The sequence below is a fragment of the Prionailurus viverrinus genome, chromosome D4 (assembly GCF_022837055.1).
Source record: "Prionailurus viverrinus isolate Anna chromosome D4, UM_Priviv_1.0, whole genome shotgun sequence".
Taxonomy (NCBI): Eukaryota; Metazoa; Chordata; class Mammalia; order Carnivora; family Felidae; genus Prionailurus; species Prionailurus viverrinus.
In genome coordinates this window covers 72,253,077-72,397,255 of record NC_062573.1, presented here as the reverse complement: position 1 = coordinate 72,397,255, position 144,179 = coordinate 72,253,077, and positions in this window count along the sequence as shown.

Genomic DNA, 144,179 nt, shown 5'->3' with positions numbered 1-144,179 from the left:
GACTCCCGGATGAATGTTTTCTTTTAGTTTTTAGTTTTCAGCACTTCAAGTACTTCATAACAACTGATTGTTTGGATTCTTTAAAATAAACTCCTCTTCTTATTTTCAGGTGTTTGTCATGTTTTTGACCAAAGAGAAAATAGTCTCAATGGCATAGGTAGAATTAAATCTATTCAAGATTCTCAAAAACAAACAAACAAAAACATTTAAAAAACTACAAAATTCTAGGCTTAGGAAGAAAAATTAGAACAGTGATATATTCATTATTTTGGGGCACCTGGGTGGCTTAGTCAGTTGAGCATCTGACTTTGGCTCAGGTCATCATCTCATGGTCCTTGGGTTTGGGCCCTGCATCGGGCTCTGTGCAGACAGACAGCTCGGAGCCTGGAGCCTGCTTCAGATTCTGTGTCTCCCTCTCTCTCTGTCCCTCCCCCCACTCTCTCTCTCTCTCTCAAAAATAAATAAACATTAAAAAAAAAAGATTCTCAAGAACTTCGTGTATTGTCCTTCCTTCAGAACTCAATAAATGTCATTCGGTGTTCAATCCCTTGGTTTCAGGAATTACTAACAGGAACACTTTTAGCCTATGACTTAACACAGAGTAGATATATGAGTCTTGAAAGCCATTCAAATCCTTAATATAATCACAGAACAGAGCCTACATTTCACTAGCAACCAAGCTGAGTGATGGCCTTCAATACAATGGCCATTTATTTTGTCCTTAAGAGATTTCACTTTAAACTTTACTCTGAATCCAAACGGTCATTGAAATAGAAAAGACCGATATTGTTACAGACACCCCACTCTTAGATATAAAGCCTTTTAAAAAACTTGTTCTGATTTTTTTAGGTATTGACCTAAGTTTACTTACAGAGTTATTATATACCTTCTCTATATTATCTATCTATCATCTATCTATCTATCTATCTATCTATCTATCTATCTATCTATACATTTCTAACATAGACTCTAGTTTTTATAGGCGCCTAAGTGACTCAGTTGGTTAAGCAGTTAAGTGTCCGACTTTGTCTCAGGTATGATCTCACGGTTTGTTGGTTCAAGCCTCGCATCAGGCTCTGTGCTGACAGCTCAGAGCCTGGGGCCTGCTTTGGATTCTGTGCCCCTCCTCTGCTCGCACTCTGTCTCTCTCAAAAATAAATAAACATTAAAAAAATAATAATAACAACTGTTGTAAAACGCTTAATGAGATTTGTCAAGGTCCACAATGATAGAATGTATTAACATGGTTTCATCAGTGTTTGTTCGATCTATTGAACTTATTTATTCAAGGAATAGGCACTGAATGAGTACTGTATGCAATTCCCTGCATATATACAGCAAAATGGTGAGCCAGACACAGAGCACTTAGCGATCATTCTACCTAACAGAGATATCATACTTTTCTTATGGTATATGTCATATACCTAAGTACCTTTACAATGTTAAACTTGACATATTTTTCTAATTTTTCTAATTTTTTTTAAATTCTGGAATTTGTTAAGTATGTTGTTTCCATAAAGGATGAATTCCTGGTGACAGACTACAATGGTAGCATTTCTAATAAGATGTTAGGTGACATAACCATGTGAGGTAATTGAGTTGAGGATCAGAACTGAGAGGGTCTATAACTGAGAGTGTCTATAAATCTCACCACTCAGAATATCTGACAGACAAATCTTAAAAAGCACAAATAAATGTCAAATCACCAGTGTTAACCATAAGTTATAGACATTAAGTATTATTACCAACTAATTATATAATGAATATACACTAGTCTTCAAAAGATCTCCCTTTCTTAATTTGTTGCAAGCCTGTGTAATCAAACAACTTTGGTAAAAAGGATATTTTTAAAATTTGTAAGATTCCTGTATAGTTAAAAGATTTACATTGTCTCCAAAATGATTTTATACAACATAAAACATCAGATGTCTCTTCAAATATTTAATAAGTAAATATTTGGGAATGTATTTTTTAAGCTTGATATATTTATTAAGAACAAAAATTAAAACCTCAGATGTTCTTAGCACAAAGTTTAGAAAAAAAACAGGTAAAATGTAACTTTGTACAGATAATAAATGCATGTATCCTTGTTGCAGGACAAAATCTTTGAAAAGCAGAATGACTCCTAAGGTGCAGGAAATTCCAAATGTGCCCCATGAAGAGTTTTTTCTAGACTCTCAGCAGTAATAAAAGACTTCTGGCAGATTAGTATCAAAGATTGCTTTGGGTAAATATGAAAAACTATCATTTGTCTTAACAGTGTTAAGAAACAAATAGCTTGGGGCGCCTGGGTGGCTCAGTCGGTTAAGCGTCCAACTTTGGCTCAGGTCATGATCTCACGGTCCGTGGGTTCGAGCCTCGTGTCAGGCGCTGTGCTGACAGCTCAGAACCTGGAGCCTGCTTCAGATTCTGTGTCCCTCTCTCTCTCTGCCCCCTGCCCATCCCCCGCTCATACTCTGTTTCTCTGTCTCTCTCAAAAATAAACAAAGATTTAAAAAATTAACTTAAAAAAAGAGAAACATATGCTTATAAAAACCCACAGGTGGAAAAATGGAGTTCAGAAAAACAAGTAAGAATTATTAAAAATAATCTGTAGAACTTTCAGGTTTTGAAAATTCTCTCTGGTATTTAGTCTCATGACATGGCCATTTCATCTCTAATACCTAGTGTTTGGCTCAATGTCGTAGCCACCGTTATCAGACAATTAGCTCTTGAAAATGAAAAGCATAGGCAGGGCTGACTGAGTGGCTCAGTTGGTTAAGTGTCAGACTGCGGCTCAGGTCATGATCTCACAGTTCATGAGATCGAGCTTGGGCTCTGTGCTGACGGCTCAGAGCCTGGAACCTGCGACAGATTCTGTGTCTCCTCTCTCTCTGCCCCTCCTCTGCTCGTCCTCGGTCTCTCACAAATAAATAAACAACAACAACAACAACAACAAATTTTAAAAAAAGTGTAGGCAGATCCCTGGCAGCATCTGTCCCTCTCTTGTTCAGAATTTAAATAATATCTAAGGCTTGGTAGATGGTATCCTGAACTTCCTCAGAGTGAAATCATGGTGCGGAATAATCTGGTACCAAACACGAAATAACAAGTACTTTTTTTTTTTTTTTTTTTAAGCAATCGATATTTGGTAACATCTAGATGAATGGTTGTCTCTATAAGTTTATTCCGGGCACTCCCCTCCCCCCCCCCCCCCCCCCCCGCCCACCTCTACATCTTATTTGGAATTATGTGACAGTCAGCCTGTCGCACAGAATTCTGCCTGAGTCACATGACACAACCTCTTCCTCCTTGCCTCCCTCCTCCTCTTTATTTTAAGGAATGCACAGTCAAAATGAGAAGAGTTCATGCCTGCCGTATTGTTCACCAAATAGATTTCATTTTTCATTTGGTTTATTTCTTCTCTTGACTGGCAAAGAGCCTTGTCAAGGAATGTCTTTGTCACAAGCTTTATTGATCTGTCTGTGTCTTACACTAAAGAAGAATACCTTGGCAGAAACATGAAAACAGTAGTAGGGCTTAAATGCCATAGAGTAACAGTTGGCAATCTCTAGGTGAAGTCCAGACAATTGATATTTTAGGTTTTGCAGGCCATAGTCCTGTTATAATCACTTGGCTCTGCTGTTGTAGGACTTTTACAAAATTTTGATATTTTGTTTATCATGAGTTTTTTTGCATTAAGTTTTAAAATATTGCATTAAGATATTATTTACCTTTATTACCGAGTTTCTGGTCACCACCTTAAATTCTGTGCCCAAGGTGAGTGCCTCACTGGTCTTAACCTAGGTCCAGTGCTGTGGAGCTAAAGAGCAGCCACAGACAGGGGCAACGGGGTGGCTCAGTCAGTTGGGTATCTGGCTCTTGATTTCGGCTCTAGTCATGATCCCATGGTTTGTGAGTTCAAGATCCACATCCGGCTCTGTGCTGGCGGCACGGAGCTCGCTTGGGATTCTCTCTCTCTCTCTCTCTCTCTCTCTCTCTGCCCTTTCCCTGTTCATGTGCTTTCCTCTCTCAAAGTAAGTAAAGAATATATTTTACAAAAAGAAAAAAAAGCAGCCACAGAAAATTCGTACAGGAATCTGTATGGCTGCATTTCAAGAAAAATGTATTTGTCAACATTGAAATTTGAACTGTATCTAATTTTCACAGTTCATGGAATATTATTTCTTCTTTTGATTTTCAACCATTTTAAATTATAAAAAACTGTTCTTAGCTTGCAGTTTGTATAAAAACAGGCCCTTAGGTCAGAGTTTGCCAACCTCTCCTTTAGAAATACAGGTATGTCTTGTTTTTGAAGAGACACTCCGTAAAAGTCACACTGATAGTTAAGAAAGCTATATAACAATAATGGTTTTCTTAGGAGAATGAAATTATGGCTGTTTCCTCTAAAATATACTCATGTTGCTTTCATAATTAAAACTACTTAAAAGAAGAATGGATAGCTTATTTTTATACTACGAATAATGTCTCTTTATTGGATTGCATCTGAATCTCAGAACCGGGTGAGTTCACTTTTGATAGATTTGTAATGAACAGTTGGTCTTTACATGAAATTTCAAACCAACCACTGCTTCGCCTTAGGTCAAGTTGATTTACGGACAAGAGCGGGCATACCACAGGCACTGGGCTGTTAATTCATTGTCATCAAATGCTAATTTGTAAACACATATTTATGTATGCATATGCACTACATACATCTAATGTTTAAACATTCAGACCCTTGGATTTTTTGAAAACAATTATAATTACCCTTCAAACATGCACTTCTCCTCTTGCAAACAGGAGAGATATATTAAAGAGACGTGGCAAAGTGTCATTGAAAACAAACAACAAGCATGGATTTGGAAGACAGAGAGAGTCTAGGTCTGTACCCCAAATGAGTTTCATGAACAGGTGATCAGTGAGCAGAGTTTATTTTCTAGGAAAGGAAGAGGATATCTCACTATTATTTAGATGCAGCTGGGGAGGTAGATTTGTCTAATCACAGGGCCAAATTTGAAACAAAAAGTCACAAAAGGTGGGTGAGCCTCTCGTGTTAGCAGTTCTGTGTGGTGATCAATTAGCTTGACTGTTTAATTAACCACACAATCTCCAACCACCTTCCCTATATAAAAATATATTTCATATTGTAAACTGCTAATTTCCCAGCATAGATTTGCTTCACAAATTGTCTGAGAGTTGAGCTTTCTAAGCGCTTATAAAGTTATGCATGGCTTAAGTGATGCTGTAAATAAATAAAACAGAAAAGATACCGCCTATCTGGCTGCAGAAGTGTACCACCACCGGATTTCAGCCCAGTTGGCACGAGGATAATGCTGTGGAGCAATTCAAGTCTGAAACAGCTTCAGTGATACCATTTAAGCTTGAGGTATATTGGCAGAACAAGGACATGACTAAACTAAATTTGGCTGAAACCAGCTATTACTCATACTCTCTTTCTATTGCATTCACACTCCAATTAACAAACTGTGTATGATACACACACACATATATTTATAGTTTATATTTTTCCTGTGTTGGCAATGAAACTTTTTAAATTACTTTCTGTAAGCTGTAAGAATTTACTTGCTAAGCTTGGCTTCGGAAGTGATGGGGTGCACGGGTTCTTCCTGTTCATCCTAGAGAAGAGTCACATTCGTACCCGTCACCTCTATCATACAGCCACTTCTGCCTCTGCTCACTGTGTGGAATCAGGATCATCCACATCCTCTTTGTAATAACTAAGGAACTCAGAAGGAGGTTCTGTGCCAAACATTTTGCTCAGACTACTGTAATTTCCAATATGAAGAGAGGCACGCTAACACTTCAAAATTAAGTAGCTTCTGTAAGGTTACAGAGTAGTCTCTTCTGTAACAAGATATCAATCTAGCGCTTTTTAAATCAAAACCTATGGTTTCTTAAACGTCAGGTTTATTGAGGTATAATGAAAATGCATGACAAAACACAGTTCTTTGAGTTTGACGAACATACTGTGTAATCACAACCACAATCAACACATAAAATATTTTCGCCACCCTAAAATGTTTTCCCTCGTTCTTCTTGTACTTCTTTTAGATGTGAGGCAAAATCAAGAGTCAGATGCTCAACCCATGGAGCCGCTCAGGAGCCCCCTCATTATTCTTTACAATCCGTCTGCTTCCCCTAACTTCAGATCCTGGCTTCTACGATCTATGTCCCTATAAGATTGTATTTGCTAAAATGTCATAAAAATGGAATCATACAGCATGTGGATTTTTGTGTGGACTTCTTTCACCTAGCATAATACTGGAAGATTCATCTTCATTTTTGCACGTCAATTATTTTTCATTGATAAATTGATGGGCAGTCTTCCATTGTGCAGAAGTACTTCCTTGTGTTTACTCATTCACTACACGGACATTTGGATTGTGTCTAGTTTTTAACCATTAGAATAAATTGTTACTATAGTCATTGAATAAAGTTGCTATAGCCATCACGTGCAGGTATTTGTGTGGACACGTATTTTCTTTTCTCTTGCATGAATACGTAGGAGTAAGATTGTGGAGTCATAAAGATGTTTGTCGTGTAGGTTTCATTTTTATCAGAAACTGCCAGCCTCTTTTCCAAAGTGACTGTAACATTTTGCATTCTCAAAGGCAATGTGGGAGAGTTCCAGTTGTTCTGCCTCCTCATCAGCCATTTTAACAGATGGGTAGGAAATCCCGTTGTTGCTATCTGTTATTTCCCTAAGAATAGTGACATTGAGCATCTTTTCATGTGCTGGCTTTGTCATTTGGCTCTTGTCTTTGGTGAAATATCTTCTCAAATCTTTTGGCTTTTTAAAAAAAAATTTATTAATGTTTACTTATTTTTGAGAGAGAGACAGAAAGAGAGCCGGAGAGGAGCAGAGAGAGAGAAGGAGACACAGAATCTGAAACAGGCTCCAGGTTCTAAGCTGTCAGCGCAGAGCCTGACGCAGGACTCGAACTCACAAACTGTGAGATCATGACCCGAGCTGAAGTCAGACTTTTAACCGACTGAGCCACCCAGGGCCCCTGTATCTTTTGGCTCTATTTAAAAAAAAAATGGGCTATTTGTTTTCTTATTAATGTAATTTTACAAATATTATACCAAATACATGTTTTTCCAAATATTCTGTCTGTATTTTTTACTACATTTTGAAGAAATGTTAACAGAAAAATCAAAAGGAAGGCATAGAGATCTCCCATATACTCCCTGCCCCCCCCCCGCCCCCACATAGCTTCTTGCACTATCTCCATCTCTCACCAGAAGGTACTTTTGTTACAACTGATGAACCTACGCTGTCACATCTAAATCACCCAAAGGCCATGGTCTACATTTGGATTCACTCTTGGTGCTGTACATTCTATAGGGTTAGAGGAGTGTATAATGACATGTAGCCATCACTGAACTATCATACAGAGTATTTCCATTGACTTAAAAATCCTCTGTGCTCTATTTGTTCATCCCTCCATCTGAAAGCCCCAGGAACAACTGATTTTTTTTTCAACGTTTATTTATTTTTGGGACAGAGAGAGACAGAGCATGAACGGGGGAGGGGCAGAGAGAGAGGGAGACACAGAATCGGAAACAGGCTCCAGGCTCTGAGCCATCAGCCCAGAGCCTGATGCGGGGCTCGAACTCCCGGACCACGAGATCGTGACCTGGCTGAAGTCGGACGCTTAACCGACTGCGCCACCCAGGCGCCCCACTGATTTTTTTTTTAACTCTGTCCACAGCTTTGCCTTTTCCAGAACGCCACGGAGTTGGAATCACATAACATGTCACCTTGGGGATTGGCTTATTTCACTTACTAATATTCATTTAAGGCACCAGCATGTCTATTTTTTTTTTTAATTTTTAACATTTATTTATTTCTCAGACAGAGAGAGACAGAGCATGAATGGGGAGGATCAGAGAGAGAGGGAGACATAGAATCTGAAACATGCTCCAAGCTCTGAGCTGTCAGCACAGAGCCCGACGTGGGGCTGGAACTCACGGACCGCAAGATCATGACCCGAGCCGAAGTCAGACACCCAACCGACTGAGCCACCCAGGTGCCCCACCAGCATGTCTTTTAATGGCTTGGTAGCTTATTTCTACTTAGTGCTGAATAATATTCCATTTTCTAGAATATTATTTATCCTACTGAAGGACATGTTGGTGGCTCCCAAGTTTTGACAACTATGAATAAAGCTGCTATAAATATCTATGGTCAGGTTTTTGCATGGATGGATGTTTTCAGTCTTTTGGGTAAATATCGAGGAGTATAATTGCTACACTGTATGGTAAAAGCATGTTTAATTCTATAAGAAATTGCCGAATTATTTTCCATAGCAGCTGTACAATGTTGCATTCCCAATAGCAATGAATCAAAGTTCCTACTGCTCCAACACCCTTACCAGCATTTGGTGTTGCCAGTGTTTTGGATTTTGGCCATATAGGTATAATTTCTTTCTAAACTTTTTGATAGTGTCTTCAAGAAGAGTACACATTTTTAATTCTGATGAGGTCTAATTTATCACTTTTTTATGGTTTGTGAGTTTTCTGTCCTATCTAAAAAACTTTGGCCTAGCCCAAAGTCACAAAGAGTTTCTCCTGTTTTTTTTTTTCTAGAAATTTACACTTTTAGCTTTGAAACATATGTCAATAATCCATTTTGAGTTCATTTTTGTATATGGTTCAAAGTATGGACAGAGTTTCAATTTTTTGCCATTGAAAAGACTCTCTGGGTGCCTGGGGGGCTCAGTCGGTTAAGCGTCCGACTTCAGTCATGGTCTCGCAGTTCATGAGTTTGAATCCCACATCAGGCTTGCTGCTGTCAGAGAGAAGCTCTCTTCAGATCCTCTGTCCCCATCTCTCTCTGCCCCTCCCCTGCTCGTTTTCTCTCTCTCTCTCACAAAAAATAAATACACATTAAAAAAGAAAGATTATCTTTCCTCCATTGAATTACCTTTTCATCTTTGTCAAAAAAAAACAATTGCCCATATATTTGTAGTTCTAATCTGGTTCTCTACTCTGATACTTTGATCTCTGTATCTATCCTTACACCAAACACACACTAACTTGATTACTATAGCTTGATTGTGAATCCTAAAATCAGATAACATAGTTTTATTCAAATTTGTTCTTCTTTGTCATTGTTTTCTTTTCTTTTTCTTTTCCTTTCTTTATTTTTAATATGAAATTTATTGTCAAATTGGTTTCCATACAACACACAGTGCTCATCCCAATAGGTGCCCTCCTCAATGCATTGTTTTCTTTTAAACAGTGCTTTATAATAGAACTTTATACTAATATACTCCAAATAATCTAATGTACTCTAAAACTTTCCTAAGCTATATGTTTGAGTGGGCTTATTACTTTGAGATTTAGTAATCTCTCTTACTCATATATCTAAGAAGAAAGTTTACATTTTTCAAAGAATGTTACTCCCTATTTAATAAGAAACATTGCTCTTCTCCAACAAGTTCAAAAATTCAAGACTTTAGCTGAATCACAATTATAATAGGTTATTAAAATACTCATCTCATATTTTAATAGTCCATTTAGGCTAATGTAAGCTCCAAGATAAACCTGAAATCTGAAACAAAAATTACACATTTGTTTTTTAAGAAGTATGAATTTTTTTTGTTAAGATTTTATTTTTTTTAAGTAATCTACACGCCCAACATGGGGCTCAAACTCACAACCTTGAGATCAAGAGTTGCATGCTCTTCAAACTGAGCCAGCCAGGTGCCTCTAAGAAGTATAAATTCTTGAAAGTTAATTAATTATTTTTTAAAGGTTTATTTAGTTTTGAGAGAGAGAGCACAGGCAGGGAGGGGGTGGGTGGGCAGAGGATCTGAAGTGGGTTCTAAACTGACAGCAGTGAGCTCAAACTCACGAACTGTGAGATCATGACCTGAGCTGAAGTTGGACGCTCAACCGACTGAGCCACCCAGGTGCCCCTTAAAAATTAATTTAAAATTATAAATATATACAGCCAAATAAAAAGCCACTTCACAGTTATTATTCTAATCTCAATGAAGTAATTTCAAAATATATCTTGAAGATCATGGGGAATCAAGGCTTTTCTAATTCTCATGATATGCTGGTTATTGTCTTAAAAGATAATTTATTCTGAGTCTTATTGAAAAAAAGAGGGAAGGAAGAGCATGAGAAAAATAGTTATAATACTCTTCCCTGTTTGGGGGTTTATTGGGGACTGAAATAACTGAATAGTGTTGGCAGTGGGAACAGAGGCTTAGGAAGAATGGATATAGAGAAAATCAGTCTATGCTTGGCATTCCCCTCTCAGTAATAACCTCCATATTTGATCACTTCTCTTCAGTAGGGTACCTATATCCTCTTCTTTGACCTGCTGACAATCACAATTACATTTACTGAGTGCTTACTCTGTGCGAAGTGTGTTACCACTTGCCTGACAATAAATATTATTTCGAATTTGTCATGGTTACTTTTATGTGTCAGTGTGGTTAGGCCACTGTACCCAAATATTTGTTCAAATAACAGAGAGAATGTCTCTGTAGAGGTATTTTTTAGAGAAGATTGGCATTTAAGTCAGTAGACTGAGTAAAGCAGGTTGCCCTCCATAAGATGGGTGTCCTCATCCAGTGAGTTGAAGACTTTAAGAGAAAACAGATCGGAGTCGCCTGAAGAAGAGGGGATTCTGCCTCCAGATGGTCTTCAGACTTTAACTGCAAAATCAACAACTTCGTGGGTCTCTAGTCTGCTGGTCTACCTGAGTATTTTGGACTTGCCAGCTTTCACAATGACGTGAGCCAATTCCTTAAAATCTGTATCTCTCTCTCTCTCTCTTTCTGTCTTTCTATCTGTCCATCCATCCCTCCATCCATTCTATCAGATCTGTTTCTCTGGGCAACCCTTACTAGTGAGATTTCAACCTTTCTAAATATCCTGCTGGAAATTTCTTCCTCCTTTGTTATACTCACCCCTATTGCTGAAGGCTTGGGATCCCCATACCTATTTCTCTAAGTCTAAAATAAAAATCTCTAGGATTCATCCTCTGTTTTACATCACCACCTCCACTGATTAAGTCTACAATTATCATCTCTCTCTCTTGAATTCATACAACTTCCTAACTAGTCTACCTTCCCCTTTCTTCCTTTTTTCTGCTACATTATCCACAACACTACGAAACTAATTTTATAAAATGTAGACCTAGTATTGCCATTTTCAGCCTTAAATATTTTGGTGGTTTCCTACAGATTTTGGGAAAAGATATGTAACAAAAGTTTTTTAAGATGAATAATGTGTGAATATAGCCATGTAAGGCCCAGGAGAGCTCATAAAAAGTAAGATCACATTTAGGCTTATTTAAAAACAAAATAAACATAAAATATTTTAATGCATTTTGAAAAATAAACTAGGAATATATCTATATACATGGTTTCCTTCTATATTCTTTAGTCAGAATGATCTATTCTAGGATTACTTTGTTGTGATAAAAAACAAACAAACGAACAAAATACCACCTTGCTATTTAGTAGTAAGCTACTATACATTACTCCATAATTTAAATGTTTTAAAACTTGATCCTTTTTGGGTAAAAAAAAATGGCCTATTTAATAGAGGCAGAAAAAATAAAATGGAAAATTATAATGACAATATGAAGTTTTTGTTATCAGTACATATTCAGTTTAAGTTTATAAACTACTACTTATTTGCATTTTAGTATCAGTGCATGTGTCTTTGAGCCTCTTCAGGTTTCTACCCCAGGATAAAAATAGTTCATTCATATGTAGATTGAGAGTTGTTAACAAGAAAATATATGTTGAGCACCACGTTGGACCCATAGTAGTCAACCAGTACATATTTAATTTCTTTCTCCTTACCTACTGTAGAGACCAAGGAAGCGTTTTTTAAACATTTTGCCACGAACCATAATCCATAGCAAGAAATACACTTTTCATTTTTTTAACGCTATATTTTTGCCACACAATTCAAAAAGTTTGGAACACACACACAAACTCGTGTCTGCGTGCATGTGTGTGAATGTGTGCACATCTTGAAATGTAAAATAGAAACAAAAGTTTCATAAAGCAGTATTTTTATATGATAAACTGACATTTTATTTTCTATTCCAGTCTGTTTTTTTTATCTTATTTAGTCTCTTCTAGTGTTGACTGCCACCATTTAAATGATTTTATGACTCATTAACTGGTCTTGATGAATAATTTGAGTAAATTAAAACACTTTACCTTTCTTTTGGCTTTTAAGAGAGAGTTATGGGCTTTCTCAAACATCTATTTGGTTAAAGTTCACGAGAGAAAAGAGAGATTGATATTGACAATATTGGAAAATAGATATTTTCATGCTCCTCCCAAATTAAGATTTGTAACAATCATTATTACAATTTTAAGTGCTTAAGTATACACAGGAAGTTACAAAATCAGTGTTGTTTAATCTTACCTCTTCTGATTAAAGTTGACTTGTAAATTCAGTACACGATGGTTGTTTCTTCTTTCTTAGAAATGAATTCCCAGCTTTTCCAATTGTATTCCAGATGACTCACCATTTCTGCCTTGCTTTCCAGAAGCACTGCTGAAATAGAAGTATAAAAGTTCAGAAATGAATAAAATTGTAATAGTGAAGAAAGCCAGGGGTATGATTGGATAAGAATCAAAAATTAAATATTTCAGTAAATTTCTGCATCTACCACAAGGATCCAGGAACACACTGATGAATGAAGGGAGCGGGGGAAGCCTCAGCCCAGAAAACTTCAGGGCCCTGAAGAGGTCCTGGGGTCAGCCTTCCAGTGGCTGGCTGGTGACGCATTTGTCTCAGACTGACCAGGTACAATGAGGCCAGGGGTGAGTACAGAGGGAAGAGACTGACTGAAGATGTGAGTAAGTGCCTTAATTAGCACCGACTCCTTCCTAACCCCCACTTGCAAAGCTACAGTAGCCTTGAAACCCAAGCCAGAATAAAACAAATACTGAATAAAAACCCCAAAATGAAACAGTGTTAAAAAATACACAATCGCTCTTCTCTAAGAATATTGAACAAATTGTCTGAAGAAATCATAGATTTGGAGTCGGAATATTGGTGTCCCAGAAACAAGCCCTCTTTATCTGTATTTCATATTGATTTGGGTTGCAAGAAAAGAGAGGCACTCTCAAGCTTAGGCAAAAAGGATATTTACTGCTGGGACCCTGGACCAGGCTAGAAACGGGGTCACCACGTATTTGCAGCAATTCACAGGCCTGGTAGTTTGTTCCATCAGTCCTGTCTACAGTTCCTCTGCTCCCACTTACTGTTTGCTCATTTCTCCTCTCTTAATTGCTTGTCTTGACTTTGCTGGTTCACAGTTTTTTCTCCTACATAACTTCAGTTTCTGCTCGATTCCCTTGCCCTAATTCTACCCTAGGTCACTTTATTCCTATGAATCTTCTCTATTTGTTTACATGATGCAGACTGCATAGATTTCCTGGTGACAGAAACTCAGATGTAGACAAGTTGTCTTGGACCATATCACAATTGTAAGGGATGCCCTGCTTTCAGATGTCCAGCTTGTTTTTGTTAGTGTTTATTTATATTTGAGAGAGAGGGGGTGGGGGGAGAGAGAGGCAGGGCATGAGCAGGGGAGGGGCAGAGAGAGAGGGAGACACAGAATCCGAAGTAGGCTCCAGGCTCTGAGCTGTCAGCACAGAGCCTGACGGGGGGCTCAAACTCACGAACCATGAGATCATGACCTGAGCCAAAGTCGGTCGCTTAAATGACTGAGTCACCCATTGGGAATCTGAGTTAATGTTTTCCTTAAAAGGGGTAATTATGATAGAAAAATCACAAAACCCTTAACACATTTCATTTTTGCCCAGTTACATATTGTCTTAATTACCATTCTTATGCAAGTTGACGCAGGGTCATTTTAAATTTACTTATATTGAGGGGTGCCTGGGTGGCTCAGTGGGTCAAGTGTCCTACTTCGGCTCAGGTCATGATCTCATGGTTCATGAGTTCAAGCCCTGCGTTGGGTTCTGTGCTGACAGCTCAGAGCCTGGACACTACTTCGGATTCTGTGTCTCCCTCTGTCTCTACCCATCCCCTGCTCGCACTCTGTCTCATTCTGTCTCTCAAAAATAAATAAATGTAAAATTTACTTATATTGATATGTGAATATGAATCAACAATTTCCTTAACCTTGAAACTTTTTTAAAAAAAATTTTTTTAACGTTTATTTATTTTTGAGACAGAGAGAGACAGAGCATGAACGGGGGAGGGTCAGAGAGAGGGAGACACAGAATCTGAAACAGGCTCCAGGCTCTGAGCTGTCAGCACAGAGCCTGACGCAGGGCTCGAACTCACGGACCGCAAGATCATGACCTGAACCAAAGTCGGCCGCTTAACTGACTGAGCCACCCAGGCGCCCCAACCTTGAATCTTTTAATAACTCTCCCTTCCCTCATTTCTCTTTACCGGTACTTTATTCCAGCTGGAGATGCATCCTTTCTTTTCTTTTCTTTTTTTAATTTTAGAGAGAGTGCATGTGAGAGAGAGTGAGAGAGAGTCCAAGTGAGGAAGAGGGACAGAAGGAGAGAGAGAGAGAGAGAGAGAGAGAGAGAGAGAGAGAGAGAGAGAGATCTTAAGTAGGCTCCACACTCAAGGCAGAGCCTAACACAGGGCTCTATCCCATGACCCTGGGATCGTGACCTGAGTGGAAATCAAGGGACGGATGCTCGACCGACTGAGCCACCCAGATGCCCATTAACTTTTCTTAATTTTATATTGCTGCTATTTTTCTTTCCTGATTTTGGTTTCTTGATTGACGATAGACTGCAGAGTTTTCACTAAATTTATACATTATTATTTTATGTATGTATGCATGTATGTATTGTTCTATTAATTTGCTAATTCCACTTTTTGGTAGAAGACTGTTATCTCTACAGACATCACTTTCTCTTTTTTCAAATACAAATATAGGGTAGTCCATAATTGTAGTTCTTTCATATTTTTACTTTAAAAACATATTTTTGCTCCAGCTTTAGTGAGGTATAATTGACAAAATTGTATGTATTTAAGGCATAAATGTGACACATTGATATACATGTACTTTGTGAAATAATCACCACAATCAGGTTAATTATCACATCACCTCTCACAGCTACCTGTTTTTGTGTGTATGTGCATGTGGTGAGAACCCTTAAGATCTACCCTCAGCAATTTTCAAGTGTATATGATAGTGTTAAGTACAGTCACCAAGCTGCATATTGGATACTCAGAACTTATTAATCCTATAACTGAAAACTTGCATCCTTGGGTAGGCATCTCCCCTTCTCCTCGACCCCAGCACCTGGTAACCATTATTCGCTCTGTTTCCATGAGTTCAACTGTTTCTTTATATCTATATGTTCTGGGTATAAAGGAGCTCCTACAGTATTTGCCTTTTTCTGTCTACCTTATTTCATTTAGCATAGTGACTTCTAGCTCCATGCACACTGTGGCAAACGGCAGGATTTCCTTCTATGTCGTGGTTGATAACATTCTTATCTCTGTATCCATTCTTCTTTATTCTTCCATCGAAGAGTACGTTTTGAGTTTGGGCACACGTCTTGGTTGTTGCAAATAATGCTGCAGTGAACATGGGAGTGCAGATAGCTCCACGAGATACTCATTTCCTTTCCTTCCGATATATACCCAGAAGTTGGATGACTGCACCATCTGGCAGTTCTATTTTTAAATTTTTGAGGAGCCTCTATACTGTTTTCCAAAATTGCTGTACCAATTTACATTCCCACCATCAGTGTACAAAGGTTCTCTTTTCCCCACATCCTTACCAGCACACAGCCAGGGGTCTTAAACATTAGTGCACACCAGAATACCCTGGAAGACTTTTAAAAACACAGATTTTTGAGACCCAGACCCAGTGTGTTTGAAGAAGTCTGGGTTGGGGCCTGAGAACTAGCATATCTAACAAGTTTTCGGGTAACGCTGTTGTTGTTTGAGAACTACTGCCTCCCACAACTGAGATTCCGATGCTACTGAAGCCAGTGAGACCTGAATTCAAACTCTGCTATACCCCATTCAAGTAAAGTGACCTAGGTTAAACGACCTAAAATGTGAGAACCTCTGTTTATTCTTCTGTCAAATGGGAGTATTACAAGGCAACTGCAAGTCTTCACTAGTATAATGGACAGAGCCCAGCCCAGGCTAAGCAGTCCACAAAATCACTACAATTGTTTAAATGCAAATTGATAATATTTCCATATGATCAGGTGTATTAGGTTTTCCATGTGGTTTCCCCAGCATTTTATGCCTGTAGGCAACAGTGGTAGACTCCAGAATATGAACAGGGGACTCAATTAACAGTCTCTTACATTTCCATCATGACTTCATTGGAGATTTCCTTGAATTGTTGCCAATCTGTGCATCAGGGTTTGTGCTTTCACAGGACAAAACCATTTGCAGATAACGATATTTCACAGCTCTTCTGATTCGGCATTTTATTTTACTAGTATGCTTGGATACAAATAATTGTTCCTGCAGTAACATCCACAGCGAGTCGCTTCCTGGTTGTCACTTGCCCCTTCTTCAGTGTGACAGGAGTCACGGCTGGCCTTCCAGCCATGGGGTATCCACATAAAACAAATATCTGGGCAGTTACTTAATTCAGAACATCATAACAAAGACAAGCTAATTAGAAATTATGAAACTCATATGCAATGAGAACTCTATACATAGGCATGTGTTAAAAGATATATATTCACACACACACACACACACACACACACACACACACCACACAGATACACACACGTTTGTTACAGGAAAATACTTTTATCAATTTCCACCTCATCTTTGTTAAGAAAATAATAGTGACTTCATCATTACCAAATCCCTTTCTCTGGCCTAATCAGGTCTTATTCCCCCTCTCCAAGGTCCTAAGATCCCTCTCTTTTTTTTTCAATGTTTATTTATTTTTGAGAGAAAAAGAACATGAGCAGGGGAGGGGCAGAGAGAGAGGACAGGCAATCCAAAGTGGGCTCTGTGCTGACAGCAGAGAACCTGATGTGGGGCTGGAACTTATGAAACATGAGATCATGACCTGAGACTTCGAAATGTGAGATCATGACCTGAGCCAAAGTTGGATGCTTAACTGACTGAGCCACTCAAGTGCCCCATAAGATCCCTCTCCTTGAGCTGTAAGTGTCTAGGCTGATAGGTCTGTTTTCCAGTTATAGGCCAATTTCTAAGCTTTGAACTTGTGGGCAATGAAAGGTGGCTGGCCAAGCTCTTTACCTGGGTAAAACTAAGCTCCCACTCAACAAATGGTAAAATGAAATGTGACTGAAATTTACTGAACAAGCAAAATTGTGCCTTGAATTAAAAGTGAACCTCTCCAGTCCATCTCCAACCTTTACTTGTCTTTTGAAATGTTCCCCCAATTTCTTTTTGTTTTTGTTTTTACCCAGAAGAGTGTTTGCGGGAGGGATGGGGGTTGGGGGGAAGTGTCGATGACTCAGTTCAGTTTTGTAAAGTACGAACAGTTCTTGAGAGGAAACATGCTATATTAAGTGCAAAGTATGATTATTAATCTTAATATAATATTTTTAAACTGTTGCCAGATGGTGAATATAATGTAATATTTTGATAACTCCTTGTTATATTTTCAGAGACTTGGAGGCTTATTGAAAATATGAGGTTCTAAATATTTGAACACGCAGATGCTTTTTCAGATCGGTGTGACCAAATCTTGTGTTTTTTTTGTTTTGTTTTGTTTTTTATAAACAACATGTTGGAGTTTAAAAAGGAGGGTAGGGCTAAGAGAAAAGGAGGGGAAAAAATACATACAAATGAAGGATTCCTACAAGAATTCTACTGGAACAGAAGGCATTACACCTCCAGGGCGATCCATGCATCTTTTAAACAGAAACTCCCTTAGATGAGCTTGTCTAGGATCTTTGAAAGAACTTGGGCCAAGTGTGTCAGCATTAAAAATACTGAATTGGCTGGAAATACTGTTGTATGTCAACCTTTATTTGTCCTTTAAACCAAGAAAAAAGAATAAAAGTATGCCTGTAGGCAAAATAAAGCTCCCCTCTTTCTTTCCCCTCCCTCTTATTCCTCTTTCTCTCTTCAACTTATAGGAGATTGTAAAATGAATTGTAATAGAAAGTTCATATGACAAAAATTACAGTGGTGTGCCCAAGAAAACACCCAGGGGGCTTTTAGCTTCCGTTGTGCCAGGAATGAACTATCAGATCAGCCTTCTGGACTCCAATGCGACACTGTCAATAAGGATACATCATCTTTTTTGTGGTGTAGAAGAGCTGTCGGGTGTAATTCCCATTATTCCAAAGCCAGGATTTTCCATTAGTACAGCCACCTGCTGGGTTTCTCTACTCAGGTTTAATGGAGTCTGAATTTGAATTTATCACCATCTGTGGGAAGACAGGAAATGAGAGAGCATCACTAATTCCTTTCTTCATTTGCTAAGTGTATGTATAATCTTTATAAGGAAGCAGCAAAGGCAGGCAGAGATTGGGGATGGATGGGAGAATATTTTCGTTCACATTGACATCAGAGCTCCAGACCAGGGGGGAATCATGCTGTCTGTTCTAAAGCCAATTCCAGCAACAAAAAGAATGCTTTAATTTCCTATGTGATGTAGTATTGAAATGATGCAGATTCAGAATATTATTTCTCTTCAGCTTCCAAAAAGATCTCAGAAGATTTAATCAGATCTCTGGTGAGGATGAAAGACTTGGATATATACCAAGTTCGCACACACATAAAAAAAAGAGTTCAAGATTTCTAATTACTACATTAGCTTGGAAATAAAACAGTATAGAATGTAGGTGTCTATTTTATGCAGTTTCTTCTTTTCCTCCAGAGATTTTAAAAAAATCCTTCGTAGAACCCAAGAAGAAAGACCAGAGAACATCAAAACCTTTAAGACGATCTCTAGAATCAAAAGTATAATGCCTTAAATTCACATAAATGTATCTCAGTGGTTCTGACTTACTACAGAGCCACCAATGGCTCTTCATTGCCATTTCCAATTTTAAAAAGCAGTAGGCAGGTTTACCAGAAAGGTAAGCAATTTGCAAGTGAATTCTGGCACTGGCTAGTGGATGAAAGCTGGCAAGTCTGATCTGCTTACAATTTACACTGCTCCATCAGGATGTCTGTTGCCTTCTGGAATATGCTGTACAGGCAAAGATTCAGAGAAAAACTAAGCCATTCCGATACAGCAGCCACAACAGGTATTGCAGACCTCTACAACCCACAACACACCGAAGATAAGGACAGTTCAAAAGACGAGGGGGAAAATCCTCTCAGGAACGAAGAAGGATTTAAAATCAACACACACACACACACACACACACACACACACACACACAGCCCCTGAGAAAACACTGCATGCCATTGTCTTTCTTCAGGAACCATGAGTTCATCCCTTTCTCATGAATCTGCCTCCATGTTTATAATCTCGGATTAATGACTCTAAACAGTGAGTCTGTTCTAAAGTCATGGGGTCAGCTCTGTGGACTTGAGGAACTTAGATAATTGGGAGGAATGTTACTTATTACAGTGAAGCAACAATTCCAGGGGAGGAGAGGAGGAAGCACAACAAATAACCGCACTGTTGTTCTTTAAGGCTACCAAGAGAGTTAGCGCTCCTATCAGGGAGCCTGTGAATACTGTATTGTGACAAAGCAAAATGCCTCCTGGGTGCCTGCTTCTAGTGGAAAGCTTTTGATGTTTGATCTGTAATGAGACGGAAGAAGAAAACAGTTCCCCTGGTTAACTAATACATACTGGATATGAACAGATTCAAAGATTGAAGTTTCAGTTCTGGGACAAGATCCCTCATCCCACTAATTTATTATTTAGGAAATTCTTTAAGTTCTTTTCTTACAGAATATGTGATGGGTTTAACATGCTTCTGCTTTCATATTTGGCTTGGATAATAACCCTATTGATTACAATGCCATATTCCACCTCTGCCCATCTAGTTCTTTTCTCAGTGAGGATACGATGTGAATGTATGCAATTTCCTTTCGGCAAACATGAGCCATGGGACCAGGCACTTTGTATGGGTGGCCAACTAGCAAAAGTGTGAAGGGTACTTAAACAGAGCTCAAGAGGAAGGTATATTGAAAAACAAAAACAACAAGAAATAAACAAGCGGTTAATTTTACTCCGCATGGCATGGCATGGATGATGTCACGCATATGGTTATTCATACCAGGAGCAGCGACTTTCGAGATGAAGTCAAACCCTAGAAAATCTGTCAGTTTGGGTTAACGGAACATTGTTATTACCTCAAGTCAAGCAGATGGAGGGCAAACTTCTCTGCTGGATTCTGCTGCTCTTTAATTAATGTCCACATTTATTATGTCAATATAATGCATCACGTTTGGACTAAAGGTTGTTTTACTTTTTTTTTTTAAACAAGAATGATTATTTCATTTACTTTCAACATTTGAACAGTTGCACAGGATTTTAGAGGCATATGTAGACACCCGAAAAATGATGTTTAAATCAGTGTATGAAAGAAAGAGAAGGAACCAGTCTGGTTTTACATATTTCATTCTTAATGTAGAGATAGATTTGATACTTCTTTTATGAGCATTTCCAAATGAGGGATTTTGAGAGCATGCATGTGAACATATAACAAAAATAGAAATCTCAGATGATAAAACTATGCCGATCTCATTACAGTATTATTCCTTCATAAAGAAATTAATAGCTGCAATTCATTTAGGGCTCTGTTTACTCTTGTCAGTGAAGAATGGCAGTTGGGAAAATCACACAATAGAGGCATCTTATCTTATTTCGTAAATTTTTGTGTTGAGAAGGAACAAGGAATCCCTGGTGTCTGATATTATGCATGTGAAACTGTGGCGTTAAATCTTTAGCACAATTCAGAGAATAAGCCTATTATATAACAACGAAAGAGGACGTGTGCCATCACTACAAACGTTCCTTCTTAAATAGATGACAGGCTTGCATTGTTCATTTTGGGAAAATATTTTTGCACTGTTGGCTCTAGCCTTCAATTATTTAAGTTAGTCAAATCCAAAATCGTTAAAATGTGCAAATATTACCTGGAATCACTCCAAGAGGAAACAGTAGGCAGTGATCTGGCCCCTTGGATTGAACACTGAATTGCCGCTTAGTTTCCTTTCAAAGTGTAGAGTAGATATGGTCTAACCAAAATCAGTCCTCCCACTGACAGCTGGTAATAGATGTTAGTAGTTCCACACAGGGTTTGGAGTGGCTAGACCACACCACACCGAGGATAGGTTCTTTCAAGGGAATTCTTGGATGAAAATAAGTTTTCAAGTCAGACATTCTACACACACCACACACACACACACACACACACACACACACACACACTCACATACACACCCTTCAGTGTGTGTTCTGAGTTTTCAGTGTGTTTCTGAGTTTGTAGATTACTACAGCCCTTGATAATTCTAAAATCATACAGGCTCACCGGTTCACCGTAGTGATAGGGACTTGAAGAATAGATTCTACGAGTCTCCTGTGATCTCCACATTTTTTTAAATGATAATTTATAAAGGCCAGTGGTTCTCAAACAAGGGCAGTTTTGTCCCCCAGAGCAAGTGGAACTTAAGGAGGGTAGTACTACTGAAATCTAATGAGTATAAAACCTGAAATACTGCTAAATAACCCCAAATGTACAAGACAGACCCCCAAACAATCATCTGGCTTTAAATGTTAACAGTGCTGAGATTTAGAAACCCTGGTCTATTCGATGAAACCATTTGTCACCTCTAGAAAAATGAAAAAAAAAAACCCTCCATATTTGGAGATCTGTAGGAAAAAGGGTTTACAGTTCAAAGAATTATTTCCATTGTAGGTACTGGACCTAAGGAAGAGAAATGCAATACCAACATTGGTTGTCTGACTTGTGATTGAATTATATTTATACATATTATATTAATATATGTAATAATAAAATATTTAATAAATGAAAAGTTATTACTTTAACAAGTTCTTCTCTATCCACTTCTCTCTCTCCCTCTATCTCTCTTACTTTTACATCTTTCCGAAGTTATCATTACATTTCTTGGTGAAAAAAAAACCTCTCAAAAATACACTAAATTAATGTGTTAACATTTTTGTGTCTAGAATCCTTTTCAGTTTCCAGCCCTTCAAAATCTGATGTAACACACCTCTATCAGGAAACCTTTCCTATCCCTTCTCCCTAATGGTTTATTATTTCATCCTGCAGGTTGTTCACCTGTAAGTATTTAGTATTCCTCTTAGTATTTTACATGCTTTGTTAAGGATCTTTAAGTGAATCTAATAAAATCTATGCATGCTTTTCATTTTTCACAAAATAGTAATATCCTTCAAGTCTATTTCCCTTATAACATGCCCTTCTTTCTTTGTTCCTGATATCTGAGGTGCCCATTCAATCACTCCCTGGCCTTTCTTCTCTAAAACAGTCCAGGATGGAATTTGAGGTGCAGAAGATGTTCAGGAAATAATGTTTTTCTCAGACAGGTGGAGTGTGAGTCCTCATGTTCTTTAAAAGGGACACATATTGTCAATAGGCCCTATTTGAAGATGCTATCCTAGTTTTACTTCTACTTGTCCTGAAGTCATTGATGTTTAAACTAATAATTCCTATTATTTAAAATGAGCTACACAAATTTAAAGTATTTGAAGGTCTGGGAAGAAAAACGAAGAGCAGGGTAAAATTTGAGACTATCTGTGTGAGGTGTAAATAGTCAAGTGTATTCATGCTGTGAAATGTCATAGAACAATGAAAATGACAAACTAGAAATACGCATGCAGTTATGGATACATCATACACATACAGTACTGATTGAAAGAAGCCAGATCCAATATAATAATGTGCTTCTGATTTCATTACCATGAAGTTCAATACTAGGCAAAACTAATCTATATTATTAAAAGTGAAAGTTGTGGTTACATTTGGGGAATAGAGAGTGGTTAGTGATTGGGCAGGTTTCATTTCTTGAACTGGATGGTGGCTATACTAATGTATTTGCTGTGTGATAACTAACTCAGCCTGCATTATTTTTCTATTGCCAAAGTAACAAATTACAACAAGATTAGTGCCTTTAAACAACACCCATTTATTATCTCACTGTTTCCATGGGTCAGAAGTCCATGCACAGCATGGCTCAGTTGCTTCTCTGCTTAGACTCTCATAAAGCTGAAACCAAAGTGAAGGTCAGGCTGCATGACTTTCTGAGATTCTAGGGGATACTCTTGTTTCCAGACTTACTCAGGTTGTTAACAAAATTTAGCCCCAGGTGGTGGTAGGATTGAGGTCTCAATTTCCTTGCTGGCTGTTGGTTGGGTTTTGTTCTCAGTTTCCAAGGGCTACCCACTTTCCCTGGTCTGTGGTCCCTTGCATCTTCAAAGCTAGTGGTGACAGACTGAGTCTTCCCCTCATTTGGAATCTCTCTCATTTCTTCTATCTCATCTCTCCTGCCTCCTCTTCTTCTCTACAGCTCTGTGACTCTAGCGTCAGAAGTTTCTCTGCTTTTTAGGGTTCATATGATTAGATTGGGCTCACCCAGATAATCTACAATAATCTCCCTATTTAAAAGTTGGCAACATTAGTCAGCTTTTGCAAAGTCCCCTTCACAGTGGTGACTAGATTACTAGTATTTGACTGAATGACCAGAAGTTGGGAATCTTGGATGGATATCTTTACAATTCTGCCTATTGCAATACCCATTATTGTGTGCTTCTTTATACATTTGTTATATAATCCAGTGAAAAATATTTTGTTAGTTATGTAAAAATAAGTTGCAGAATATTGTCTATGTTTCTCAATTCAACCAAGAAATATTTATTGACTGCTAACATATACTAGAGAGGCAATAATCTTTATTTTTGTGAAATGTATAATTTAGGCAGATTATTAAAATTTACAAAACAATTAGTTAGCCTTTGAGAATACAAACAATGTAAAAGAAACATCAAAAATGACAGGAATTATATAAAACAATTTCCATTTTTTTTTGTTCGTCTGGAGAGTATTCTATAAAAAATATCATAAAATGATTAAAAGTTTAAATCGATCTTATATATGTGTGTCTATCATATCACTGTTATTTTTCTGTTTGAAGTTTTTCAAAAAGCGAAAAAAGAAACCATGCTATAAAGCATAGTAGGGGTTTTAAAGATAAATGTAGCCATTTATTACACATTCATTTAAATCCTAATGGTCTTTCCTTTAGGTCTATGATCTAAATCAAAGTCAAGATGCTATTTGTGGTCATAGGTAATAGCTGTCCTCAAACACTGCTGTGCAGATGCAAGTAACAAGTGTTCAGAAAAAGAAATTTTCTTATTCATGGACTGTTTCTAAAATTGACAAGGGCAGAGTTTTGTCTTTCATGTTTACCAATGCATCCCTGCATCCTGTCTATCACATAGCAGATAATCAATAACTACTTAACAGCTGAATAAGTGAATATATCTTGAGTATGAATGGAAGTATTAGAAGTGGCTATGGAAAGCCATTATGCACAGATGAAAAACCCTTTGTGTTACCTCTTTTTTCTTCCCCTTGTTAAGGAAATGCATGTGATGTGTTCCAGAGAAAAGTGATTTGTCCACCACAGCATTTCTTTTTCTGGGGTATGAAGAAAATTTACAATTTCCAGCCTCCCCTGTCATTGGGTTGGAACCTTATAAGAGACTTTTTGCCAATGGGAACATAAAAGTAAAAGTAAAGCGATAATGCCACTTCTTGGAAGCGGCAAGTCAGAACAGGTATGATGTCCCCGTTTCTTAGAAGTCCTTCCTTTCTTAGAAGTTTGAAGCAAAGAAGTGTGAAATGGTGAAAGTACAAGATGGAAAAATGGAAGCAACTGAGATTCCTAGGAGATGGAAGAGAGCCACTGATGATAGCCACCTGATCTGTATCAGACTGTGATAGGAGAGAAAAAAATAAACCTTTTAGGGGGTTCATCTATTGAGATTTCAAGTGGAGTCAGGCTGGTTGTGATTAATACATTACGAAATGACTTTTGCAAAGAGTTTTTCTTTTGCAAACATGGTGATATTTGGAGATGAGGAAGAGAATATTGAGCAGGGTTTCTCAATCTGTGTTCCAGTGAATATATACATTATATGCATGTATATACATATGTAATGTATTTGTGGGATATATGTATATAATATATAAATATGTATAAATAAGTATATCAATACAGTAAAACCTTGGATTGTGAGGAACTTGTTCTGTGAGTGTTCTGCAAGACAAGCAAACATTTCTCATAAGTTTTTAACTGATAAACAAGTGATGTCTTGAGATACGAGTAGTACGTGATGTGAAATGTCACATGATCACAACTGAGCCAATGGTTCTTCTCTCTCTCTCTCTCTCTCTCTCTCTCTCTCTCTCTCTTTTTCTTTCTCTTGCTATGGGATTGTGGGTGATCATCTCCCATGCTTGGATGCTCGGTCTCAAGCCATAGTGTTTGGCAGAAGTCGGCGATTTTTCATAACATCAGAAGGTACTCACAACTGGCATTAGTGTATTTTTCTCACTTCAAAGAACCTACGGACGGTCCTTTGCTTTTCCATACAAAAGTACGCTTAGGAATGCCTTGTTTCATTCAAGGTCAGGCTGCCTGCAGATATAGACCCTTTCCTCTGCTGCCTTATTGCCAGTACATTAAATACAGTAAGTGACAAGAGCTTGTTAATACTGCACTGTAGTCAACATCTGTGTGAGCATATACAATGGCCTCCATGCAGAGAAAGATTCCACTGAGCCAACAGACAGCAGTGATTCCATTAGTGATAGTGAAAGTTGTCCTACACAACAAGCCTCCTGTCTTGTCCCTCTCACACCAGCCACAAAGGTTTTCAAAGGTAAGTGTAGGTTGATTTGTTTATTTTTCTTTATATTTTGTATTTTCTTTATTATTTTGTATTATATTACAGCATTGTAACCATTTCTATATGAATATTTTTGAGTTGTGGAACACATCATCTGAGCTTCCATTATTTTTTATGGGGAAATTCACTTTGGTATACAAGGGCTTCGGATTACAAGCATGGGAATTATGCTCTCAAACCAAGGTTTTACTGTATATGTAAAATATATATTATACATTAATATATAATAATGTATACACACATGTTATTGTAGGGGAGAAAAAATAAATTTCCCTCTACTCTTCTGGGTTCTTGGTTGAGACTCTCTTGTAATGAAAAAAGTATATATATATTAACAGGAGGAAAACAAACAGAAGGTTAAGAACATGCGTACCTCCTATATACATGAGAAATACCCAGGAAAACTGAGTCACTCCTCAAAATGGGTCCATCCATTACCATCTTAACTTCCTAATGGTTCAAGCCATTAAATATCATCTTCAGTTAAAGACAATATATATTGGGGGGAGGGAAGCCAGTTATGAGAGGTTCCTAGGCAACAGTGAACAAGGGTATGGTTGTTACACAGATTTAGGTAGGTGGCCTCTCCAGTGCTTAAGAGTTTCTAGAAATTTAGTCTTTCTCTTATTCCTGGTACAAAGAAGGAGACACCTTCACAAATGGAGATCTCCCTTATAAATGTCAATGTCTCTTACAAAAGGGTAACTTCTACCTAGTTTTTAGAGCTTCTCTTGTGCCTGCTTTTCTTAAAAATAATCAATCCAAAATAATAAATCAAAAAGGTATTCTTTAGGGTAGTAAATTCTGGTCCCAGTCATTACATGTATGAATGATATTTATAGGAATATAGAAAAGTCTGTATTCAAAAAAATTATTTGTAATGTTGGGTTAAACAAAATTAAATTGTGTTTACTGCAAGACTTCAGAATCTCTAATGTACGAATATGCATTATAAGTAATTTGAAAGGGGTTTAGTAACTATTTTTTCCAAAGTTATAAGATCATAGAACTTTTTTTAAAAAAAGTTTTAATGTTTGTTTATTTTTGAGAGAGAGAGATGGAGAGAGACAGTGCGAGTGGGAAGGGGCAGAGAGAGAGGTAGACACAGTATCTGATGCAGTCTCCTGGCTGTCAGAACAGAGCCTGATGTGGGGCTTGAACCCGCGAACCGTGAGATCATGACCTGAGCTGAAGTTGGACGCTGAACGACTGAGCCACTCAGGTGCCCCACTGTTTTTTTTTTTTTGTATGAATGTTTTTTACATGGAATTTTTTTTTCTATTAACTTCCGATGACATTTATGGTCTGAAAAACACGCCATGGACCAAGCTCAAGAATGTCATTTCCCATTGCTGAGGAACTACCATCTACAATTCCACTTTCTCATCTTTAAAAGCTGCTAGGAACATAAGGCTCTGACATCTGGTACAAAATAGGTATAACCCATGGGACAGACCATAATACAACTCCTTCACCAACCCTCTATTGCTTGTACTCCACTCCTGGTCCAAAGGAAATGCTAATATACATTTTGACCAAACAACACCTAAAAGTGCTGGGTAAGCCCAGTGTAGCCACTTCTCCTTTGGCTTGAATTGGTCAGCTAGTCTCTGAACATTTAGACCTCTCAGCATGAGACAAACATCGCTTCCCTGTGTCCCTCATACTGCAAAGTATATTGATGAACTTTTTTGAATAATCCCACTGAAGACCCTTAACTAAGTAGGTACCCCATTCCAAATATTATGGACTCCTAGGCCAGCCTTCCCTAGTGCTCTTTTCTGGACTTTTCTCCTAATCTCCACCCTAGAGTCTTTTGTAGCTTCAATATAATACTTCACCAAAGTATTATACAAAGTTTTTGTTTTTCACCTTTTTCTGCTGGTCAGTCTGACAATAGGCTGGCCAGAGTCACAATTTACTCTGCTGTCTCATCTACTCTAACATACTGCTTCAGTTAAATTTCTAACCAACTGAAAGATATATCTATAGGGTTGTGCACACAGATCATGCACACTGTCCTATACTTTATACATCACTTAGACAAACTTCAAAGATTATTTCATCTGTGTTTTGTTTTCACCAAATATGCTAACATTAGACCCAGACTCTAATTATATTTAATGGCTTTGTGGAAAAGACCAGAGAAGTGAGAATTTGGAGCCTTACCTATTAATTCTAGCTTTGACCAAATCTTTAAGTGAGCTGTTTGATTCATTCTACCTCTGTGGACCTGTTTTTCACCTGAGAAATGGAGATACTTTCCTATTTTACTTTATAGTAACATCTTAAGAGTCAAATAATATGTGAAGACTAAAACATGGCTTCAAATGTGAGATGTTCTTTATATATTGATGTCTACTTTAACATTAGTTAAATATCCTCTGGATTTTGAAGTTTTGGTTCATGTTTTACTTAATATGTATATATATTTTACAGGGGAAGACATGGTTTTGTCCATGCAGGAAAATTCTAAAAATTGTAAGGGAACAACATATATGTTAAAATTGTATTATTATATGAAGAAAATAATATTCATTGGTACAATGAAAACAATCACGGTTTCCAAACTTTATAGATAATCCATGTAATTTTAGTCATGAGAAAAGAGAAGAAAAAGAGAGAGTGAAGAAAATGGCTTTGACCTAAACAGAGGAGTTAGGATTATTTTGTTTTTACTTGGATTTGATCAAAAGAGCCAAAATAGGGGAACAGATTACCTTTGTAAATAAGTATTATATAAAATACAGGAATGTATTTAGGCCAAGATATTTTTATGATCTAGAACCAAATACTAGATGTCAATACCAGCCCCTAGGAAAATCTGAATCTAAGAAATGGATTTATAATGATGTAAAAAATTCAAGTCTGGAAGTAAAAGTAGTCATGTATGAATGAGAAAGCTAACAGAACATTTCTGACAGTACAAGAATTAATAAAATGCCAGGTAATGTTTTGTGGTACTTACCTGCTTCAAAATTATTACTAATGAGAGTAATAATAATAGATAACATTTATAGATATTTCTTAGGTGCCAGAGATTGGTTCTTCCCAAGTGCTTTACAGACTGTTGATTCATTTATTCCTTGTAACCCCTGAGATAAGTTCTATTGTTATCTCCTGTATATCAAAGGGAAAAGCACAGAGTGCCCAAGAAATTTATTCAAAGTCAAATATCAAGTAAGTGGTAGAACCAGAGCAAAAATCTCAGGCAGTTTGGCTCCCAAACCCTCATTATCAAACACTATGCAGAACAGCCTAATAGAGGCATACTGTCAATAATAATGCAATGGAAAAGTAAACTCAATACCACAGCAGATGGCATTAAAGCTGAGTTTTGTATTTGAAAGATTTGAAATTAGATTCGCTTATAGAGCTGTTTTTACCAGTACATTAACTTCTTTTTTTTTTTTTAATGTCAAAACATTCTACAAAGGCACCTATGAGGTATGGAGGCTAGCTGTTTCTATCACCATCAACATTACTGTTATTACTTTTCTGGTTGCTAATTTTCTCATTTAAAATAACATGTCAGGGGGGCCTGGGTGGTTCAGTCTGTTAAGTACCTGACTCTCGATTTTGGCTCTCAGGTCATGATCCCCCATGAGCCTTGGGCTCCGTGTTGACGATGCCGAGCCTGCTTGGGATTCACTCTCTCTCCCTCTCTCAAAATAAATAAATAAACTTAAAAACAGATAAATAAAATAACATGCCAACCGAGCTTACAAATATTATATACTAAATATTTGTTAGGACAACGCAGATTTTTGTCATTGTGTTTCGTGCACACACTGTTATCTACACACCCACGCACCCACACCCACCCACACAGTGAGACTGGAGACTACGCTTTTAATTACTATGTTTTCATTGCTTGCCTAACAACTGCCTCTTGATAGACTAATAATTAGTGTGTTTTGAGTAATCCATAAATGCTACCTGTACCAATCAACCAATTGTATAACAATCCTATTGGTTAACAGTTTAGTTTAAAGTAAGGAATTTAGGCTCCTTTTGGATGTGACTTCAGCACATGACTTCTTAGTTGCTCAGATCTTTTCTACTTGGTTCTGTCATACTGTGATTATTCAGAATGGTTAAATAATCTTAGAAATTACTGAACCTGATGATAACTTTAATTTCAAGACTTTGAAGTACTCTCCTTGATGCCTCACTACTTTTATGGTTGTCTTCAAAGTTCGCACTGTCTCATTTACAAAAATCTCTATGTAGATCTATTGCAAATTGTATATAATGTTTCTTGTGCTCATCATACCCTCATCAACATATTTTGAGGTTATTAATAGCATGATAATTTTGAAGTGTTATGTAAAAGAAGAAGCCTTTTATGTAAAGGAGATCACATTAATCCAAACTGAAGTTTATGCAGTCTAAGCTTGAGGGAAAAGAAATTTGAATGCAAATCAAATTGGATTTTTCTGGAAATATCTCTTTAAGTCTGAGGAAACCACTGTAGCTGTGATTAAAATTTGTTTTCTTGTTCTCTTGTATTTGATTAGAAAAAAAAAAGTTCCTGTCCTTTTGGAAAAGTGTTTGTTAAAAAGGAACTTTACAACACTTTCAATCCCGTTTAATTATTCATTCAACAGGCATTGACTTTTACCACAGCAATGTGAGCAGAATTGGGAGTGGGGCAAACACATAGACATAGTGGATTAAATGAGAAGAAATCATAGAGACAACAAGGAAAGACTGCTCTTTTCACAAGTTTTCTGGTAAAGAAAAGAGGGGAAAGAAATCATATTAAAGAAAAACTCAAATCACAGGCCTAAGAATTCTTGGCAGCCTACAGATGCCCTTAGTAAAGCATAAAAGTAAGGAAGGGGCATCCTCTACCCTTTTAATAAAAACGGCATTTAATTTTTAACTTTATTTTTATAAAAGAACCATTCTTTTATTTTCCTCATGATCTCTTATGTTGCCTTAAATCTTCCTCAAAAAAACCCCAAAAACACATGGTTTTGGAATTTGAAAAATGAAGCAAGTTAAGGGGATGGAGTGTTGTGGAGGAAGAGAGAAGAAATGCTATTTTAGATAGCACTTAGGGAAGGAAGGTTTTTGTGATAGGTAATGTTTCAGTAGTTGCCATGGTAAAATAGAGCATCACCATCACAACAAGCAGATGATTAGATAAGAGACCTCTAGGCCAAAGGAATAGCAAAGGCGAAGGTGTTGGTTAGGAGTTTGGAAAAAAAAAAAAAAACAAGAAAGAAATTAGTGAGGAAAACGGCCACAAGATGATGTTGAAGAGACAGCCAGGAACAAGATGATAAGGACATTTAAGGACGTGGTAACAACTTTGGATTTTATCTAAGTGCAATGGGAAACAGTCTGAATGCTCTGTCAGTCATGATAAGAAATATACCTTTGGGGCACCTGGGTGGCTCAATCGGTTAAGCCTCCAACTCCTGATTTTGGCTTAGGTCAAGATCTCATGGTTTGTAAGTTCAAGTCCCACATCTGGCTCTATGCTGACAGTATGGAGCCTGCTTGGGATACTCTCTCTCCTCCTCTCTTTCTCTGTCCCTTACCCACTTGTGCTCCTTCTCTCTCTCAAAATAAATAAACTTAACAAACAAACAAACAAAAGAAATACACCTTAAAAGGATCATTCTAGCCACTGGGTGGTGAACACATTTTTAATATGCATCAGATTATGTAAGGCATATAGAACACGATAAGGCATTTGAAATTAACATAAATGTGATTGGAAGCCACTGGAGTCATATAAACAAGGTATGAAATAATCTACTTTATGATTTAAAATGATCATTTCACTGCTATACGGATAATAATTTTTAGTAAAATCTGTAAGTCCAACTAGGGGACCATAAGGTGGCCAGAATAAGAGAAAACAGTGGTTTGGAAGAGGGTATAGTGAAAAGCGGCTGGTTTTGGATACTGTGAAGGTTGCGATAAAGGACTTTGATGGAAGATTGACTTTGTGATTTATTAGAAAAAGGAGAGTTGAAAACAATTTCAAGAGACTGTTTTAATAAGAGACTGAATTAATACGTAAATGATGGCAAATGATTTGCTAAGATAGGGCAGCTTGGGGTAGGAGTGCTTGTAGGCATGAGGAATCAATCATTCTTTGGACATGTTAAATTTGAGATGCTCTCAAGCTTTCAAATTAGAATGTGAGTTTACTAGTTGGATGTATGACTGTGGCACTTAGTAACGGGTTTCCTCTAAAGAATGAAATTATGGAGGCATCCGGAAGAAGCAGGTTATGCAGTATCAGATATTTCCAATTCTCTGCGTTCCAGGCATATGGTAAAACTGCATTTCTTAGTTTCCTTATGGCTGGTTGGGGTTTTGAAAATAACTTTGAGAAGGAGCTCTTCTAGGCTAAGCCACTTAACTTCAGTATGAGGGCCTTAAGAATTCTTATTTTTCTGCCATTGTCTACTGATAGTTCTCCAGAGGGTGGTTGCTACATGAGAATATCATGTAGCATAACTTTGACCTTACTCACAATGCCATAGCATGAATGAGAAATCAACCTGGCGATTTTAGTCTCTTGAAATATGCGAGGTATTTGTTTTTGTAGCATAGCCTAGCTCATCCTGAATACTACAGAAATAATTAGTTCTGTAGGACTCAATGAGATCACATAAAGAATAAGTATAAAAGAAGACAGAATAGGTCGAAGGATTGAGCCATGGGGCACTCCAACATTTACTAATTGTAAAGAGAAAGAGGAACCGTCTTTGAATTACGTATTTTTAAAAAAATACCATTTTTACTATTATTGTTGCTTAAAAATAGACAGAAATTTAATAAAAGTATCTCCCCCTTGGGCTGGGTGGCAGAGGGAAGGCAGGGGAATACATCTTTAGGTACCAATTATAATCAGTTATAGCATACTTCTGGAGTCTGAAACAATTTGGACTATCGTTTCTGGCACAGTCACATGATAATCCACTGCTCATAGACTGTGCTTAACTTTATTATTTCTTCAGCATGTTTAAGGCTGTGGTAAAACTTTATAGCATATTTTAGTGTGTGGATAGTCTAGTATATCATACTTCAGTAAAATTTGATAGCAGTGTTAAATTTATTAAACAAGTAGGTCATTAGGCTGAGGCGGCCCTAATGCTGTGGCAGTCTATGTAACCATATCAAAATCTAAGCCTGTAAATGCCTCAAGGTCATTTACAAATCAAAACACTAAAGACAACTAATCAGAGAGCCTCAACTAGGTTTAAGCTATAGCCAATCAAATAATAACCTTTCTTCTCTTTCTAACTTTATGTAAGTCCTTCCCCTAACTCCTGTCAGCGGAGTGATCCTAAGACATTTCAGTCTGGCGCTTATTCCAAAAATATTGCTCAGATAAACTTTTAAAAATTTTAATATGCCTCAGTTTATGTTGTAACAGCACATACCAAGGTTTTGACTGCATTTCCTCTTTTGTTAATTGCATAGTTAGTTTGTTTTCCTTAGATGAATTATATCTTCCTAAACCAGTTTTACATGAATATTGGATCATTTTGATCCATCTGGTCCCTGAATGATAGCCTTTAGGAAAACATGAGGTAAAGCACACACACTCACACACATACACAACCTTTGAATTCTATAATTTACACTGAGCAATGTGTAAACTTAGCTGTCCTCATTTTATTGCTGGATACTCGATTGGCAAAAATGTTGGTTTCATGTATCTTGGTAACAAAGTAAAACAAAGCTGCACCTGTAGCCATGTTCTCTTCTTAGGATCAAAAAGCTTTACAGCAAATGTGAACGTGACCTGTTTTCATCAGTGTTAGGTATTAACTTCATTTATAAATGTGTATTTTGAAACTCTATTCTACTGCTCTTCATCCATACAGAAAGTTCATTTCAGTGCTGTCATAATTTAATACATTTGGAGGCAATTTAATCTATACCTATGAATCCAAATTCCTGTTAAAAATTAACTACTGTGATAATATTAATGGAAACACTACTGAGGTGATCACTGGATGAACAGGTACATTTTTAACATGGCTAAGCACATGCAGACAGGTGCTGACAGCTATGGCAAGGTAGATGCTTTCTTCTGACATTGATTTTGAAGTTTTTATTTATTTATTTTGAGACAGAGGGAGAGAGAGAGAGAGAGAGAGAGAGAGAGAGAGAGAGAGAGAGAGAATCCCAAGCAGGATCTGCACTGCAGCACAGAGCCTGATGCGGGGCTCGATTCCAAATACTGTGAGATCATGACCTGAGCCAAAATCAAGAGCTGGACACTTAACTGACTGAGCCGCCCAGGTGCCCCTTTGTGGCACTGATTTTAAAACAGGCCACAATTTTAGAAACAATGACAATTTTTGAAAGGATATAAATGTTTATTATTTAAATATCTCCCAATCATTTCTCTCCTCTCATTGCTAAAAAGGATTTTGGTTTCCTTTATCCTGGTCCCACCCATGTAGACAGCCCTACCACTGCCAGATTGATTTGGGTTTTGGGTAGTGCTAAGTCTCAGAAAGGGAGGGGTAGAAAAGCAAAGAGAAAGGATGGAAGGACAAGGAGTACACAGACTAGGGACGAGAATTTCGTGACTGGAAGGAACTTGTAACAAAAAGATTAGGCAGCAGGTGTGAGTGAGAATTAGAAGTTAGGGGAAAGTGATGAAGTGTTGTCAAATGGCGTAAATGGAATCTCCTTTATAGGCTTCTAGAGAGTCAATTTCTGACAGTGAAAAGTGGAGTTCATTTTGAACTCCACCTATCTGAACCCTGCTCCTTTAAAGACAAATCCTAGGTTGAACCATGAAGTTCATTCATTCACTTGACGATTATTTGCAGAATTCCTACTAAATGCCATACATTTTTCTAGGCCCAGGGAATACAGTAGTGAAATAAGTGACCCCAAACCTGTTCTTCAAGGAGCTTATGTACAGAGAACCATTAATTAAACAAATAAAACAGATTAAAAATTACTAAGGAGACCGAATCAGTAATCAAAAACCTCTCAACAAAGAAAAGCCCAAAATCACATGGTTTCACTGGTGAATTCTGTTGAACACTAAAAAAAATAATGATAACATTAATCATTCTCAAACTCTTCCAAAACTTTAAGAGAAGGAAGCACTTCCAAACTTATTTTATGAAGCCAGCATTACCCTGGTATCAAAGGACACTATACAAAAACTATACACACGGGGGCGCCTGGGTGGCGCAGTCGGTTAAGCGTCCGACTTCAGCCAGGTCACGATCTCGCGGTTCGTGAGTTCGAGCCCCGCGTCGGGCTCTGGGCTGATGGCTCAGAGCCTGGAGCCTGTTTCCGATTCTGTGTCTCCCTCTCTCTCTGCCCCTCTCCCGTTCATGCTCTGTCTCTCTCTGTCCCAAAAATAAATAAACGTTGAAAAAAAAAATTTAAAAACTATACACACAAAATAAACACAAAATTCCTGATAAATACAAAATTTCTTTCTTTTTTAAAAAGTTTATTTATTTATTTTGAGACAGAGAGAGAGCAGAGGAGGGATAGAAAAAGACGGAGAGAAAGAATCCCAAGTAGACTCTGCACTGTCAATGTGGAGCCCAATGCAGGGCTTGAACTCGTGAGCCAAGAGATTATGACCTGAGCTGAAATCAGAGTCAGATATTTAACCAACTGAATCACCCAGGTACCCCTAAAACACAAAATTTTTTAACAAAATATTGACAAACTGAATTTAGCAGCACATTAAAAGGAACCTTCCACCATGATCAAGTAGAATATTAATCCTGTGATGCAAAAATGGTTCAATATCCATAAATCAAAAAAAAGTGATATATCACATTAATGAATTAAAGATAAAAATCATGATTATCTCAAATGGTGCAGAAAACATCTGACAAAATTCAACATCTTTTCATGATAAAAAACTCAACAAACTGGGCACAGAAGAAATGCACATCAACATAATAATATCTATATATGACAAGTCATATATGATAAATGGTATCATCAACAATGAAAGATTGAGAGCTTTCCTGCTAAAATCAGAAATATGAAGAGGGTGCCTACTCTCACCACTATTATTCAACATAGTATTAGAATTCTTAGCTAAAGCAATTAGGCAAGAAAAATAAATAAAAAGGCATTCAAATTGGAAAAGAAGACATAAACTTACTCTGCAGATGATATAATCACATTCATATGTGATTATCTTTTACCACACACACACATACATATATATCTCAACCCTAAAGACTCCACCAAAAACTGTTACAACTAATAAAACAAAATCAGTAAAGTTACAGGATACAAAACCAACACAAAAAGCCAGTTTGTTTCTATACATTAATCCAATAAACTGGATTATCTGAAAAATAAATAAAGAAAACAGTCCTATTTATAATAGCATAAAAAGGGGCACCTGGGTGGCTCAGTCAGTTGAGTGTCTGACTTCTGCTCAGGCCATGATCTTGTAGTCTGTGAGTTCGAGCCCTGTGTTGGGCTCTGTGCTGACAGCTCAGAGCCTGGAGCCTATTTCAGAGTCTGTGTCTCCTTCTCTCTCTGACCCTCCCCCATTCATGCTCTGTCTCTCTCTGTCTCAAAAATAAATAAACTTAAAAAAAAATTTATAATAGCATAAAAAATAAAAATAAAAACTTGGGAAAAACTTTAACCAGTGATGTAAAAGATCTGTGCACTGAAAAATATTAAGATATTGATGATAGAAACTGAAAAGATACAAATAAATAGAAAGATATTCCATGCTCATGGATTGGAAGAACTACTATTGATAAAATCCCCATAAAACCCAGAACCATCTGTAGATTCAATGCAATCCGTATAATGAAAATCTAATGGTATTTTTCACAGAAGTATAAAACAACTTAAAATTTATATAGAACCACAAAAGACTCAGAACACCCAAAGCTATTTAAATAAAGAAGCAAAGGGGGAAAATGGGTAATGGGCAGTGAGGAGGGCACTTGTTGGGATGAGCACTGGGTATTGTATGTAAGCAATGAATCATGAGAATCTACTCCTGAAGCCAAGAGCACACTGTATACACTGTATGTTAGCTAACTTGATAATAAATTATATTAAATAAATAAATAAATACATATTCAAAGAGGTACATGAACCCCAATGTTTATGGCAACATTATCAACAATAGCCAAGTTATGGAAAGAGCCCAAATGTCCACTTATGAGTAGATAACAAAGACTGGTATATATATATATATATATATATATATATATATATATATATATATATATACAATGGAATATTACTCAGCCATCAAAAAGAATGAAATTTGCCATTTTCAACAACATGGATGGAGCTAGAGTGTATCATGCTAAGTGAAGTAAGTCAGTCAGAAAAAGACAAATATCATACGATTTCACTCATATGTGGAATTTAAGAAATAAAACAGATGAACACATGGGAAGGGTAGGGAAGAGGGAGGGAAACAAACCATAAGAGACTCTTAATGATAGTGAACAAACTGAGGATTTATGGAGAGAGGTAGGTTGGGGATGGGCCAGATGGTTGATGGGCATTAAGGAGGGAACTTGCTGTGATGGGCACTAGGTGTTGTATGTAAGTGATGAATCACTGAATTCTACCCCTGAAACCACTACTGCACTGTATGTTAGCTAACTAGAATTTATATAAAAATTTAAGAAGGAAAAAAAGGAAGCAAAATGCTGGAGGCACCACACTTTCTGATTTTAAATTATATTACAAAGGTATACTAATCAAAACAATATGATATTGACATTAAAACAGAAACACAGACACTGTATTCAGTGGAACAAAATCAAGAGCCCAGAAATAAACCCGTCTGTATATAGTCAACTAATATTCAACAAAGGAGCTGAGAATACTCAATGGGGAAAGGATAGTCTCTTCAATAAATGGTGCTGGAAAAACTGGATAATCACATGCAAAAGAATGAAATTGGACATCATTCTTAAACCAGTTGCAAAAAAATTAACTCTAAATGTATTAAAGACTTAAATGTAAGACCTAAAACCATAAAAATCCTGCAAGAAAACTTAAAGAAAGAAGCTCCTTGACATTGGTCTTGGCAATGATTTTTTGGATATGATACTAAAAGCACAAGCAACAAAAGTAAAATGTATAAATGGGGCCATATCAAACTAAAAAAGCTTCTATATAGCAAAAGAAACAATCAGCAAAATAAAAGGACAACCTACAGAATAGGAGAAAGTATTTTAAAATCACATATCTGATAAGAAGTTAATTTCCAAAATATAAAAGGAACTTACAAAAATCAATAGCACAAAAAACCACTCAAACAAACAAAAATACAATCCAACTAAAAAATAGACATTTTCCAAAGAAGGTATCCAAATGGCCAAAAGGTGTATGAAAAGGTGCTCAACTAATCATCAGGGAAATGCAAGTAAAAACGCCCATGACATATCACTCCACACCTGTTAGAGCAATCATAATGATAAAAAATACACAAAAGCCAAACAAAAACCAACCAACAAACTCACAAGAGATAACAAGGGTTGACAGGGACACAGAGAAAAGGGAATCCTTGTGCACTGGTGGTAGGAATTTAAATTGATAAAGCCACTATGGAAACCAGTATGGAGGTTCCTCAAAAACTTTAAGGGAACCACCATATGATCCAGAAATCCCAATTCTGGGTATATATTCAAAGGAAATGAAATCATTAAAGAGATATCTGCATTCCATGTTCACTGCAGCATTATTTGACATTAGTCAAAACATGGAAACAACTTAAGTTCCCACTGATGTATGAACAGATAAAGAGAAAAAGAACACATACAAAATATATATTACACTCAGCCATAAGCAAGAAGAAAATGGTACCATCTTTGTCAACATGGATGAACCCTGAGGATATGATGCTCAGTGAAATTTATCAGACAAAGACAAATACTGTATGCTCTCACTTTCATGTGGAATTTTAAAAAGCCAAACTCACTGAAACAAAGAGTAGATTGGCGGTTGCCAGGGGCTGCAGGGTGAAGAGATGAGAGGATGTTGGTCAAAGAGTACAGACTTCCAGTTAGAATAGAAAGAAATTCTGGGGATATGGGATAATGTACAGCATGGGGACTATAGTTAACCATACTGTGTTGTGTACGTGCAAGTTTCTAGGTGAGTAGATTTTAAATGCTCTCGCTGCAAAAAGGAAAACAAAAAGACAGAAAAGGAAAAAAAATGTATTAATTAACCTTATTATGATAATCATTTCACAATACATATATATATCAAATCATCACACTATAGATGTTAAACTTACATAATGCTACGTCAATTACATCTCAATAAAGCTGGGAAAAATTAAACTAGTAAAGTATATGGCAGGGAATAATAAATTAGCTAAAAAGAAAGATAAATCAATAAAGATAGAAAGTGTGGGATTGGGGCAGTCTAAACTGGAATATCAAAAAAAAAAAGAAAAAGAAAAGAAAAGAAAAGAAAAGAAAAGAAAAGAAAAGAAAAAAAAGCCTCACTGAGAAGGTGACCTATCTGCAAGTCCTGACATTGAAGGAGAGATCCAGAAAGATATCAGGGAGAGGAATCATCCAGAAAGAGGGCAGAATGAGGGCATAGGCACTGAGTTAGTGGAATCATTGCCTGTTCCAGGATAACAGAAGCCTGTGTGGCTGGGGTTGAGGCTGGGGGTAGATAGAAGAGACCCGAGAGGCAACAGGAACAGGTCTTGTACCTTGTCTGGCGTTATTTTAAGGACTAACTTTTACTCCAAATGAGATAATCTTTTGGAAAATGTTGAAGTTTCCATGTAAAAGAATCAAAGAGATATTGCTTTATTTATATCAAAGTATACCGTGCATCGTTGTTTCAATTTCAGGCATAAATTAAAATTGGGTGGATAAAGCCATTTACATTAAAAATTCAGTTATGAGATTGATTGTTTTTGTGAAATTATCTTTGGGAACTGTAAAGTTCTAATTAAACATTGGTTAAGTAAAAATAAATATGTAAAACACTTTGCAAAGAGCTTCATTCCTAGGAAGCTTAAAATAAAGAGAGCTATAATTATTGCTATCATCAGAGTTTCTTCCTCTTGGTGTGAGAGCCATCCTGTGGTACTAAGATATCAATTACACAGACATAAAATAAGGTGAACAATGTTTTATGGGATGACAATTTTCTTTATGAAACATTTTCCTTGGTAAGTTTTGGGGAAGTGTTTGTAATGTCATAATATCTTCTCTCTATCACAGATTGTTGTCCTTCAGCTGATATAAAAGTATGTCGAAAGGCAACACAAGATTTAAATGATATCTACTAAGAAAAGTGTCTGGGACAAAATGAGACAGGATTTATCTACCATTAAGCTAGTACCTGTGGTGAGAGATGAAAGACTGGACTCTAAATTCAGTGTTAGATGTGTATAGAGGTAACTTACAAAAGCAAAGGACAGGGGAATGTTCTAAGAAGCCATGAACGCAATTCACGAGAAATTTTTGTTTGGTTGGTTTTTGTTTGAAACTTCTATATTCAGACCTGCTCTCTCCCAGCCCCCACAGGGTGAGGCAGCAAACAGAAATTTAATCTGGGGGACTGGGCCAAAGTGCCAGGGTGAAAAATGGCTGCAGATAATGGGGATTAAATGAGAAGGCCACTGAACAATGTTCTCTGGAGGCCAGTAGGTTTAGTCAGGACAAGGCACTGGATATTAGGCAGAAGTATTTTATACAGCTTACATTCTCTGCCAATTTGTATAGTTACCAAATACAATTTGTATAGTTGCTTAGTGGGCATTTCAAGGCTGATATGAAGAGGATATCTAACCACATCCCAACATTCTTCAATCTTCTAGAAGCCTAGGCCAGAGTCGAAGAAAGTTGTTGCAAAGCAGACTGCCTATAACACAGCTGTACATTACTGGATCCATTGGCTCTTGGAAGACTGTTCTACATATGGTAGAAAGATGCTGAGTCCATGGTTTCAAAATATCTAGGATTGAATCCTAATGTGGTCACTTAGAAGTCTTGCCTTGAGCCATCTCTCTACCTGTTCTACTCTATCAGTTAAAGAGAGTAACTTTAGGGGCACCTGGGTGGCTCAGTCGGTTGAGCGTCCGACTTCGGCTCAGGTCATGATCTCACAGTTCGTGGGTTCGAGCCCCGCATCGGGCTCTGTGCTGACAGCTCAGAGCCTGGAGCCTGCTTCGGATTCTGTGTCTCCCTCTCTCTCTGCCCCTCCCCCGCTCACGCTTTGTCTCACTCTATTTCTGAAAAAATAAATAAATGTAAAAAAATTTTTTTAATTAAAAAAAGAATAACATTTAATAATAGGATTAAATAAGGTGTAGTGTGTGATACAGAGCAGATATGGAATGAAGTATAAATATTAATATTAGGTTTAGTGAGTTGGCATCAATGAAAATTGGATACTCAGGGTGTCTTAATGGTTACAATGACCATCGTACCATATTCAAATAATTGAATCATTGTATTATGGTCAAAAACAAATAAATCTATCAATTTCCCTTTCCCTACACCAGAAAATGAACACAATAAAAGTCCCTTTTAAGTAATAATTCATTTTGGTGACCATCCTTCTTTTCACTAATTCTCTTTACCTTTGGGGAAAAGTAAAAGAAAGAAAATATAAAGTACACTTATGAAAGTCGTTGCATTCCTTAACTCTAACTTTTACATCCCTCCTCTTAAAATGATCATTTCTAAGTATAGAAATATAATATAGAAATATATTATATGTATACATATATAGTATATATATTAGATATAGAAATACATATCAAAAAGAGAGTCCATTTAAGTCTCTCTCTCTCTTTCTCTTTCCTTCCTCTCTCTCTCTCTCTCTCTCTCTCTCTCTCTCTGTCTCCCTCTCAGCATACAAGGTCATTAATTGCTATTGGGACCTTCATAAACCCTAGTCTGCCGATGGGGTGAGAACTCTATTGTTAAATGTATTATGGCAGGACTGTCTTTGGAGATTGCCTGCTTGATTGCTTTGTAAAGGCCCAATGGCACACAGCAATTAAAATCCATAGACCTCTATAACCCTTCTGATGTTTTATGGGCCTTTTTGTGTCCTTCGGTAGAGTTTACCATTTGTGTATTTCCCACTGGGTCTCTCTTTCAAAACTCTAAGTGGGATTTTTTTTTAATCCACTGTGATAAAGCTAGTTATACATCATGTGAAAGGTTAATGAATATTTTCAGAAGGAGCATATGTTTTAAGTCAGAGGGTGAAAGTTATAGTAAAAAATGGTTCTATAAAAACGAACAGTGTTTTCCCAATCTCATCAGAGTTAATTTGCATAAACCTCACCAATACCTGTGATTCCTAAAGTAAAGCAGAGTTTGTAAGATTGAGCTGACCTCAAAAATGAAGGAAGTGACTTGAGTTTACATGAAAAGCCCACTTTTAAACTACTACACAGAAACAGGACTGTTCAATTGTCAGGTTTGTACCACATACAGAAACAGATACATCTATTTATTTTCTATTTCACTGGGAAGTTTCCCCTGAACAGAAGTCTTTGCAAACAAAGATTCTTAGCTCCTGTCTAGATGTGGGCAATTTGATGTTGTAATAACTGGGGAGAAGCCAGAGAGGAGACCACCAGAGTGGTATTAAGGAAGACAGCACAGTTGAGTACAAGCTCTGGTTCTGAAAAGGGTCACAGCACCAGGTATCTCTGTACTTTCAGCTCTGCCATCAGAAGCACTTAGGACTCTAAAAACAAAATCATTAGGCATTTCATAATGCTTCTGGTCACTTGGAATAACTGCTTTCTTTCTCTATATCATTTCTTTTCCTTTCCCCCTATTTTCTCACTCTTCTTTCCTTCTCTGTGTGTCCACTCTCTCATACTCAAAGGGCACTTAGAAATCTTCATGGGAGAAGTGATTTGAACATTTTAAAAGCAAATTGGGCAGCGTCTGGAGCTCTGTAAAGTAAAAGTAGTATTGAACTTGGAACGTGAACGCTGAGCTTCAGATTGTACTCTGCGCGAGGCTCACATATCCTGCAACTTGACAAACTGTTGTATTAGGTGGAAATGGTAGATCTGAGAAGGGGACAAGTCCCTTCTTAAAACTTTTCGAAATCATTCTTCTGAAAAACATTTTGTGTATTGTAGCTGGGGGAAAAGTGATTATTCTATCATGTGTAGGTGGTGTGGGAGGAAAGGAAGATGAACGTAATGGTAATGCATCCCATTATTTAATGGAGAGAGGGCTAGTTCTTAATCCCCATTACCAGATGGTCACAGATCAACAGGAATAATTCAGTAGCTCTTCGTCTAGCTCCATGGGGTTCTTATCTGCTTATGAACACACATTGCAATATGATTTTTAAATATTATGGTTTTTAAATTTCTAAACATTATTGCTTTTAAAATTATTACGCTGGGGTGCCTGGGTGGCCCACTCAGTTAAGCGTCCAAATCTTGGTTTCGGCTCAGGTCATGATCTTGCAGGTTGTGAGTTCAAGCCTTGCCACATTGGGCTCCATGCTCATAGTGTGGAGCCTGCCTGGGATTCTCTCTCTCTCTCTCTCTCTCTCAGTCTCTCTCTCATTCACTCTCTCTCTTTCTCTTTCTCTCCCTGTCCTGTGCACTCTTTCAAAATAAATAAAATAAAATAAAATAAAATAAAATAAAATAAAATAAAATAAAATAAAATAAATAAAATTATTATGCCAAGTGTCAACTCGTGAAACTGGAAATAAACAGTTCAGTCTAGTTAACAATGCTTTCTAGAGCTATATTGTCTAAAATATTGTGTGTGCTCTCCATGCATCTAGACTACCTGTCATGCTTGTTTAAAAGATAGATTCTTAGGCTACTCACTTGAATTGAGATATTTGTGAATAGTCACTGAAGGCAAATCTCCTCACAAGATCCTTAAGCACATGAAAATGTGAAAAACCTTGTTTTAGAGTTTAAATTCCACCTTTCTTTTATTCAAGTAGGAGTTAGTCCTGAAAATAAATGCACATTCCAGGCACTATGGAGGTGTTTTACAGTCACTCATTTAATATTTTCAATATTGCAGAGTAAGTCCTATTACCTCTAATTTATTGATAACCCTTGGTATTCTTCATTTATTCATCAAAAATTTTTCTTTTAAGTACACAATGCCTTCTAGGTACTGGGAAAAATGATGAATTAGACGGCACCTATTCCTGAGCAGCTTTTAGTTTACAAGAGATCTGAAAAAAAGTGGAGCAATTACATTTTCTAATCTCTTTGCCATTTCAAATGACCCCAAATCTGCAAATAATTAAATGAATTAGCACTCTACATATATAACATTATTTATATATTAACATTATATAACACACACACACACACACACACACACACACACACACATGAATGCATACATTTTCTCCTTGAAAACTCCATGGTAAGAAAATGGTCTTTTTAGTGATCTTTCTGTATTAACGGTCTCTGAACTATGTGAATTTATGACCTTTATAATAAATATGTGAATAAAATCGTTATTATATATTTGCATATTAGAATTTTAACCAAGAAAGCACAGGGACTTTCTAGAAGACTATGTGATGAGATTATATTATTCTGGAAAGAGATGACAATAGAGGCATTTTGAGTGGGTTCAAATTATGACTGTAATATCTAATAGTTTTGTGACTTAGGTAAACATTGTAACTCATCAGGTTAAGTTAAACAATCTTCTTATTTTAGACATTTGACAAGTTAGTGAATATTTCTGAGCCTCAGTTTCCTTGAATGTAAAGTGGGTAAAATACTATTGTTTATGAAGAGTAGTTTTAAAAATGAAAAAAAGTTAAATATGCAAAGTATGTTGTTCAAAATAGAGAGTTAATGCAGTTTAGTTCAGTTAAACTCTCTAAGTTAAGCTAGTTATTATAGTGCTAGTCTTAGAGTACTTTTCCCTACTGGAGACTACCAATGAATTTGTGACTATCCATTGATTTTCTGCAGTGGGGAGACAATTCATTCTATATTACTGTAGCATCCTTACTGATGGTGTACCTACAAATTCACCCTTGTTAAATTGCACTTGATAAACAGACAGCTATAATATAATTATCATTATAGATAGACAAGGCAAATATAACTATTTTGGATTAGGCTGCTTTTATACTCTACCTCAGTGGTTAAAAAATGAGTGAAGTAAGGATGGCAAATCTGTGATATTTACACTGCCAATCCGTCTTTCCCATCTCACTCTTACATCGCTAATAAATCACTGCATTCATATGATGAGTCTGACCTCAAAATACTCATCAACACAGGCAGCCATTACCAATAAATCAGAATTGATAACCTAATTGAAATGACAGTTTTTTTCAGCTCAATTAGTAATGCAGAGTTGATCAGCATTTACCATGATCTAAATCCACAACAGATTACTTTTTAAATCAGAAAATAACTTGTTCATTTACATTTAGGTATTTTTCCACAGTGTATGAAATAGTTACATTTGTTTTCCCAGGCAAGCCTTCCCAAATCTCAGGTCTCAGGGAAATCAAATGCCTAATCAGGTTCTATTTTATAAGTTTGGACATGGAACAAAGATAATCAAACAGTTTTGAAGTATTTGTCTAAGGTATATCCCGAAATTCTCCAAGTTTTAGTATTTTTCCTCCTTCAAGAGATAATTATATTTAAAGACACAAATCAATTTTTCCTTTATGTGTGCTAAGTTAAGACTACATTAGGCTCCAGTTACTTCTCAAAATTTAATTAAATCATGCCTCCTCTGTTTACATCTGTCATGCCATTCACAGGCATCATTTTGCCAGTGTTTTTTAAACCTATACCTTCCAAATTTGTGGATATTCTTACTATATAAATACCAATTTGAATGTTTTCAAAAATAGATACAGAAACATTCATTTAATAAATACACAAAAAACATACTATGAATGGATCATTTCTGGAAATCTGAGTATAGATTTGTATTAGTTTTGATCCTGAAGGTGGTCCTTCCCAGACTTAATGTGTTTTTTTTCCTTTTCCCTAGATTGCAGAATCCACTTCAGTGTGGAATATGTTTTCCACTGCCCACTAGTCACATTCAAAATAAAATATTTTATGTAGGGTCCAGATATTATTTTAAGTGACTTATACCTCACTATATAAATCATTTCATCATGCCCTATACAGATTGTGCTAAAAATAGAAAAAGTAGGGAAAACTACCATGTTTGTTTTATGAAGCTACTATATCATCAATACCAAAACTAGATAAGAACAATACAATGAGATAAAACTTACAAGCCAAATGATTAACATCTAAATAAAAGCATCCTCCTCCAGTAATGCAGACAAAACACATCATAATAAATGCAATAATTGCAACAAGCATATCAAATTAAAAAGTTTGTCTTGGGCACCTCAGTGGCTCAGTCGGTGAAGCATCTGACTCTTGGTTTTGGCTCAGGTTGTGATCTTGTGGTTTCCAGAGTTCAAGTTCTGTGTGGGGCTCTGTGCTGGCAGCACAAAGCCTGCTTGGAATTCTCTCTCTCCCTCTCTCTCTGTCCCTTCCCCACTTGCACGCTCTCTCTCAAAATAAATAAATAAACTTAAAACAAAAGTATCTGTTAATTTCAGTGCAGGTCATGATCTCACGGTTCATGGGACTGAGCACCACATCAGGCTCTGTGCTGACAGTGTGGAATCTTCTTGAGATTCTCTCTCTCTACCCATCTCCTGCTTGTGCACATGCTCTCTCTCTCTCACAATTAAAAAACAAAAACTTATCTCAAGAATATGATGATATTTTAGTATAAGTACACCGATTAATATTCTTTACCCAAATAACAAATTAGATGGAAAAAATAGAAACTTAGAACATGTAGGAAAAACACAGAATTCAACAACTATTGATACCTTTAAAAAGTAACTTTTAGTAAAGATAGGAGGGAAGTACGTCTTAGAAGTGATAGGTATGTCTTACAAGATATGTTCTATTAAAAAAATATAGAAAATGTTAATGTGTGAGGCTTTAGATATATCCTCACTGACATTGTTAAAATACAAGGTGCTCTGCTGTTACCTAACTACTGGAGGTCCTACTCAATTCAATAATACTAAAAAAGAAAAGAAAAGAAAGTCATAAGATGGGAAAAGACCAGAGAGGCTGGTTATTATTTACAGAGGAGAAAATTGTACACACATAGACAAAGAAGAGACTTTAGCAAGTTTTCTGGGCACACACATGCATGAATACACACACACACGCTGTCTGTCTGTATCTGCACATATGTATACATATTTATTTATTTATACATATATATACACACATTTCTTATTTCTCATAAATCCTTACAAAATATAATTAAGTAAAATGTCTTACTCAAAATAGCAACAGTATGTAAAAGTTATATAAGATTGTATCTACAAAAGTTGTACAAGAAATATAATGGACAAAAAATAAAAAACTTTACTGAGGAGCATTAAAAAAAGCAATACATGAAGAGATGCACTATGTTCATGAATAGGATTTATGGTATTTATGGTATTACAGTATTACTATATAAATGTAGTAGTTTTATTCCAATCTATATATCCAATTTAATTTCAATGAACATATCAAGGAATTCTTCATGAATCTTTACAAACTTCCTATATGATTTAACTCTTCATAGCAGGAAACAATAATGAAAAGCAAATACTAAATAAAATAGCCATGAAAATTTCAAAGACTAAGTTAAGAAGATTTTTAAAAATAATATAAATTCTGTTTAAAACCACATTTTTTTTCTATATCAGGTTACATAAATAAAATCTATATGGACTAAATCATAAATGTAAAGAGCAAAACTTTATAATTCTTAGAAGAAAAAATTGTTTATAGTATAGAAACATGTAAATGGTTAATTTCAAAACTAATGTTGAATGAAACAAAAATTCATGGAATTGTAAATACAATATCACATCATTTATGTAAAACATTTAAAACATCGGAAACAGTACTACACATTGAATATATATATATATATATATATATATATGTAAATTAAAAAATGAATTGTGATAACAGACTTCACTATGGGATATGAAGAACAGAGGTTAAAGGGACTAGGCGGTTCAAAAAGACTTCAGCTATATTTGTAATATTTCATTTCTTTATGATATTATTTGAAACAAATATAAGCATTTGTTAATGCTTAGTGCTTGGTATATGGGAGATGCTATATACTTTCTGTACATTTCTGAATATCCATTGTCAAGATGCTGGTCACTGAACTACATTTTGAGTAGCAAGGCCCTAGCTGACTTTCTGTTTAAACAAATGATAACTGCATCAATTTGCAACAAATCCTGCTAATGTCTTTACAGGGAAAATGAGAAGAGTAAAAGATTAGTAATTTATCCCAGATGCCTATTATGAGGTATTTGGTAATTTAATGTAATCCTTAATGAAAATGAAATAAGATACTTGGTTTTGCTAAATAGCCTGAATGGAGGTGGTTGAAGAAATTGTATCAATATTGAAGCAAGGAATCTTACTCTTGAAATACAAAATCACCAGTCAATAAATCAATATCTATATCTATTTATCTATCTATATTCACTTGAGTCACTTCTTTCCATTTTATTCATAATGTTATATTCTCATTTGCCAAGAATTCATTGTGATCTAGATGTATCTACAGGAGTTAGTTACAAAAGTTGACAAAACAGGATTTAGTAAATAGGGTGCTATAACATTTAACTAAAGTGAGACGCACTTATTTTGATTTGTTTTTTTCATCAACATTTTACTTTCTGTTTTTAGAAGAAAACTTAAAAAAACACCTTATTCTAAGTGGATTAAAATAATTATTTGACATCAAATGACTTACAAAACAGCAGTTAATCATTTAAGTCTCAATGACCACAGACGTGAAATAAATATAAAAAAATGAGATATGATCTCCCAAATTAAAAGTCTGAAACAAACACATTTTTAAATTATACTGTACTTTAAAAAATAAAATTGGATACTGCATCAACCTACAGAAAATATAAACAGAATAAAGTATAACAGTGAAAAACAAGTAGGACTTTTTCTCATGGGCAAAACTAATTCCACTGACCCCACGTGATTTGGAGAGCACTGAACCACAGAAACAAAGAGGTCTATCTGAACAGGGGAGTAAAGTCCATGCATAAATCCAATGGGGGTACATGTGTCTCCTTCCAAAAAGAAAAGGCCCTTTGGCGTCAGACGGTCTGACAGTATGCCATGAGAAGGGAGGTAGATTCAGACAGAAATGAATAATATTGCGAGAAAATGTAAGTAGAAGTCAGCTGCGTGTTTTTTTGTTTTTTTTTTTTTTGTTTTTGGTTTTGGTCATTGTTGCTGTTTACTTGCTCGTGCTAAAAAAACGAGAAGAAAAAAGTGACTCGGATTTTAGTTTTGATATTACTAACACACAGCTCTGTGAACTTCTTTATGACACTTCTCCAGGTCTCAGTTTTCGCAGGTCTAAGAAAGGAGTAGTAAGCCAGGAATTTCTCATGTGCCACCTAACTCTAGATTTGATTTTTCTGTGATTATAAGATTATGGAATTCATTGCTACCACCTGATAACAGCGTAAGTAGAAGCAACTTGCACAAGTTTAGGCTTAATATTACACACCTGATTACTCATTTTTGGTACAATATCTCTCAATTCCAAACTACAAAAAAAAACCAACTTATAAACAACAAAACATTAAACAAGAAAAAAAGGAAATAGCTTATTTTACTACTGGGTATTTTGGCCACATGTCATTCAGTCAACTTACTGCAAAAATCTGGGAAGCACGACTGCTGTGAGCTTAAGAGCTTGAATAGACAAACATTTACTAATCTAAAAGAAATTAGGTATACTCTACTACTGCTCTCATCTGACATGTAAAATATTATATACATATATATATACATATATACACACACACACATTCACCACATAAATAATGCATACCATAGAATACTGAAGAGTCACTAAAATTCAAGGTAAAACTTACAAATTGGGGAAATACATTTAATATATTTTTTTAAATTTTTTTAAAGTTTATTTATTTTTGAGAGAGAGCACAAATGGGGGAGAAGCAGAGAGAGAGGGAGACACAGAATCCGAAGCAGGCTCCAAGCTCTGGGCTGTCCTCAAAGAGCCCAAAACGGGGCTCAAACCCACAAACCATGAGATCATGACCTGAGCCCAAGTCAGATGCTTAACCAACGGAGCCACCCAGGCATCTCGGGAAATGCATTTAATATAGTAAGAGGACAAATGAGATTGTAAAACCATACGATTTCATTTGAATTAAAATGTTTAAAAGGCTATGCAATATTGTATCAGGAAGCAGCTCTCTTTGAGACAACAGATAATTTCTGTTTTGTCTTTTATAATTTTCTGAAATTTTCAACTATTCTATAATAAACATGCTCTAGTTTAAGTAATGTATTGCTGCTATCATTCACAAACTACAACAGACATTAATCCTTTTTATGGAATTATTTTGTTTTAATTTTCAGAAATATTGCTTATCGTTTTCCTCATCATCCTTCCCATCAGCAATTTCCTTTCTACATTGATTCATAGATTATAAATCTCACAAAACTAGGTAGAGAGTTGATTGCAAATTACACCCTGGACTATACAGTCCCTACCACAAAATCCCGAAACTGGTATAAAAGCAAGAAGAAATAAAAGTACTAATGTAGGTTTAGGGTTAGAAATACACAGATAGCTGTGATTTTCCATGTAATCCATCAGCTGAGAATGCCAATGAAATATGTAAGTATAGATGCCAACATATAACCCATGGATGGATAAATATATCCTGTATGCTTGACTGTGATTTGACCAAATGCATCTGATTACGATTTAAGAAGGTATACAAACAACAGACAGGTATACAGTGAATAAGGCCAAGATTGATCCATATATGAAAACTTTCATCCTTTAAGAATTATTATATAGATTTGGTTTTTTAAAAAGTAAGAGAAGGTCACCTGGCTCAGTCGGTTCAGCCTCCAACTTCAGTTCAGGTCGTGATCTCATGGTTCAGGAGTCCAAACCCCGCATCGGGCTCTGTGCTGACAGCTCAGAGCCTGGAGCCTGCTTCAGATTCTGTGTCTACCTCTCTCTCCGCCCCTTCTCTACTCACCCTCTGTCTCTCTTTTTCTCAAAAATAAATAAACCTTAAACAAAAATTTTTTAAAAGTAAGAGAGAGCCATAATTCTGAATGTTTACCTCTTGTACTGGTTTTCTATTACTTGCATTACAAATTACTACGAACTTAGTGGCTTAAAACAACACACACACACAGTTATTTTACAGTTCTGTAGGTCAAAAGTACAGTACAAGTTTCAATGGGTTAAAATAAGGTATCTGCAGGGCTGTATTTCTTTCTGGAGACTCTAGGGAAGGATTTATTTCCTTTCCTTTGCCAACACCTAGAGGTTGCCCACAATCCTTGGTCTGTGGTCAGCCACTTCCTCCATCTTCAAAACCAGCAAACTCAAATCGCATACTGACCCTTCTCCTCTCATCACATCTCTCTCTCTCTGTCTTTCACCACAGCTGGACTACCCAGGATAAGATTCCCATCTTAAGATCCTAACTAATCATATCTACACAGCCCCTTTTGCTGTAGTATAACAATGTTAGTATAATAATGACCTTTGGAAGGTCATTGTTCTGCCAATCACAGCTCTGAAAAAAATGCTATAGGCAACAACAACAAAAAACACATTTGAGCAAATGCAAATAACTGACAGTAAGGCAAAATGGATGTGGAGAAATGAAACATGAAGATTATTAAATGCAGAGGAAAATGGTAAGAAGAGGAAAACAATGATCAAGTGACAACTCATTGAAGAGAACAAAACTATGCCTAAAATTTATAGGTATATATATGAGTTAGAAAGACAGAAGAGAGAATGAATAAGTGAAATGAAATATTAACAGAATATGTGTAGAAAAAGTGAATTAGCTGAATAGTATTATTAAATATGTGCCATGAGAGGACTCACATTTTTCCAGATGAAATTATGGAAGAGAGACCCACACAATAGACATATTGTATGTACATATGTATGTATGTATGTATGTATGTAGTTTTAATTTTTTTTTGTTTGAGAAAGAGAGAGAGAGAGAGAGAGAGAGAGAGAGAGAGAGAGAGAGAGAGATAAAGAGAGATTCCCCAACACAGGGCTTGATCCCATGATCCTGGAATCATAACCTGATCTGGGATCAAGAGTCAGATGCTCAACTGACTGAGCTATCCAAGACCCCAACATATTTTAGACAGATTTATTAAATTCATAAAATTCAAAAACATATTGCAGGCATTCAGGTAGAAAAAGTGTGAATTACCAAAATATAATAGTTTTATTCTTTCTAGATTTCTCCTTCATGATGCTAAACGCTTAAAACAGTATGTCACAAACTTTTTCTCAACTACGGCTCCTTATCAAAACAAAACAAAACATGTAAGTCCCTGTTTTAAAGCTATTTGGAAATAAAAATTAAATACATATTCTGATTAAATGTAAATCAAAGCACATCTCTGGTACTTCTCAAAAGGCAGAGTAGTTAACCCACTGTACTAAATCTTATATGGAAAAGCAATTCAGAAAAGAGGAAATACAGTTAGTCACTCAACACAGGAAAAAGTGTGTAACTGCTCTCTCTATCTCTAATAATCAAATAAATAAGAAGATGTTAAAATCATATAATGAAAGTCGCCCCTGATATATTGCAATGGTATGTTCTTTCCATTAATTACAATATGAGATGCTAAAAATTGCAGTTATACAAGCTCTAGATGTTATGATTTAGCATAATCTTTTAGTAAATAAATTTTGTATTACGTATAAAAAAGTCTTAAGGGTTCATATCCTTTGAATCCGTAGATTATTTCTAGGAATCTGTCCTAAGAAAATAGAAAAGCCCACACACAGTATACATAAACATTCATCAGGTCATTTGTTATCACAAATAAGAAACTCTAAATATCTAAGAATATGGGTAGCTTAGTTATATTATAATACAATAGGATTAATAAGTAATAAGTCATTAAAAACAACAAAATCCACAATCTAATAGTGGGAAAAAGTGATTATTTATAGTGTAATAGTAATTAAATATATAAACATTAAAAAATGATTTTATTGGGGCGCCTCGGTGGCTCTCTCGGTTAAGTGTCTGACTTTGCCTCAGGTAAGGATCTCACGGTTCATGGGTTCAAGCCCTGCATCAGGCTGTGTGCTGACAGTTTGGAGCCTGGAGCCTGCTTCGGATTCTGTGACTCCTTCTCTCTCTCTGCTCCTCCCCCACTTGCACTCTGTCTCTGTCTCTCTCAAAAATAAATAAAAACGTTAAAAAAAGTCTTAAAAAGTGATCTTATCTATTAACATTGATTCTATCCTGATTGTGAGGATACAACTATTTTTTTTTTACTTTTAATTATTTTTCTATTTTCCATATTTTTAAATCAATACATAAATTTAGTTAAAAGGAAGAATAATCCAAGAATAGAAAATAAATCCTATGGAAGAAAAATATCTACAAGACAATACAGTGGAGATTGTGAAGTTTTGAAAAGTGCTATATAGCCAAGAGAATTTTAAAATTAAAATATTGTAATTCATGTGAGAAAGGAATTATGGGCATTCTGAAATTTTAAAAAAGAAATCAGAAAACCTATCATCTTTGTATTTTATTGGAAAAGTTACTTAAAGAGATACATCTTCTGACCAAGTAAAATGTATACTATAATTAATAATTTTGTGAAAACTTGTTTAAAAGTGATTGATGGGAAAAACTGAACACTCTCAAATACAGAGTTAAGTACAAGTAATTATCATTAGTATAGTTATAGATTTTAACACAAATCTCAAAAATATTTAACAAAGTCACATTCATTTAAAACTAATAACATAAAGAGGTTCTTGTACAAGATGGCAGTTTAGGAGCCTCCTGAACTCCTCCACGGACAGACTGAATCTATAACTATAAATGGGGCTATTCCCTCTGCAAGAAATCCAGAAACTAGCTGACTGTTACAATTTGCATAAATGAGAAAATACCTATATAATTCATATTGAAACAAGGCTCAATGCAGAGGGAGCAGACAGAAACATGCCAATTTTTCTTTAAAAGAGGACTATTTGCACACTTTAGAAGCTGGTGATAGATGATCAGGCTTCTAATTTAGCATACACGTAGGGGCTGACTGTGGGGTCCTCCCCATAGACTGGAGCAGCCAGGGGACACATCTCTGCTTTATTACTGAAGCCTGTTCAAAATCACCACCATCTCCCTAGAATGAGCCTATACCTATGTCTGGTGCCCTAGGTTTGCATCTGTGACACAATAGATGGTCCCCTGGATCACCTGACTCTGACAGCCATGAATCACACAGGACTATAGCAAACAAAGAAGCAGTTATTAATAGGGGGCAGAAACATAACCTCATGGCTATATACCTGGGTCCAGCACAAAGGAAGAAGACAAAAAAGCCCATCTCCCAGTGTATCCTTGGAAAGACTAACTATGTGCATTTCCAGCTGCTGCTTGAGGACCTGGATTCTAATTAGCCTGTATTTAAGTGCTGATTGTAATCTTCTCCCACTTTGGGACACTGGCAGATCTTGGCAAAAGCTCAACTGCTGAGAGCTACTAAGAACAAAGAAGGCAACTTGGACAATAACAAAGATTTGAAAAGTAACAAAGAGCTTGAGTCAGGCTGATGGATAAAGATAATCTCCTACAGAAGACAACTCCATCAAGACTGGGAGAAATGGTTGTTTTATCTAATGCACAGAAACCTACGCAGAGAGTCAAACAAGATGAAGAAACAGAGGAATATGTTCCGAATGAAAGAACACAATAAAACCCTACACATTTTCTTATGAAAATTAAGATAAGTTATTCTCATGATAAAAATTCAAAATAACAGTCACAAAGATGTTCACCAAGGTCAGAAGAAAAACGAACATATAAATTGAGAATTTCTACAAAGAATATATAAGAAAGCACCAAGCAGAAATCATAGACCTGAATAATACAATAAAGGGACTGAAAACAAGTAATAGAGGGTTTCAGTAGCTGACAGGGTGAAATGGAAAAAGGATTAGTGGTTCTCCAGATAGGATGGTAGGATTCATCCAATCAGAAGAGCAGAAAGAAAAAAAATTAAAAAGAGTTAAGATAGCTTAAGGAAAGTATGGGCAGCATCCAACAGGCCAATATACACATAGAAGTACCAAAAGGAGAAGCAACAGAGAAAGGGGGAGAAAGTACATTCTTTCTTTCTTTTTTTTAATGTTTATTTTGTACAGAAAGAGGAAGAGTAAAAATGTAAAACTTTAGTATATGTTCAAAGTTCAGTTGTTTTAGGCTTAAAATAGACTGTTATAAAGATGCAAGTCTCATGGTAACCACATACCAAAAACCTTATAATAGGCACAGAAAAGATAAAAAGTAGGAATCTAAGCATAGCACTTCAGAAAATCCTCAAATCACAAAGAAAGAGACAAAGAGAAGAAAGAAACAAAGGAATAACAAAATATCCAGAAAACAATGAACAAAATGGCAATATTAAGAATTACTTTATTAATTATTAATTAATTATTAATATATTTATTAAAATAATTATATTATTATATATTGTATATTATATAATATAATTATATAATATATAATATTATATAAATATAAAATATATTTACATATTATATAATAAATATATAAATATATAAAAATATTATACAAATATAAAATATATAGTACGATATAATTAATAATTAATATAATTATTAATTATTAAAAATTAATAAATACTTAATTAATAATTGCTTTATTACTTACTTCTATTAATAATTACTTTAAATGTAAATGGACTAAATTCTCCAATCAAAAGACATAAAGTGGGTGAATGCATTAAAAACAAATAAAACAAAACAAAACAAAAAACAAGACCCAACTATACATGGCCTATAAGAGACTCACATCAGCTTTAAGGACAGATACACTCTTAAGATGTTGATGAAACAAAACAAAACAAAACAAAACTGAATAAATGCAAAATAAAGAAAAAGATGTTTCACATTTATGGATTGGAAGAGCCAGTACTGTTAAAAGGTTAATAAATCCTATTTTTTACAGAAATAGGAAAAACCACAACAATAACAAAAACAAGCCTAAAGTTTGTATTGAACTGAAAAACACAGGCATCACTCCCTGATTTCAAACCATATTAAAAACTGGCAATCAACAGTATGGCACTGACATAATAATAGACAAATAGATCAGTGGAACAGAATAGAGAGCCTAGAAATAAATCACATATATATGGTCAATTCGTTTATGACAAAGAAGCTAATAATTTACAGTGCAGAAAGAACAGTCTCTTCAATAAATGGTGCTGAGAAAAATGGTACTGGATAACCACTGAAAAAGAATGGAGCAGGATGCCTTTCTTACACCACTATCAAAAATCAACTCAAGATGGATTAAAGACTTGAATTTAAGACCTGAAACTGCAAAACTCCTAGAAGAAAATACAGGGGGTAAGTTCCCCGGCATCAGTCTTGGCACCGATTTTTTAGATTTAACGCCAAAAGCAAAGGCAACAAGATCAAAAATAAACGAGTCTGTGCAACAAAGGAAACCAGCAACAAAATGAAAACAACCTACATAATGGGAGAAAATATTTGCAGATTGTATATCTGATAAGAGGTATATACCCAAAACATATAAAGAAGTCCTATAACTCACCAGGAAAACAACAATGCCATTTGATTAAAACATGGGCAGAAAACTGAATGGGCATTCTCTTTTCTAAGGAAGACATCCATATGAACGCTAAAAAAAAAAAAAAAAAAAAAAAGGCGCCTTGGTGGCTCAGTCAGTTAAGCATCTGACTTCAGCTCAGGTCATGATCTCATGGCTTGTGAGTTCGAGCCCCGCATCAAGCTCTGTGCTGACAGCTTGGAGCTTGAAGCCTGCTTCGGATTCTGTGTCTCCCTCTCTCTCTCTGACCCTCCCCTGATCACACTCCGTCTCTCTCTCAAAAGTAAATAAACATAAAAAAAAAAAGACATCCATATGGCCAACAGGACATGAAATGGTGCTCAATATCACTAACCATCAGAGAAGTGCAAATCAAAACCATAAGGAGATACCTCACACCTGTCAGAAGGATTATCATCAACAAAGGAAGAGAAAACAAGTATCGATGAAAATGTGGAGAAAAAGGAATGCTTGTGCAGTCCTGGTGGTACTGTAAGTTGTTATATTCGTTATGAAAACTAGTAGGGAGTTTCCTCAAAAAATTAAAAGTAGAATTAGCATATGATCCAGCAATCCCACTTCTTAGTATATATTCAAATAAAGCAAAAACAAGATATGGAACAGATTTATTCCTACTCATATTCTTTGAAGCATAATTCACAATAGCCAAGACATGAAACATGGAAGGTATGGAAACAACCTAAATGCCAATCAACAGATGAATGAATAAAGAAGCAGCAGTATAAATTCAATGTAATACTATTCAGCCTTAAAAAAATAATGCAATCTTGCTCTTTGTGACAATATGGATGAAACTAAGGGTATTATGCTAAGTGAAATAAGTTCAGACCATCAAATACTGTATGATTTCACTTATACTGTATACAGTGGAATCTAAAAACAAAACAAATAAATAAACAAAACTGATCCTACAGATACAGAAAATAGAATGGTAGTTGCCATAAGGGATGGGAATTGAGAGTAGGCAAATGGGTAAAGGAGGTCAAGAAGTACAGAACTCCGGTAATAAAATAAGTAAGTCATGAGGATGTAATGCACAACTATGGGGACCATAGTCAATAATACTGCAGTGCACATTTGAAAGCTACTAAGAAAGTAAATCTTAAAAGTTATCACCCCCAGAAAAAAATGTAAATTTTTATGGTGATGGATGGTAATTAGACTTATTGTGGTAATTATTTTACAGTGTATGCAAATATTGAATAAATATATTGCATACTTAAAACTAATGTTATATGTCAATGATGATTCAATTAAAAAATTTTTTTTTAACGTTTATTTATTTTTGGGACAGAGAGAGACAGAGCATGAACGGGGGAGGGGCAGAGAGAGAGGAAGACACAGAATCGGAAGCAGGCTCCAGGCTCTGAGCCATCAGCCCAGAGCCTGACACAAGGCTCGAACTCACGGACCGAGAGATCGTGACCTGAGCTGAAGTCGGACGCTTAACGGACTGAGCCACCCAGGCGCCCCAATGATACTTCAATTTATTTATTTTATTTTATTTTATTTTATTTTTAATTTTTAATGTTTATTTATTTTTGAGAGAGACAGAGACAGAATGCGAGTGGGTTGGGACAGAGAGAGAGGGAGACACAGAATCCGAAACAGGCTCCAGGCTCCGAGCTGTCAGCACAGAGCCTGACGCGGGGCTCGAACTCACAAGCTGCGAGATCACGACCTGAGCCGAAGTCGGACACTCAACCGACTGAGCCGCCCAGGCGCCCCTGATACTTCAATTTAAAAGAAAATAAGATAAAATGAGATAAATAAAAGAAAATAAATAAAACAAAATGAATAAAGCTAGAGCTATGCCAGTGTAGAATTAATTATAAATCTTTTTTTTTTCAGATGACCTATTTTGAAAGATCAGCAGACTACAGCCAGCCATCAAATCTATACTACTGCTCTTTTTTCTTCGCCCTTCTGTTGGTCTGTTTGTTTTTGAATTTTATGGGCCTTCTAATACTACAACCATCTCTATCTTTTTTCTTCTTCCATCTATTTTGGGGAAAGTTTCTTTGGTGTACAGCCATACTTATTTGTGTCATGTCTCTGGCTTCAGAGTGGTATAACTGCAATAGAGACTGGCCCTTGAAGTCTAGAAGAGTGACACTCTTGTCTTGTACAGGAAAAGTTTGCTGATATCTGATATATACAATAAAGTTCAACCCAGTGTAATAAGTTTAATATATGTAGACTTTATTTCAATTTATTCTGTTTTATGTCATGTATGTTCTTAAGGTGATTTAAGTTTGGAGTATTGTTTATTGAACCTGTCCTCCCATTTTTATTTTCCTCTCTTACTTCATTTGCACCCCCTTTCCTTTCATCCTCCGTTTTTCTTTGATTCTCTCTACACTTATGTATATAACTCTGTTTTAGGAGTACAACATGAAATGAGATTTTTTGGCAAAGGAAGATTTTAATCATTTGGCAAAGCCATGTTATCGGTATATGGTTCTGGTAACTTCAAAGAGGCCATGGGCCAGCATGAGTGGTTATGAACAGGATGGAGCCAGAAAAAGCTACTTTTAAGTTTCCTTAACTCTTCCTTCTCTTTATGTTATGTGGTACACTGTTAAGAAGCTGGGTAATAATTATGACTATAGAAATTCAATAGAAAGTATGTCTATTTTGTTTATCTACAGGTTTTATTTCTATGTACTCTTCCACATTTGAAGAATATTGGGATAAAAGACAGTTTTCATCTTCATTTGCTCAGGTCTTGGAACATGTACGTTTTTATATTATACAAAGATGACCAATGTGTAGGCTCCTATTTTCTATGTCTGAATGCCATACTCCCACTTGTTAATGTGTTGTATATTGAACAAATTATATAGCTTCCTAGGCCTTAGTTTTCTCACATGCAAAAAAGGTTTTCTGTGAGAAGTAAAAGATAAAATATATAAACTAAACATACGGCACCATAAAAATGCTTAGAACAGAGCTGGCACATATAAAACACTTAGCGCTTCTCAACTATTTTTAACTAAGCAAACAAAGCCACTACCTTTACTGAATCTTTCTTATGTAGAATGATCTCAAGACTTGTTAGGGATCTACCCAGCAATAAACCTCCCATCCTTTTAGACAATATAAAAGTATTATACCCTACACTTACAAATTTGAGGATGTAATTCAGAACCCATTTCAAATTTTCAGATATTCCTAGTGTTCTAAATTTGAGAAATGTCTCAGACTCAGATCCATCATTGTTCCTGTCTCAGACAATAGAACCATTCTCAATGTAGATCTAACTGCTGATTGCATATCTTCTATTAAAAAAAATCTTTGTAGAGACAGCATTTCATAGAGAAGCTTGAAAATTGCTTGAACTGGTAGAAATTTCAGAAGAAATAAGTGATTCAAAGGAATGTAATGCTGAGTGTGTCCTGTGGTCAGGTAACGGAGATAAAAGGATTTCCTTTGACCCTATGACAATGGTTATTGATTATCTTGTGATGAAAATGAACAACTGTAATTCCTAGATGCTTTAAATACATGCTTTCATGTCTCTTTGGCTTTTACAGGTGTGTATGTGTGTGTGTGTGCACGTGTGCCAATTTTAAAAATCCAATAAAACCAGAGAAATTAGTATCCTCTGATTTTTTCATGTTTTATTATGAATGGATCATGAATAATCTTATAAACTTATTCAACAGTTACTCTCTCTATGCTGCTTCATGCCTGTGGGATTATGTGACAATGTCCAATTGTTCTGAAAATAGACTGAATATTTTTCAATGTGTACAACTCATCCTCAAATCCTCTAGTTTAAAAAACCCTCTATCTTGGCTTAATAGGAGGATCCTGATGCTGGAACAGAGTGAATGTACATCTGAGAGGAATCCTTGTTTTGAAGTCAGGGTTTCCAACCAGATGATATGGCAGATGATACTTCAGGTGCTTTGATGAAATGTTTCTGGAAATAGATAAACCTTGAGTTTCTCATCCTTACTTTTTTTCCTATGGACAAAATGATATCTATAATTAGCAAGAAAAAAAAAGTGGTAGCATTTCCTATACCTCAAAAATAAGAGATCTCAGACACATAACCCTGCAGTTTCCAAACAGTCTTTCAATTTACGTGGCTGATGATGAGGTACATAGCTGTAGGTTAAGGAATGAGGGAATTAGGTGTGTATGTTATCATTCATCAGTAAACGGGCACATTACTGTTTCACTCAAGCTCTCATTCAATATAAATGCATTAAAAATCCTTTATGTATATACATAGGTATTAATGTAAGTGTATACATATATGGTTGTGCACACACACACACACACACAAACATATGCATACATAGCAAAAAGACGCTCAGTGCTGAAGTTGTCTTAAAGGACCATCAATTACATTGTATTTGATAGAGCTTTGTAAAATTGCAGCCCTGGGCCAGAAGCTTTACACACATTGCTAAATCCAACCGATATGGTATCAATCCTCAGTAATGCATGTTATCGAAGGTTAGGAAACAACAAATAAGGAGATAAACATAAAACTTCTATGTATGATATACTTTGAAGATGATAATACGAGAATTATAGAATTAGTAAGCTTTATTAAGGCAGTGGGGCCTGAAATTTCAGACGGAGCCAATCAAATGAAGAGCCTAGAGACCGAGCATTAAAGGCAGAAGGAAAAACATGTTTTCAGAGAACACTGGAGCAGGAAAGAATTTAATAACATTGAAATTATCAAAGGCCAGCACAGCTAGAGAAGAAAATCAGGCCTCCCCCAAACGCCTCAAACTGGGATTGGTAATGTGCTGCTTGCTGGATCACACAGGTCTTTGGGAGGTATATTTAAGAGTTTGGATTTTATTCTTAATGCAATGTGGAACCACTGCCAGCTCTTAAGTACAAGAGTGATAGCTTAAATAATTGACTCTGGATATTATGTAATGAAAGCCTGAATCAGGGCGAGCACAGAGTAAAAGTGGGAATAACAGGTGAGAAACTATGGGATCAATCCAGGTGAGTGATGACAGTGGTTTTACTGTGATAATGGCAATGGAAATAAAAATGAGCATATTCAGTGGCATTTGAGAACCGAAAACATATCAGGAATTTGGAATGAGTTAGGCTGTGATAAATAATTGTTTGACATAATAAAGAACAGCTATGTCTCCACAAAAATATATTGCATAAAAAGAAATGAATTATGAGTCAGATGAAAAATGAATTTTGTTAAGAGCTAAAGAAACCACATTTTATTTAAGGGTCTAAAACAGAGCTGTCTAGCCTGGGATCATAATGGGGATAAGGGTAGTAATATCATTATATTTAATATTTCAGAAGTATTTCAGAACTCATGTAATTTCTTTGAGGAGGCAATTTCAAATATCTGTTTATGAGTGGATGCTTAGGGCTTGAAATGGAGAGACTTGTTTAGCTTTTGATAATGGAATTTATTTATTCTGTATATGTGATTTATTATAAAAAGAAAAATGAATTGCCTTTTAAGATAATATTATAATATTTAGTGTGTGTGTGTGGCATGTGTAGGCATATAAATGGATTAGTAAAGTAATGAATCCTTAGCGCTAAAAATAATATATATATTATATATGTAATATATATATATAAAGGAATGAAGAATAAAATTAAAATATTTTGTTTGTCAACTGACTAGCTATATGTCCCTGAGAATTTTTTTTTAATTTTTAAAAAATGTTTTATTTATTTTTGAGACAGAGAGACAGAGTGTGAGCAGGGTAGGGGCAGAGAGAGAGGGAGACACAGAATCCAAAGCAGGCTCCAGGCTCTGAGCTGAGCCCGATGTGGGGCTCAAACTCACAATCTGTGAGATCATGACCTGAGCCGAAGTCGGATGCTCAACCGACGGAGCCACCCAGGTGCCCCTCCCTAAGAATGTTAAACATTTGGCCTGCCATTCTTTCTCCTCTAAAAGGAGTGAAATAATATTCAGAGCAATAATGTGGAAAAAAGTACAGTACCGATATACGCAGCAAATGAATTTAAGTGAAGTAAGTCAGGCCTGAAAACTCCATCGTATAATTCCGTTTACATGACATTTTACAAATCAAAACTATAGGTCTAGAAAACCGATGAGTGGTCGCCAGGGCCTCTAGTTGGGGAATGACTGACTACAAAGGAGTATGAGGATATGGGGTAATTGTAGGGCATATGCAGAGGTGGTTGTGGTAGAACAGTCTTATATTTACATGGTGGCAACTAAACAGCTCTCTGTAGTTGTCAATACTCATGGAATTGTACATAAAATGGGTACTTGACCGCATATGGTTTATACCTCAAAAAACAAAGTGGACGCTAATATTACACTGTACGTTAACTAACTGGAATTTAAAATAAAAAACCTTCCGAGCAAACTAGGAAAATAAGGGAACATCCATACCACAATAACAGATATCTAAGAAAATGTTATAGCTACCCTCCTTCTCAACATGAAAAACTTAATACTTTCTACTAAAGTTTAGGAAAATCGTAAAGATGTCTGCTCTCGCTACTTCTATTAAACATTGTTCTGTAGATCCTGTTAAGTACTATAAGTCAAGGAAGAAAAATGTTTTACAGATTGGAAAGGAACGTGTAAACTGTATTATCTGCAGACAGCATGACTGTGTAGGTAGAAAACCCAAAAGACTGTACCAAAGACCTATTAGAACTAATCACTGAATTTAACAATCTTCCAGAACACAAAGTCTTTATACAAAATCAAATGCATTTCATACAAGCAATAAACACTTCCCAAAGACATTCAAAAAAACTACAGTATTTATAATAGAATAAAATAAAATACTGAGGAATAAATGTGACAAAAGTTTTCCAAGATCTATATGCTTAAAAAAAAAAAACAAACTGTTACACAGGGAAACTAAAGAAGACCTAAGAAAATAAATTTGGAATCTGACCAAGGTCACAGTTTTGAAGACTTGATATTTTTAAGATGACAATTCTACACAAATAGATTTATATATTCTCTCAAGCAAAATACACTCTCAAGCAAAATCTTTTATTTTTTTAATTATTTTATTTATTTATTTATTTATTTATTTATTTATTTATTTATTTATTTATTTATTTATTGAGAGAACTCCAGGGAAGGGTAGAGGGAGAGGAAGAGAGAATCTTAAGCAGCCAAAAGTGGGGGCTCAATCTCACGACTGTAAGATCATGACCTGAACCGGAATTAAAAGTCAGTTGCTCAACCAACTGAGCCACTAAGATGCCCCAACAATCAAAATCTTAACAGATATTTTTGACAAAACTTACAAGTCAATCTTAAAATTTACATGGAAAGGCAAGGGATATAGGAGAGCAGAACCAAGTTTGCAGAAAAACAAGGCTTGAGGATTTAAAATATATGATCTCAAGACTTAGTACAAAGATAAAAGTTATTACCATGAGTATTGGTGTGAGGAAGGGCATATTAATCAATGTAACAGAACAGACAGTCCGGGTAGACAGACATTACATGGCCAATTTCTTTTTTCAGCACAGTTGCTAAGGTTATTCAATAAAGAATAGTTAGGGCTTTCCTCAAATGGTGCTAGAACAACTGATAATAGGTGTGGGGGAAAAATGAATCTTGACCTTTATCTCACAGATACAGAAATTAAGTCAAAATGGATCGAAGACCTGAATGTTAGAGCTAAAATTATTAAACTTACAGAAGAGGCCCAGAAGAAATCTTTGTGATACTGAATTAAGTAAAATATTTTATGTAAACATGATGCAGTAAAGGAAACTAAAAAAGAAAAAGCTGGATAAATTTAAAAAAAAATTATAAACTTATGCTTTGCAAAAGATGTAGTTAATTAATAAAAGGGAAGTCGTAAGGATGAAGATTTTTGTAAACATGTCTGACAGGATTCGTATTCAGAATACACAAAGAATGCTTGCAACTCAATAACAAGAAAAAAAACAGTCAAATTATTTGAACAGATACTTCAAAACTCAGATATAAGAACAGCCAACAAGCACATGGAAAGATCCTTGACATCATAATCATCAGAGAAACACAAATTAAAATTGCAGAGTTACCACTATATACCCAATGGAAGAGCTAAACTTAAAAGACTAACAATACTAAGTATGGATGAGGAGGTGGGGAGATTAGAACTCTCACACATTGCTGATAAAAATGCAATATAGTAGAGCCATTTTGGAAAAGAGTATGTATGACACTAGCCTGTAAACTTAAACATACATTGGGGTGCTATGGTGGCTCAGTTGGTTAAGTGTTGTACTCTTGGTTTTGGCTCAGGTTGTAATCTCACAGTTTGTGAGTTCAAGTTCCACATCAGGCTCTGCAGTGATAGCACGGAGCCCACCAGGGATTCTCTCCCTCTCCCTATCTCTCCTCCCCTCCCCTGCTCATGCTCTCTTTCTCTCTTTCACCTCTCTCTCTCTCTCAAAACGAATACAAAAGCTCTTTAAAAAATTAAACATACATTTACTTTATTACCCAACAATTCCACTTTTAGGTATTGATCCGAGAAAAATGAAAAAAAAAATAAGTTCATAAAAAGATGTGCTGTGTAGGTGAATGTCCATAGCAAAAAAAAAAAATTTATTTTTTAATGTTTTATTTATTTTTGAGAGCAAGAGAGACAGAGCATGAGCAGGGGAGGGGCAGAGACAGAGGGAGACCCAGAATCCGAAACAAGATCCAGGCTCTGAGTGCAGAGCCCTATATGGGGCTCAAACTCACAGACTGAGAGATCATGACTTGAGCTGAAGTTGGACGCTTAACCGACTGAGCCACCCAGGCGTCCCAACAAAATTTATGATAATAATAATAAAGAATAACAACGACAACACTTAAAAAAACTGTAAGTCACCCACATGTCCAACATAAAAAAAAAAGTCTCTAATGTAGCAAAGAAATAAATTGACAAGGAACTTCAAGATATTTTTTGAGAAAATTATATGGATAGTGGCATATAAAGACCTAAGTATTTTGTGAAAAGAATACTTTACTTCATATAAAGATAGATTAACAATCATATTTTTAATACTTTTTTTTAAATTTTTTTTCAACGTTTTTTATTTATTTTTGGGACAGAGAGAGACAGAGCATGAACGGGGGAGGGGCAGAGAGAGAGGGAGACACAGAATTGGAAACAGGCTCCAGGCTCTGAGCCATCAGCCCAGAGCCTGACGCGGGGCTCGAACTCCCGGACCGCGAGATCGTGACCTGGCTGAAGTCGGACGCTTAACCGACTGCGCCACCCAGGCGCCCCATGATGTGTTGTAATTTAATTTGATAAAAGTATGTGTTTGGAGATGACTAATGGTCAAGGCATAGTTTTAGTTCAATATATTTGGGGAAAGGAAACATCCACACATACTTTATTTGTTATCACATATGTGTGATATATGTTTAAAAGCTTAAACTTTGTAAAATACAGATTATTATTATTATATATTTTTTAAACTTTTTAATGTTTATTTACATTCGAAGAGAGAGAGAAAGTGTGTGTGAGTGGTAGAGTGGCAGACAGAGAGAGAGACACAGAATCCAAAGCAGGTTCCAGGCTCTGAGCTGCCAGCACAGAGCCCGATGTGGGGCTCAAACCCACAAACTGTGAGATCATGACCTGAGCTGAAGTTTGATGCTTAACTGACTGAACCACCCAGGCGCCCCTACTTTTATTATTTTTTAATGTTCATTTATTTTTGAGAAAGAGAGCACAAGTGGGGAAGGAGAAGAGAGAGAGGGAGACACAGAATCTGAAGCAACTCCTGGCCCTCAGTTGTCAGCACAGAGCCCAAGGCGGGGCTCAAACCCACAAACCACGAGATCATGACCTGAGCCTAAGTAGGACGCTTAACCGACTGAGCCACCCAGGCACCCATAAAATACAGATTTTTAAAGGGAAAAAATCCTCATATTCCACAGTAATTTCTAATAATTAGATTGTTTGAGCCCTGAGATAAATAAGTAAGTAAATCTTAGTGATACATAATTATCCTGAACAGTATGGAATTTCTTAGGTGCTATAATTAATGTACCATAGTACAAAACAATTTTGAGTTGTGTTTATTTATTTGAAAGTCTCAACCATGCATTCCTTGGGAAAGCACTACAAGATTCGATGGGTAAACTAGGAGAATTTCTAAAAGAACCTGAAGATCTGTTCTGTCTTTGCCACACAATCGTCTGTCTCTAAGTACCCCTGTAAAGGAAGATCCACTTGAATGGCGGAAAGGTGAAATCTCTGCCAAATAAACGAGTCATTCGTAATGTTTTTGAGGAATAACAACAGCCACTTCTTGGCAAAGAGACACTTTAGAATGAAAGGGAGATGGAAAACACTCCTAATGCTACTGATGGAAGCAGAAGATTACTAACCCTGATGAGAAGCTAACTGAATTTTCATTGTCTTGTGCGACAATATTCCTCTTGCAGATCATGTTTTAGAGGCAGAAGGGTAAATTCATACCTGGGATATCACACATTAAATGAATAATTTTAAATTTTTTTTTTCAACGTTTATTTATTTTTGGGACAGAGAGAGACAGAGCATGAACGGGGGAGGGGCAGAGCGAGAGGGAGACACAGAATGGGAAACAGGCTCCAGGCTCTGAGCCATCAGCCCAGAGCCTGACGCGGGGCTCAAACTCACGGACCGCGAGATCGTGACCTGGCTGAAGTCGGACGCTTAACCGACTGCGCCACCCAGGCGCCCCTTAAATGAATAATTTAATGTGACCTGAATCTTTGGGTTTTTTGCTATAAATAGAACTCCATTACAGAACATTTTTTTTTCAAGTGTCTCCTATTTATTCTTACATAATTATCACTGACTCCCATCACTGAGTATTTCATGGGACTTAAATAAAAACTGCTCATTAATGTGGCATGCCTTTTAAAGAAATAAAAAAATATTATTGATAAATAATCTCTCAAGGTTGTCTCAGATGCTAATAATTATATATTGATTTTTAAAATATTTATTCATTTACAGAATAATTTTTGTGCTATTTTTCCTTTAAGTGAATACAGATGAGTTTATCAAAATTAAGAAGTCAGTAGGGTCCCTGGCCTGTGGAGAAAGCAATAATACTAAGAAAGGTATGTGGATAAAAGTCACTTAAGGAAAAAAAAAAACAAACAACTTTAAAATGTCAATTGTGCTAAGCCCAGTGGGGTAGTTACAAATATAGATATAGGGGCGCCTGAGTGGCGCAGTCGGTTAAGCGTCCGACTTCAGCCAGGTCACGATCTCGCTGTTGGTGAGTTCGAGCCCCGCGTCCGGCTCTGGGCTGATGGCTCAGAGCCTGGAGCCTGTTTCCGATTCTGTGTCTCCCTCTCTCTCTGCCCCTCCCCCGTTCATGCTCTGTCTCTCTCTGTCCCAAAAATAAATAAACGTTGAAAAAAAAAAAAAAACAAATATAGATATAGATATAGATATAGATATAGATATAGATATAGATATAGATATAGATATAGATATATCTTAGTTTCCAGAGAAATGGAGCCCATAGAAGATATATACATATAATAAAGATACGTATGTGTGTGTATATATATGTATGTATTACATATTATCTACATCTAAATCTAATTATCTATCTAAAGAGTGGGAGGAGAGAAAGAGGGAGAGAGATGGAGAGGGAGATACAGGTAGAAATAAGGGAAAGATGGAGGGAAGGAAGGAGGGAGAGAGGGGGAAGGAGAAGGACAGAGATTGATTGATTTACTATAAGGCATCAGCTCACACAATTATTGATGCTAAAATGTCCAAAGATCTACAGCTCCCAAGCTGGAGACACAGAGGAGGTGCTGTGGTAGACGTTTAGTGCTAGTCTAGAGGCTGAGAGCCAGGAGAGCTGATAGTGAGACTTTAATTCTTAGTAAATCTGATGACAGAAGACCAATATTCGAGCTCAAAGACAGTCATGCAGACAGAAGTAACTCTATTTTAATAAGATTCTTACTCCATTCAGGCTTTCAGTTGATTGGGTGAGGCCCACTCACACTGGGGAAGACAGTCTGCTTGACTCAGTCCACAAATTAAAAGGTTAATCTCATCCAGAAACATCCTAGAATAACACACAGAATAACGTTTAACCAACCACTCTGGTTTGGCACTGGGCACTCTGTGGCCCAGTCAAGCTGACACATAAAATTAACCATCACGTGTTTCAGAGCGGAACTGTAAGTGTTCTGAGTCAAGTGACAAGGGTTCTTCTATCAGAAATACAGAAGAAATCTTATAAACATAGTTTAATATTCTCATTTTACCAATTAACAAGCTGAGAGTGTGACTGACTTTCCTAAAATGACAAAAGACTAGCGAAAGGCCAAAATACAGAATTTCTTAAACTAAGTCTGTAAACTAAGTTAATTTATGAACACTAAAATCTTCAAGAATTCACACTAAATACAACCATGATAACATTTCTAGCCTTTTAAATTCAGTTTATTTCACATAATCTTTTGAGATTAATGCATGTTGTAAGCTGTACCAATAGTCCATTCCTTTTACAAAGTAGTATTCCTTTTTATAGATATACCACAATGTGTTTACCCACTTGACAGGTGATGAGCATTTGGGTAGCCAGGTACATGTTTTTAGATGAATAGATATTCTCATTCCTTCTGGGTAAATATCTCCAAGTTGGTTTGCTGGGATATTTCTCTTGATGGTAATACATGAATACCTCATAATTTATTAGAAACACATGAACATTTTCCTGGTTAACTGGGAAATGGAAGCTAATAAAGGCACAATAGTATGGATGAAATTGGTCAGATGCAGACTTAACCAACTGAAAGTTATCTGATAAAGAAAGAGCAGAGGACATTGGAAAAGTCAATCTAAGATAATACTCTTATTTAATTCTGAGAGAATTTTACCTTTTTTTGAGGGGGGGGGGAGAGAGAAAAAAGAAAGAGAGAGAGAGAGAGAGAGAATCTTAAGCAGGCTCCAAGCTTAGCACGGAGCCCAACACAGGGCTTGATCCCATGACCCTGGGATCATGACCTGAGTTGAAATCAAGATTCAGATGCTGAACTGACTGAGCCACCCAGGCATCTCAAATTTTACACTTTTTGAAACTCGACTTCCTAAACAATAAGGTGAATAAAAAGATAATACCCACTTTGTATGTCTATTCTGAAGATCAATGAATTTAACGTAAGAAAGAATTTTTTTAAAATGTAAATATAAATACAGTTTATAAATATGATGCTAATAAGATCATATTGTTTCCTTCATCTCTATCAAGATATACAGGTCAATTTAGTCTTGAAGAATTGCAATTTAATGTAATTAAATTACATTTATATGAGTAATTAATAATTACTCATATAAAAATTCTATCCTAGTGTGTTATTTAATTCATTCAAGAAATATTTACTTAGTACATATTGTGTGTCAAGAATTGGAGACGAGCATTAAATAAAACAGATTAAAACCCCTTGGTCCATCAGAGGTTTCAGCAATTTAATGCACAAGCTAAAAAAAGCAAATTACTATGCTGGAATATAATAAGCACTATTGAGAAGAGATAAGCAGAGAGTGATAATTTGGAAAATCAGGTAGGGGTAATGAATTAGGACTTTTTCCCCTGATAGATTATGGCCCACTCAGGTCAGAAAATGCCTTTATGAATGTGATAACGACTGGAAATTATTGAGGATATGAATTATATGAGCAGCTGGAGCCAGATCTGTTTAGACAGAGGGACAGACAGGACTAGAATGTGTCTGGCAAGGAAAAGTAAGAGAGCAGGAGAGAAAGCAAGAGAGAGAATAGTTATAAATGAGGTGAGAGATATAAAGGAGATATAAAGGAAAGAGATATAAAGGAGAGAGTCATGACCTTATAAGTCTTTTAAGCCACTATAATGAGGGTTTTCACGTTTACCTTGAATTATACAGAAAGCCATGGAGTGTTTTGAGCAGAGGACTGACTTATTTTTTCTTGTGTATCATTTTCCTACTGCCCCAAACTTAGTAACTTAAAAATAACACAAATTGATTTTCTTATAGTTCTGGAGGTCAGAATCTGAAATGATCCTGCTAAAATCAAGGTTAAAATCAAGGTGATGGAGGGGCTGCATTCATTCCTTCTGGAGGCAAAAGGGAGAATCTATGAACCTGCCTTCTCAAGCTTCTACAGGCTGCCTGCATTCCTATGCTCATGGTCCCTTCCTTCATTTTCAAAGCCAGCATGGTAGCATCTTCAAATCTTTCAGATGTTATTGCTTCCTTCTTATAAGGACCCTTTTGATTACTACACTCAGCCCAACCAGATACTCAAGGAAAACCTCCCCATTTCAAGGTCCTTAATTTAATCACATCTACAAAGTCCTTCAGTTGTATAAGTTAATACATTTATAGATCCTGGGAAATAGGATGTGGACATATTCTGGAGGCAATTATTCTGCCCACCACATTCTGTCAAGATGTAAATGGTGCTTTTGATGCTACTAAAGAGCAGTAGGGGAATTGAACATAGAGTAGAAAAAAAGTGGCAATATTTATCCAACATTTAAAAAAATTATTTATTGTTTAATTTACACCAAAGTTAGTTAGCATATAGTGCAACAATGATTTCAGGTATAGATTCCTTAATGCTCCATACCCATTTAGACCACCCCCCCACAAACCCTCCAGCAACCCTCTGTTTGTTCTCTATATTTAAGAGTCTTTTATGTTTGCCCCCCTCCCTGTTTTTATATTATTTTTGCTTCTCTTCCCTTATGTTTATCTGTTTTGTATCTTAAATTCCTCATATAAGTGAAGTCATATGATTTTTGTTTGACTAATTGCGCTTAGCATAATACCCTCTAGTTCCATCCATGTAGTTGCAAATGGCAAGATTTCATTCTTTTTGATTGCCAAGTAATACTCCATTGTATATGTATACCACATCTTCTTTATCCATTCATCCACTGATGGGCATTTGGGCTCTTTCCATACGTTGGCTGTGGTTGATAGCGCTGCTATAAACATGGGGGTGCATGTGCCCTTTTGAAACAGCATCCCTGTATCTCTTGCATAAATACCTAGCAGTGCAATTGCTGGGTCCTAGGGTAGTTCTATTTTTACTTTTTTGAGGAACCTCCATACCGTTTTCCAGAGTGGCTGCACCAGTTTGCATTTCCACCAGCAGTGCAAAAGAGATCCTTTTTCTCTGCATCCTTGCCAACATCCGTTGTTGCCTGAGATGTTAATGTTAGCCATTCTGACATATGTGAGGTGGTATCTCATTGTGGTTTTGACTTGTATTTCCCTGGTGATGAGTGATGTTGAACATTTTTTCATGTGTCAGTTGGACATCTGGATGTCTTCTTTGGAGAAGTGTCTATTCATGTCTTTTGCCCATTTCTTCACTGGATTGTTTTCTGGGTGTGGAGTTTGATAAGTTCTTTATAGATTTCGGATACTAACATCTGACATGTCATTTGCAAATATCTTCTCCCATTCCATTTGTTGCCTTTTAGTTTTGCTGATTGTTTCCTTCACTGTACAGAAGCTTTTTATTTTGATAGGGTCCCAATAGTTCATTTTGCTTTTGTTTCTCTTACAAAACAAAATACATCTGGAGACGTGTTAAGTAAGAAGTTGCTGCGGCCAAGGTCAGAGAGGTGTTTGCCTGCTTTCTCCTCTAGGATTTAGATGTCTTCCTGTCTTAAATTTAGTTCTTTCATCCATTTTAAATTTACTTTTGTGTATGGTGTAACAAAGTGGTACAGTTTCATTTTTCTGCGTGTTGCTATTCAGTTTTCAGCACCATTTGCTGAAGAGACTGTCTTTATTCCACTGAATATTCTTTCCTGCTTCATCAAAGATTAGTTGGCCATACATTTGTGGGTTCTCTATTCTGTTCCATTGATCTGAGTGTCTGTTTTTGTGCCAGTATCATAGTGTCTTGATGATTACAGCATTGTAATACAGCTTGAAGTCTGGGATTGTGATGCCTCCCGCTTTGGTTTTCTTTTTCAAGATTGCTTTGGCTATACGGGGTCTTTTCTGGTTCCATACAAATTTTAAGATTGCTTGTTCTAGCTCTGTGAAGAAAGCTGGTGTTATTTTGATAGGAATTAAATTGAATATGTAGATTGCTTTGGGTAGTATTGACATTTTAAAATGTTTGTTGTTCCAATCCAGGAGCATGGAATATTTTTCCATTTTTTAGTGTGTCTTCTTTAATTTCTTTCATAAGGTTTCTATGGTTTTTAATGTATACATTTTTCACCTCTTTGGTTAGGTTTATTCCTAGGTGTTTCATGGTTTTTGGTGCAATTGTAAATGAGATCAATTCCTTGATTTCTCTTTTGTTGCTTTGTTATTGGTGTATAAGAATGCAACCGATTTCTGTGCATTGATTTTATATCTTGGGACGTTGCTGAATTCTTGCATCAATTCTAGCAGTTTTTTGGTGGAATCTTTGGGTTTTCCATTTAGAGTATCATGTCATCTGCGAAGAGTGAAAGTTTGACTTCCCCCTGGCCTATTCAGATGTCTTTTATTCCTTTGTGTTGTCTGATAGCTGAGGCTAAGACTTCCAATACTATGTTGAGTAACAGTGGTGAGAGTGGACATCCCTGTTGTGCTCCTGACCTCAGAAAGAAAGCTCTTCAGTTTTTCCCTGTTGAGGATGATACTGGCAGTGGGTCTTTCATATATGGCTTTTATGATCTTGAGGTGCGATCCTTCTATCCCCACATTCTTGACGGTTCAAGAAAGGATGCTGTATTTTGTCAAATGCTTTCTCTACATCTATTGAAAGGATCATGTGATCCTTATCCTTTCTTTCATTGATGCAATGTATCACATCGATTGTTTTTCAGATATTGAACCAGCCCTGCATTCCAGGTGTAAATCCCACTTGGCTGCAGGGAATAATTCTTTTAATGTACTGTTGGATCTGGTTGGTTAGTATCTTGTTGATGATTTTTGTATGCATGTTCATCAGTACCACATTTTAATATTATTCCGGAAAAAAGGTGTTCTGGATCTGGACATGATATATTCATATTTGTGTTATAAGAATCCTTTCGATGCAGAGGATGAAGAGAAATAATGTATCTAGATGCTCCGGCTTAATGGAACTAGCATTTTAAAAAATCCAACCTCTAAATGATCTATTTTGGTGTTAACTGGGATGCTTTCTGATCCATATATTGATCTTACATGTCATTTTATTCAAAAGATGTAAGTGCCCACTGCAATTAACTGATTTTAAGGATCCTGCTATTTTCCCATCATTTTAAGTAATTTAGACATTCTTATATTTAAATATGTCCCTTTTGAGTTTGGTTACTTGATTCTAGCTTCTAGAATTTAAATTCTATTTTGGAAACCAAAGAAATAAAACCAGCTTTGAGAGCTATAAACTGAGAACCAAATCCTGGGCCATGGTGACCCAACAGATTTAGGGATAAACTGTAAGATACCACCAGGGAGCAAAAAAATGTGGTCTCCAAATATCTACTATTTCTCAGTTTTAGTGTCTCTTATTTAATACAAAACACAGCAACAATAATAGTATTTACTATTATTAAATATTAAGTGTGTGAGCACTTAAGTGCCACCACAGTATTAAATGTTGTTCATATATTATCTTTCATTGCAATCTTTTGATATAAGAACTCATAATAGGGGACACCCCAGGGGCTCAGTCAGTTAAGCGTCCAACTTTGGCTCAGGTCATGATCTCATGGTTTGTGAGTTCGAGCCCTGCACTGGGCTCCGTGCTGATAGCTCAGAGCCTGGAGCCTGCTTCAAATTCTGTGTCTCCCTCTCTCTCTGCCCCTCCCCCACTCATGGTCTGCCTCTCCTTCAAAAATAAACATTAAAATATTTTTAATTAAAAAAAAGCACTCATAACAGCCTCATTTTACACATGAAAACCTCAGAGTCTGAAAAACCTTACCAAGTTTACAAAGCTTAATGTCAAATGTATTAAAATGTTAGAAAACTAAATCAGGCCCTTGGGAAAAAAAGAAGACATTTTCATATATGGAAATACCCAGCACACCAAAATATTGTCATGTTTTAATATCACATTTTAGATAATATAAATATAACCTACATAATTCCATTATGACTACAGTTTCTATTTAGAGATACACGTCCATATCTGTATATAATTAAACTTGAATATCAAAATATATAAGTATAATAACCAAATTAATGATAAATACTTACATTTGAGACTAAATGAAAAGTCTTCCAAATTTGTTTTATATTGAAACCAACTGAATTTAAGTTAAAAATTAATTTTATTTTCCATCTATCCTCAAATGAAAGGAAGAAAATATCTGGCAGCTATATTCTTATTTTCTTTCAACGCTTAAAGAAAAAAAAAAAGACCAGTGTGTCTTCTTTGTTATTACTACTGAAAAAACATGTTCCATGTTGATATACTAATGGTGGTCATTCATAATACATTTGTAAAACTAATTACAGGGAAAGAATTTGTACTGACTTGATTTCTGTAAAAATGAAGGTCTCACTTTCTTCTTGTCTTCCTTTCAGTAATTCCTAGTTTTCTAGAGAGAGAATGAGTTTCTTACATTTGATACCAGTTGGTGGGGGGGCTATATTAGCTCTTTTCAACATCTTAATTGCTTAGAGCCATTTTTTTTCACAATACACAAAGCATTCATTGATTAAAGAAAACAAAAAGGCGGACCATAATATCATTCTGGAAGCAGTAACATTGAAATTAAGGTAGCAAAGTATTTTCTGGCATTTCAGGCACACAAACGTGATAAGGAAAGTGAGGCAAACTTCCCTTTGCTGTAGGGGATGAAGTTCATGGAAACATAGCACTAGAGGATTTAGCTGGTTATATATACCCTGAAAATACACCAAACATTCATCAGCCCGAGGGAAAACGCTAATTCCTGATGGCACATTCTTATCCATGGTGATTTAGCTTGTGACCTTGCATATTCTAGGCACAGTTATGAGAAACTGGCAAACTCTGTTATATGGTGTGTTTTCCAGTCTACCATGACTCATGAACCATATTTCCTACTGTCTGCTTTTGGACCATGTTTCAGGTTGTGCAAATAATATGTACCTCATCAAAAGTTAAAGAAAAGCAGCATTACATGCAATGGCAGCATTGTAGAACATTGACCTTTTCACATTCATCATGTGCCTCCGATGCCTCTCTAATGGATATCTTGACATTTTCATTTGAAACGATTGTTGTGTTCTCTGACATTTTTGGCTCTGTCATCGAAATCATAGGGGCTAGCAGCAATTGTTTGCAATTACCTGGCATACAAATCATTTGCAGGTGGAAGAAGCATAAAAAATATTTTTAACACAAAATGTTCCAGGATATCTCAGAAAACCCAGATTTTACATTTGTCTTTGTAAACGGTCCAATGGTTTACCTGATATGATAAGCTTGCAACTATAAATGTTGAAAATATGAATAGCATACCACATATTCTCTAGTCTTAAATATTTCTTCAAATAAAGATTGAGTTGAATGCTCACCTTCCCAAAATTTTGTGACAATGTAAAAAAAAATTTTTTTTAACGTTTATTCATTTTTGAGAGACAGAGAGAGAGACAGAGTGCAAGTGGGGGAGAGGCAGAGAGAGGGAGACACAGAATACGAAGCAGGCTCCAGGCTCCGAGCTGGCAGCACAGAGCCGGACACGGAACTCGAACTCACAAACCGCGAGATCATGACCTGAGCTGAAGTCGGCTGCTCAACCGACTGAGCCACCCAGGCGCCCCTGTGACAATGTTTTTAAGGTTAATTTATTTCTACTTTTATTTTAAGTTTATTTATTCATTTGAGAGAGACAGACACAGCCTGAACAGCAGATGGGAAGAGAGAGAGGGAGAGAGAAAATCCCAAGCAGGCTCCATGCTGCCAACACAGAGCCCAATGAGGGTCTCAAACTCATGAACCATGAGACCATGACTCAAGCCAAAACCAAGAGTCGGACGCTCAACCAACTAAAGCCACCCAGGTGCCCCTATTTATACATTTTATTGAGTTTTAATATTACATGAATAATGCAAACATGAACTTTAATTTAATTAATGAATAATAATACATGTATATATTTGTTTATAGTTACTTTTTTATCTAAGATTTGAGACTGTTACCAAAATAGATTAAAAAGTAAGAGAACACATAATGAGAAAATTGGAATTAAAAGTATGGGAGAAAATAAATAAAAGTAAAGGCAAGACTATCACATAGGAAGGCAAATTACATGACAATATATACTTAATAAAGGTGAACTCCAAATTTGATTCTGAGGTTCATGGAGAGCAAAGCAGAATGGGAAAGTTACAAGATTCAAAGCAAAAGAGCAATGTCTTTGATATTCCTTCCCCCCCCCCCCACACACACACACATATTTTGCATGGTGAGGGCAGATGTTTGGTATCATGGTGTTTAGAATTAAACCCAGGCTTTAGAACAACCTAGCTACTTAACCAACTAAGAATTCATTGATTTCTCTGTAAAGTGGGAGAAAGTAGCATGATTTTACCAGGCTGTTAGGAGAAAAACTGAGTTAAGTTTAGTTAAATACTTAACTCAGTGACTGGCACATTGTTAGCTAACAAATAGGAACTTTAGCAACTCCAACATCCTCTGGGGTAGGTAATAAGAATACCAATGTGTAATTGCATAAAATTATATTTTATGACCTTCAGGTTAATGGGGTCCACAAGTATCATTCTGGTTTAATGTAAGGGAATAATTTAGAACACCTAAAACTCTTTCTAGAGCATAATCTACAGAACACTGGTATCTTAAGATGGTTCATACATACTGGTTTGTGAAACTCAGCCCCTTACATTTTTTTTTTAGGCTGCAGAATGCACATTAGCATATGTGGGGCTCTCAAATACCTTTCTCTGAGCAACCTATCTGTGTGTAATGCAACATTATATTAGCTTTATAATTTGTTTCATTGTTGAACCCTTCTTATTTGTTTTCATTAGAAAAACCATGTCTTAGTAGATAAAGTTATTAGAGTTCAGTTGTATACAATTTAGGAAACAGTGCTCTAGATTATGCTCTATGCATGGGTATGTCCTAAGCAATCCTCCATGATGCTATTCCTTACAGCTCCATTTTGGAGAAGAATTCAATGGCAAATGTTTCAAGGTCATAGTTTGTCCAACAAATCCACGGTGCAGATAGTTTGTGTTGCTGACTAAGATCCTAAGCAAGGTATTTGGTTGCTGGCCAGTAATGGGCTTTAATAAAGTACTTCCTGAAGAAATGGTCATCATGGTCCCAAAATTTATATGGATTAAAAAAGGGACAAATTAGTTGGGCCAACATCTTAAGATGTCACTTCAACATGATCATACAACTGATGCTTCATAGAAACAAGCAAATGAATTTTAGAGTAGAATGTTTCCAAACCAATTATCTACTAGCCATATACCACATATTCAAATATTCAAATGAATTAGCTCTCATTTTTTACTAATTAGGAAACAACGATTTTACCTCTTCCTGAAACACAGTGATATATGTTCCCTATATGGAATTTTGTTTAATATAGGACAAAAAACTTTTGTCTAGTAATCAGTCATGAGTCATCTTTTTCTGGAAATAATTAAATAAAAGAAACAATTTTTTGCTGAAATCACTCCTAGTATTTGCTAACAAAAACATACCACAGAAAATTACTTATAATTGACTTCAAAATTATATACAGTTCATTCAAAGGGAGTACAAATAATGAAGTCACAAAGTAAATATAAAGGAGGGATGATCAAAACATATCTCTACTTTGGGGCACCTGGGGGGCTCAGTTGGTTGAGTGTCCAACTTCGGCTCAAGTCATGATCTCCTGGTTCGTGGGTTCAAGTCCCACATTGGGCTCTGCACTGGCAGTACAGAGCCTGCATGAGATTCTCTCTCTTTCTCTCTCTGCCTCTCCTCTGCTTTCTCTCTCTCAAAAATACATAAATAAACATTTCTAAAAATTTTAAACTATACAAAAAAAACCCAAAATAAAACATACCTCTCCTTTGTACTACATGAAATTGCTATTGCTCTGCCTGGAAACTTCTACAAACTTTCTAGTGATACCATTAAATAAGAAATAAAGATCTTTACCTTTTTAGGCAAACTTGCTTTTAGGCAAACTGGAATAAGTTGAATAAATGAGCCTTAATTGGCTTGTATTTATATGTCCACTGTATGATGAAATGCCAGGTACATGGTAGACACAAATATTTGGATGAGATAATGGGTTCATGAACACTAGCTGAGAACCTCAAAAGCCTAATAATTACATCTCTCTACTAGCTGTTTATGGAGAGACACAGATAAAAGATTCATTTTCACACCATGATTCTAAAACTGGTGTATAGGCTTACAGGTTATCTCTTCATATTTCCAGCCAAATATTGAAAAAGGAGATATAGATAAGTTTCACAACATTTTAATTGAATATGAAAACAGCTCAACTAGAGTTTAATTATCTTTAGAGGCAAACATGACTAACCTGAAAGGGATCAAAAACGGTTATTTAAGTAAGTGAAGAAGATTTGAGAATACTCTCACCAATGAGAATAATTTTTAGAATATTTATAGTTTGGGCATGAGGATCAGTTTAAATATTCTAACACCAATAGGTCTCAGAATAACATAATTTACTAATTACAGAAATTAAAATATGGTTTTATTTTCATAAATCAAGAATGGTTACTCATATAACAAATATGTTCATAAAAGAGAACTCACCAAATATATGCTGTACCCATCGTCGAGTTGACAAATCGTTACAGCAATTAATATTTTAATAGTTACAGAGCTTTGATGAGAAGACTTTCCTCTTTGGCTTATCTAGCCTCAGATTCCTTTTTTTTTTTCATTGGTTTGGGAAGTACAAAGGTGGTATTTGACATATGCAAGAAATGTGTTCTTGGAAAAAATTAAAAATAACAAACAAATAAGTAGCTTAAAGGCTCACATCAAGTCCTAGGGCAAATCACCAAGGCAAAATTACGTTAGAGTTTACCCATCTTAGTTTTAGTGACTCAAAGGTATTAACCTTTTACTATGTATTGACGCTTTACAGTAAATTTTTGTATGATAGTCAAAATAAGAACTTCCAGAGACACCAAAGTAGACTTTAGTGTATAAGCATGCCAACTGCTTAAATAAAGCATATGTACTTCATGCCAACAATCTATGCAGTTCAACTCTGCTTGGTCTCACCCACCTGTGCCTTGTCATGTGAGGAGTGCTCTTCTAGAGTAATTTTAGTGAAAAATTAAGAAAAGTACTGGTTTAATCCAAAAGAGGTTCATACAGAAATAGGAAGCTCAGGGTTCTTGGTATGTTACTTTCATATAGACTATCGCTTGATTTGGTCTCATTATCTTCCCTGACAGCTCTCTTAGGACAAGTGGATACTAGCTTCTCTCTCTCTCTCTCACTCTTTCTCTCTCTCATTCTCTTTTACACATGAATGGCCCATTTACGATCAATGGAAAATACATACAAATATATGTATTATAGCATATATTATAATGAAGTGATTTCCTAAATCCTAGCTTTATACTCTGCTGTTTCAGGCAGTTTTTTTATCCTTATTTGTTATGCTTAAGATATGTATCAGTAATAATGCCACTTAAGGGTACATATGAAGACCTTCTCACTAAAGGAAAACAACCCACATACCCATTTCTCCGTGGAAAAAGTGTACTACCAGAGTAAAAACAGAGAATTCTGAAATTCCTCCCTTGAAGTTACAACCTCCCTGCTGGCCTGCCCAATCTCTTTAGGTAGGCTATTGATGGGTAGTCAACTAAGAGTTCAATGCAATCTTGGTTCCTGTACACTTATTTTATTTTTTAAGTTTATTTATTTTGATAGAGAGAAAAAAAGACAGACATTGTGGGGGAGGGGCAGAGAGAGAAAGAGAGAAAATCCCAAGCAGGTTCCACACTGTCAGTGCAGAGCCTGATGTGGGGCTCGATCCCACAAGGTGTGAGATCATGACCTGGGCCAAAATCAAGAGTCGGAGACTCAACCAACTAAATCAACCAGGTGCCCCTGTCATGTACTATCTTATCTCAACTTAAGAACCTACTTTATCATAACTCTGGAAAATAGTCAAAGGTTTACAGAAAACAAGTGAGCAGTGGATCAAGAAAAAGTCAACTTTAAAATGGTTAGGGAGGCTTTGTGGATTTTTTTTGCCCTACCCTACCCTGCCTCATTAAGAGAAGTGAAGAAAATAGTCACATTCCCAGTGTGAGAATTTGGTTCCTGGCTCTTATGGGACAGAGCCAGACTTATTCAAAAATTACTATGTATCTGTTCTAAACTGAGGGCAATATGAAGGAGTGACACAAGGCACTTGTCTGTATCATTTAATGAGGAATTAAGAGTCGAAGTGACAGACATCACTCAAGACCATTATAGAATAACTAACAACCTGTAACCACCCGGGGCAAAAGATTACTATTTAGACAGACATAAACCAGCTAAAGCCTCAGAGGAAAAACTGGGGAGAGATTTTTTTTTTTTGTATACTGGAGCAATCAAAAGTTCCCATGTATACTAGGAAATTTAGAAAGCCACATGCATACCTAGAGCAAGATACATAGTCAGAAAAGATCTAAAAGATCCTCAGCTTTTACCTCTGGCCATTCTACTGAGACTGAGTGCAAGCTTGGCTAAGTGTTGAAGTACAGTGTCAAGCTGAGCTGACCTGCAAAGAACAGGAGAAATGTTTCCTTTTTGTTTTTTGTTTCTTTGTTCTTGGCACTCAAGGAAGTATCTGTAAAACTATTAGCTGAACACAAGCTAAAGAGAGACTTTGTGACAATATACAGTCTTTTCTGGATTAGTGTTAACTAGATGGGATGATTCTTTTTGCAGTGTATATGTATATCAAATCAACACAATATACACTTCATTTTTTTTACACTTATGTATGTAGGTAGGTAGGTATTTATTTATTGAGAGAGAGAGAGAGAGAGAGAGAGAGAGAGAGAGAGAGAGCATCTTAAGCAGGCTCCGTGCCCAGTGTGGACCCTGATGTGGACTTTGATCTCACAACTGTGAGACCATGACCTGAGCCAAAAATCAAGAGTCAGATGTTTAACCGACCGAGCCACCCAAGTGCCCCTTACTTATTTTTAAATTAAAGTATAATTGACATAAAATATTACATTAGTCTCAGGTGTACAATGTAGTTATTTGACGAGTTTATATGCTATGCTATGTTCACACAAGGGTACCTACCATGTGTCACCATTACAAAGCCATTACAGTATCTTTGACTATATTCCCTATGCTGATGATGTAAACTTTAAATATCTTTTTAGTTTTATACATCAACTATACCTCAATAAACCTGAAATTGAAAAAAAAACATGAAAAGGAAAAAACTGGTCTTCTCAAAAACAGTTTGGGAAAGTCACTAAATAAATGAACAGCTAAAGTTTTTAACAATAAAAAAAGTGGCACAAAAACAGACACTCAGATCAATGGAAAAGAACAGAGAACCCAGAAATGGACCCATAAACGTACGGCCAACTAATCTTTGACAAAGCAGGAAAGAATAAAGACAGTCTGATCAGCAAGTGGTGCTGGGAAAACTGGACAGCGACATGGAGAAAAATTAACCTCAATCACTTTCTTACACCATACACAAAAATAAACTCAAAATGGATGAAAGACCTAGTGTAAGATAGGAAGCCATCAAAATCCTCGAGAAGAAAGCAGGCAAAAACCTCTTTGACCTCGGCTACAGCAACTTCTTACTCAACATGTCTCCAGAGGCAAGGGAAACAAAAGCAAAAATGAGCTATTGGGACCCCATTAAAATAAAAAGCTTCTTCACAGTGAAGGAAACAATCAGCAAAACTAAAAGGCAACTGATGGAATGGGAGAAGATATTTGCAAACGACATGTCAGATAAAGGGTTAGTATCCAAAATCTATAAAGAACTTATCAAACTCAACACCCAAAAAGCAAATAATCCAGTGAAGAAATGGGCAAATACATGAATTTACACTTTTCCAAAGAAGACATCCAGATGGCCAACCAACACATGAAAAGATGCTCAACATTACTCACCATCAGGGAAATACAAATCAAAACCACAATGAGATACCACCTCATACCTGTCAGAATGGCTAACATTAACAACTCAGGCAACAACAGATGTTGGCGAGGATGTGGAGAAAGAGGATCTCTTTTGCACTCCTGGTTGGAATGCAAATTCCCTGGTGGGAATGCAGTCACTCTGGAAAACAGTATGGAGGTTCCTCAAGAAATTAAAAATAGAAATACCCTACAACCCAGCAATTGTACTACTAGGTATTTATCCAAGAGATACAGGTATGCTGTTTTGAAGGGACATATACACCCCAATGTTTATAGCGACACTATCAACAATAACCGAAGTATGGAAAGAGTCCAAATATCCATCAATGGATGAATGGATAAAGAAGATGTGGTATACACACACACACACACACACACACACACACACACACACACACGCGCGCGCGCGCGCGCAATGGAGTATCGGCAATCAAAAAGAATGAAATCTTGCCATTTGTAACTACATGGATGGAACTGGAGGCTATTATGCTAAGTGAAATTAGTCAGAGAAAGACAAATATCATATGATTTCACTCATATGAGGACTTTAAGACACAAAACAGATGAACATAAGAGAAGGGAAGCAAAAATAATAGAAAAACAGGGAGAGGGACAAAACATAAGAGACTTAACTATGGAGAACAAACAGAGGGTTACTGGAGGGGTTGTGGGAGGGGGGATGGGCTAAACGAGTAAGGGGCATTAAGGAATCTACTTCTGAAATCATTGTTGCACTATATGCTAACTTGGATATAAATTAAAAAACAATAATAAAACACAAATAAAAGCCTAAATAATTCCAAGAAAAGGAAATAAAATAAAATAATAAGATAATTTTAAAAAAAGTAAGCTTTGAGGAACAGAGAGAATCTGATTCTAGAATTACCACATTATAATATTCAATTTTCCAGGGTTTTTAAACCTTTGTTTTAATGTATTTAATTTTAAATTTCTATAATACAATTAGAAAATGAATTCCAGTAGAGTTAAAATACAGTGTTATATTATTTTCAGAAGTACAATATAGTGATTCAACAATTCTATACATTACTCAGTGTTCATCATAAGTGTGCCCTTTTTTTTTTTATTTTTTTTTATTTAAAAATTTTTTTTTTCAACGTTTATTTATCTCTGGGACAGAGAGAGACAGAGCATGAACGGGGGAGGGGCAGAGAGAGAGGGAGACACAGAATGGGAAACAGGCTCCAGGCTCCGAGCCATCAGCCCAGAGCCTGACGTGGGGCTCGAACTCACGGACCGCGAGATCGTGACCTGGCTGAAGTCGGACGCTTAACCGACTGCGCCACCCAGGCGCCCCAAGTGTGCCCTTTAATACCCATCAACTCTTTTACCCATCTACTCCTTCCCCAACCTCCCCTCTGGTAACCAACAGTTTGTTCTCTACAGTTAATGGTCAGTTCTTTGGTTTGTCTCTTTTTCTCCTTATTCCTTTGTTTTGTTTCTTATGAAATTCCACATATGAGTGAAATTATATGGTATTTGTCTTTCTCTGAATGGCTGATTGCACTTTACACTATACCTCCTAGATCCAATGTGGCTGCAAAAGGTAAGATTTCATTCATTTTTATGGCTGAGTAATATTCCACATCTTCTTTATCCATTCATCTATCAATGGACTCTTGGGTTGCTTTCATATCTTGGTTATTGTAAATAATGCTAAAATAAACACACAGGTGCATACAACTTTTCAAATTAGTGTTTTCATATTCTTTGGGTAAATACTCAATAGTGGAATTGCTACATCATATGGTAATTCTATTTTTAATTTTTTGAGGAACCTCCATACCGTTTTCCACAGTGGCTGCACCACTTTGCATTCCCATCAACAGTGCCCAAGGCTTCCTTTTTCTCCATATCCTTGCGAGCATTTGTTGTTTCTTATATTTTTTATTGTAGTCATTCTAACGGGTGTGAGGTGGTATCTCATTGTAGTTTTGATTTGCATATCCCTGATGATTAGTGATGTTGAGCATCGTTTCAGATGTCTGTTGGCCATCTGGATAACATCTGCTTATGTCTTTGCCCATTTTTAACAGGATTATCTATTTTTGGGTGTGTTGACTTGTATAAATTCTTTCTATATTTTGGATACTAACCCTTTATCAGAGATGCCATTTGAAAACATCCTCTCCTGTTCATCAGGTTGTCTTTTACTTTCGTTGATTGTTTCCTTTGCTGTGTGGAAGCTTTTTATTTTGATGTAGTCCTAATAGTTTATTTTTGTTTTGCTTCCTGTACCTCAGGAGACATATCAAGAAGAATGTAGCTATAATCAATGTCAGAAAAATTACTGCTTGTGCTCTCTTTTGGGATTTTGATAGTTTCAGGTCTCACATTTAGATCTTTGATCCATTTTGAGTTTATTTTTGTGTATGGTGTGAAAAAGTGGTCCAGTTTCATTCTCTTGCATGTAGCTGTCCAGTTTCCCCAACATCATTTGCTGAAAAAACTATCTTTTCTCATTGCATAGTCTTGCTTCCTTTGCTGAAGATTAATTGGCCATATAACTGTATGGGCTCTCTATTTTTGGGCTCTCTATTTAGTTCTATTGATCTATGTGCCTACTTTATTAATCTATGTGTCTATTTTTTTGTGCTAGTACTATATTGTTTTGATTACTACAGCTTTGTAGTATATCTTGAAATCTGGGCTAGTATTACCTCCAGTTTTATTTTTCACTTTAAAGATTGCTTTGGCCATTTGGGGTCTTTCATGGTTCCATACAAATTTTAAGGTTATTTGTTTTAGTTCTGTGAAAAATGATGTTGATACTTTGATAGATATCGTATCCAGTCTGTAGATTGCTTTGGGTGTATGGACATCTTAACAATATTTGTTCTTCCAACCCATGACCATGAGATATATTTCCATTTGTTTGTGTCATCTTTAATTCCTTTCATCAATGCTTTATAGTTTTCAGAGTATTGATCTGTTACCTCCTTGGTTAAGTTTATCCCTGGTTATTTTATTATTTTGGGTACAACTGTAAGTTGGATTGTTTTCTGAATTTCTCTTGCTGCTGCTTCATTATTAGTGTATAGAGATTCAATGAATTTCTGTACATTGATTTTGTATCCTGAATTTGTATACTAAATTTATTTATCAGTTCCAGTAGTTTCTTGGTGGAGTCTTAGGTTTTCTATATAGAGTATTATTCATCTGCAAATAGTGAAAGTTTTACTTCTTATCAATTTGGATGCCTTTGATTTCTTTTTCTTGTCTGATGTTGTGGCTAGGATTTCCAATACTATGTTGAATATAAGTGGTGAAGGTGGACATCCTTGTCTTGTTTCTGATACTAGAGGAAAAGCTCTCAGTTTTTCACCACTGAGTATGATGCTAGCTGTGGGTTTTTCATACATGGCTTTTATTATGTAGACATACGTTCCCTCTAAATCTACTTTGTTGAGAGTTTTTATCATGAATGGATATTGTACCTTGTACAAATGCTTTTTCTGCATTTATTGAAATGATCATCTGGCATTTATCCTTTCTTTTATTGATACAATGTATCACCCTGATTGATTTGTGAATACTCAAACACACTGGCATCCAAGGAATAAATCCCACTTGATCATGGCAAATGATATTTTTAATATATCATTGGATTTGGTATAATATTTTGTTGAGGATTTTTGTAACTATGTTCATTAGAGATATTGGCCTGTAGTTCTCTTTTTTTTGTAGTATCTTTATCTTGTTTTGTTACCAAGGTAATGTTGTCCTCACAGAATGATTTTGGAGGCTTTCCTTCCTCTTTTCTTTTTTGGAATAGTTTGGGAAGAATAGGTATTAACTCTTCGCTAAATGTTTGGTAGAATTCACCTTTGAAGCTATCTGGTATTGGCTTTTTGTTTGTTGGGAGTTTTTTTTCATTACTGCTTCAATTTCATTCTTGGTAATTGGTCTGTTCAAATTTTCTATTTCTTCCTAGTTCAGTTTTGGAAGAATTTATGTTTCTAGGAATGTATCCATTTCTTCTAAAGTCCAATTTGTTGGCATATGACTTTTCATGATATTCTTTTATATTCCTTCGTATTTCTGTGGTGTTGGTTTTAATTATCTTCTGTCATTTCTGATTTTGAGTCCTCTCTTTCTCACTTTTTTTTTTTGATGAGTCTGGTTAAATGTTTATCAATTTTGTTGATATTTTCAAAGAACCAGTTCCTGGTTTCACTGATTTGTTCAATTGTGGTATTTTGTTTGTCTATTTCTATTTCAGTAATTTCTGCTCTAATCTTTCTTATTTCCTTCCTTCTATTGGTTTGGTGTGTTTTTTTCTTTTTCTTTTTCTAGCTTCTTTAGGTATAAGATTAGGTTGCTTATTTGAGACTGGTCCTGCTTGTTGAGGTAGGCCTTCCCATTTATTTATTTATTTATTTATTTATTTATTTATTTATTTATTTGCTTTTTTTCAACGTTTATTTTATTTTTGGGACAGAGAGAGACAGAGCATGAACGGGGGAAGGGCAGAGAGAGAGGGAGACACAGAATCGGAAACAGGCTCCAGACTCCGAGCCATCCGCCCAGAGCCTGACGCGGGGCTCGAACTCACGGACCGCGAGATCGTGACCTGGCTGAAGTCGGACGCTTAACCGACTGCACCACCCAGGCGCCCTGGTAGGCCTTCCCTTTTAGAGCAGCTTTTGCTTTATCCTAAAGATTGTGTACCATTGTGTTTTCATTTTCATTTGTCCTTATGTATTTTTTGAATTCCTCTTTGATTTCTTGGTTGACCCATTCACTGTTTAGTAGCATGTGATTTATTTATTAAAAAAATTATTTTTTGTTTATTTATTGGGAGAGAGAGAGAGAGAGAGAGATCATGAGCAAGCAGGGGAAGGGCAGAGACAGAGGGAGAAAGAAACAATCCCAAGCAGGCTCTGAGCTGTTAGCATGAAGCTCGATGTGGGGCTAGAACTCACAAACCATGAGATGATTATCCTGAGCCTAAACCAAGAGTCAGACACTGAGCCTATTGAGCCACTCAGGTGCCCCACAGTAGCATCTTATTTAATTTTTGTTCTTTCCAGAATTTTTTCTTGTGACTGATTTCTAGTTTCATAGCATGTTGTCAGAAAAGATGCATGGAGGGGCACCTGAGTGGCTCGGCTGGTTAAGCTCGGCTCAGGTCATGATCTCATAGTTCGTGAGTTTGAGCCTCTGTGCTAACAGCTCAGAGCCTGGAGCCTGCTTTGGATTCTGTCTCTCCCTCTCTCTCTGTCCTTCCCCCCCCTCACACCATCTCTCTCTGCCTATCAAACAAGGAATAAATGCTAAAAATATTTAAAATAAAAAAAAAAAAGATGCATGGCATGACTTCACTCTTTTTGAATTTGTTGAGACTTGTTCTGTGGCCTAAAATGTACTCTATTCTGGAGACTGTTCCATGTGCACTTGAAAAAAAAAAGCGTATTCTGCTGTTTTCGGGTGGAATGTTTGGAATATATCTGTTAGATCTGTCTGGTCTAATGTGTCATTCAAAGCCACCGTTTACTTGTTGATTTTCTATTTGAATGATCTATTCATTGATGTAAGTGGAGTGTTAAAGTCCCCTGTTATTATTATATCGTTATCCATTACTTCTGTTATGTTTGTCATTAGTTGCTGTTATGTATTTGGGTGCTCCCATGCTGGATGCATAAATATTTACTGTTGTTTTATCTTCTTGTTGGATTGTTCCTATTATGATGATATGGTGTTCTTCTTTGTCTCTTGTTATAGTCTTCGCTTTAAAGTCTATTTTTTTTTTGTGATGAGTATTGCTACCTCAGCTTTATTTTCACTTCCTTTGCTTGATAAATGCTTTTCTTTCCCTTCACTTTCAAACTGCATGTGTCTTTTAGTTTGAAATGAGTCTCTTGTAGGCATCATATAGATGAGTCTTGCTTTTTTATCCATTCTGTCACCCTATTTCTTTTGATTGGGATGTTTAGTACTTACATTCAAAGTAATTATTGATAGATATTGTACTGACATTTTGTTAGTTGTTTTATGGGCTTTTATGGGGGGGGGGGGTTCTTCTTTGTTCCTTTCTTCTCTTGCTCTCTTCTCTCAAGGTTTGCTGGCTTTCTTTAGTGATATACTTGAATTCCTTTCTCTTTATTTTTTGCATATCTATTATGAGTTTTTGAATTCTGGTTATCTTTAGGTTTATATATCATGTCTTATGCATATAGGAGTCTATATTAAGTTAATGGTTTCTAAGTTGAAACCCATTCATATCTTGCCTCTACTATTCATGTAGAATGTAGAAACTGCTTTTTTGAAAGACTTTATACTTTAAGAGTACTTTAAATTCACAGCACAATTAAGAGGATGGTAGAGAGATTCCACATATATTCCCTACCCCACACTTGCATAGCCTACTGTATTATCAATACCCTTCAACAGAGAGTTCAATTGTTACAACTGATGAACCTACATTGACACATTTTTATTACCCAAAGTCCATAGTCTGCCTCAGGGTTGGGCAAATGTATAAATGGCATGTATTCACCATTATGGTATCATACAGAGTATTTCTACTGCCCTAAAAATCCTCTGAGTTCTACCTATTAATCTCCCTCCTCACCCAATCAACTCCAATCTTTTCATATCTCCATGCTTTTTCAGATAATTTTCAGATTATACAGTTACAATCCTACAGTGTGTTGTCTTTTCATATTGGCTTCTTTTGCTTAGTAATATGCATTTAAGTTTCATTCATGTCTTATCATGGCTTGATAGCTCATTTCTTTTTAGTGTTGAATAATATTCCATTGTCTAGATGTACTACAGTTCATTTATCAATTTACCTACTGAAGGACATGTTGGTTGTTTCCAAGTTTTGGCAATTATGATTAAAGCTTCTATAAATATCTGTGCTACAGACTTTTGTTTGGACATAAATTTTCAATCCTTTTGACTATGATTATTGGAAGAAAATATCTTCTTTTGAAAAACAAAACAAAACAAAACAAAAAAACAACTGCCAAACTGTCTTTCAAAGTGGGTACTAGTTTACTTTCCCATCATCAATGAGAGTTCCTGTTGTTCCACATCCTCACCAACCAATGTTCTGGATTTTGGCCATTCTATTACATGTAGTAGCATCTATTGTTTTAACTTATATTTTTGATGACATACAATTTGGAGCAACTTTTCATATGTTTATTTGCCATTTGTATATCTTCTTTGATGAGGTATCAAGGTCTTTGGCTCATTTTTTAATTAGATTATTTTCTTCTCATTAAGTTTTAAGGATTATTTTAAGGGTTATTTGTATATTTTTTATCAAATATGTTATTTGGAAATATTCCTCCGAGTCTGTGTCTTGTCTTCTCATTCTCTTGCCATTATCTTCTGAAGACCAGACATCTTTAAATAATTTTCTTCATGGATGGTGCCTTTGGTGTTATATATAAAAAGTCAGCTCCATATCAAGTTCATCTAGATTTTCTCCTATGTTATCTTCTAGTAATTTGCAGTTTTGTGTTTTACATTTAGGTCTGTGATACATTTTGAGTTAATTTTTGTAAAAGGATGATGTATATGCCTGTACGATTTTTTTTTTTTGCATATCTAGTTCAAGCACCATTTTTTGAAAAGGCTAACTTTGCTTCATTGTATTGTTTTTGCTCCTTTGTCAAAGACCAGTTGACTATATTCTTGTGGCTCTATTTCTGGGTCTTCTATTCTGTTTCACTGAACTATTTATTTGTCTATTCTTTTGTCAATACCACACTGTCTTCATTACTGTAGATTTACAGTAAGTCTTGAAATTGGGTAATGTCAGTCTTCCAATTTTGTTCTTCTCCTTCAATATTGTGTTGGCTGCTCTGGGTCGTTTTCCTCTTCATAGAAACTTTAGAATCAATTTGTCAATATCCACAAAATGACTTTCTGGGATTTTGATTGGGGTTGCACTAAATCTACCGATAGAGTTATTTCAAGTCTTAGAAAATTATTATTACCTTTTAATAACATCTTTTCTCAAGGCTAGTGGTATTTTTGTAATAGTAGTGTCCTTATAAGCCAACAAAAACATGTGCCACTTGAAGTGGTGGTTTTGATTTCATAAATAGAGTGCTTTTAAAAAACATAGATACTCTAACATAGATGAAATAATTACCCAAGTATTCATCAAATCAACAAATGAAAAAAGGGTCCAGATAGTTGAAGAGGTTTGGGAGTGTTTTGTTTTTGTTGTTGTTGTTGTTGTTGTTGTTTTCTTTTGCTTTGCTTTGTTTTTACTTTTCTCCTGAATGGCCTAATTTAAGTACCAATGGTCAAAGAGCAAAGCAAATCTGGCATATAATCCTGAAATCTGTGGATGAGCATAAGAAAAGATCAGCACCTAACAGAGAATACTTAAGAAACTAAATGCTTTCTATGTTTTCCTAGTGTTCTGGATTGAGCTCAACATGTAATGCCAGCATAGCTTGTCAAAAGTGTCAGGCAGTTTCAAGCAAGCCTGACCCATCAAATCACAAGGGATAGATAGGATCTTTGTGAGAAAGGTGTTCAGAAATAGAATGACGTAAAAACCCAGAGTTTCTCAACCTAACTGATCCCAAAAAACTGAAAACAACAGATACATTCTGCTTGGGATTTTGAAAGTCATTATAAAATTTAAGTAAAACAATATAGTAAAATTGCACATTGGCCAATGGTGGCTGTGATTTTTAGAGTCTCTTTTTAAAATGTGGATCGATTTTCTTTGTCAAATTGCATTTCCGTATTATTTGTAGCTTTTGCCCCATTTCATTACTATGAAGTGTGAGATGTTCATAATTTTGAAAGGAAAATTAAGAGATTTCTTTTGTCTTTTAATGTGATAATCTAATTCTTCTCTTTTCATAACCAAGTACAGAAGCATAGAAAATAGGAAGGAAGGAAGGTAACTCCCAGGAAGTAGGCTGAGGAAGCCAAAAGAGAAGAAATCACTGAATCCAATCATACAGATCATTCTTTTACACACTAAAAAAGAGACAAATAAAATAGGAGAGAGGAGACCTTGGCTACACTTTGTTTTCAGATAACTGCATATCCTTGTCAAAAGTTAAAATCACAAATAAGAGCTATTTCTTAATATGACCAGCTTGACAACATGAAAAGTCAGGAGAATGCTGGATATGTTACAAAACTCAGATCTCAGAAAAAAATGCCAAACTCAAAATACACACAATTACATTGCTACTTAATTTTATCTAGTCATAATGTATACTGGTACAAATTAAAAAATATTAGACATAATGCTAAATTGAGTATTGACTTGAAAATCACTAAGATTGGGGCACCTGGGTGGCTCAGTTGGTTAAGCATCTGACTTTGGCTCAGGTTTGTTAGTTTGAGCCCTGCGTCGGGTTCTGTGCTGACAGCTTGGAGCCTGCAGCCTGCTTCAGATTCTGTGTCTCCCTCTCTCTGTGCCCCTCCCATGCTCATGCTCTCTCTCTCTCTCTCTCTGTCTCTCAATGATAAATAAAAGTTAAAAAAAAAAACAGTACAGAAAATCACTAAGATGAAGTATGATTTAATTTTATGATCACACTTATTTTATACAAAGATACCTCCCAATGTCATCTATATTGTAGATGTTGAGAAATGGAACAGAATATTGAAAAATTTTCTGCAACCAACACATATACAGGGATGTTCCTTTAGCATTTCTTGTTAAATAATTGCTCCCCCCACAATATACAAGATGCTTTTGCTCTTTATAAAATATCCTCAGCTCAGCAAGATACAGATGAGAGACAGACACAAAGAAAAGTTCATTTGATTAAGCTGTGCAGTAAGTTTTCTTTCAAGCAAGACTGTTTGGAAACGTTAATTTAGTTTAAAAAGGTTTCAATTCATTTACTTACATTTTAAAAATGGGCCACAAATTATTTTCTAGCACACCTTCAATAATTCTTTTTAATAATTTCAGTTCTTCATTTTAAAAATCAAGTATGAGCACATGGAAAGAAATACTTTAGATATACATTAATATTTTTACATATTTTTAACAAGGTGAGAATGCAGGCAATATGAAATGATTCTATAGACATGTCTATTGTTTCAAATAGAATTCCACATTGGTGTAAATAGTGAGACAAATTTAGGGTTTCTATGTGGTCTTTTTTTTTCAAATATGATTGAACTTTCAGATATTTCTGAACTTCTAAGGACTTCTATTTCCTCATTAGTGTATTGTCAGAGTTGATGAGTTTTTAAGTCCTTTCTGTTTGAATGTTTAGTGATACAATAGACACAGTTTATAACATGTGAAATAATTATCCTAGCATTCATTTCAAAAGTCAGATATACTTTGAAACATTATTCCTGCATACAAAATTTCAATCTGAGAGATGAAAAAAGAAAAAAAAAGAAGAAGAAAAAAGAAAAACAAAGAGAAAAACAAAAACCACACACTGTTTAGTTTTTGGTTTGGATTTCTGTTTGGATACTTATAAACTTCATTTTAATTTTTTTTTATGTTTACTTACCTTTGAGAGAGAGAGTGTGTGGTCAGAGGAGGAGCAGAGAGAGAGGAAGACAAAGAATGGGAAGCAGGCTCCAGGCCCTGAGCTGTCAGCACAGAGCCTGACACTGGGCTCGAATTCACAAACTGTGAGATGAGGACCTGAGCTGAAGTCGGACGCTTAACTGACTGAGCCACCCAGGTGGCCCACTTATTGTAAGTTTTGAGTGGAATTTAAAAGCAAGGTCTATGGAACCTTACCTTGTCATTAGCAACTATCTGGATACAGTTTGAGAAAAATCCATCAAAATAGAAATTGTATTTGGTAGTAAATGAAGAATTTAATATAATCTTTAAATAAATAGAGACCAGAAAGGAAAGCAGACTTTTATAGAAACAAATACATTTTGTCAAAAATATAACTATTTAATTATATAATTATTTCTAAGATAGGCAGATGAAGAAAGAAATGTTATTTGGAGCAAATTAAAAAAAAAAAAAAAGAATGAAGAACTACCATGTCTAAATATAAGAGAATAGCCAGAAGCAGAAATATATCCCTAAGAACAGACATAAAACTTCCAAAGCATATTTAAAAATCAGTTTGGAAAATTAAAACAAAACAAAAATTACAGAAAGGAATTGAGAGGCCCAAATACTTGAGTCTATGGAAAAGCAATATTTCATTCTGATACTCGGCCATATTTTCCCCAGACCAAAGGTGAGAAGCTAAGTAGAGCTTTCTATAGTTTCATAGTGCCAACAAGTTGATGAAATGTAATTCAGGACTAGTCAAAGACCAGGGGCCCTGACAAACATCTGAGATTTTCACCGAAACCCTGAAGAGCTCTAGAGTAGGAGTGAGAGGGAAACAAAAATTAATTTCTTACAAAGACTGAAACACAGCTTTGAATGAGCTCAATCCTTTTTTGGTGAAAGGTAATTTTTCTATATTCTAATTTTCTGTCTAAAGCAAAACTGGGTTCTCAACTAAAACATAATTACTAAGCATTCCAATCCAATATATAGCATCAGACTATCTTATAAAAAGAATTGTAGGTGATTGGGGTACAGAGATGTGAGATGTGGATTTTTAATATTCTGTGAAGAGTTTAACCAAGCTACACCCTGGTAGTGCCTCTTAGTCATCAATTTTGTTTGGCCAAGCAGTCTGTGGGGAGCCTTCCAGTGACACTGACTCCTCATGTTACCACATGTCCTAGATAACAGTCTGCAGAGTCACAGGCAAATATGAGTTCCTGACAGGACTTCTCCAACAGCCTTTGTGGCCAACAGTCTCCCATACCTCCCGGGGCCTTCTCCTTGGGCACCTCTAATAAGGCCCCCATGGAACTCATCTAAATGTTTTCATTTTAGATGTGAATTGCCCAATCTGTCCTTAGCCCACAAATATAAAACATTCCACCTAAGGACCCTAACGACACATGTAGCTCAGGTCCTTTCTGTGTCTCTGCCTGCATGCCTTGACCTCCTGGTGTGGCCCCCCCGAGACATGCCAGTTAGTTACTTGCTCCAGGAACTGTGAGTAAACTTCTCTACTTCAATATCTTTTGTGAGCTTTTATTGAATCAGGTTCACCATCCATCACCCTGTGACTCCACTTAACAAATGTTATTTTTAAAAAAATGCTAATTTAACAAAGTCATGATAGACACTGTGATTCGTATGTTCAAAGGGGCACTTGGGTGGCTCAGTTGGTTAAGCGTCTGACTTCAGCTCAGGTCATGATCTCACAGTTTGTGGTTCAAACCCCGCATAGGGCTGTTTGCTGTCAGCTCAGAGCCTGGAGCCTGCTTAGGATTCTGTGTCTCCCTCTCTTTCTGCCCCTCCCCCACTATCTCTCTCTCTCTCTCTCTCTCTCTCAAAATTAAATAAACATTTAAAAATTTTTTAAAAATGTCCAAAAAATCAAAAGAAAAGTGGCTAATTTCAACAGAGAACAAAATCTTTAAAAAATTGAATTAGAATTCTAGAACTGAAAAAAATGTATTAACTGAAATTATGAACCAAATTGATGAGTTGAGCAGCAATCCAAATACATCTAAAAAGAGAATTAGTAAATAGAAATAGAAATCAATAGAAACCATTCAAATAAAAGCATACAGAAAAAACAAAAGAGGAAAACATAAAGAAGAGAATGAGAGAAATATAGAAATATTATACATGATTAAAACATATAACATGCATGCAATTGTTACTCCAAAAAGTCACGTGAAATAAACACGTTTTTAGGCAAATAAAAAACTGAGAAAATCAACCCTAAAAACGCTGAATATAGGAGTTCTTAAGGCAGTAGAATAATGATTATGGAAACATGCATGGAAATGCAAACAAATGAAGTAAAATGACATGGTAAATATGTATGCATACCGATAGTATAAAAAGTAATAAAAAATGTCTGAGAGTTTAAAATATATGTAGAAATAAAATGCACTGAAACATTAACAAAAGGCAGAAATGGGCAATAGTAATTAAAGATAATTGAAGTTAGTGGGGGTAATTGCATTTTTCCAGAAGTGTTGTAAGCATTAATTTACACTCCACTAACTCAAATATTCCATAAACATTAAAATTCCTTTTTAAACAAGGTAGAATAAGATACAATTAATAACAGAGGAGATATCATGAGGAAAGTTTAAAAAATATTTTAAACAAATAATGAAATGCACATGTACATATACACATGTCATTATATTGTAATGATACTATGGTGGTTCTAACTGAACCATTATTCCATGTTTTAACACCCGTATTCCACCTACTCCCCTTGAATCTGGTCACACCTGTTACTTATTTGAAATTATTCCAAAAGTAGACAAGAAAGAAAGAGAAAGGAATATAAAAGAAGTGGAACAACAACTAAAATGCAAGGCAGTATAATAAAATGCAGACACTAATAATAAATAACATTAAATGTAAATGGACAAAATGCATCAATTAAAATACAAAAAAAGTTAAACTGGCCGGAAAAAAAAACCAAAACCCATTATATGATGCTTATAAGAAATGTATCAAGTTCATTTAAAGATATAGAAAAGTAAAATAAATGATATAAAAAAGACATGCCATACAACTAACAAAAGAAATCAGTTGTAACTTATATAATATCAGATAAAGTAGATTTTAAAGGAAGAACAATTACTAGAAATAAGACATTTAAAAATGATTACATGGTTATCCCCACCCCCCACTCCCTTTATCCAGGGAGGTTTCTAAATTTCTAAATTTGAATGTACTTAATAGTAAATCTCTAAGTATAAGAGAATCAGGAAAATACAGAAATGTATTTGGAGATTTTTGTCTTTCTCCTGTAATATCAGAACAGACAAATATGAATGATGATATAAAAAAATGAATATAAGATTAAAATACATAACTGGCCTAGGAACTTTGAGGTGCCTAAGAAACTCAGAGTGTATTTTTTTCCCACTGGAACACGGAGCATTGGCCAATATAAACACATATTGGTCCATAAAGCAATTTTCAACAGTTTTCAAAGAAAAACATGATGCCACATATGGAATTAAACTATAAGTCTGTGAAAATCACCAAAAAAAAAATTGTATGCATGTCTGTGTGTGTGTTTGTGTGTCTCATAGATCAAGAATAACTTACAAAAGACATCAGAAAAAAAAAACTTAAACAAATGGTACGACTAACGGAAATAAACAGAAAACATATTAAAGCTAGTAGAATCCAGCTAAATTAAGTATTGTAGTTGGATACTTTGGTGATCCCAAAAGAACCACTCCTGTTGTTACTAATGCCCTGATGAAATCACTTTCCACTGAATTTTGAAGAGTTCTATGGCTTGCTTTCATAAATGAATGAGGCAGAAGTGACCCTGTGCCACTTCAATATCTATGACCTAAAAGGTCCTGTTAGTTGCCCCATGCTTTGGGAAGCCCGATCTATTATGCAAAACAGACTACGAACACGCCACTGGAAATACCATCTAGAGAGACACTGTGGAGGACCCAGGTAGAGCAGAGGATGCCCTAAGACTATTTGGAAAGAGACACCGAGGGACATGGCCTCCTTGAGTCCAAGTTGAGCCCAGATTTCCCTGGCACATATGAATGAGCCCTTTTGGATGTCCAGTCCAGTTGATGTTCCAGATGGCTCACTCCATCATGTCAATTAGTAGATACAGAAAAATTAGCCGAGTTAATTTATCTGTTTAAAGGAAGCTGATAGGGCACGTGGATGGCTCAGTAGGTTAAGCATCCAACTCCTGGTTTTGGCTCAGGTCATGATCTCACGGTTATGAGTTTGAGCCCTGCATCAGGCTCTGCAGTGAGAGTGTGGAGCCTGCTTGGGATTCTCTCTTTCTCTGTCTGCCCCTCCTCTGCTCATGCTCTCTCTCTTTCCCAAAATAAATAAATAAAACTTATTTATTTTTAATTAAAAAAAAGGGGCTGATAATTTTATATGCAGAAAATATGTAAAATGGACAATCAACACAGTAGGAAACATTTAAAAAATTAATGTTAGTTTCTAAAGAAGTAAAAAAAAAATGATAAGCCTCTCATAAGACTGATATAGAATAAAAGAAGATATAAATAACAAATATCAAGAATAAAATAGAGAACATCATCACAGATTCTTTTTTATTTGTATACTTCTCTGTATTTTTATTAAATTTACTGTGAATTGAACTAAAAATGAATTAATTCCTAGGTCAGGTGATATCCAAGATCTATATAATCCATTTAAAATACTATCTAGATATTAACTGGCTATTAATAAAATGTGTTAATTAATGATTATTCTCCTTGAATTGTAGTAAGAGAACTTCCAAGAGCCTCATCTCTCTCTCCTCTCTCTTTTTAAAATATAATTTATTGTCAAGTTGGCTAACATACAGCATATACAGTGTGCTCTTGGCTTGGGGAGTAGATTCCCATGATTCATTGCTTACATACAACACCTAGTGCTCATTCCAACAAATGCCCTCCTCAATGTCCACCACTCATTCTCCCCTCTTCCCCCACCCCATTTCAACCCTCAGTTTGTTCTCTGTATTTAAGAGTCTCTTATGGTTTGCCTCCTTCTCTGTTTAAACTATTTTTCCCCTTCCCTTCCCCCATGGTCTTCTGTTAAGTTTCTCAAATTGCACATATGAGTGAAAACATATGATATATGTTTTTCTCTGCCTGACTCATTTCACTTAGCATAATACCCTCCAATTCCCTCCATGTTGTTGCAAATGGCAACATTTCATTGTTTCTCATTGCCAAGTAGTAGTCCATTGTATATAAGAACACATCTCCTTTATTCATTTGTCAGTTGATGGATATTTGGGCTCTTTCCATAATTTGGCTATTGTTGATAGCGCTGCTATAAACATTGGGGTACATGTGCCCCCAACAAATCAGCATTTCTGCATCCTTTGAATAAATTCCTAGTAGTGCTATTGCTGGTCTTAGGGTAATTCTATTTTTATTTTTTTGAGGAACCTCCACACTGTTTTCCAGAGTGGCTGCACCAGTTTGCATTCCCACCAACAGTGCAAGAGGGTTCCCATTTCTCCACATCCTAGCCAACATCTGTTGTTTCCTGTGTTGTTAATTTTAGCCAGTCTGACCAGTGTGAGGTGGTATCTCAATGTGGTTTTATATTTGTATTTCCCTGATGATAAGCGATGTTGAGCAGCTTTTCATGTGTCTGTAGACCATCTGGATGTCTATTCATGTCTTTTGTCCATTTCTTCACTGGATTATTTGTTTTTTTGGTGTTGAGTTTGGTAAGTTCTTTATAGATTTTGGATACTAACCCTTTATCTGATATGTCATTTGCAAATATCTTCTCCCATTCCATTGGTTGTCTTTTAGTTTTGTTGACTGTTTCCTTTGCAGTGCAGAAGGTTTTTATCTTGATGAGGTCCCAATAGTTCATTTTTGCTTTTATTTCTCTTGCCTTTGGAGACATGTTGAATAAGAAGTTGCTGCGGCTGAGGTCAAAGAGATTGTTGCCAGTTTTCTCCTCTAGGATTTTGATGGTTTCCTGACTCACATTTAGGTCTTTCATTCATTTTGAGTTTATTTTTGGGTATGGTGTAAGAAAGTGGTCCACGTTCATTCTTCTGCATATTGCTATCCAGCTCTCCCAACAACATTTGTTAAAGAGACATTTTTCAATTGGATACTCTTTCCTGCTTTAGCAAAGATTAGTTGGCCTTACATTTGTGTATCCAATTCTAGGGGTTCTCTAATCTATTCCATTGTGTCTGTTTTTGTGCCAATACCATACTGTCTTGATGAATACAGGTTTGTAGTAGAGGTTAAAGTCTGGGATTGTGATGCCTCCCACTTTGGTTTTCCTTTTCAACATTACTTTGACGATTTGGGGTTATTTGTCATTCCATACAAATTTTAGAATTGTTTGAACTCTGAGAAGAATGCTGGTGTAATTTTGATTAGGATTGCACTGAATGTATAGATTGCTTTTAGTTAGTGTTGGTATTTTAATGTTTGTTCTTCTAATCCATGAGCATGGACTATTTTTGCATTTCTTTGTGTCTTTTTCAATTTCTTTCGTAAGTTTTCTATAGTCTTCAGCAAGCATACAGATCTCTTATATCTTTGGTTAGGTTTATTCCTAGTTACTTTATGGTTCTTAATTATAAATGGGATTGTAATTATAAATGGTTCTGTAATTATAAATGGGACTGATATCTTTATTTCTCTTTCTGTTGCTTCATTATTGGTGTATAGAAATGAAACAGGTATCTGTCCATTGATTTTATATCCTGCAACATTGCTGAATTCGTGTATCAGTTCTAGCATCTTTTTGGTGGAGTCTTTTAGGTTTTCCATGTAGAGTATCATGCTGTGAAAAGTTAAGGTCTGACTTCTTCTTTGCCAATTTGGATGCCTTTTATTTCATTTTGTTGTCTGATTGCTGAGGGTAGGACTTCCAACACTATGTTAACAACAGTGGTGAGAGTGGACATCCCTGTCGTGTCTCTGATCTCAGGGGAAAAGCTTTCAGTTTTTCCCCACTGAGGATGATTTTAGCTGTGGGCTTTTCATATATGGCTTTTATGATGTTAAGGTATGCATCCTGACTTTCTTGATGGTTTTTATTAAGAAAGGATGCTGTATTTTGTCAAATGCTTTTTCTGCATCTATTGACAGGGTCATATAGTTCTTATCCTTTCTTCTATTAATGTGATGTATCACATTGATTGATTTGAGAATATTGAACCAGCCCTGCAGCCCAGGAATGAATCCCACTTCAATTGGTGAATAATTCTTTTAATGTACTGTTGAATTTGATTTGCTAGTAACTCGTTGAGAATTTTTGCATCCATGTTCATCAGGGATATTGGCCTGTAATTCTCCTTTTTAGTGCGGTCTCTGTCTGGTTTGGGAATCAAGGTAATGCTGGCTTCCTAGAATGACTCTGTAAGCTTTCCTTCCATTTCTATTTTTTGGAACAGCTTGAGAAGAATAGGTATTAACTCTGCTTTAAATGTCTGGGAGAATTCCCCTGGGAAGCCATCTGGCCCAGGACTCTTATTTGTTAGGAGAGTTTTGATAATTGATTCTATTTCTTCACTGGTTATGGGTGTGTTCAAATTTTCTATTTCTTCCCATTTGAGTTTGGGTAGTGTGTGGGTGTCTAGGAATGTGTCCATTTCTTCTAGGTTGTCCAGTTTGTTAGCATATAATATTTCATAGTATTCTCTAATAATTGTTTGCATTTCTGTGGTTTTGGTTGTGATCTCTCCTCTTTCATTTGTGATTTTATCTATTTGGATCTTCTCTCTCTTGTTTTTGAGAAGTCTGCTAGGGGTTTATCAATTTTGTTTATTCTTTCAAAAAACAAGCTGTTAGATTCATTTATCTGTTCTGTGTTTTGGATTCTATATTGTTTATTTCAGCTCTGATCTTTATCATTTCTCTTCTTCAGCTGGCTTTGGGGTTCCTTTGCTGTTCTGCTTCTAGCCCCTTTAGGTGTGAGGTTAGGTTTTGTATTGGGGATTTTTCTTGTTTCTTGAGTTAGACCTGGATTGCAATGTATTTTCCTCTTAGGACTGCCTTTGCTGCATCCCAAAGAGTTTGGGCTGTCATGTTTTCATTTTTATTTGCTTCCACATGTTTTTAAATTTATTCTTTAACTGCCTGGTTAACCCATTCATTCTTTAGTAGGATGTTCTTTAACCTCCATGCATTTCTAGGCCTTCCAAATGTTTTCTTGTGGTTGATTTCAAGTTTCATAGCGTTGGGATCTGAATGTGTGCATTGTATGACCTCACTTCTTTTGTATTTATTGAGGGCTGTTTTGTGACCCAGTACCTGATCTACTGAGAGCCTCATCTCTAACAGGTCTGAGGCTCTTTCTGTTTCAGGTGAGCTGTTTGATGATGAGCAACTGATTTCTCTGTGTATTACTTTTTTTAAAAGCAAATTCCTAAGTAGACTGTTCATACTTAAGCCATGTGCTAAATATCAAACTCTGTCTCCCTGCTTCTTTTCTACACACCATTGTCTACATATAGTTCATTCTGCAGAGAAAGTAAGTTCCTCCTGATCACTATATCACATTTTCATCTTGGTGTTAAAAACTAACGAAAAACAGGGGCACCTGGGTGGCTTACCCCATTGAGCATCTGACTTTCGCTCAGGTCATGATTTCATAGTTCCTGAGTTTCAGCCCACATCAGGCTCTCTGCCACCACCCAGAGCCTGCCTCAGATCTTCTGTCCCCTCTCTCTCTCTGTACCTCCTCTGCTCATGTGTTCTCTCTTTCAAAAATAAATATTAAAAAGAATGAAAAAAAAAACTAAAAGCAAAGCAAAACAAACAGACAATAAACTAACACCTGTATTGGCTATTTAGTCCACTCACATCGGGTAGGGACTGGAAGGTGGTTCATCTTTCTACTGTGTTTTTATTTGTATAAATTTTCTTCACTTCTCAGAGCTATATTTATTAATCTAATTTATGTAACAGGGGACTCTGTGAGGGAATCCTTCCTCACTTTCTGTGAAACTGAACTGCCACTGACATCTATTTGTTTTTTCAACTCCGTTTTGATTACAACATGACATATATTCCTCAAACAAATCACTAATACTGTTTCTTCCATATCTTTTAACTCAATTTCCAAAGGATGATCATGCCTAGAGAAAATAGTTTTGGGGGAGTAACTAAGAACCATAATCATTATATATATATATATATATATATATATACACACTCTGCAAAATACTACATGTACCTAGGGAAAACTTTTTTTGTAAATGCTTGTACTAGAAATTATTTCTAAAGAACTGTAAACAATCACTATGCTTGTGATACCACTCATCTGATTGCCTTTTGTTGTTTTCTTCTGCAATAATTTGGGGAGTGTCACAATGAGAATTTCAAACATACTCCCTTTTTGGTGAACTAAAATCTAATTAAGATAATTTTGCTTTTTGACAGATGCCAGTTCACAAGAGAATGCTTCAAAGCAAAATTCAAAGGCGATGTCAGTGTTTCTCCTTTCAAAAACTTAGCTAGACAGGTCGTTCCACCTGATAATGCTTAACTTACAGTGCATATATCTGTGTCGACTTATGTTAGCTTATTCTTCACAGTGTGTTATAAATTCACACACATTATTTCATTTAGTTTGTGGAACTTCGTGAAGGTCAGGCAATCATGATTCTGTTTCCTCATCTGTCCATATGGCCTACCATGTAGAAAGTCTTGCAGCTATTCCACTGTTAGAGATAATTTATTAGAAAGCAGAAAATTAAATGAATTGCTCAAAGTAAAAACGTACCACAGTTGAAGAAATGTGGTGGTTAGGGGTGTCAAATCCTGTGCAGTCAAAAACCCATGTATGACTTTTGACTTACTAAAAATTTAACTACTAAGAGTATACTGTAGACTGGAAGCCTTACTGACAACAAAAACAGTTGACAAACACATATTGTATGTGTTATATGTATCATAGGCTGTATTCTTATAAGACAGTGAGTTAGAGAAAAGAAAATGTTATTAAGAAAATCACAAGAGAAAATGTATTTATAGTACTATAGCGGATTTGTCAAAAAAACATCTGCATATAAGTGGGACTGTGCAGTTCAAACCCGTGTTGTTCAAGGATCAACTGTAAGAGATGGCAAAACGCAGGTTTTCTTATTCAGTGTTCACCAGATGTTCTTAAATAAAACACACTAGAGGATAAGTCAAACTAATCCTTAAGGCATTCAAAGTACTTCACAGTAGAATCTTCTCTGTATGCCAGACTTAGTCATTACTTAATCAAGCCTAATTCAACCACATGGACGTCCTGCTCCCAGATAGACCTACATGATATTTTTTTCTCCATCCCTTTATCTTTGTATACTATATTTTACTTCATTTCGTTTCATGTTTTGCGCATCTAGAACAATAAGGGCCATTTTATGTGCATTTTTTGAAGATTTCTAAAATTATCCAGCCTTATATTTTCTCTCTGAATGCACAGGTCCTGTCACCATACAACGTGGTGACACCATACAACATGCATTGTCTTTTATTGCTTTCTTCTAGGCTTGTTCAGCTTTTTTTTTTTTTAGATATTTTCATTTTTTTTAAAATTTGTTTCTTGAGTGTCTTCCTCCAAACTAATCTGAAGCCATAGCTTTTTTTTTTTCTTTATAGAAAGGAAAGTATAGAACGCTTTGAACTATAAATTGACACGTGTATGTGCTTTAAGGAAATTCTAGGAATGACTAATTTCTCTTTCTAAAGGAAACAGGAAGGAAGAGTACACATACTCAATTAGTGGTGGGGACTCAGAAGAAATACTCACTGCATCAGTGATGATCTATGTAAGATTTCTCTAGAGAGCACCCAAGGATTTGCACTGATAATTAAACTTTAATTATTTTTTAAATTTAAATTTACCTTTCAAATTGTTTTTTGAATTTAGTTACAGGAGATATAACGACTCTAAAAAAAGTCTCATTCCTCCATTTGAAATCATATATAGATAAAAAAAATAATTAAAGATCATGTCCACTTCTTTCTTGTGTGTGTATTTGTCAGGGTGAAATATTGTAATTAAATGTTACCTCCATACCCTTCTCCTACCTGTTTACTACTTGATTGTTAACACCAGACAAACTCATCTTTTGATGTATGCTTCTGAATGATTTAAGAACTATCAATGCCTCCTCAGTCCTCTTGAAAACCCCTCTGTCTAGTATCCTCTTGGGCTAGAAATGGTTTATCCAAGACCCTGGTATTTAGCAAATGTGGCAAACTTTCTACATTTTTTTTCCATCTCCAAAATCAGCTAAAAATAACTTCCTCTTAGGAATACCATGAGGCTTTGAAAACAATACATAAACATCTTGCTCACTGAATGACTAATTGTTATTTTAATAAGGCTTACATCATCTACATTTTAATTGTAATACATATGATTTCATTTTGAGGAAAAAATGATCTATTTGCTAATGATTCTTATGCTACAGTTGTCTTTTGGAAATGTTCAGTCATTCCTTGCTTCCTTGCTTTCTCTCTCTCTCTCCCTCCCTCTCTCCCTCTCCCTTCCTTTCTTCCTTCTTCCTTCCTCTTTCTTTCTTTCTTTCTTTCTTTCTTTCTTTCTTTCTTTTCTTCATCTTTCTCCCCCCCCCCTTTCTTTTCTTATGTCATCTCTTCATCCAACATGGGGCTTGAACTCACCACCCTGAGATCAAGATTCTCCTGCTCCACCAACTGAGCCAGCCAGGCTCTCTGGAAATGTTTAGTCTTATATTGAATCTTAATCCCACTCCAAAAAGCTGGGAATCTGAATACCTAACACTCTTTATTTTCATCACGTCCCCTCAAAAAAGTACACACATCACCACTGGAGTGACTTACTTGACAATTTCAAGTATTATGCAGAAAGTGTTAACACAACAAAGAAGGGAAAGTCGAAGGCAGCATCATCCATTTCTAAGTTTATGGGAACTCACAGAAAATGCTTCCTGCAAAGTCAGTAGCACTCTTCGTTCCCTAAAGCCCTCTTCTGTGAATACCTGCAGGTATCTTGTCTAAAAGGAAGGATCTAACTGTGGCGCCAGCCTTAGCATCCCTACTGTGAAGATAAAGGGGCCTTAGGAACAACGGTGCCCGGGTAGCCCCTGTATCTAATACAGATACAGCCTAGAGAGATGGTCATTTCACCTTCTAGTCCACACTCATTAGCATCACACATTCATCCAGTCCTCTAGCCACAAACTTGCTGACCTACACAAAATTGTAGGCATCTTGCTGGTCTCAGGAGGTAGTGAAGATTTCCTTGTTCTTTTAATATCGCTGGCAGGTGGACTTGGAAGGCCTAGCTCCACTTGGAGTATGGCTTCCAATTGCATATGCATCCTCAAACCTGAGTGGTGAGAGGGGTTCAACAACCAGAGGGGAGGGTCGGGGTTGCAGACCTAGTCACAACCACTAAATGCGGTGGTGGGCACCCAGGGAAACCACTAAAAGCAGTGGTGGGTGCCCAGGCATGTTCCAGTCAGCACATGGCCGCATCTTCGGTACCTCAGCCCTCATGTTCTCTTTATGCCCAGAGTAGCCTACAGGGGTTGACCCACTGTACCTCTCCCAGGGTCTTGAAGTGCTTTTTCTATGTAGTCCTCAATAAATACTGAGGAATACAGTACTATAGTCTCACATACTGAGACAGCCTCTGCACAGGCCAGGGGAATAAAAAGTGACACAAAAATTATACTTGTGTATAATTCCATTATACTCTAATGGAATGCCTACATCACTGACATGTTAATCTTATTATTTTATTAACTATAGTAATATTAATATGACCTACATAAATGTATAATATACATTTAAAGTTCAATAATGTAATGAATTTATAGTTTGTTCATAAAATACATGCAATGTATATTTGATTTAACTAATTTTATATTTATATAATGTAAAATATATTAGATAGAATATATAACATATATAATACAAATGTACCAAAGTACAATGATGATAGTTTAAGTAAAATGTATACAATTCTTAGTGCAAAGCATTTTACTTTTATTACATAATTTAATCAAGAGATGTTATTATTATCCCCACTTAAAGATGCAAACGCTGAAGCTTAGAGAGATTAAATAGGGGTTTAGGATGTGTTTCTTAACACTGATGTCACGCTACTTTCCATGTGTCCCCTCCACCTTTGCAGAGAATGAATAACGATGATGTCATGCCTTCACTTGCCTGGGTGCTGATGTATTGAAAAGCTCCTACCAGCAGGTAGGTTACTACCAGTGAAACGTCGTGAGCATTTCTAGCCACGCATTTGTGGAAGCACTTTTTGCCATTTATACCATTTAGCTCCACAAGGTTCAATCAGTGGAACACTGTACAGCCACGGAAATAGCCAATCTATAATACACTTAACATTGCGGATGGAACTCAATGAAGGAATGAGGCCAGGTACAGATGCGGTACCATTTTCACAAAGTATAAACGCAAACAGAGTGAATCTCTGGCATTAGAAGTCAGGATGGTGGTCACCTTGGGAGGGGACAGTGACTGGAAGGGGCCAAGAGGATGCTTGTTGAGAGCTGAAGATTTTGATTCCCTGATAGAGATACTCATCACACAGGTGGGTTCAGTTTGTAAAGATTCATCAGGCTGAGAAAAAAAACCAATTGGACTTTTCTGAGTGTACAATTTACTTCATTTAAAAGTTTAACACATGCAAGCATAGTGCATGCATACGTATACACATTTGCACACACACACACACACACACACACACACACACACACATACACACACATGTGTCATGAAGCTTTAAAACAATTCTATAAAGTAGGGTGCCTGAATGGCTCAGTTGGTTAAGTGGCCAACTTTGGCTCAGGTCATGATCTCATGGTTCCTGAGTTCGAGCCCCACGTCCGCTCTGTGCTGCCAGCTCAGAGCCTGGAGCCTGCTTCAGATTCTGTGTCTCCCTCTTTCTCTCTGCCCCTCCCCCAGTTTGTGCTCACCCTCTCTCACAAAAATAAATTAAAAAATAAACATTGAAACAAATTCTATGAGGTATATAGGCTTTACTATAACCATTTTTACAAATGAAGATACTGAGGTACAGAGAGGTTAGTAATCTCCCTCAGGTCACACAAGTTGCAAGTATTGTAGACATAGCATTTTGAACCCGCAGTTTGGGCGCATAACCCCCAGGAAACTTTTTATAATAGTACCTGGAGGCTAAACAAACATATTATGTTTTTAAACGTATCAAGATGCTTTACTAATTAATACAGTACAAACTAATTTTTGTTGTTTCTGATACCACAAAAGCATTTAGAGTTTAATTTTCTCAATCCAAAATTATCAGAAATACATTTTTAATGATGTGGATTGTGTAAAATTAAATGAATGTTCTTACTGGAAAAAAAAAGCTGGGAGCTACTGTCTTAGAACACAAACATGAAAAATCAATTAAATCAATTTTTCATGAACAGCCTTTCAGAACTTGGCTTCTGAGGTCTCCTTCAGTCTGTTCATTACACTGAGGACCAATGTTACGTCTGTGGATGACTGAAGTTCTGACTGATGTTACTGAGCACTAATTAATACCTCATCCTGTGAGGTAGAGCTCTGATAAAATCATCATTCTAAAATTAATTTTACAGAAATGCTTGTCCCACCTCAACAGATGCTGTGCCACTGCCGACATGAAGAGTTGGATTGCATAATGCAAAGGGTTATTCTAGACATGTGAGTTTCTGCACAAGCAGTTAGCAGTCTCTGCTGCAGGTGACTTCATTTTTTTTTTTAATTTTTTTTTCAACGTTTATTTATTTTTGGGATAGAGAGAGACAGAGCATGAACGGGGGAAGGGCAGAGAGAGAGGGAGACACAGAATCGGAAACAGGCTCCAGGCTCTGAGCCATCAGCCCAGAGCCTGACGCAGGGCTCAAACTCACGGAGCGCGAGATCGTGACCTGGCTGAAGTCGGACGCTTAACCGACTGCGCCACCCAGGCGCCCCGCAGGTGACTTAATTTGCTGTACATTTTTGAAACATAAAGATGGAGCTTGTAATTGCACATTTATTTTGGTGTCATTTGTTTATATCTTAGTCCTTATGTAAGTTGCTAGCTCTGTGAGAGAAGGGACCCTAGATGTTTCCCATTGCTGGTGGGTCACAAATACGTGGCATGATAACTAACCCATAAAATGAATGAATGAAGGAGGCAAACAGATCTAAAATACAAGTATTTCATGTCATCTGTTTGATCTTGGCAAAGTTTTTCAACTTCTTTGAATCTCAATTTCTTAATCTATGAAATACTGACCTCATTTGCTTTAAGCATTACAGAGATGATGTGCGTAACATTTACAGTAAGCAGTTGATAAATGGTAGATATAATTAGATTTCTTTATGGGGTGCTGGGTGGCTCGGTTGGGTAAGCCTCTGACTTCAGCTCAGGTCATGATCTTGCCGTTCGTGAGTTCGAGCCCCAGGTCGGGCTCTATGCTGACAGCTCAGAGCCTGGAGCCTACTTCAGATTATGTCTCTCTTTCTCTCTCTCTCTGCCCCTCCCCCACTCATTTTTTTTCTTTCTTTCTCTCTCTCTCTCAAAAATATTTTTTTATCTAAATATTTATCTAAAAAGGACACTAAGGACACTGGAGGAGGTAATGATAGGCAATGAGGAAACTTAAGCTCCCACAAAGGATACTCAGCATCTCACCAAGAAGTGAAACAAGAATATAGGTAAAATTGTATAGCAGCTGAGAGCCATGCAACTTATATGTGATGGTAAGTTAAAGCATATTTCAGAATGGAAAACCTCATTGAGAATGTCTGGTAAACTGAAAGTAGATACATAGGATGAGGGGTTAATCACACAAACCCAACAGTTGCACACAGAGGGTGGAACAAGGGTGACATTTTAAATTCCAAAGGATCATAGAAATCAGGATAAATTACTCAATGGGAATAAAAAAAAAAACTTTAATACAGATATGTATGATGCAGAGGAAGATGTTTTGTTCTTTCCACATATGTAATATTGTATATTCAGCATCAGATTTCCATCCCACACTATACTGAAATACTGGATGTAGAAGACAAACATTATCTTTGCTCCCGGCTTTTGAGTATCTTAGTAGATATATGGTTTAGGGGATTAAACCATGTCCCTGGAGTTCCTCACCCATTTTCATTTTTTGTTGGGCTCACCAATGATGACCAATGATGATCCTCTCCCCACTAAGCTCTATCATGATTTGCATGGCACTTGGCTCCTTGAATTTATTTATAATTTTATCACCCAAGAATGCTTCCCTAAATACTTTCTTGTTTTTAACTTTGTATAAATAGAATCCTATAGTATATGTGCTACATATTTTGTGATTTCTTTTACTAAAAGAAAAGAAGAAAAGTTAGACTACATAATAATGCAATGTATTATTACAAGGGTAAAAAAATGCAAATCAAGCAGTGGGAAGAGAAGGAGAGAGAGAGAGAGAGACAGACACAGAGAGAGAGAGAGAGAGAGAGAGAGAGAGACAGAGAGAGAGAGAGAGAAAGAGAGAACAAACCAATGGGGTCTGATCCTGCCATTTTTATAACACAGATCCCAGCAATGGGAACAGAAGACACTCCTCTTCTTGAGTTTGGGCTCCTGTAGTTTCCTGCTGCAGCTGTGGCCAGGGCTCCTATAGGAGGGCCTAGGACAGGAGGTGGTGCAGGGAAAACGTGAAGAAAATGAGAGGAGGCCCCTCAATCTCTCTGAGCGCTAGGAGAGCTCGGCCGTTCACATCATTTGTGCCAGAACTAGGGGCTTCTCCTTGAGCCTTCTCTGCATGTTGCCCAGTGCTCACTTCTTCACCGGCGAGAAATACAGGAGGCAAACAACAGCAATCTCACCGTCAGGTCAGTGGTGCTTCAATGGTTGGTCTTCTTCCTCAACTTCCCTGACAGGGTTACTTTTCAGACTCCTCAAAAGCCACCGGTTTTACATCAGGAGTCAATTCGTGTTGCTGGAGCAATGTGCAGCTGCTGCTGCTGCTTCTGCTAAGTTTTTTTTCTTTTGTTTGGTTTCTAAGCCAGACTCCCCAAAGGTCCATATAGCTTAGTTTTCAGCCAAAAATTGGTCAGAGATTGGGCTCGAACACTACAAGCCAGGAAAGCTTCCCCTATCTGCTGATGAGTCTGAGTGTGGGCCAGGGAACACATTCAAACTTCAGGCCACTTTTAAGTTTGCTTCCCGTTTCCGCCGGGCTGTCTGGCATCTCCTCTGGGCATCGTAGGCTCCTTCTGCCAGGGGTGTGCAAGTAGCTGGCAGTTACAAACAGCTTATGTAGCATACACACACACGGCTTCTGGTTGAGCCGGTCAGAAGCCCACTGGTCTCTTATGTATGCCAAGCAGTCCCACGATCTCAGGATAGAGGCCACTGTCCTTCCTTGTCCCCTTGTCATGGATGTTGCCACCTCACATGACTCAGTCCAAATAAAACATGCATGTGTTCATAGGTCATCCTCCCATGGTAGGACTTCTATGCAAATAAGCTGGGGGAGACGAGAAAAGCCCTGCACAAAAACGTCATGGATTGGGCCCTTCTTACCTGAAATGTAGTCATTTTTTAAATCAATGCTTCTCACTCGATGGTGAGCTTTAGATTGAATTCCAGAGTACTAAAATAGTTGTATTTTATAACTTTTTCCACTTTTACAATTGTCAACCTCCTCAATTCACCATGCTGGCAGCGGACTTCATAATTAGACATGATATCCTTATATTAAATGCTTAATGCAAAAATAAATTGTACTACCATGCAATCATTAAACAACTGGAAAATTGCATTTTGAAAATATGATAGTTTTAATAGCATCAATAATCATCAGAAATGCGGAAATAAATCTAATAGACCTGAAAGACCTCTACAGTGAAATTTAGAAAACATTAATTACGAGACAAACAAATGAAGGGTGACAATGACAAGTGACTAGGTTGGAAGACACAGTTTGATAAAAATTTGAATTTTACCCCAAAATGATTTGTAGGGTAAACTTAATTCTAATAAAAATCCCAGCAGGTGTGTGTGTGTGTGTGTGTGTGTGTGTGTGTGTGTGTGTGTGTGTAAATGGACAGGGTGTTTCAAAGAACAGCAATCTTTTTTTTTTTTTAATATATGAAATTTATTGACAAATTGGTTTCCATACAACACCCAGTGCTCATCCCTAAAGGTGCCCTCCTCAATACCCATCACCCACTTTCCCCTCCCTCCCACCCCCCATCAACCCTCAGTTTGTTCTCAGTTTTTAACAGTCTCTTATGAAGAACAGCAATCTTAAAAGAGAACAAAGGTAGAGGAATTACACTACCAGACACCAAGATCTATTAAAAAGCTGTAGGGCGCCTAGGTGGCTCGGTTGGTTAAGCGTCTGACTTCAGCTAAGGTCATGATCTTATGGTTCATGGATTTGAGCCCCACATCAGGCTCTGTGCTGATAGCTCAGAGCCTGGACCCTGCTTCAGATTCTGTGTCTCCCTCTCTGTCTGCTACTCTGTCTCCCTCTCTGTCTGCTACTCCCATGCTCATGCTCTGTCTCTCTCTCTCTCAAAAATAAATAAACATTCAAATATAAGCTTTAGTATTTGAAATGATGTAGTATTGAAGCAAAAGACAAATAAACCAATTGGGCAAAGTAAAGAGTCCAGAAACAACAGTCTAAGCATACAGTAAACAAATCTGATAACCTAATGCAATGAGGAAAAGATATATTTTCAATAATTAGTGTTAGCTCAAATAGATAATCATGTGAAAACAAAATGAAATTTACCCCATCTCACATCATAGGCAGAAGTTCTAGAAGTATATGCCTAAATGCAAAGACAAAACAATAACATGTTTGGAAGAAAACAAGAGAGAATATCTTTATGACTTCGAAAACACAAATATTTCTTAACCAGAACATAAAATGTACTAATAATAGAGGACTGATAATTTAAACTATATTAAGGATAAGGAATACTGGTCAGCAAATAACACCATTATGCAGTAAAAGGGCAAGCCACAGCATGGATAAGGTAGTTGTTTGTGCTATATTTAGAATGTATAAACATGAAAATTAATAAAAAATACAGTCCAAAAAAGAAGATGACAAAACGTTTCATAGGAACTACACAAAGGTAGCGATCCAAATGAAAAATACTGAGACACGTACAAATTTAAAACATAATAAGATACCAGAAGAGAAAGGCTAAAATAAACAAAAAAGAGAAAAACAAGAAAAAAGAGAGTGAGGGAATGAGGGAGAAAAGGAAAAGACAGAGAGGAGTAAAAGCAGAAGATTTGGGAAGGAGGAGGAGAAAGAAATAAAGAGACAAAAGCAGAGAAAGAAACACTGAGAGAAACAGTGAGAAAAAGACCGAACTGAGGATAGAAAAGAATTTGGAGGAGGAGGTAATCAGACCTTTCGCACACTCCTGGTGAATGTACACAACGTTAGGCCCGTTTTGGAAAACCACTTAGCAGTGTCTAACAAATCTAAACAGGTATGATTATTTACCCATCAGACTCAGTCCTAGGTACATATACCCAAGAGAAATGCAAATATATGGTCACCAAAAGGGATTACACAAATATTTTCATTCTTATTATTCATAGTAAGACAAATGGGAAATTCCTTTAACGCCAATCAAAAATTTAAAAAATAGATATATTTTACTCAGATAATGGTTAACTATATCATAATAATAATAATAATAATAATAATAATAATAAACAGTCTGCAACTCCTTATAGAATTAGGACTGAATCTCAAAAACATAATACTGGGAAAGAAGTAAGACAACAAGAGTTTAAACTGTATGTTATAGCTATACAAGTTTCAAAAACAGGAAAAAAAACAAATGTATAGGACTCTAATTCAGGATTGTAGTTAGTCATGAATGAAAAGAGGCATGTTTTGGGGCGCCTGGGTGGTGCAGTCGGTTAAGCGTCCGACTTCAGCCAGGTCACGATCTCGCGGTCCGTGAGTTCGAGCCCCGCATCGGGCTCTGGGCTGACGGCTCGGAGCCTGGAGCCTGTTTCCAATTCTGTGTCTCCCTCTCTCTCTGCCCCTACCCCGTTCATGCTCTGTCTCTCTCTGTCCCAAAAATAAATAAACGTTGAACAAAAAAAAAAAAGACTTTAGAAAAGAGGCATGTTTTTTGTTGTTTTTTTTTTTCTGATTATGTTCTGTTTCTTCAATTGGATGTCAGTTATCCAGGTGTGTTCAGTTTACAAAAATTCACTGACCTGTACATTTGTAATCTTTACAAGCTCACACAAATTTACATAGGTCAAGAAAATGTTTATGCAAATAACCATTTGCATTGATTTTTTTTAAGTTTATTTATTTATTTTACAAGAGCAAGAGTGCAAACCGGGAAGGGGCAGAGAGAGGGAGAGACAGACCCCAAGCAGGCTCCCACTGATAGCACAGAGCCTGACATGGGACTTGAACTCAGGAACCATGAGATCATGACCTTAGCTGAGATCAGGAGTTAGATGCTTAACCAACTGAGCCACCCAGCACCCTGGCATGATTTATTTTTTATGCAAGTTACAGTGGATTGAAGAGTATCCCTAAAAAAATATAATTTCCATTCACTTGTTCTAAGAGAAGAAAAAAATGGTGTAACTATACTCAATGATTAGGAGTCTCTTCTCTATCCCGAAGCTCTTGATTTACGTTCAACAAGAATAGTGACTTGTAATAATATACGGATATTACTAATATACATGGAGATTACTGTTACACAGGCCAAGGCTGAAAAAAATGGTCAGAATTTTTACTTGATATAACCAAAGTATGGCAACATACTGTCTACTTAGTCACTGAGAATTTTCCAAAGACTCAAGAGGGAAACCACTGACCAAATACGGGACACCTTGAACATCATAAAAAGTAACAGTGGTAATATGTTTTGACACATTGCATTAGAAAGAAGGAAAAGAAGACCGTAATGATATATAGAGGTAAATGACACAGGGAAGGGAAAAGAAAACCCTTCTCTGGAACATAATTCTAGCTCAAAAATGTAAAACGAATGATAAAATTAGAAAATCATGATTAAGCAACCTTTAATGTAAGAGTAACCAATATAGGTCACTGGTGGATGAAAAGAAGAAAGAAACAGGATATTAACAGAGTTTTCAAGTATAGATTGTCCCAAAGATGACGTAATCATTACAAAGGTGGAAAAGTTAACTTGAACAATGGAAAGACTGGACAGAAAGTATTTTACAGGTGATCAAAGTCAGCATCAACCACATTGGGATAAATGGAAATGTGTACCCTCATGCAATGAAATGGAAAGTAAGAACATCACTTACGTAGTTGCTTTTTTTTTTTTTAAGTTATGATGAAGTGTTTAATTTCAACAATGAACAGGGTATTTTAATGAATCCCCATACTTGTCACCCAGTTTCAGCAACTAACAAGTCATGGCCAATTTTGTTTCACCTGTAACCACATTACCTCTACCACTTGCGTATTGCTTTTCAGTCACAGCTAATCTTTATTGACAACCTGCATTTTAGCCATCACTTATTAGGGAGTTTTGACAATCTTTTCAGTGATTTTCCTTAAATGATCAACTCTTTTTTCATAGTTTCCCATTTCCATTGTGTTTTCTTTTTTGAATTTGATGTGAATTATCCTCAAATTCATGTTATTAATACGTAATTCAAGTCACAGTGCTATGCTATAGTTTTGTTGTCTTTGCAATTATTTTGAAAAGACATTTTTGATCTAAATTTTAATTCACATTATCAATTTTCATTGGATGCTTACTTTGTATGAATACTGCCCAAGATCTTCTTTTTAATACACGGTGTTTGGATTTTGTTGCATCAGTGAAAACAGGTGATTCCTTAAAGACGGGAAAGTTTTGGGGCTCCTGGGTGGCTCAGTGAGTTAAGCGTCTGACATCAGCTCAGGTCATGATCTCACAGTCCGTGAGTTCGAGCTCTGTGTTGGGCTCTGTCCTGACGGCTCGGAGCCTGGAGCCTGCTTCAGATTCTGTGTCTCCCTCTCTCTCTGCCCCTCCCTGCTCATGCTCTGTCTCTCTCTGTCTCAAAAATAAATAAAAACATTAATTTTTTTTAAAAAAAAAGACAGGAAAGGTTTGAGTAGCTTACAAGGTTTCTAGCTTTAAATATGCTCTGGTTTTGTTGGTAGAGCAAAGTGTAGTTTTTTGACAGATGCCATTGTTTTTGTTTTTTGTTTTTTCAAGAGTTGAAGTATCCTTTTGATCTCACGTTATTTGTTTTGTTAGCTTTTGTAGGACCTTTCATTCCTCCCACTTATTTCTATTTTTTCCCATTTACCATCCAGCCTTCCTGTGCTTAGTGGTAGTGCTTTCCAAAATCTGCCTCTTTTGCATTTTCAAACCTCTTCCTTTTACATTCTCTGGAAACCAGTGCTCTGCTTCATCAGATACGTCTTCATTTCAAATAAGACTCTCTCTTTGTGGAGATGACTTTGTTTTCTACCACTGATGGGCCTTGACTGCCCTCTCTTATTTTCCACATTCTCCTCGTGACTCTCCACTTCTAGCATGGCCTTCAGTGTTGGTTCTGTTAATGGTGACAATTTCTTTCACTTTAAATGTTTGCTGAAATGTATTATGTTTTGTTTCCCAGATATTCTGCAGTTTTGGTCATTGATAGTTGCACTTGCTGTCTTTGAGGTTCCTTTGATTTTCAGAAGCTGGGTAGTAAGTTTGCAGAAAATGGAAGTCCTGTAGGCATACTGTAAGACTTTCTAGTAAATAAATTAATACCTGAGTGTGCATAAGGTGCAAAACACTGCAAGAGCCCAAGTAGCCTCATACTAGGCAAATGTAATGTGTAAAGGAATCCATATTCAGATCACTGAGCTGACTTTCAATCATGATGTCTCTCAGAAACATCCCTCTATAAAACAGAATGGTGTGTGTTTTAATTTACTTTTGTATTGTGCTCCCAAAATATGTTTTTTTAATGTTTATTTATTTTTTTTGAAAGAGAAAGAGCATGTGTGAACAGGGAAGGTGCAGAGAGAGAGGGAGAATGTCAAGCAGGCTCCATGCTGTCAGTGCAGAGCCCAATATGGCCTCAATCCCACCGACCACAAGATCATGACCTGAGCCAAAATCAAGAGTCGGATGCTCAATCGACAGCCACCCAGGTGCCCTCCCTCCAATATTTTTATATAAATGTTTATATATAAAAATGTCTACACTTATTAAGTTCCATCATGATATCTGTATGGAACATCACTAAATTCATTCCTCACACTTGGAGATCAGAAAAACTTGTCATCTTTCAAATACATTTTCCCTTAAAAATAAAAGACAACATAGAGAAAAATTTTAGAGGAGTGAGTTCTGAGAAAAAAAAAACATGCTCTGGTCAAGTTCTAAGAGAGAGCTAGGAGATGCTCATGTTTCTGGTGGTAGTACAATTTATAACAATAGATTTAGAGGTCACAATGAGGTCACAATGATATAAAGTATTAACAATTCACATATTCTTAAGTTTGATTTACTATTTCCACTTTTTCATATTTACTTTGATAAATACAAATATATGTAGACACAGAGCCATGAACATGAATGTTTATATCCACAGTGTCTGCAATAGGAAAAAATGTGACTAAAATCTCCATTAATTGACATATAAAATAGTGTGGATCTTTACTACGGAGTATTGTGTAGCAGTTTACAAACTAGCATGATTATTTTTTTAAATGAGATGATTATTTGGATGTCTTTATGGGAAAACATCGAACCACACTCAAATTGTACATCCACATGGATCAGACACTTAACAGTAAAAATTTAAACAATGAAGTTTCTAGAAGCTAACAAGAGGATATCTCTCCATGACCATGATGCAGGCAAAGTTTTCTTTAACAAAAATTATTATTATGAAAACAGTAAAAAGAAACTTTCTAATAATTAAAGCACAATTAAGAGAGCATAAAGCAAATCAAAGAGAGGAAGAATATATTTGCATCTATATCTAAGAATAACTTGTATAGAACGTGTGATAATCTCCCAGAAGTCATTAAGATAGTGATAGACAGCTATTGGTGGTGAGGGGAGAAGATAAAAGATTAGAAAAAGTCATTTCACAAAAGAAGATTTCTAAATGGTCAATGTAAAAAGAAAATGTTATCAATAACATAAGACATTAGGGTATTTAAAATCAAAACTGCTTAGGGGCGCCTGGGTGGCTCAGTGGGTTGAGCGCCGACTTCGGCTCAGGTCACTATCTCGCGGTTTGTGAGTTCGAGCCCCGCATGGGGCCCCTGTGCTGACAGCTCAGAGCCCGGAGCCTGTTTCAGATTCTGTGTCTCCCTCTCTCTGACCCTCCCCCGTTCATGCTCTGTCTCTCTCTGTCTCAAAAATAAATAAACGTTAAAAAAATAAATAAATAAATAAAATAAAATCAAAACTGCTTAAAATATTACTATGTTCTCACTAGAATTACTATATGTAAAAAAAAAAAAAAGGAAAAAGAAAAACTAGTTTAATGAGCCACTGGAACTCACATCCACTACTGAGAGAATATAAATCAGTACAAATGCCATGGAAAACATTGTGGCAGTATCTCTTAATGCTACAGATCTGCTTACCTAACAAACTAGCAATTACACTTCTGTGTAAATATTCAAATGGAATGAATTCTTGCCCACTAAAAATGTTTATAGGAGTATTCATAGTAGCTTCATGTGTAATAGCTAAAAAATGTAAACAACGCAAATATCCATCACAAACAAAATGTGTAATATGTGGTTACATGCTCATATAAAGAAAAACTATAGTGAAATGAAAAAAAACCTACTTCTCACAATAATGAGGGAAAATCACAAAGTAATGCTAAACAAAAGAATTCAGACACAAAAGTGCAGTACAATTCCATTTTTAAATCAGTTAAAATAAACTATAATAATTTAAGTCAGAATGGTAGTTACCTTTAGGGTATCTTGACTGAGAAAGACACAATAGTGTTATTCGAGGTGTTGGTAATATTTTATGTTTTTATTTCTTAATGTTTACTTTTGAGAGAGAGCAAGTGGGGGAGGGGCACAGAGAGGGTGACAGGATTCTAGCAGGCTCCACATTGACAGTGGTGAGCCCAATGTAGGGTCAAACTCAGGAACAGCAAGATCATGACCTGAGCTGAAGTTGGATGCTCAACTGACTGAGCCACCCAGATGCCCCGGGTGTTGGTAATATTTTAATATTAAACAAACTGATGGGGTGGTTTTGCATGCATTTTAATTTCTAAAATTATACTGCTGTATTTTTAAGATTATTAAACTTTACAATATAAACTTTATAACTAGAAAAAGAGAATGAAAGTTATCTCTATATAATTTACATAGAAATATTTCTAAGATATAGTATAAAGAACAAAAGTAAATTGCAAAACAACATCTATAGTATGAACCTGTTTATATAACCATCTTGTCTAAAAAAATATGAAACAATACCACATATTTGTATGTATAATTTTCATCTGTGTGATTAAAACCAAACGTATTTCACTAACAGAGTAATTCCAGGAATTCTTCACCATAGTTTATTTAGGTCAGATTATTCTTTTGGGGCCAGTTTTCCCTATTTCTAGTTTTGTGCTGACAAAATTAAACGGAGATATTTTCCCAGTTTCAAATTTACTCTAACAAATAACCCGGCCAAAGAGTTTTGCCTCTTCAAATTAAATGTAATTACTTTATTTAATAAAGCATTAATTGTAATGATATATATTACACACACACACTGAAAACCGTGCTTTTTCCTTCCCTTCTTTTACTTGAAAGACCAGAGGACTGTCATAGATCCTAAATTCTATATTGGTGTCTTATCAGTGCTAACATTATAGTCAATTCAAGGACCAATGATCAGTCTTTTCTGGAGTTATAAAGTCTGAGTTGCAGTGAAGGATAGAGTGAAAAAGACCAGTCTTAAGCACTTGTTACAATAAGTCACCAAGTATTTACCTATCATTAATCTTGTGCTTAATCCTTTTCTAGGCAGCCTGAAGAATAATGAGAAAATAAAGACACGTTTTTTGTTATAAAGAAAATAATAATTCAATTAAAAAGAGATTTTTTTGGTAACATATTTTGTACAGAAGGGTTATCTGTCAAATTGATAGATTAAATTATAATCCAGACTAGAAAGCAAGTGATAATTTTACACTTATCACTTAGGGCACTTATGGAATTATTAGGCTGATAAATCTGTATTGGGATTATGTAAAACAAAAAAGTGACATAAAATTGATTACGTTACACTTTGATGACTCTGAAGGAATTAAGAGTAATGAATATGATAAGTTGATTTGGCTCAAAATTAAAAATGGGATTCTTAACCTCTGCCTATCAGAAAGTCTTAATTATTTTTGAAAATCGCCAAATCTTTACTCGTGGTAACAGGCTTTGCACTGGGTAGAAAATACAAGTTGTAGTACTGATGATGATGAACAAGATGGTAATAAAAATAATAATTTCCACAATATGTCACTTGGCCAAGTTCAGACAAGTAGAAAGACAACCAAAGTACAAATACAGTTTTATCTTAAACCAAGTTCATAACATTTCTGTCACCCCAGAATTTCTTCTATCTAGTTTTATAAAAGTATAAAAAACTGCTTCTTCATATGATATAAGCTGATGTAAATATATTACCTATCATGTCACTCAAAGTCCCAAGGATTGACAACATGCAACATTTTACACCAAATAAAAGAATATTTGTACTTCCAAGGTATATTGCTTCTATCAGATAAGAATTATGTTCTCTCTTAAATTTACCTTTTTACCTACTCTCTGGGCATATATAGCCAAATATGAAGCTATTAATTGGAAATGTTAATATTATCAATGGCATTTTATTTCCTCTTCTGTCCTGTGTATGTATTTGTTCAATGTATTTGAAGTCACCTGAAATTCTTCTTCAGAATATTTGAGTTAAGGTTAAATTAAAATCTGATGTGACAGGCACTGAATAACTACTATTAGTAATTACAGACAAAGCTTCAACAACTATGAGCCAGATACAACTCTATTATTTTTTAGTAGCCTATGTGAATGGAACGTATTTTGGGTTCCTGCTAGCAGTGATGAAGAGAAAAAAAAAAAAAAGACTTGGTTCACAATGCAAAGAATAATAGAACTGAAAGGGATCTCCAAAGATGAAGTATATCTTTGCCACATCTAGGCAGTCTTCAAGTATTCCAGACAGACGGGCATCAAACTTCTCAAATATCTCCATGGAAAAAAGACCCTGCCATCATTTGCTTTCAATCTTATGTGTTTCCTCAGTGGTTTTCCCACTGAGATGCTCTCCATGAAGCTGTCTGACTTCTTCATTCTTGCCAATTTTCTCTTCTAGACTTCTGTCTAAGCAGACTGTGTTTTCCAAGATCAGTACTGATTCAGCCTGTTATTTCTGCTTTATGCTTCTGAGCACCAAGGGCTATGATTTTAGCACATGGTGCATTAGTGTTCTAAACACCATTGAGAAGAAAACAAGGTCCCAAAGGGTGAAAGCATTAATGAAAACAATGAGCATTTTAGTAAGAAGACCAGGGCATTTATTTACATCAGTGTCCCAGAATGATATATAACTTTGCCAATTGTAGCCAGCATTTCAAGGATCGATTATCTTTTATAAGTTGTAAATACAGGTATCATTTCCATTCATGCAAAATTCTTTAGAAAGCAAAATATGGAAATGTTTTCTAATTTAAATGGTAAAAGAAGAAGAAGGCAAGAGACTGGAATCCTTGCCATGCTCAGCCCTAAAACAGAAGATCCTCTGTTTGGGCAACAGTACTGTGGATATAGCCAAGAGACTGTTTTGGCACAAAAAAGAATATATCAGCATTACCAGTGCCAGTTACATTCCATTGCCTTTAGTTTCCTGGCTGAGTACATCTGTGTGTTTGGGGGAGGGGAAAAGGCAAGAGGGAGGCAGAATCTGGCAGCCATTTCTCTTCTTCTCTACAATGTCCTTTTTAGTATCTAAATGAGAATATGCTTATATTTCATCATCATTTTGCAGTTCTAACTATTGGGAATATCAACACTGAGATAGTTACCACACTATTGCTGAACATAGCTATTACTCTGTTTATCTAAAGTCAAGAAAAGAAAAAAAATGATTTAATGAAACTTTGATCATTCTGATGTTTATTTTTTTCATTGAAGTTCTACCTTTCTACTTTTGTCTAATAATAATAAAAAAAAACATAGTAGCTTATAATAATAATTTATTATGTCTCATGGTTTTCCGGGTTGACGGAGCTCACCTGGGGAGTTCTTACTTGAGATGTGTCATGCATTTGAAGGAAGATGTAGGCTGGTCCTCTAGTCACTTTAAGGCTTGACTGAGTTAGAAGTCCAAAATCTCTCCCGTACATGACTGGCAGTTGATGCTGGCTTTTGGCTAGGCTCTTATTTGGGGTTGATTACTGGAGCACCAATATGTGGTCTTCCCACGTGGCCAGTGCTTCTTCCAGCATGGCAGCTGTGTTCTGACAGGGAGTATCCTAAACATGAGCCTTCCAAGTGAACTGAGCCTGCCAGTTTCTGACGGTCTGGGCCCAAGAACTGGCACAGCACCATTTCTGCTGAATCTGATTGTTGAGAGCAGTCTCAGAGACCTCCCAGAATCAAGACAAGGGAGAGGGGCACAGACTGTCCCTCTTGCATGGGTGGAGCATCAGAGAATCTGTGACCGTCTTTAATCTGCCATACTTTATTTATAACCATAGTGAGAGAGTCTCATTTTAATTAAATGGCTAAAATTGTTTGTGCATATCATTGAGATGTTATATAAAAGACTCCACAGTTTACAATGTGCAGAATAGTAGTCAATTAAGCACAGTATGTATCTTGCCAGTAGGGAAAGCACATTAACACAATTAGTACGGTTTGATTTGTACTCCAATCCTCTTCACTCTTGGAGCTAAATTTTATAGGATTGACACATGCTTTGGTATAAGGTATTCTCTTATTGGCCCCAGATTAGCAAAGAAAGGTACGGGTAGTGGAGGTGGGGATCCGTATAAGGATATTAAGTCTCTGCATATCATTCTCTTTTCATGGCACTGAAGGCAGAAATAAATTGTGTTTCATATTAACTTTAATTTTTATGGGGCACATCATTCTGTAATGCTAGATTCCCAGTGGTTCATAAATTGAATTTTGTGTGTTAAAATTACCCCTATATCCATCACTCTTACAATGACCCTTATATTCCACAGGAACCCTCTTCCCAGCGTGTCTCCTATGAAACTCAGATTATGTCCAGTCGAGTCTGTTCCCTAGTCTTTTGCATTCTAAGTAATGGTTTCTTGACCTATTCCCCAATTTCCACGGGCAGGGAGGTACAAACCATTTGTCATGATTAGCTCAAACTCTCAAAGACTAATATTCTTGTGTTCAATTATTCTATAAACACTGTATCGGTTTCACCTTGCTTTATTTAACACCACATGAATTAAAGTTGTTTCTATGCCTTTCTCTGGGGTACAAAGAAAAACACATCTAATACACTCAGGAATTAAAATATACTAACATTCAATGTACCTTGAAGGTCTTACTATATTGGAGCATTCGAGCAAAATAATGGAATTTTTACAACCCCAGTGATGGGCAGACGAAGATACAACCCTTTTCATGTTGTGACAAGTGCTCATTAGCCGATATACCCCTAATATAACCTGTATTTCCTTAAACCTCTCTATTTACAGGAAACAATATTAACCATATTTGTCTTCCATTTATAACTATTTAAAAGTGCAAGTTCATCATATGCTCTTTCCTTATAGACTTAAATAAATTTAAGCTTGCTCTCTAACTCCTGAAATGTGAATAGTAACAACTAAACAAAAAGCAAAGCAAACAAAAGCAAAGCAAACAAACAACAACAGAACCATTAAAAAAATAGCAACAACAAAACTGTGTTAAGTATAGTGGGATGTAACTATATCCAAACCAGTTAAGTATTTCACAGAGTATTTAACAAGGTTATTGGAAACATATTCAATCTTTTGAAAGGTAAAAATCACACAAAACTTATATCTAAAGGTTTGTACTATGTTCCTTTCATTGTCATATCAATTTAATATTGTTTTGGGAATGAGTTATTGCTACATTCTGCCTATTTTTTTCCAACAGGATAATACTATTTATCTGCCTAATAATGACAAATAGATTTCATCTCATGTGACAACTCTAATCAATTGATAGTGGCTGCTTGAGGCATTGTTTTGTGAACAGTTCCGAGGCTATGTCTGGACTCAACAGGACAAAAAGTTCTTTATATCATCCAAGGGCATGGTACAGGAAGTTAAGTAACTAAGTGAAAGGTATCAGTCATCCCTTCATTGTCTGCTAAGAACCATGGACAGCAATTTATCCCTGATGTTTCAAAAGCCCATTGTAGAGCTAGTCACTGTTGTACACCTATTAACTGGCATAAAATAAGCATTCATCAAATGAACAATAAACAAGTAAAAAAATACTGAATTGTGAGTTTTAGAAAATATTGTGAAATGGATATACATTGGGAATGCAAATTATATGGATGGATGAATCAACAAACATGTCTTTTTTAAAATTTTTTATGTTTTATTTACTTTTGAGAGCAAGAGAGACAGAGCATGAGTGGGGAAGGGGCAGAGAGAGAGGGAGACACAGAATTAGAAGCAGGCTCCAGGCTCTGAGCTGTCAGCATGGAGCCCTACACGGAGCTCAAACTCACAAACTGTGAGATCATGACCTGAGCTGAAGTCGGATGCTCAACCAACTGAGCCAGCCAGGAACCCCTCTTTTTTTTAACTTTATTTTTATTTATTTTGAGAGAGACATGGAAAGCAAGCACAAGGAGGGGAGCGGCAGAGAGAGAGGGAGATATAACCCCAAACAGGTTCTGTGCTGTCAGTGCCGAGGTCAATGCAGAGTTTGAACTCACAAACCGTTGGATCATGACCTGACCCGAAGTCAAGAGTCAGAGGCTCCACCAACTGAGCCACTCAAATGCCCCAACAAACATGTCTTTCATACACTTCCAGAAACAGTAAGAATGTTGCAAAAGGAGACAATATATAATCTAGATTCTTATTAATATTCTATCCCTTTACTAAAATGTTTTCTAAAGTATTAAATAGTCTCAAATAAACATTTCTCCTTAGAAATCATGGAATTACAATTTTAAAATTGAATGAGATTCTGAAATTAAAAAAAAAAATTAAACTAGAATGAATTTTCAATATTTGAGTGCATGTGTATCCCCCTGGACCCATTCCTTCACTCCCTCTCTAGGTTGAGACTCTAGAGTACAATATGTGTTAAATAAAACTTCCCTTCCCACACATAGCCATACATATTTCTCCATAAATATTTAACCTGGGGATAATCACCTGATATCACTATATGATGATAAAACTATATTTGTAAATAACTCTAGTTGGATCTTCTTGGTCATTTTCTCAGAAATTACATGGAAAACGTTTCTCTAGGGTATAATAAACTATACTAATACAATGTGTTTTTGAAATAAATAGTCTAATGTGTGGGGGTATTATATAACTACATCAGGCATCATATTGTCAACAAAAAATAGTAATATTATAAATGATAACAATACTGAGTGGTAAGGGTGTACTCATTTGTGTGTCTCCTTCAATCGCCTCTGAATTTCTTAAAGTCAATTCACAGTGTTTATCTCCAAATTCTCAACAGTTTTGATCTCTGCATGGGAAGATTGTAAACACACACTAGGGATATAATGAAAAGAACTTGCCAAATACAGAAAGCCAGGTTAAAGTTTAGAACTAGTCTTCAAAAATATTGGGAGTAGGTAAGAAAGAAAGTATAGGTATTCTAAGTTTAAAATGTAATGAACAATGAACTCATTCAGCAGTTATGGATTCATTATTATGGCTGTAATCTCTGTTGTTCATCAAGGGAGCACAATGCAATATGAGGTATCTCATTGGCATACTGTTTCCACTTTCACTCCTTATCCATTCTGAACAGTTATTTATGTGGCTTTTGCTATAATATGAATTCTAGGTAAATTTTATATCAAAATATTTATCATTAAGGTCTAAAAATTTCTGTGAATCATGTGTGATTATTCCTATTTGTAGCTGTGGAAATCAGAGACTCAGAGAAGTTCAGTGACTTATCCAAGTTCACATTTTCACTACACTAGAGCTCACTTCCTTAATGTGTAAAGAGGAGAGAGTGAGAAAGAGACGGAAATTGTGTATGTGTATGTGTATGTGTTTGTATGTGTATGTGTCCACTACATAGCAAATGGGTCCTCTTGTTGACTTTTTTTGAGGTTGGGCCAAGGTTAGAGTTTAGGATAGGTGGTGGCTCTTGACAGAAGTTTGGAATGTTGGAGGAGAGCAGAGAGGCCAGGGCATTTATCCTCTACCTCCTTTCCAAAGAGATTGGCTCACCTTGACTCCATCTCTCAACCAAAGTTCATGGTTTTCTTCAAGGCTACTGACACTGTTCAGGCCTGTCCTCTCCAGAGCCCTAGGAATGGAAGACCCAGGTCACCGCACACTGACCCAACCACGTGCTTTCCCAGGAACTATCCTTTGTAATTAATCTCTTTGCAAGTAAAATTTTCTAAGAGTGCCATGTGTTTACTGTGGGACCCAGACTGATCTACTGGGTGGACGCATGTATTAGAGTCTTTCTACTATCCAATTATTTCTGTAACATTCTATAGTATTTTGTTATCATAAGTTTTATGCTGCAATGACTTGATTACAGTAGAATCTATGAAAGAATTAGATAACAAGATATTATAGATTGTCTATTCAAGCTCCATAAGGTAATTTGTATTTTTTTTTACAACTGAATATAGCCAATTGCTGATATATAAACAAAATTCTGCGCCTTAACATTAAAACAGATTTATAGAAGAAAATGTCTTGTAGTATTTGCAATTAAGTTTCCTTTGGCTGTGAAAAGGCCAAAGCTATTATTTTAAGGGAGGCTAAGGAAGCAACAAGTGTTGCACTTTTAATTCCCAGATCAGCAGTGATGATAGCATAGCATTATTTACACTCACTTTCCAATAGATTCTGCTTAGCTCTGTCAAGATCAAAGCTAAGCAAAACTCTCCTTTCTCACCACTTTGTCATCCTTACCCTTACAGGCATGAAAATGGAAATTCTTTCCTGTTATGGGGAGATAATGTTGCTATGGTTATAAAGGTAAAGTAGATTTATCAAAATAATTGGAAACATGATTCTCCATTAGTGATTGCAAGGACAGGTTGACATGAAAACACTAAACTTTAATATTTTTTTCTCTCCTTTGCTCCCTATTTCTTCAATTTCTGTATAACAAGCTTCATGTTGTACATACCAACAAACATCTATCACCAGGATGATAATATATATCATAATTTGGAAACTTATGAGTTACATTCCAGGTATTATATGTATGTATATACTGATACTATATATGATGCTTTTTCTTTATAACGCTTTGGATAGGGTAGTTGAAGTGGGAGAGAATAGAGAATTCATGTTGAAACTGTCTATAATCTGTTCTTTCTTCAGTATGATCATGTATTTTAAATCTTAAATGATCCTATCACACCAGATTCATGAAAACTGATGAGAATAAAATCATTGGCCCATAATAATGTAATAATTATAAGCTTTACAGTAGAACTTCACTTTTTGAATTAAAGTGATAAGGAAAGTGAACCATCTCTCTCTCTCTCTCTCTCTCTCTCTCTCTCTCTCTCTCTCTCTCTTTTGCCATAGCTAGATGTAATAACCTCTCCTTTTCCAAGGGCACTTCCATTTTATTAGACAAATTCCTTTCCATCTCTCATACTTTCCCAGGAAAACTGAAAATCCATTGTTTTCTCTTTACCCTGCCTTGTTATCCATATTATTCTCCACAATTCATATTCCATTAAAGAGGTGTCAATCTAGAAGGTAAACTGTGTTGATACTCTTATTTGACCTGAAAACAGTGCTTCCTGGGTATTTTCACCTGAAAATCTAAGGCTATATGGCACACAGTCCAAATAGCTTCTGATTAAAGGTAATAATCTTACCTAAGAGTTGAGGAAATTCATAAGTTCATAGTAAGAACATAGAGGATTTGTAAGTAATTTACTAAATTAAAAGTCTTCGCTAGTTTAAAAATCAAATGTCCTGAGATATTCCCTAAATTAGATCTAGCTTTTCTCCAAATTTACGCTCGCATGTATTCCAGTGAACTCAGACTCTAATACACATTATACTGTTCTCTCCCCACCCCTGAATATTTAAAAGTCCTCTATTTTCAGGGTATATCATCGAATTGCACTTTTCCACCACTCCCCATAGCCCATATAAGCAGTCAAACCCAAGTGACTGAATCCAAACAAGGAATGTGGGAGTATGTTTGTTCTGGCTATTTATTTGTTTCTGTGAGATATTCCAGAAACTTATTTTTTCCATGTGGTACTGTGATCAGCAGCATTCAAGGCTGTCCCTGACTTGTCACCTTATACCATTGGATGATTATAATGAACAGATCCTTCTGCCCACGTACAAAGGACATGTAACTTAAGGAGGGAACTATACATTTGCAGTTTTAAGTCACTAAAATTTGGGGTTGTTTGTTGCTACAGGGTAATTTACTAATTCTAAATAATGCAGAAGCAAATCATAGGGAAAAAAATAGGTACAAAACACTCCTGAAAACTACAGATCCAGATAATCTCGTAGAGGATGAAGATGTGTCTTTTAGAGGAGTATAATAGCAGGATTTAGGAAAGATGCTTCTCGGACTCACTTAAATAAAAGAGAAATTATAACCACATAAATTTTATATGAAATGATTACTGGAAGGTATGATTGATGGCAAAAGTCAATCAATTCTCCAAAAAAGGATTTTGACAGAGATTGCAGAAGAAAGTTCATGGTGCCTATAAGCCCTCTTAAAGGCATACAGCCAAGAGACTGTAAATCTCAATATAAAAGGGCCATTTCCTTCAAGAAGACCAGATGCCTGATCTGATTAAGTCCAATAAGTGCAGAAAGATTATCAAACCATTAGACAGATTAAAAAAAAAAAAGATTAATTGGAATGAATTTATGGTTTACATAATTGAAATGCTTTATCTGGAGGATTCTCAATCAATTCAACAAACCAAATTCATATTTTACAGTGTATTCTATTAATACCTAAAACTTACATGTTTTGTTTTAGCATTTTGTGACACCATTATCTCCTGGATTTTGGAAGTATGTACTACCATTTGTTCTTAGGTTTTCTTTTCTTATCATATATACTTAACTGTGTATGCAATTTTTTTCTGATAATAACTGAATTATTTTTACGGACATGTTATATAATGTTATAAAAGTCTTTAATTTTATGTTATTAAGCTTGGTAAGCCAAGAATTTTGGGAGTAAACATTTCAAATTTTGAATTAGAAGGGTAAGACCCAGTGTATACTATAAAACATTTAACCCTCAATCATTACTTTTTATGTTTTAAGTATTTTCCAAAAATGAACTTATCAGCAGAATGACCTCCTAAACTCATAAAGGAAGAAAATATCAAAGTATAACCTTTATTAATAACCATATTTCAAACTTGTCTCATAGATATATTAATGATGAGTTAATACACTCTTTGGTTTATACCATTTCCATAAAAAAGTGAAAATGAGGCCGACAGCCCCAAACCAACCCCTCTCTTCTTAATCACATATTAATCTGCATATGTAAGAGACCATTAGATAAGCACCATTCAGGGCCAATGGAGAAATGGGGTGTCCTCCAAACCCCCATGTCATTTGTGTTGGCTGAAAGGAAAATTATCATTTGACACTGACCTGCGCACGGCTGCTATAACAATGGCACTACTAAACATCCTGCTTCCAGAGAATCAGTCCTAATTAGCATGGAATATACCATCTTGTACAGAAACCCAAGATAAAACACCAGCACATCTATTTAGCATGCATCTATTTTTTTTTCCTTCTCTTATACAGACCATTTTATACTTTGGTTCGTGTGATAACGTAGACTTGGGCATAATATTTAAAAGTATGAGAATCTTTCTCTCTTTTAAATTATATTATAGCAATGCTTAATATATTTAATAGCAATCATTAACATTTGTAATACTCAAGATTTGAAAATATGCAAATATATGCAATCCAACAACTTATATATACTCCTGATTCTATTATTCTTTAGTCTAGGTATAGTTTTCAGCTGATTTCACATGTCAAGGTATGAAACGGAAGGGGAGATACACATGTTTTTTAGTACCACCTGCATGCTGTCAGTTCTAGAACTGAGACAAAATCTACACAAGGTGGAGAGTTTGACTCATAAGTAATAATATAAAATAACAATATGAAAGTTTCCAAGGAAATAAAGAGACCTTTAAAAACAATTGATGGAAGACTGACTTTGGGAATGGTGGAGGGAGGATCTCAGTCATAGTTCTCCCACAAAAATAGGGTGAATACTGGCAAAAGAAATAATACTAATAATTTAGAACTCTGGAAATTATCCAAAGCCACAGAACAAGCTGGAAATTATTTATCGAAGAAGAAACTACCAAACCTTGGCAAGACAGCAAGATTTGTGATGTTTTAATCCCCTTCATCCATACCATAGTTACACATTAATCATAAAAAAAATGTTTTTCAGCCAAAAGAAAGACTAAAAGCATTTTGAATTTTGTTAAATGTCCCATCACCAGAGCACAGTCAAAATTATGTCCAAATTTGTAGGTCTCTGGAAAAGATCTATTCTGGAGTGTTATGACTATTTGATTTGACTCCAAGTTCAGCAAAGGGAGAGGGTAAAGAAAGTTCATATTGCCAGGACAATTACCAAAACAATAAAAAATTTGCTGGCAATATTACTGGTATGTAAGGCTGTGATTTCAGGCTATCAAACAAGATCTTTGCCAGGACTTTACAAGGAAATACTTTTGAACTAGATTACCATAGGGAACTCTGAAAAACTCCCACATAGTCCTAAGAATCTAAAACGCTGTGCACATGGACAAGGCTATGTGTATGTCCAGGAGATCAGAGGAAATAGAAGGCCCATACATCTCTGGCAGATATTGAGGCCCTATGTAAGCAGGAAATGGAAGTTAATGCAGTGCTGTAAATGGCCTGAAGTTTGAAAGCATGCTTTCTCACACACATCTCTTTGACAGAGAGTGAAAAACACAAAGGTAAAGAATTTTAGAAAATCTTCCTCTCAAAGAAAAAAAAAAGTTTAATTTGAGAGAGTTAGCCTGTGTAAGTGTGTTGGGGAGGGGCAGAGACTGAAGAAGAGAGAGAGAGTCCTAAGTAGGCGCTGCACTATCAGTGTGGAGCCTGATACAGGGCTCAAACTCACAAACTATGAGATCACGACCTGAGCCAAATCAAGAGTCAAATATTTAACCAACTGAGCCACCCAGGTGGCCCCTAGAAAATCTTCTAAGTAATCACTTATAAAATTACACTAACCTAATGCTGACCCAAGAAGTTAGGCTTAAAATTAACATAAGAACTTAAAAAGATTCTAGTAGATTTTAGTAACTGCACACTGCAGGGAATACAAAATCCACAGAATTCATCCAGAAGAATCACTAAACAAACAATCAGTAATAAAAGAGGAACACATAACACAATGAACAAAAACAACATAAAAGAACATCAACCACAAAAAATCCTGGGGGCGGGGGGTGAGGAGGGATCTGATAGCAAAGTCGTTATATTACTTTATCTGAAGTGTCCAGTTTTCAACACAAAATAAAAAACATAAAACAAAAAATAGAAAAGTATGTTATATATAAAAGAAATTAGAGTAGTTGATGGAATATTTCTATAAGGCCTCAATTTTAGAAGTGGTAGTTAAAGGCTTTAAATCAGCTGCCATAAATGTGTTCAAAGAACTAAAAGAGGGCTTACTTTAGAATGTAATGTACAATTACAATTTTTCATTATAGGTAATATCAATAAAGTGATAGTAATTATAAAACTTAGCCAAAAAGAAACTTGGAGTTGAAAAGTATAATAACCAAAATACAAAATAGTGATGCTCAATAACATAACTGAACTGTCAAAAGAAATAATCAGTGAACTTCTAAATGTGTCAAAAGAGATTATCCAGTATGTGGGGCAGAAAGAAAAGAGGTGAGGACACCTGGACAGAACCTCAGAGACTGGTGTAAAGCCATCGAGCATACTAACACACATAACAGCAGTCCCAGAAAGGAAATAAAAAAAAAGAGTAGTGAGAATATTTGAAGTAATAATGGCTCAAAACTCAAATGTAATTAAAGATGATCATCTACAAATTCAAAAACCTCCATGAACTCCAAGAAAGATAAACTCAAAAAATTTCAGGCCTAGACATGTTAAAATTCAAAGACAAACAGAAAATCTGGAAAGCAGCAAGAATGCCTTATTGAATACAAGAAAGAAGTATGATTAACTCACTTCTCACCAGAAACCAAGGAGGCCAGAAGATGAGCAACATCTTCAAAGTACTGAAATAAAAAGACTGCCTATTAACAATTCCATATCCAGAAAACTATACTTCAAAAAATGAATAGGAAATGAAGGCCTTCAAAATTAACAAAAACTTAAAGAATCTATGTCTAATAGGCTTGCATGAAATACCAGGTTGAAATGTAAGGAAACTACATGGTAACTCAAGTTCACACAAAGAAATAATGAAACTGGTAAAAGGTAACTACACAGGTAAATATCAAAAAAAAAAAACCAACACAAATATACTTTCATTTGTAATTCTTTTACTCTCCTATCTCATTAAAAATCAACTACATAAAGCAATAATTATAACAATGTGCTCACAGGCTTATGATATTTAAAGATGTAATTTACATGACAATAATTGTACAAAAAAGGTATATTGGTCAAAGTTTGATATACTGTTGAGATTGTGTTAGTATTGATCTGAACTAGATTGTTTTAAGTTCATATGCTAATTATAATCCACAGATCAACCACTGAGAAAATGACTAAATAAAAATTATATGTGTGTATATGTGTATGTATATATATATATATATATATATAATACATGTATTTAAATATATATATATCAAAACTTTTAGACAACATATGAAAAAATATCTAGCACTAAAGGTCATAATCAAGCAATAGATGAACAAAAGCCACATAGGACATATAGAAAACAAATAGCAAAATGGTTGATGTGATGCTAGTGCTATCATCTCAGTAATTACATTAAATATAAATGGATTAAAGACTCTAATCAAAAGATAGAGATTGGAAAAATGGAGAAAACAAACAAACATGATACAATTACACAAGAGATACATGCTAGGTTAAAAGACGAATTTTTTGAAAGCTATACACACACACACACACACACACACAGTATCCAAGTAGTAACTATTATGGTCTGAATGTTTATTTCCCTAATTCACATTAAAAATTCATGTTGAAATCCTAACCCTCAAAGGTGATGGTATTAATAAGTCAGAATAAGTCAGGTGTTTGAAAGGTGCACAAATCATGAGAGTGGAACCCTCATGAATGGGATTAATGACTGATAAAAGGGGTTCCAGAAAAATCCTCAGTCTGTCCCTTAATGCGAGGCTACAATAAACTTGCAACCAAAACAGAACTCTCAGTTGAGCATGCTGGATCTCAAACTTCCAGTCTCCAAAACTGTTAGAAATAAATTTTCTGTTATTTATAAGCTACTTAGTTTGTGTAATTTGGCTATAGCAGCCCAAATAAACTAAGATATTAACCAAAAGAGAGCTGAAATGGCTATATTAAAATAGGCTATATTAAAATAGGCTATATTAAAATAGACAAAATAGGCTTTAAAACAAAAGATGTTTCTACAGATAAAGCAATTTCATAATGATAAAAGGATTATGACGAAAATACACACACACACACACACACACACACACACACACACACACACACCTAAAAACAGCTCTCCAAATTACATTAAGCAAAAACAGAATTGAGGGAGAAATAGACAATTCACAGATAGCAGTTGGAGATCAACAGGATATAGAAGACCTGAAAAACACTATAATTAGACCTAAGAGACACCTATAGAGCACTACCGAACAATAGCAAAATACACATTCTTTTCAAGTGTACAGGAACAATTATCCAGCATATAGATCATATATGCCATAAAACAGACCTCAATAAATTTAATTGTTTGAAACAATAAAATGTATGTTTTTTGGCCACAAGATATTAAATAGAAACAAACAATAGATAAAATTATGAAAACTCACAGGTATGTGGAGAGTAAACCATGTACTACCAAATAAGCAATGGATCAAGAAAGAAATGACAAGAAAATAAGGAAATACTTTGAGAAGAATTAAAACTAAAAACACAACTTACCAAAACTGATAAGATGCAGCCAAAGGAGTGTTTAAATGGAAATTTATATGTGCTACTACCTGCATTAAAAAAGAAAAAAAAGATCTCATATCAATAACCTAATCCTCCAAATGAAGAAACTAGGAAAATAACAGTGAACTAAAGTGAAAACAAACAGAAGAAGGAAATAATAAAGATTAGAGTGGAAATGAATAAAATATAAAATAAAAAAAAAAACAGTAGAGAAAAACAACAAACCCAAAAGTTGCTTACTTTAAAAGATCAACAAATTTTACAAATTCTCTGCTAGACTGACCAAGAATAAAAGTGAGAAGATGTAAATTATTAACATCAAAAATGAAAACAGGGGTATGATGAGAGATTACATAGACTGCAGAGATTAAAAAACAATGATGAGAAATGACATGAACAACTATCGGATAACTTAGATGAAAAATTTCTAGAAAGACAAAAACTATGGAAACTGATTCAAAGTAAAATAGATTATCTGGATAGACTTAAAAGTAAAGAGATTGCTTAGTAATTAAAATACTTCCTACAAAAAATTCAGGACCAGATGGCTTCATTAATGAATTCTACCAAACACTTAAAGGAGAACAAATACTAATTCTTCAACAACTTTTCCAAACATTCCACCTAATGCTATGAGGCCAGTATTACCCCAACACCCAAACTAGACAAAGACATCATAAGAAAAGAAGTAAAAACACACAAAAAAAAAATAAACAAAGAGCAACAGCAAAAAACAACTACACACCAATAAAAAAAAAAACAACAATTTTGCTGGATACAACAATTTCTATATATTATGTATTTCTACATACTACAAAATGTATTCCATTATACTAGCAATAGACAACTCAAAAATGACATTAAAAACAGAATTCCAAGCATGATAGTATCCAACAATATCTATGAATAAATTTAATCAAAGAAGTGCAAGGCTCAGATACTAAAAACTAAAAAAAAAAAATGTTGAAAGAACTCTTTTTTTAAACTAAAATAAATAGATGTACAATGCTCATGGGTCAGGAAAAAATAGTATTGTTAAGATAATAATAGTCTCCAATTGGTCTACAGATTTAATAAAAAGCCTTTCAAAATCCCAGGTAGATTTTGTGTGTGTGCAAATAGACAAATGGATCCTAAAATTGATATGGAAATTCAAGAAATCAGAATAGCCAAAAAGAATCTTGAAAAAGAACAAAACTGGAGAACTTCTAGATTTCAAAACTTACTACAAAACTAGTTCTGAAGAAAGTACGGTATTAACCTAAGCATAGACAAACAGACTAATGGAATAGTATTGAAAGTCCAAAAATAAATACATTTATCATCAACTGACTATCATCAATGGTGTTGAAATATGGAAATATGAGTCTTTCCAACAAATAGTGCAGGGGTAGTTAGATAGGTACTTGAAAACGAATGAACACCTACCTCATATAATATTTAAAAAGAGTTAACTCAAACTGGATCATATACCTAAATCTGTCAAACAAACACAAACAACTGTAATTTTTTGGCAGAAAATGTATATGTAAATCATCATGACTTTGGGATAGGCAGTGATTTCTTAGGACACAAAAATACAAATGCCAAGAAAAAATAGGTAAATTGGGCTTGGCCAAAATTTAAAAAAAAAAAGTGTTTTAAAGGACACCATAAAGAGAAAATATTTTATTTATTTATTTATTTTTAAATTTTTTTTTCAATGTTTTTTATTTATTTTTGGGACAGAGAGAGACAGAGCATGAACGGGGGAGGGGCAGAGAGAGAGGGAGACACAGAATCGGAAACAGGCTCCAGGCTCCGAGCCATCAGCTCAGAGCCTGATGCGGGGCTCGAACTCACGGACCGCGAGATCAGCTCAGAGCCTGACGCGGGGCTCGAACTCACGGACCGCGAGATCGTGACCTGGCTGAAGTCGGAGGCTTAACCAACTGCGCCACCCAGGCGCCCCAAGAGAAACTATTTTAAAATCACGTATCTAACAAGGGGTTTGAGTCCAAAATGTATAAAGAATTTTTACAAATCAATAATAAAAAGAAAAAAAAACAATTTAAAAATAGACTAAGAATTTCAATAAGCATTTCTCCAAAGGGGATATTCAAATGGCCTATATGCACATGAAAATTTGCTCAACATCATTAGTCACTAGGACAATGGAAATTGAGACCACGATGAAATACTACTTCATATTTACTAGGGTGGCTACGATAAAAAAAAATAGGTAGTAACAAATGTTAACAAGGATATGGAAAAAATAGAACTATCATCCACTGTTTTTTTTGGTGAGAATGTAAAATGATGTGATGCTTTGGGAAACAGCTTGGCGGTTTTTAAAAAAATGGGGAGTTATCCCATAACCCAGCAATTCTAATCAAACTATGTGACCAAGCAAAATGAAAACATGTGTCCACATGAAATTTGTACATGATAGTTCACAGCAGTGTTATTCATAACAGCTACGCCGTGGAAAACAAGACAAATGTCTATCATCTGATAGATACATGGGTAAATGGATTAATAGTAAGTGGTATAGCCAACCATGGAATATTTGGCAAAAAAAGAAAAAGATAAAATACTGACATACGCAAAAACAGAGGTGAGACTTAAAAACATGATCCTAAGTGAAAGAAACTAGAAACAAAACATCACATATTTTATAATTCCACTTAAATGAAATCTCAAGAACAGGCAAATCTATATAGACAGGAAGTAAACTAGTAGTTGAACTAGGGTTAGGGATGGCTTTGGAAGGAAATTGATAGTGACTGCTAACATACACAGAGTTTCTTTTTGGAATAATGAAACCGTTCAAAACTTAGATGTGGTGATGGTTGCATAAATTTATGACTACACTAAAATCCACAGAACTGTACCCTTTGAATGGTCTATTTTATGGTATATGAATTGTAAGTCAGTAAAGGCATAAAATAGTCACACATAAATTTTTAACCTCTCATATGATGGTTAAAAGCAATGCACTTAAACTTGACTAAATACAGTAAGAAGGATAAGAATATCTGCCCTTATTGGCTGCTTGTTACAGCAGCCATGTAAGCATCCGACACTCCAGTTAGTGATTTTGGTAAATTAAGTCTTATCTTTAAGAACATCCGGCAGAACAGATAATAGTAACCAACATATTGTAAATGAACAAATGGAATGTCATATAGGTTAGGTCAGGAGGTCAGAGCCAATTACCTGATAAACAGTACAGCCATGATATAAAATCAGTATAAGTTCCAAGTACTTTCCTTGATCTAACTGGTCTTAAGAAATGTCTAGAGCCACATTTCACAAAATATATTTGCAGTAAATTAGTGCCAGTAATGTTTCTATATTTTACATTTTAAAAGGATTCCATGATGAAGACTGAGAAATACTGAATTAAATTATATATAAATGGGCATATATATATTTGTGTATGTATATATAATTCATATATGCATGAATATATACGTATGTATACACACATCATCTTTTATTGAGAGTCTATTATAAGAACATTAACCTAATTATTTTTGTACAGACGAGCCCGTATTAAGACAAGTGACTTTTCTAGCATTTCCTAATCTATGGTAGCACAAAAACTACATTTTAAATCAGTGGCTCATTCTACTCTATCAGTCTTATATCAAGGGCAGGGACTAAACTAGATTCATAGAATATTAATCTTTTGGGACAATTAGACACTTCTTACTATATATTAACAGAATAGCATGGTGCTGTCTTCATCCTATCCAAACAAGAATGATATATATACATATATATTTTTTTTCTTTTATACCATGTCAGGCACGTGGGACTACAGGCACCTTTAGTATTCTGGTTCCATCAGGTAATGAGGAACTTTCATAACAACATCTGGAGAAGGCTTGGATTCAAGACTCTCTTTGCCTACATGGAAAAATGAAGCTATATATTTGATATGCACTCATGTACTCAATGGATTGTGAGATGTATTTGTAAGGCACTTTATTCCCCTAAACGAATGATGAATGAATAAAATGTTTATAGACTTAACTGGATAGCCAATGAAACATCTACCATTCCTTATTCCAAGACTTCTTACTCACCACAGCTATATTCATCTATGAAGCCCATTCTGACCAGCTTAATCACATACTCAAGAATCATGCATGCTTTTTCTACTGTCCACAATATAAAATCCCAAATCTCTGAGCCTGTCATTTATGATTTTTTCTAACATATGACCCCAGACTTATCCACTATTCACACCTAATTTCCTGAAAACATCACAACTTGCTATTCTCCAAAATGAGTCCCATACTTTCTAAATGCTAGGTCTTTGCTTATGTTCTTTCCTATGCTCAAAAGTCTTTCTTTCCCCCACTGCTTGGCAAATTCTATTCTTTTTCATCCCAAAGGCAACTTCCACGGAAAATTCTTTTTTAATTCTCAAATCAGAAATAAGTTGTACTTTTTCTGAATTCTTTGGAAAGTTGTTTATAAAACTCAAATGACATATTTACATTTGCAATCTTATTTGCACCCTGCTATAATCCAAGAGGAAAGAACTTACCCCCGAGTCCGCACGATTTACTATTGAAGAAATTGATACTTAGCAAGGTAGCCCCAGGTAAAAAGCATCCAGGAAGGACCAGAAATCGCATTCAAAATAATTTAGCTAAATCTGAAGTCTGACTTTTTGTGATAATGATAGTAGGTAACTTTTTTTTTTGGCATTCCAACTATATTTTAGGCACTGCTCTCTTTACTTTTAAAAACACTTCTTCTTGAAGCTCTTTATTTTCCTATCTCTGAGACTTGATTTTCCTCCCTCATCACTGTATGCTCCTTCTCAGTTTCTCTTTCAAGATCATTCCCCCTTCTCAATCCCTAATTATTATAATGTCCCAACCTTGGACTCTTTATCTTCTTTATTTATACTCACTGCCATGGTTTTAAATACTATCTATGTGCTTGTGACTCCAAGATTTACATATCCATCTCCAATCTCTCTGCTGAGCTTCAGACTAAAATATTCAACCACCTGCTCAGAACCTCCATTTGGATGTCTAATTTAAAGTTAATCTATTCAAAGGAGATCCTCTCTTTCTCTCCCTTACCAAAGTATATTCCTAGACCCCCTCTTTTCCCTCTTCTTTCACCAAATAGCACACCATACACCTAGCTATTCAAACCAAAACCAGCAGTGATCCTTGATTCTTCCTTCACATTTACAATCAGTAAGCTCTGCGTCCGTGAAAATGCCTCACCATTTCTTAGCACCTACATTCTTACCATGTTCATTGAAGCTACCAAAATATCTTGCCTAGATATTCATAACTTCATAACGAGGCCCTCTTCTTTCTATACCGCTCCAGTACTGGATTGCTTCCATTTTCTTGTCACACGAATGTCTACTCACCACTATGTTCTGCCCTGCCCTGTGCCTCTCAGAGCTGACTGGAATGGACTGTATCCTCAGGGTGCCTTGTACTCTAGATCTCATTTGGCTTTGGCAATGGATATGTGGGTGGAGCATCAACCAGAACCGGATACAGGGAGGGGAGATAGAGGAGAGATTATTCTTGAGATCTTCAGTTGCAGACTGACTTCAGGTCGACCAGTTTCTGAATTTAAGTCTCAACTTTGATCAGACAAGCACAGATGTTTCTCCCCATTGCCATCTGCTTTTTTCCTCTGTGCTTTTGGACCTAGGACTGGTAAAAGCTCCCAGTTATTGGCCCTCTTTTAATGCACTATAGTTTGCTAATTCCCTATGTCTTTATGATCATTTCTTTTATTTAACTCTCCACAAAGTAGTGAATTTGAGATTGGCATTTGTGTCTAGCAAGGACTCCAGGTGATATATTTATTACTTATGGCTTACTGTACACATATCAACAATAATTATCTTTAGAAAAAGTGAGATCAGCTTCTCAAAACTCTTTGGTGACTTTCTCATATATTTAGACTAATATCTAAATCCCTAATCACAGCTCATAAGGCCCTCCAGGGTCTGGCTCCGCCTGGGTCCGGGTTCATCTCCCACTCTTCCTCCTCTCACTCATTCTGCTCCTGCTTCCTGACTTCCCACTTGTTCCTCGAACAATAATATAACATACCAAACTTGTTTCTATCTCCAGAGCCATGGCATTTTCTGTTGGCTGTGCCTGAAATGCTCCTTACACACAAGTGATTATTGTTTGCTTCCTCATCTCACTTAGGTAGTCATTTAGAGAGGCCTCCGGAAGCCCCCTTTCAAAAAATAGTATTCAGTATCTAATCCTTTGCCTGACTTAAATTTTATTCTAGAATTTACCTCCAACTCAAATTATATTGTATATTTATTTGCTTGTTTGAATGTTGTCTGTTTCATTTACTAGAACATAGATATCCCAATGTCAAAATTTTCATCTTTCTCAGTTACTGTTATTATTCAGAATAAGAAAACATTGCCTGGAATATATGAGTGCTACAAACAAACAAACAACAACAACAACCCCCCCCAAAAAAAAAACCAAACAAAACAAAAAACCTGAACAACTTGAGTACACAAATGAATGATTAAATGAGTTAGCCAAGAAGGTACTATTATAATCAACATATTACAGATGAAGCACTGAGAGTTACCTAGAAAATGGCTGACGTGAAAATGTTAGACTACTTTAATAAAGTCAGGAACTATGTCTTATTACATTTTTTATTTTTCCTAAACTGTGGCACAGTGTCTTGCACATAGCAATCCCTCAACTGATTTACGCTCACGAATGATGAAAGCTTTTAAAATTAGAAGAGCAATGTGGTAGCAATGTAGAAACTGGTTTCTAGAGGGAAGTTAGTTAGGAATTTATTTTAGTACTTAGGTATGCATTTTGTCAGACAACATAAATTGATCATTAAAAAGATATTTTAATGAAGGCATCTATGATTATTACAGTCAAGCATTAATGTTTCACAAACATCTTCTTGCAGTTGCTTATCTAGTTTGTCAATTATCTAGTTTGTAGATTATTTTACTTGCTACTGGTCTTTTAGAGGTTCTGCTCTTTGGACATTTCATGATTCATTTATATCAGCCATTTAAAAATTTTTATTAGTAGCTCTGATTCAAGCAAGTGAAAACATTTTAGAATTAGAATATGATACTGTGTAACTATTACCTTTGAATTAAGCTTCATAACTATTGTTTCCATATCTGTACTGAATATATGATATGGATATTTATTGAATATTTACTAAATATATAATATGTGGGATTCAAAATGTATGTATCAACCCTAATATGTATTATTTACTTAAGGAGTTACAAAATATACATACATGAAATAAGTAGATATCCAGTTCAAGACTATATGCTATATAAGCCCATACAGGATACAGTGGACCAACCTTACCTCAGATCTCCAAGACCTTCCTGATATGTTTTTTTTTCTTTTTTTCTTTTTTAAAAATGTTTATTTATTTTGAGAGAGAAAGAGAGAGAGAGAGCATGCATACGAGCAGGGGAGGGGCAGAGACAGAGGGAGAGGGAGGATCCCAAGCAGGCTCTGCATTTTCAGTGCAGAGCCTGAGGTGGGGTTCAATCTCATGAACGCAAGATCATGACCTGAGCTGAAATCAACAGTTGGATGCTTAACTGACTGAACTAACCAGGTATCCCACTCATAGGTTTTTCATGAATTATTTTGTTGTGGTTACCAGATATTTTTAACCATAGGATGTGTGACATTATAGCTATTGCAATAGAATTTTGTCATGCTTTACATGAGTGTGGATTTCATAATTTTGATACTGGTCTAGTTTCTGGGTACATTTCCCCTCTCCCTGAAAAACAAAGAAATAATTATTAATCCTTTTGCCACAATGTTGTAAAAATACTTAGAACATATATCTCCATGAAGTGAAGACACTTCCTAAAAATGCTTCCAGAAAGATATCGTTAGAAAATTTAACGACTTTAGAAACTGTGCTCTCAGGTTAAGGCAAAAGAAAATATTGGGATGCTCAAATCCAAACTTAATTCTCAATATCAGAAAAAAAATCTCTCTCAAAGGTTCCTAAGATATCATCATATATATAATATATATAATTCCATATTCTTATGTTTGTCTTAATGTGAAAGATCCCTTAAAACAGTGTTAAGCATTATTGTTCCTGGTAAGTAAATTGCTACTAATTACTATAGGACTGAAAGGGTTTTTCTTTTCTACAATGTCTATTACATTAAGATGCCAAAAAAATACCATTATTATAAGACACTTTTAGTGGACACTAAACTTAAAGAAATTTGTAAGACTAAATCAAGCAAAGAAAGATTAAGATAAAGACAAGCTTGAATTCAATGCTGCGAATATCAATACAGACAAATTAGGAAATATAAATTGATACGCGTTGGGATTTACAATGAAAATATTTATGCAGCAAATAGAATAATATTAAAAAGAAACTACAGGAATGACAAATGGATGGAAACAATCTTTATCTTTTTCATTTTAACATATATATATATATACACACACACACACAATATATTTATATATATATATATACACACACACTATATATATACATATATATATATATATGAAACAATTTTTAAATAACTTTTTTTGTAATTTTAGAGAAGTTTAGAAGTTGGAGGAATATTAGACTCCCCATAGGCCTCACACTCAGGTTCCCCTATTGTTGAGATTACTATAGTACATTTGTCCCAACTAATGAAACATTTTTATTAACTGAAGTTGATATTTTATTCAGATTTCCCTAGTTTTTGCCTCAGGTTCTTTTTCTGTTCCAAGATTCCATCCAGGATATCACATTATATTTAGTTTCCTCAGGCCTCTCTAGATTATGAGAGTTCCTTAGACTTTCCTTTTGTTTGTCACTTTGACAGTTTTGAAGAGTATTTGTCAAATATATTGTTAACTGCCTCTCAGTTTGGGCTTGTTTGAAGTTTTTCTCATGGTTACAGAGTGACTATGAATTTGGGGAGGAAGAGCACGGATGTAAATTATTATTCTCATCGCATCTTATCAAGGGTATGTGCTATTAACGTGACTTTAATCTGATGACATTAGTCTTTATTTCCTGGTAGAAGTATTATTTGCTAGTTTGGGTTTTTTGTTTTTCCACGTGAAACATATTTTCTTCTCTCTTTCCATGATATGCTCTTTAAAAATATTTTTAAGTTGATTTATTTGTTTTGGAGGAGAGAGAGACAGAGTGAGAGAGAGAGAGATAGTGAGAGAGAGAACAAGTGGGGGAGGGGCAGAGAGAGGGAGAGAGAGAATCTGATGGCACAGAGCCTGCTGCAGGGCTTGAACTCATGAACTGTTGAGATCATGACCTGAGCTGAGATCAAGAGTGGGATGCTTAACGGACTGCACCCCCCACATGCCCTAAGATGCACTCTTTATTAGGAAGTCACTACAGGCATTTCACACAAAGGGGTAGAAGTTTATTCTCTACCTCTTTGAAGGGACGGTGGCTACCTTGGCTACTCTGTCTCATGCATTTATTTATTCACTCACTTATTTATATTGGCCTAGTTCGTGTATATTTATTTTATGCTTTGGGTTATAATCTAATGCTACCATATCTATTTTATTGCTCAAATTATTCCAGTTTGGAACAACTGAGAACAATTTTAATTGGTTCCTGTGTCCCTTCCACATACCCTCTACTGTTTGTTGTTGTTGTTTTTTTCTGAGTACGGTCTTACGTTTTGGCAGGACAAAATGCCCAATGACTCATCTTGTATATTTCTGCTTCACCCGTGGAATCAACCACTCATCTATCTGCACATCACCCAACCTAGGTCATACAGATTTCTTCCCATGTTTCTTTGTAGACATTTTCAAGTTTAAAATTTTATATGTAGGCATTTGATTCATTTTTAATTAATATTTGTGTAAGATGTGAGGTCTGCGTCTAGGACCTTTTTTCTAAAATATTGATGCCCAATTGTTCCAGCACCAGTTGTTGAAGACCATCCCTTCTTCACTGAATTGCCTTTGCACCTTTGTTCAGAGAGGAGTTGACTATTTGTACGGACATACGCCCGAGCGATGTGTTCTTATTTTAAATGGTACGTTTATCATTTTGTGAACATCATACTGTTGTTAATACAGTTAATTGCTGAAATAGTACTGAATGTATAGATAAGTTTGGGAAAACTGAAAACTTAACAATACTGAGTTCTAATACATGGAGATGGAATATCTATCCATTTATTTAGATCTCTGATTGCTTTCATCAGTGATTTGCAACATTCCACATACAGATGCAGTACGTATTTATTATATTCCTAAGTTTTGGAGGACATCTTGGAGGGCAGTGCTAGTTTAAATGATACTTTTTTTTCAGATTTCAAATTCCAAATGTTCTTTGCTGGCATAGGAAAGGAACTGATTTTTGTTAACTGTATCCTGCAACCTTCCAATACTTGTTTAGTAATTGAAGATTTTGGGAGTTCTTTTTGTAGAACTTTTGGGTGTTTTCTTCATAGAAAATCATGTCATCTACAATTTTATTTCTTCCTTCTAGTGTTTACGTCTTTTATTTTT